At 40.0% G+C, this 144,179-nt stretch overlaps 2 protein-coding genes and 1 long non-coding RNA gene across 4 annotated transcripts in view; 1 reads left to right on the forward strand and 2 right to left on the reverse strand.

Moving 5' to 3' along the window:
- The window catches only part of LOC122556581 (non-selective voltage-gated ion channel VDAC1), a 25,751-nt gene extending 15,304 nt beyond the window's left edge, over positions 1-10,447 (reverse strand). Inside the window, exons 1-3 of one of the 2 annotated variants that reach the window (XM_043703428.2) lie at positions 10,360-10,447; positions 1,815-1,886; positions 1,256-1,305 (exon numbers count right to left, since the gene is read on the reverse strand). In XM_043703428.2, the coding sequence (XP_043559363.1) occupies positions 1,256-1,305; positions 1,815-1,881 (117 nt within the window). In that variant the 5' untranslated portion in view covers positions 1,882-1,886; positions 10,360-10,447. Of the gene's footprint in view, positions 1-1,255; positions 1,306-1,814; positions 1,887-10,316 lie in introns of both variants that reach the window. The other variant, XM_043703429.2, reaches the window with a different exon arrangement.
- Positions 10,448-29,350: 18,903 nt separating this feature from the next.
- On the reverse strand, positions 29,351-77,053 carry LOC122556907 (uncharacterized). The gene is made up of 4 exons (XR_006313696.2): positions 76,893-77,053; positions 42,358-42,548; positions 37,750-37,877; positions 29,351-29,473 (listed from the first exon to the last, which is right to left on the reverse strand). It is a non-coding gene; the product is annotated as an uncharacterized LOC122556907 (long non-coding RNA).
- Positions 77,054-84,767: 7,714 nt separating this feature from the next.
- LOC122556582 (cytochrome P450 2U1-like) lies at positions 84,768-111,182 on the forward strand. Its single transcript, XM_043703430.2, has 5 exons — positions 84,768-85,242; positions 99,613-100,248; positions 102,896-103,057; positions 104,658-104,825; positions 106,726-111,182. The coding sequence occupies exons 1-5, from the start codon at positions 84,768-84,770 to the stop codon at positions 106,902-106,904; spliced, it is 1,620 nt and encodes a 539-aa protein (XP_043559365.2). The 3' UTR covers positions 106,905-111,182.
- Positions 111,183-144,179: the final 32,997 nt, after the last annotated feature.

The raw sequence follows: 144,179 nt of genomic DNA on the forward strand, positions 1-144,179 counted from the left end.
TGACCATCCTAATTAACTTATTCCTATCAAGATGAAGGTAGTGATATAGTGGTTAAGTCACATAACTAATAATCCAGAGGCTCAGGTTAATATTTTGGAATCCAAATGAATGATATGGATGCCAATCCTACCACAGCAACTCATGGAATGCAAGTTCAATTAATAAATTTGGAATTAAAATTTAGTCTTTTGGGACCGCAAAACTCACGTCATTGTCGTTAAAACAAAACACTGGTTCACCAACATCTTTTAGGAAAGGAAACCTATCTTTACCAGGTCTCGTGTATACATAACATGATTGACACTAAAACAAGTAAGCCACCCAGTTGTATTAGACTGCTATTTTTCTGCATTGCTTTTGCACTATTATTTGTATATTCTTGCAACACTAGAGTAGAATTAAAAACTGTGTTCTGGTACATGGTCAACTGATAGATCTTGAAGATATACACAATAAGTAAATCTTGAAATCTATGCCTGGACTATACAAACTCAGAATTGTGCTCTTAGCATTCAATCCTATTCTGATGAATCTGAACTGCTCCCCCTCCTTCCTAAACTATAGAGTTTACTGAACAAAGAGACAGCTTCAGAGATGTAACCTGACCAGAACTTCACACAAGATTAGCATAATGTCCACCTCTTTGCAACTGACCATTAGTCACAATTCAACAAAAGTATAAATTGTTCATAGGTGAATCCACTGGGAAATTTTTCCACTTGTCCTCCTAAGCCCCACATTCCTGATGAAGGGCATATGCCCAAAACGTCGACTCTCCTGCTCCTCAGATGCTGTCTGACCTGTGCTTTTCCAGCACCACACTTTTCAACTCTGACCTCCAGCATCTGCAGTCCTCACTTTCCCTCAGTCAATGAGTCAAACAACCAGGTACATTGTTATCTGAATCAAATGGCAATGCTATTCTACTGACATACAAGGCTGACCAATTAATGCAGGGCTTTCTAAAGTAGGGCTCAGGACATCTAAGTGGGGTTGCGAGCTGACATCTTGAAGTTAAGGTTCTGAGACAGCAACGGCTTATGTAGAGCGCTGACTAAAATTCCAACAACAGTGTATCCGCTCTCAGGTGTCACTCTGGATCATGAGAATTTTCCAACATCAGAATAGATTGAGAGAGAAAAAATGTCTGAGAAACACTGGGTTAACAGTTATCAGCATGATATTACGAAGCAAGATTTAACACAATCGGATGAAATAGAATAAGATTACCAATATTTGTCTTGTGCTACTTACCAGTCCATTTTCTGACTTTGTTTTCAAGTCAAGTTTTATTAGACCAAATCCTACCAAGAGATCAAAGATAATTTAAGATACTCAGTTTTCACTAATTAAACTTATTTTTGTATAGCTATATTACATGGCAAATATTTAACCTTCAATAAATTACAGCTTAAAATCTTTGCTTAATAAATCACATGATATTTAAACAATAGTTCATTACAGAATATTCTTGGCTATCAATTTACATACAGCCGCATCAGAATTTGGACAAGTGCATTAACAGCTACTGACTTAACCATGGAAACTGCATTTCAGAGCACAAAGCGGTTTCACAATGAAAATGACCCTCTGACTAGTGCTCTCTTCAGAATAAATTTCAGAAATGATGCCAAAAATTAATTACAAGACACAGTCTCATTATGCAACTGAATTGGCATTCAGCAAAGTAGGTCAATATCCTGCTTTTCATGGTGTCAAGATGTACTCACAAACTTTAAAAACAAACAAACAGTCGGTTACAGATAATTTCTAGCCAAAACAGCACCATTCTTTTAAATATTGAATTCCTTACCATAACCTTTGGTAAAAACATCTCTGGCTGCTTTTCCAAGATCTGCATAAGTTGGTGGAATTTCCATTTTATCTGCAAACAATACAAAGTTATATTGCTTACCTCCAAGACCTAACATGCTTAACCATATATTTGTTAGCTACGTATTCTCATAATCACAATCCAAACTTGCTGTTCACTATCTATGAATAACTGCTGTTTGAAATTTGCCTGCCTTTGATGATGACGAGGCACCATCTTAAATAATACATCACAGGCCCTTCTATCAAATCGGGCAGGACAAATTCCATTAAATCAACTATTAAAAATTGGTGGCTACCCCAAGGTTCTACTCAACATTCCCAAAAATACAACACATTTTGATTTGCCACTGAGTGTACAATTTTGTCAAGTCCCCATTGTCAGCTACGATGTTATTTTACATATATTACTACTTCCCCATTACTTCTGGAACAAAACTTCCAGTCAATCATTTCCAAGGTAATAGGAAGTGATTCATAAACAAGTATTAATTTTACATAAATCCCATGCACAATAGTAAATCAACACATCACAATAAAATAACACTTCAAAAGTAAATCTGCAAAAAGTTCTTTATATTGATAGCAAGTCTATATCAACATTATGATATGGTATATACAGCTTAAACCACTTGTTGAACATAAGATACCTAATCAGTAGGGTTCAGGTAGAAATTAAGAGGACAGAGATGAACGAGCAAACTGCTACCAGCTATAATTTGTGGGGAATTATCAGGAATAGATAACGAATCTCCTAGGAATTGCTGCAACAGTCAAAGAGAACTCTGCATTTAAAATATTCCACTGCAAGAACAGTCTTCCCCATTCCACAAAACCACTGGCTGTCACCACAGTGAAGTCCAAACCAAATCACAACACTGCACCGAGAGCCATCCCTTACCTTAGGCAGCTAGTAATGGAACTTGCTGTGTGAGCCATAGAGACAGTGGGGAGAGATCTCCACACTCGATCAGCACTAGATCAAGGCTCAAGGGGCAATGAGAGTGGACTGGGCAACAAGTGAAGAACAGAACGGGGACACAGGGAAACTGGGGGGATGGTAAGTAAGGACAGAGTAATGGGTTGGGATATCTGGTCGGCATGGACAGGTTGGACCAAAGGGTCTGTTTCCATGCTGTACATCTCTATGACTCTTTTGCAAGAGCTATCCCTATTTACTTTCTTCTTTCCATTAGCTTTCTATAAGATCATAACACATAGAAGTTGTTGGCCATTTGTCCAATCAAGTCTGCTCCACCATGAGATCTGGATTGATTTGATAACTTTCAACTTTACTTTTTTGCATTATCCCCATAATCCTCAATTCCCTTACATATTAAAAACTTGTCTATCTCAACCGCAGTCCAGCTTCAACAGCACTGCTCCCTTTAAGCTCCACGGCTGTGCATGACAATTGGTATCAGCACATTGATCGCAGCATTGATTTCTTGTTCAGGAACTCATTGCAGCACAGGCCTTGAAGGCTCACACAGCTGATAAGAAAATTAGAGGGTACACTGTTCAGCAGCCCTCTGCAGAATTAACCCAATGGATCTTTACTGAACTAAAGGCCAGTAGTCCATATTCTCTAACTGAACACTTATTACCATTTTGCAATTAATGCATAAGGACTCCTAAAACGCTCCTTGCTGTAGTTTTGTGGTTCCTTCCCCTCATCTAAATAACAGTCAGCTCCTCTACTTTTCAAACCAACCTGTTCAGAGAAGTTTTTACACACCTTTGCAGCCCCATAGTCCAGGGGTAGGGATAGTAGCACTGAGCCACAAGACTGCCCTTATCCCGCCTACCTACTGCTTAATCTTTTGTAATGTTACGTTCCATTTACTAAGTTTTTGCCCACTAACTTAACATGTCTTTATCCCTCTGGAGAGTCAGTCATCCTCACTACTTGTTTCCCCATCTATTTTTGTCAACCACAAACCAGCATCACAGCTGAACCAAATCTTGCCCTTCCCTAACAACAAATATGCATTTTCAGCAGTAATGATCACAAAGGGCAGCCTAGTTTATTTTTCTTCTATTGGTCCAGAGGTTTCAAGATGAACCAAAGCTTCCTACTGTCACTCTAAGCCAACTATGCATAGAAACTTCCTTGATCTTATTAAATGTCCAGTACCACACTGAGCATTGCTCTCATTTGTATCACAGCATTGGACAAAGTACACTTGTTAAAACTACATAGGCTTCTGGAGTATAAATATTAAACAAAAGCATGCAGCGTAACAATATTTTATGATTCTAAGTAAAAACCTTGCATCCCCATTGCAATTCATGAACACTGACAGTTTCATTGTAGTTTTACAATCCGGATTGCAACACCATAAACACACAGCGTCAACCTGAGATAGATTTTCTAGTTTGGTGGTTTAACTATCAGAATTAATTAAATATTCTATTGCTAAAAAGACTATTTATTTACTACCCAGAACTGCTAACCATTATTCCTTACTTGAAGGGTTAGATTAGCTGCTTCAAAGTAGTAGCACACCCTCCACTAACAAAAAAGTAGAATTTCACTTTTAGGAACAGCCTCTGCATTAATGAATTCAAAATGGAACGCAGACCATTATCCAGTTCTCTGTAAACACAAGCAATCAAGCAAGCTTTTGCTGTTTTAGTAACTGAAACATTTAAAAGAACATTCTTCAGCAAATTAGATGAAATTCCACATATCCCATGCAGAAATAAACTAGAAAAGCACTTTTAATCCACAGACATCTGCATTTCAAAGCATAGCTTTAGATGAAAAGGCTAAAAACGAACAAACTTTGGGACTGTTTGCTTTAGATCAAGATAAAGAAATAACAATGCTGTAGCTTCACATTTATAGATGATTTCTATATAACTTCCATACTATCCTTGTAACTTCTATTCTCAGGCTAGTTCACTACATTAATGTTGAGAGTAGGTCACAGTCACATTGATCAAGTCAAATCTGCCTCTTCCTCATTCATTCACAAGATGTGGACATCATTGCCAGCATTTATTGCCTATCGCTTATTACTTAGAAAAATAGTATTCTATCATAAAGAGTTCCAGGTTGCACTTCCAGGGGGGGACGAGACTGTCACACACCTCCTTCTGGAATGTGCCTATGCAGAGGAAGTCTGGAGAGGAATGCAGTGGTGTTTGTCGAGGGTCGTCCCGAGCAGCGCTGTGACGCGGGACTCTATGCTCTACGGCCTGTTCCCTGGGACGCACACCGAGACGAACATCAACTGCACCTGGAGGACCATCAACTCGGTGAAGGACGCCCTCTGGGTGGTCCGAAACCTGTTCATCTTCCAGCTGAAGGAGTTGATCCCGACTGAGTGTTGCAGACTGGCACATTCCAAGGTCCAGGATTACGTGTTGAGGGACGCGCTGAAGCTTGGGGCAGCTGCCGCCAAGGCGCGGTGGGGAAAGACCGCTGTGTAACATCTGCCTGCCTAAGAAGAACAGGGGGCCCACGCAGTCATTTGGGCTCCGCTGGCGCCTCAGCTCAATGTAATCGCACCAACCTGTTTCGATACGCAAAGAAATGGAATGTTTACAGAAGGATGGCATGTCCAGTTGTATAGATCAAATATTTATGAATAAAGTATATTTTTGAAATAAAAAAAAACTAAGGATGAGCAATACATGTTGGCATAACCAGAATGATAATCACGCCCAATGACAAAATAACAATGATGTTTCATTTTGTATCTTCAATTCCACCCATGAATTTGCTCGGTCCAACAGTTCATTTTTGAAGAGACTCATTCTTATCTTCTTAATCCCTGAAACTTTGATCAGTGGCTCTCTCTTTAGTCCTGCACTAATTATCATCTGCAAAGTCTCCCACAAGCTACGTTGCTCAGCAATTTATATACTCTAAATTTTCTTACCCTCAAGCTTGCTAGCTGCTCTATAAATTGCTTTGAGACAAACCAACTGTTATTAAGAGCCCGTAGGATTAGCATAACAACAGTTTGGAAGCATAATTAACAAAAGCCATGAGTGTCCCAGGCTGGACTAATGAATATTACCGCTCTTGAAAGGATGCAGTCTCAAGGAATGAAAGTTGTTAAGGAATGAAAATTGTGAAGTACTTTACTCATATGCAACAATCCTTATATGAATTAAATTACAGTGTGTTACAGCAGATCGACCTGCATTCTTTAATGCAAATTCGCTGTAACAATTGACAAATCACGGATACTGTTTCTTAAGCGCGAACTTTTAAAACTTTTAAAAAGCATGAATTCACTGTAACACGATTACATGGACAACACTTATAAGTGCTGTTAAGCATAACGCGGGGTTGTACAAGAATGCAACAATTGCGTTATAGAAGAACTGTCGGTATTATCCAGCATCTGAAAGGTACTGATACAAAAACATTAAGGATTAGCAATTTAAAGATATTATTAATGTAATCTCCATTATCTAGCATAATAAATGTGGGATCCTGCTGAGTCGATAAATAAAATGTCAATGTCCATTAAAGTTCTTTACTTTTGTTCTTACATGGATGTTTAATCAATATCATAGGAACATAAATGGCAAAATAAAACATGTGAAATTATGTCAGTTGCACGGTTTTGATTAGTGGACTGGGTAACAAACGTCTTACTATTCACCATTACTTGTTATTAAATTCTAGTTTTACCATTTCCAGCCACAATGATCACCTTCAACTTTGCATTCTACCAAAGTCACTAGATCAATCATTAAGCGCTCCCGCTTCATATCATCATTTGCAACATTATATAATCTCATGTCCTATACATGCAGTGTTAGTCTGAAAGATCTAAAAGACATTTCCTAATCAACATAATAGTTTCAGTTGATCTAGCACTGAACTTTCCTTTCCCTAATCTTTTTCAATGCAATCTGTTCTGATATAATACAATAGTTCCATTTCCTTGCGATCCCGCGTTATAAGAAAATTGCACAATATCTGCACCATTTAAACCAATGGGACCAGAACTGAATTATAGCCAATACAGGTAAGGGAAATTTGCGTTCTACAAGTAATGGTCCAAATTATTCAAATCACATTATAGCCAATTTGCACTGAAGAAATGCACATTATAGCAGAACCGACTGTATTGCTACACACAATCAGGTTTATTTACTTTGTCAGTTTGTTGTACTACCCATGCGCTTGAACTGACAAGATGCAAGTCCTCCATATCCCAGCAACACCATATTTCATAAATACTCTGCCAATCAAACAAATGTGTCTAATAAATACAAACACTCCAGCACAAGTATCAAGCTTTAATTTTCTTTGAACTACAGAATAATACCATTGTATCTGTGTTATTCCACAGCTAACACTGCCAGTCTTAACATAGTAGGAGCTATTTGTCCAGAGTCAGCAGACTGGTTACAGAGACAAACCTAAATTGTATCTGACTGCATTGTAATATAAGTTGTTTTCAATTTTAAGATAAACAGGAAAACAAGTTGTGAAGACAGAAAGATTCTGCAAAGGGATATACACAAGTTAAGTGAGCGGACAGAAGTTTAGCAGATTGACTATAATGTGGGAAAATGAGTGTTTATCCACTATGGGAATAAACAATGAAAGCATATTGTTTTTGAAATGCAGGGAGACTGTAGAATGCTGCAGTGTAGAGAGATTTAAATATTCTTGTACATAAATTGCAAAATGCCACTATAAAGGTACAGCAAATAATTAGGAAGGCAAATGGAATCTGGTCTTTACTGCAAGAAGAAAAATGGTGTATAAAAGCATAGCTTTGATACAACTGTACAGGGCAGTAGTGAAATTACTCCTTCGGTATTGTGTACAATTCTGCACCTTACTCAAGGAGGAACATAGTTGCAGTTCAAGGGAGACTTATAAGGCTGAACCTTGGGTAAAGAGTTTAGTTTATGGAAGTGAAGATAAGCATGTTGGCCTCTTGCTCATTGAGTTTAGAAGAATGAAGGGTAATCTAATTGAACCATGTTAAATTCTGAAGAGGTTTGACACAATAGATGCAGAAATCCCCTCTGGGAATCTAGAACAAGGTAGCAAAATTTAAAAATAAGAAGTCTCCCATTTAAAATGAAGATGAGGAAGAATGTCTCCTTTCATGAGGGTTGCCATAATTTCAAGTTTTCCACCCCTGCAAAAAATGGAGGTTAAGTCAATAAAAATGTATTTGGAACTGAACTAAAGATTTTTGATTTACAAAGGACCGAGTGTTATGGGGGCAAGGGAGAAAGAATTAAAGTTAATGCCAAATCAGCCATGATCTTACTGTATATTAAAGCAGGCTTAAGCTGTCAAATAGCCTATTTCTACTCCAATTTCTCTTATTCTATTTTACTTATATTATCTAAGCTGACATTTCAGTGTGGTATAGAGGGTGTGCGGAACTGCTGGAGGTTACACTTTTTGTTAAACTGTGACTTACCTGCCCTCTGAAGTGGATGGAAAGATCTCATGCTACTTTAATGCACACCTTGCAACAGGTTATATAATTATACTATTATACTGACATGGACCTCAATGCAAGTCATCTGTCTGAACGTCTGGTTGGCACGCAGTAGAAAGAAAACACATTTAAACAGATAAAATGCAGAAGTACAAAAATACTATGCTCATATAACAAGTTGAATTTCATGTGCAATATGTTACTTTTTAAAAAACTTATGGTGCATTTGTAGTGCAGTAACATATCTGCATTGCTGCACATGATAGCATAGATTATGTTATTAAACTAAGTCTATTGTTCTGGACTAATAATTCAGAGACCATTTCTTTAAACTCCATGCCAGCATTTTTAAGAATATACTTTCAGTTTATACAAAAAGCATGGAACTAAAAAGCTGGTATCAGTAATTGTATCACCATCATTTTGAAAGAAAAAACCCAAATGCTTCAGTAACATCTTTTAGGAAAAGTTTTCTGTTCTTGCCTCTTCTGATTTATGGTATGGAAATGGATCTACCAACAATGTGAGTGACTCTGAACTTTCCAACAAGTGGCTTTGCGAGTCATAGTTGACTCAAACACTATGCAGCATTACAAAATAAAAGCCTATCACCACATTTCCCAACGATTGAAAAAGGAAATACTTGTAGCCTATTTAGTGACACCCATACCAGAAAATGAAAAATAATCTGCTGTTGCAATTTAGTTAGTTACAACATGATATCCACACAATTCTTAGAAGTTATCATTCAATAATTTAGTTCTGGCTTACAAAATAATTGCTCAGTAATAGTTAACATCCCATTTTGCACGAAAATTAAATTTCGATGGGAAGTCTAAGAAGTACCTCACGCAACATTCTGAAATTTTAAAGTAGCACTATCATGTCTTCATGCAGTTTTATTTCAGGAAGCTGACAAGGGAGGTCAAACACAGAAAACTCTCAAATATATGAATGGATGGATGGATGAATAAAGATTGTATAATGTTTTATTGATTCAAGACCATGTGTCACTTCTCAGCTTAAGCAATGCTTCTCAACTTTTAAAGGCAAAGAATCCCAACCGTACAGATCACCAATGTAGACTCACTTTTCAACATTAAAAACCCACAAATATGTTAAACAAGTTTTAAAGACCATGCATATTCATTTTGATGCTTGATATTTGTTTCCTTTCATTCTCATTGTGCTTTTGAAATTACAAAGCAAACATTTAGGGAGTAATCCTCTCCCCATTGCACAATCCATGAAGGTCATGTTCAAAGATACAGAAAAGATGTGGTGCAGTCTTTGTTCCTGGTATTATAAATGCAATGACCTAAACACATTAAATAAAAAGTTTATTATCTGTACTTATCTGTCTGAGGTTTCATCAGTGGCATTAGAATTAATGAAGTTGTGAAAATATCTGACATCTATGGGAAGAGTTCTCTATAAAGAGAATTTTGGCACTATTTGCACAATACCTTCACCTCAAAGTTTCAATCTAAGATTCAGACATGGATATTTTCAAATGTCATCCTAGCCCTGGCACCTGTGGGGAGCTACTGCCCATTCCAAATTGGAATGACTTTTCTTTAGCAAAATCTATTCAGTACATTGGGTGTAAACGGATAGTTTTAAGTACAGTTCCAAACAAAAGTAAAATACGTGTTAAACCGGACATGGCAGACTTTTTATTACAAACCAGAAAGAAGACTGCGGCATTGTTTAAAAACAGTTTTAAAAAGTCTTTGCCCAAAGGATATGCAATAGCTGTCAGTGCTCCAACCTTGTATGCTGTTAAAGGTCACACTCTACCCGCCATCCAACAGGCTCCAGCGAGCCGAAATACATAGCTAACGCCTTTAGCTAGCCCTGCCTCTCCAAGGACTCAACCTCGTGGCAGGCGGAAAGATTATGGACCGTAACCCCTGGAGAACAACAGGCAAAAATGATGCCATCCGCCCACTCCTGGCCCCGGCCTTTACATTTAAAAGAAACAAAACCCTTTCAAGTAACCTCCAGAGTTTTCACAACCCTCACCCTTCCTGAACAGAGGCTACCTGATGTTTCCACTTCTCGCCAGTGTGATAGGCCCAGACGTACCTCTGAAGAGCGCACACACCGACCGGGAGGGAGGCTTCCCAATTTCCAACCGAACGACACAGGAGCAGCCAGTGACCGAGAGCGAAAGGGCTACTGCACATGCGCGGGACGACCCGGTTCGTGAGGGTGGGGGAGGGACGGAGAGCGGCGCGTGCGCAGTGAGGGGCGCCCGCGGCCCCGGGGGAGGGGGGGCGGTGCGGTGCGGATCTGAGGAATGAATGAATGAATGAAGTAGAACGTTTTCAACCGGTCTGTTTCTATACCCAGTCCCGAGATACATGGGCTTGTGAATAAATCGTTTGTTGGTTTTGGAATGGCACAGTGTGAAGTTCCTGATCTTGACGAAATATTCGTAAATGGGTTGAGATGATGCCGTCAGCAGAGTAGTCAGACAGTGCTAAAGCAGTGCCGTGTGACCAAATGCGGGATAAATTTATTGGATTTTTTTTTGTTTCAAGTAGGATATGTTTAATGTTTCCCATAGACTCCGCACATAGACACTGACAGAATGGCAAGCTAGCCGGTACACAGGTTAAATTGCATTTCTCCAAACGTTCCCTTTTTACAAACAAAAATTGCATTGTCATTGCAGTTAAAAGTTACGCAATAAACGTAGTGAGAAATAAACTAATCATTCATTAACAACGCTGTGTTGAGTCTGGTCACTTCCTTCGGCCTCTATATACGCAATGCACAGTCTTTAAATTTTGCTGGTTTTATTATTATGTGTGTTTTTTCTGGCTGTTCCTGTGATATCTGCTCGTTCCGATGTTGATGCTTCTTTTCCAGGGAGTTCCATTCCTGTGGTGATGCTGTTGCCTTTGTACCTCTTGTTGAGAATCCCTTTCTGTTACTGGGTAATAGTGGCTTTCGAGGACTGATGATCATCCTGTATTCTATAGGTAGTGAAATCGGTTCTTCCTGATGCACTGCCTCCAATGAACGCACAATGTCTTAGTTGTACATATATGTGGCTGCAACATCTGGTCATTCATGTCACCACGTACAATTTGAGGTGATAACTGCTCTACGCAAATCCCAATTTACTGTTTAAGCTGATTTGTTTTGAAGGCACGGAATGTTTGCATTCTGACCTGTTCTCCAATGCTCAGCTCTGGCCGTGGCTCGGCAGTTTTAACTGGTGTGGTCAAATTTGGTTTTCTGCCATTTCACCTTTTTTTGGGCATAATGATAGTCTTTGGTCTGGGTGACCTCCCGTGCCTTCAGTCGGTGTATTTCTTCATTGAAGCATTGCCTTGTACAATGCTGTACTGAATTTTCTCAGTTTCTTTATGATTCCTTTGGTGCTTTGAACTGCAGGTTCAATTTTTCTATATGACTCAGGATAGTGTGAAAATCGATGATGTTGAATTTTCCAATCCTTTATGAAACAATTGAATTCTTCATTTGTGAACTGAGGGTCATTGTCACTCATGGCAATATCTTGATTGCTGTAAAGACTGAAGTCCGTTCAGGCATTCAGCAATCACATTGATTGCCATCAACACCAGCTAGTCAAACTTCCAGTAGTCAGAATAGTAATCAATGATAACAAGTTAATCAGTCACAGTGACAGTGAAAAGGTCTACTTCAGGCTTCACCCATAGTCTGTCTGGGATGTCATGTCTCTTGATTGTCTCCTTAACTTTCTGACCTTGGTATTTATAGCAAACACTGTGCTGGTTTTGGTTCATAATCTTATTGCTCATATTTGGTCAGGGAGACACTTCTCGTGCCTTTTTCAGACTAGATTTTTCATGGATGTGCTTTGGCATATTTCTTCTCACTTCCTTAAGGATAGTGACTGTATTTCCTTCATCCAGATGCCATCCTGGGCCCTTTTTTTGTCTCTGTATACCCAATACTCTTAGAGCTACATTTGTACCTTGATGGTTCCAGGTAATCTTTTCACCATTGCTTCCTGCAGCCACTTGGAGAGTTGCATCTTGTGTATAGTTCACCTGGTTTGAATAAGACCCTTGTGGTTCAGATTCATTGCCTCTTCTGGGTTGATGATTACTCAACAGTTGCTCCATATTGAAGCTGGAAGATTTCACACTCTGTATTAGCACCCTCAAGTTTCTTCATTGACAGTGCTGCTCTCAACAGCACATTGGCAGTGTATCAGTTTCTTTTGCTTATATTTTACATCTAAGTTATATCTTTGCAAACTAAGTGACATTCTTTGTGGCAAATAGAAATAGTTTGAGGAAGAGCTCTTGTAGTCAGACTCCACTGTCAGCTTGCCTTTCCCAAGCAGCTCTCACTTTGTCAGGATCCAGGCAAAGTGCATTTACTGTCAGTACAGTACTTGAATTCAGGCATCTTCAATTGCATCTTCTGCATCAGCTTCAGGTACATCTGGTGAGCACACTAGCAATTACACCAGATATTGATCATATTCTATGATACCTTCTTTTATTCTGTTTCCACAATATCACCAAATACCACTTGCACTTCAGGAAGGCTGCTGGTAATTTCATGCCATCATCATTGATACTCTTTTGGGGCAATGGAAATGCCTAACAGCATATGCAAATAAATGTATCCCCCAAATGGTATCCAGAGTATGATTAGAAAACTGTTGTTTTCACCCAGCTTCACTTGTTCGTAACCAACATTAGTATCAAAAGTGGTGAGTATTTTTGTCTTGATAAGTTGTAGCAATGTTTCTTTGGCTGGCATAGTGTAGTGAATCACTTCAAGGTTTTACTGAGATCCTTCTTCAATTTTATCATACTACTCATCCAATCTGTCTGAGTTTTCACTTTCTTGATTGTTGTCTTCTAAACTAGTCTATCTTGTTTTTCAAGTTGGAACTCATCATGGCAGTTGCTGAGTTGGTCCCCACCCTCATCTACTTTGAGATAATATTCATTGGGAAGACATCCAACACATGTAAAAAACACATTTGTGCTTGTTTTTAGGATCTGTTCAAAGATTTTGGCTTTCTGGTCTGCAAAACACTGATCAAATCTCTTCTGGAACATTTAGGGTTAGGGTTTAGAAAATAGAACAGTACAGCACAGGAACAGGCCCTTTGGTCCACCATGTCTATGCAAATCATAATGGCATTCTGAACTAAACCCATCTGCCTCATATGATCCGTATCCCTTTATTCCCTGCCTGTTCATGAGTCTGTTCAAATGCCTGTTAAATGTTGCTATTTTATCTTCTACTATCACCTCCCTAGGCATCTTATTCTAGGCACCTACAACTCTGTGCACAAAAACCCGTCTCATGTATCTCCTTTAAACTTTCCTCCCCTCACCTGAAACCTGATCCCCCTTGTGTTTGACATTTCCACCCTGGGAAAAAGACTCTGACTATCCACCTTATCTATGCCTCTCATAATTTTATATACTTCTATCTGGTTGCCCCTCAGCCTCAGATGCTCTAGTGAAAATAATCCAAGTTTGTCCAACTTCTCTTTATAGCTAATACATTCCAATCCAGACAACATCCTGGCAAACCTTTTTTGCACTTTGTCCGAAGTCTTCACTTCCTTCCTATGATCTGGTAACCATAACTACACACAACACTCCAAATGGGGCCGAACTAAAGTTTTATAAAGCTGCAACATGACTTGTCAACTTTTATACTCCATTCCCTGACTGATGAGGACAAGCATGCCATATGCCTTCTTTACCACTTTATCCACCTGCATTGCCACTTTCAGAGAGCTATGGACTTACGCCCAAAATCTCTCCAGATATCAATATTCTTAATGGTCCTGCTATTTACTGTATGCCTCTTGCATCAAAATGCATTACCACATGTTTTTCAGGATTAAACTGTATCTCCCATTTCTCCACCCAACTTTCCAACTAATCCAAATCCTCCTGTATCCCTTGACAACCTTCTTCACTATCCAAACTCCACCAACTTTCATGTTGTCTGCCAACTTACTAATCAGACCACCTATATTTTCATCCAATTCATTTGTATATATTGCAAACAGCAAAGATCCTACCACTGATCCTTGTGGAACACCACTGTTCGTCAGAAGAACACCCCTCCTCAACTACCCTTTCTCTTCCATGACCAGGCCAATTTCATATCCAACTTGCCAAATCATCACAGATCCCATAAAACTTAATTATCCAGGCAAGCCTACCTTGTCAAATACCTTAGTAAAGTCCACATAGACAACATCCACTGCCCTGCCACCATCATCATCTTCATTATTTCCTCTAAACATTCAATCAAATTTGCAAGACAGGACCTTCCCTGCACAAAGCCGTGCTGGTTATCCCTAAGAAGTCAATTTCTTTTTCCAAATGTGAGTAAATCCTGTTCCAAAAAACCATCTCCAAAAATAATTTCCCTACCATTGGTGTAGTTGGCCTATAAGTTCATGGCTTATCCATGTTGCCCTTTTTAATCAAAGGAAGAACATTGGTTATTCTTCAGTCTTCTGGGAACTCACCTGTGGCTAAAGAGAATACAAAGATCTGTTTAAAGTCCCTTGCCTCCGTCAATATCCTGGGTTAGGTCCCATCAGACCCTGGGACCAGTCTTATCCTTATCCATAACTATCTTACAATTTACTGAATTATAATCACTGTTCCTAAAATGCTCCCCTTCTAAAACTTTGATCACCTGGCCATGCATATTCTCCAATACAATGTCTTACACGGTACCTTCCCCAACTCGGTTATCTATATATTGTTTCAAGAAGCCCTCCTGGATGCACCTTATAAATTCTGCCACATCTAAGTCTCTAGCAATCAATATCGAGGAAGTTAAAATCACCCATGACAATATCCCTGTTGTTTTTACATCTTTCTATGATCTCTTACATGTCTATTCCTCATGTCTTCTGCTAGCTATCGGGAGGCCTATAATATAACCCCATCATAGTGATTGCACCTTTCTTATTGCTTTGTTCTACATTTGGCCTTGCTGGATTAGCCTTCCAAGATATCCTCTCTTACTGCAACTGTGACATTCTCTTTAATCAGTAATATAACTCCCCACCCCTTTAACACCTTTCTATTATGCTGTCTCATTAGTTTACATTTAGGAAAGATAGATAGTACATTAAGATTACAGTTGCATTTCTCCAAACAGTTTAATTTACTTATTGCTAAATAATCATGTGCAGACCTTATGCTCAAGGTAGAAGGTTATTGCTACGTGGTGTAGGACAATACAAACTTGAAGAATACTATTAACCTTGTTCGATATCATTTTGCCATTTGTAGAATCTAAAGTAAACTATTCCTATGTAGTAGCCTGACTTGAAATGTGTTAGGAGATTTACTGCCTTTATTTTTCTGGGTTAAAAATCACACAACACCAGGTTATAGTCCAACAGGTTTAACTGGAAGCACACTAGCTTTCGGTGTGCCGCTCCTTCTTCAGGTGGTTTTTCTGTTCTCACTGTCCCACATCCATGAGCTTACAATTATAATCATATCTATGAGAGCAAAACAAGGAACTTCTCAACATACTTACTCTAGTTAACTCACAGTAGTATTTATTAAACATTGATTCAAAACTCACAGTCACCTATAAAATCTTTTTGTGAGCCTTTGTTTCTAAGTAGTTGTCCTTTCTTGTTGCTAGAATGTATACTTACTACAACTCCCAAGTAGTTAGTCCATCGGCGATGTCAGTCTGAGGCTTCAATCATCTCCTGTGTCAGTAGAATATAGAACATTACAGCGCAGTACAGGCCCTTTGGCCCTCGATGTTGCACCAACCTGTGAAACCAATCTGAAGCCCATTAAATCTATACTATTCCATTTTCGTCCATATGTCTATCCAATGACCATTTAAATGCCCTTAAAGTTGGCGGATCGTCCACTGTTTCAGGCAATGCTTTCCACATCCCTACTACTCTGAGTAAAGAAACTACTTCTGACATCTGTCCTATATCTATGACCCCTCAATTTAAAGCTATGTCTCCTCATGCTAGCCCATCACCATCCTCGGAAAAAGGCTCTCATTGTCCACCTAATCTAACCCTCTAATTATCTTATATGTCTCAATTAAGTCACCTCTCAACCTCCTCCTAACAAAAACAGCCTCAAGTCCCTCAGTCTTTCCTCACAAGACTTTCCCTCCATACCAGGCAACATCTTTATAAATCTCCTCTGAACCCTTTCCAAAGCTTTCACATCCTTCCTAGAATGTGGTGACCAGAACCGTACGCAATACTCCAAGTGCAGTCACAGCAGAATTTTGTACAGCTGCAGCATGACCTCATGATTCCGAAACTCAATCCCTCGACTAATAAAAGCTAACACATCGTATGCCTTCTTAACAGCCCTATCAACCTGGGTGGCAACTTTGAGGGATCTATGTACTTGGACAGTCTGCAGATCTTCAACTCCAAACCCAAACTGATACTTGCACGGTTCTTGTCACATTAACAGCTCCAACAGTTTTCAATCTTGATTTTGTTTGTGACTTAATATTTTTAGTGCTCTGCCAGGCATCTTCTGTCAACACAAAAACAGAAAACGCTGAAGAAAATCAGCAAGTCTGGCAGCATCTGTGGAGAGAAAGCAGAGTTAATTTTTCAGATCGAATGACTCTTCTTCAGAACATAATCTCGGCCAATATGATACATTATTGTGATCTTGTTTATGACTTAATGACTTTAGCATTCTGCCTGGAAGATCTGATCAACACAGATCAATACAATTTGCAGGTAAGAAGGCATGAGTTCAGGTAGCAGATATCCAATCGTCTTGCTTCAAGTGTTATATAACAAAATCCCTCTTCAAATATATCCTTCTGCAAGTTACTGCTTACTTTGGAAAGATCATCTAGATATCATGCAGATTGCACCAATTTGGATGGAGTCGTTAAAAAAGATTTGAGATGGGCAATAAATATTGGCTCAGCCAGTGACACCATATCCCATAAATGAATAAAACAACAAAATATCGAATATATGAGAGGGCATTAATAAGCTTGCAGTTGGGTATACAATTGGCAAATTAATTTCAATATAGTTAAGTGTCCTCATATAATAAGAGTCTAAATGGGGTACAATAGCAAAGAAATCCAGGAGTACATATTCACATATCACCAGAAGTAATAGGTAAGCAAAATTGTCATTTTTTAGGGAGATAGGACTAAAAGGCAGAAGTATAGAAGCAGTAGTTAACCAAAACTTTTACTGGTCTAGTTGCACTTTTCTCTCCAAGTCATACACCATTTTGACTTGAAACAATATTGCTGTACTTTCATTGTCACCAGATCAAAATCCTGGAATTCTGTCCCAAACAGCACTGTTGGGTGTACATACACCACACTAATTTCAAGACCTCAAGAAGGCAGCAAACCACCATATCCTCGATGTCAATTAGGGATGGGCAACAAATGGTAGCTTTGTCACAGGGTCACTCACATCCCATGAATCAATAAATAATAATTAGGGGAGCCAGAAATTATATGGTGCTGCAGTGGCTTGTTTAAAATGTTTCTCACAAACATATTTCAAGGATTTCCACTGCCACCAGAGACACCAATACACTACAAATTTAAAATTCAGTCCTTTGGATGAGGCAAGACTTAATTGGACACAAAAAACTGTTTCATTTGCAAACAGTGTTTAGTATCAAATTCAAATTCCTTTACATAACAACAGAACATATAAAGAAACAAATGGAATCTGAGCTGTATAGGTAAAACAGGAAAGTAGAAGTCAGAGCAGTCTGGTTGTAGAATGGTCAAACAACACTTTGCTTGCTATGCCTAACATTGGTCATTGAGGCACAAGGGAGGAACTTAGTTTTGGGAAGAGTTAAAAAGGCAACAGAGAAGGAAGGTTGGAGAAATGGTTTGGCTTTGAAAGGACACAACTGAAACTCATCAGTTAAAAAGTTTCATTCAGAAAATTGTTCAAACTAAATAATTAAGACATAGAAGTACAGGGTCAAACAAAAGATTCAGTTATGATTGTTATCAAAATACTATTCACACTAACCACTTAGAATATACTTACATGTATATAGTACTGAATGGTAAAAACTGATATAATTTTAATAACAGTTGGAAAATCTGACAGCTATCCTGGAACCTTGCATTTTCTTGCATGAAAATTGCATGAAAACACACTTCAATAGACAGAGATGAATCTGGAGTGGGAGCAGATGTTCTGGTTCTTTGTCATGTTAACATCTGCCAAGAGTTTCCAGTCATATAAAATAAAACTTCCACCACAACAACCAACCCACAGGTTAGCATCCCAGTGCTATCGTAAATGACAGGTGTAACCATTGCAAATATTACAAAAGTTGAATGGATAGGCATGGAGCTAGAGGAGCTAGAGGTTGGCAAATGGGATTCCCACTTCTTCATAGTTATAGCAGAATAGGACAAGAGAAACTGACATATTTTGACATATAATGTTGAACAAATCCATCAATCTTCAACTGCTTAAGTAAATGCCTTTAAATAATGTTCTCCTTATTAATATAAATGTCAACAAAAACAAATAGCTGATATTAACAGCTCCATCTGTTTGCAAGATTCAAATCTAACCACAAGGGGATCCATAGCAGACTGATTGGTAATAGTAATACACACCAGGATTACTGCTGATATCTTTCATACTATTGGTTGTTATTTAACATTCATGGCTTATACCTCTATCTTACTTTATTGATGGATCTTGCACTAAAGACTTTGGGTCTTCATCTCTGTTCCATAAACAGAATGTGATTTTCAGTCAATTCCAAAACATATATTTCTGCTTGCACTCTTCCTTTTTTAAAACCTGAATGGAAACCTATAAAATGAAATGTACTTTTACTGATCAGGTATTGAACTGTTGATCTGAAAGAGTTAACAGAATTGACCAGACACAATGAGTTGAATGCAGCAACTGGAAATCAGAAACAAAAACAGAAATTGCTGGAGAAACTCAGCAGGTCTGGCAACATCTGTGGAGAGAAAGCAGAGTTAATGTTTCGAGTCTAGTGACCCTTCTTTGAAACTGATAGCAGCTAGGTTAAGGTAGTATATATACTGAAGACAGATGGTGGAGGGAAGGAGTGACCTGAGGAGATGGAGCTGAGAGAGAGAGAGAGACCAAGAGTTAGGCAGACAAAGGGATGGATGAAAGTCTGCCTGGGAAAAACAAAAGCTGATAATGGGGACCATAATCCATGAAAGTGGGTTGGCTATGCTGAAAGCAGCCTGTCATGACAGGGCCTGGGGTGCGGTGGTGTGTGAAGGACATGGAATAAGGTGTTCTGCTAATTGAACTCGATATTGTGTTCTGCAGGCTGCAGGGTCCCCAAGCTGAAACCCAATGGGTTGAATGATGTCTTTGTACGTTTTACGTTTCTGTGATTCTACAAAACTGCTTATAGTTGATCCAGTTAGTTTAATATACCCAACTTCAGACTTAACAAGAAATATAATAAAAAAGAAAAAGCAATAAATTATTGTAGTCAATTTCCATTATCAGTTAAGAACCTTTGAATTGTATTTTTTTTATCAGTGAATGTTCTGTTGAGTCCAATTTTACTCTATTTATCTCTCTGTAATAAGAGAGCAGTCCTGCGGGTCCGCTGGGACTATGGTGACTTTATTGAACGTAATAATTAATGCCAGGGTGTGGTTTTCTAGACAATTTAGAACTTTAACTTTTAGATCAGGCCTGTACTTTTCCATAACTATTTTAAACTAGAAATCTTCAAGGCAGAGATTGATAAGTTCTTAATCTCGCAAAGAATTAAGGGATACGTGGAGAGTGCGGGTAAGTGGCGTTGAAATGCCCATCACGATGATTGAATGGCACAGTGGACTTGATGGGCTGAATGGCCTTACTTCCACTCCTATTTCTTATGGTCTTATGGTCTTTATGGACAATATAACTTTTCTGCCTGTTGCTCAAATTGTCAGTCTTCAAGTGTGATCTAAGTGAATATCAATCAAACTGTTTGCAAGAGCAACACTTCAAAACTGTTAATTTTCTTTTCTGTTGTCTGCTCATGGTCACCTTTCAGTGGGGTTGAAGGAATCGCTGAGTTCAAAAATGGAAATCCTCACAGAATCTTTCTCCCAGGTAAAGCCCATTTGTATCAGTCAAATGTTAATCCAATTATTTCTATAAGATATGCAGACATCTTTCCATGCAATTAGTGACACAGAAGAGGGTGTTTTTGCCATTTTCACCACTGATGAGTATTGATCTCACTGGAGTAGAAAGTGGACCCATTGCATTTGCTTTTACAAACGTAAACATGTCATAACAACAATCAATTTTGGACAAGCTTTGGACATGCCAGTTAGACTCTGTGCTCCCTACAAGATGCTTAATTGAGGCCAAAAAATGGGACTGAAGAAATGTTCATCTCATTATAATCACACAATGTAGCACATTAACTGATATGGTATTGTAAACAACTGTTGCCAGCATGGATGAAGTAACAATTGGAAAGACAATCTGTTCAGGACTGAAGTGTAAGCTTTTTATTGGTGACTGAGAAGTGAATTCCTTTGTACAATTAGTTAAATTTATTATTTCCCAGTTCAGTAGATGAAATATTTAATCTCTGAACTGACCCTGCAATTCAATAAGCTATTAAATCTTATGACCATTCAATTGATAGGAGTTGCAGAGACTATGCCCGCAAGCTTTATACACACAATGCCATTAGAAGCTGATCTGGATCTCAGCGCAATAACCTCAAACAATTGGTACTGTGCAAAGAGCATATTTCACTCATACAAATTTGGGATGACACTGCACAAGAACAAAAGCCTTTTATCAACTACGCCCTTGGTTTTTATAGGCTTTTTTGAGGGATTGACAGTATATTTTCATCATGTAATAGCAAACCTCAACCTTCTCTTGGGAAATAAGGCAGGACAAGTGACTGAGGTGTCAGTGGGGGAGCACTCTGAGGCCAGTGATCATCATTCTATTAGTTTAAAATAGTTATGGAAAAGGCCAGGCCTGATCTAAAAGTCAAAGTTCTAAATTAGAGTAAGGCTAATTTTGACAGTGTCAGGCAAGAACTTTCAAAAGTTGATTGGGAGAGGCTACTCACAGGTAAAGGGATGGTTGGAAAGTGGGAGGCCTTCAAAATGAGATAATGAGTGTCCACAGGCAGTATGTTCCTATTAGTATGAAAGGTAAGGCTGGTAGGTGTAGGTAATGCTGGACAACTAGAGAAATTGAGGCTCTGGTCAAGATAAAGAAGGAGGCATGTCGGCATCTATAGAGGGCTGGAATCGACTGAATCCATTGAGGACTATAAGGGCAATAATTGTATAATCAAGAGGGAAATCAGAAGGGTAAAAATAGGGCATTTGATAGCTTTTGCAAATAGGGTTAAGGAGAATCCAAAGAGACTTTGTTAGTACATTAAGGGCAAAAGAGTAACTAGTGAGACAATAGAGCCTCTTAAAGATCAATTTGACTGTCTTTGTGTGAAACCACAGGAGATGTGTGAGATACTAAATGAGTATTTCGTGTCAGTGTTTACTATGGAGATTTGGAAGCTAGAGAACTTGGAGAAATAAACAGTGATATCTTAAAAAGTATTTATAATGCAGAGGAGGAGGTGCTGGACGTCCACTTTTATGAATTTTAAGTGGATAAATCCCTGGGAGCTGATCAGATGTATCCCAGAAGCTAGGGAAGTGATTGCTGGGTCTCTTACTGAGATATTTTTATCATCAATAGTGATGGGTAAGGTGCCGGGAGACTGAAAGGTGGCTAACATAATACCATTATTTAGGAAAGATGGTAAGGAAAACCCATGGAACAAAAGAACAGTGAACCTGATGTCAGTAGTGGATTAGTTGCTGGAGGGGATTCTGAGGGACAGGAACCACATGTACAGCATTTGGAAAGCAAGGACTGATTAGGGACAGTCAACATGGCTTTGTGCATGACAAATTGTGTCTCACTAACTTAATTGAGTTTTTTGATGAAGTGACAAAGAAGATTGGTTAAGGCAGAGCAGTGGAAATTGTCAAGTAAGGACTTCAGCAAGACTTTAGATAAGGTCCCACATATTAGACTGGTTAGCAAGGTTAGATCACATGGAATCTAAGGAGAGCTAGCCACACAGACACAAAATTAGCTTGAAGGCAAGAGACAAAGGGTGGTAGTGGAGGGTTGCTTTTTGGACTGGAGGCCTGTGACCAGCGATGTGCTTCAAGAATCCATGCTTTTCATAATTTTAATAAATGATTTGAATTTAAGTATAGCAGGACTGGTTAGTAAGTTTGCAGATGACACCAAAATTGGAGGTTTAGTGGACAGTGAAGAAGATTAACTCAGAGTACAATGGGACCTTAATCAAGTGGACTGATGGGCCATGGAGTGGCAAATGGAGTTTAATTTAGATAAATGTGAGCTGTTGTATTTTGATAAGGCAATTCAAGGTAAGAATTATACATTTAATGGTAGAGTTCTGGGGAGTGTTGCCAAACAAAGAGACTTTGGGGTACAGGTTCATAATTCCTTGAAAGTGGAGTAGGGTAGACAGAGTAGTGAGGAAGGCAGTGCATTGAGTATAGGATTTGAAATGTCTTGATGTGACTGTACAGGATATTGGTTAGGCGACTTTTAGAAAGCTGTTTTCAGTTCTGGTCTCCCTGCTGTAGGAAAGATGTTGTTAAAGTTGAAAAGGTGCAGTAAAGGTTTACAACGCTGTTGCCAAGACTGGAGGATTTGAGCTATTATATCTGGAGCTTCAGAGGCTTAGGGATTACGTTTTGGAAGTTTATAAAATCATGAGGGGCATGGATAGAGTAAATTGCCAAGATCTTTTTCCCAGTGTAAGGGAGTCCAAAACTAGAGGCCTAGGTTTCAGGTGAGAGGGGAAAGATATAAAAGGAACCTAAGGAGCAACCTTTTCACACAGAAAGTGATGCTTGTATGGAATGAGTTGCCAGAGGAAGTGGTGAAGGTTGGTACAATTATATTTAAAAGGCATCTACAGGGTACATGAACAGGAAGTGTTTGGGGGGATATGAGTCAAATGCTGGTAAATGGGACGAGGTTAATTTAGGACATCCTGGTCAGCATGGATGTGTTGGACCAAAGGGTATACTTCAGTGCTGTACAACTCTGTGACTCAGCAATAAAGGATCAGCAAGCATAGAATCTGTGTGGGTAGAGTTGAAGAACTGCAAAGGAAAGAACACCTCGATGGGACATCTGGACAGGTGCCCTCACAATAATCAGGATGTGGGCAGAAAATAAATCAGGAGATAGAAAATGCATGTAAGAGAGACACTATTCCAATATCACCTAGGGCTTCAATGTGCAGGGATTGGGAAAATCAGTTGGTAGTGGATCCCAACAAAAGGGATTCATGAAATGCTTACAAGATTTATTTTGGAGTAGCTTGTCATAGCGCCCACTAAGGAACAGGCAATTCTGGATTTGATGATTTGTAATAAGGCAGATTTGATTAGGGGGCTTAAGGTGTAGGCACCTCACAGTGATCACAAAATGATAGAATTCAACCTGCAGTTTGACAGGGAGAAGCTGGAATCAGATGTAATGATATTACAGGAGAAAATGAGGACTGCAGATGCTGGAGATCAGAGCTGAAGATGTGTTGCAGGAGAAAGTCAGGACTATAGCTGCTGGAGATCAGAGTCAAAAGGTGTGGCATGAAAAAGCACAGCCAGTCAGGTAGTATTCGAGGAGCGGGAGAGTCAACGTTTCGAGCATAAGTTCTTCATCAGGAACAGCCGAGAAGAGCTTATGCTTGAAATGTCAACCCACCTGCTCGGATGCTGCCTGACTGGCTGTGCTTTCCTAGCGTCACACTTTTTGACTGTAATGGTATTACAATTGAGTAAAGGTAACTGGAAAGACATGAGGGCGGAGCTGACCAGAGTTGATAGAAAGGAGAACCTTGCAGGAAAGATGATGGAGCAGTGAAGGCAGGCGTTACTAGGGTAAGTCGGGAAGCAGAGCAGAAATTCATCCTAAGAAAGAAGAAATATACAAACAGGAGTTGGATCGAAGGGTTTGTTTCCGTGCTGTACATCTCTGTGACTCTGTCTGAGTATAGTGGATGTGGAGAAGAAGCTTCCATTATTAGGAGAGAGTAGGATCCAAGGACAGAGCCTCAGTGAAGGGACTAAGGTGAGGAGGAAATGTTTCAGCCAGAGGCTGGTGAATCTGTGCAATTCATTGCCGCGGACGTCTGTGTAGGCCAAGTCATTGAGTTTCTTTAAGACAGAGATAGATAGATTCTTGATTAGTAAGGTGATCAAGGATTACAGGGAAGAGGTAGGAGAATGGGTTTGAGAAACATGTCAGCCACGATTGATTTCTGGAACAGATTCAATAGGCCGAATAATCTAATTCTACTCCAATATCTTATTGTCTTATGGTTAATTACTACATTCACACATCCAGAAGGCTTTAAGAATAAAATTGCTTGTTTATGCTGTCTATTTGTCATCCAATTCTATTTCTGGAGTTGCCCTGGCTGTTTTCTTTTGTTTAATTCAATTAAAATTGTTAGGCATCTCTCCATCTTTATAAAATTAATTGTTTGCTTATGGAATTGTTCATAAGATTTAGTACAAATCCTGTTAACTGTTGGCTATCTCATATATCTACATACAACTTACTCATTCCTTGCTGAAAGGAATTGTCAATGAAAAGTATATCTCAACAAGCCACAGCGAGCTGACAAATGTTACGGCAACACAGGAAATTGAGATAATTTGAGGAAAATAATCCAACACAGCCCAAGGGGATGGCACCCTTTAAATGTTAAGGGAGCTTTGATGTATAGAAGGAAGAACAGACAGCTTGTGCTGTACCCACAAGGTAGTTAATTTATTGTTGATCAAAATCCTTCCTGGTATCATTATATATTTTGCTTTCATTTTTTAGAAGAATTAAAAATGAAAGAGAACCATAACATATGAGGCCTTTTTCCACTACCTTTGAACAAATTGTTTTAGACAAATGGTCTCAATCAGTCAGAATGTGATATTCTCCCAGAACTCTTTGGATGCCAGCAATAAAACTCCAGATCAATTGGAGTGTGTATGTTCAGGAAGGATCACATTTATTCCACAAACCAGCTCTGAAACTGATATTTATCTTCAAAGTTGAACATTTTCCATTTTTTAACTAGGTAACATTTGATGAAACATGGAAAAGTGCTTAAATTCAAACATGAATGTTCTATCAAAAGCCTAATCAGGAGCCTGGAATAACCCCACTTTGCAAATTTCAGGTCTGCGTTAGATGTTCTTTCAGATTCGGTGTTGTCAGTCCCTCCAGCAGGCAAATGCTACATCCTTTGTGATTTGAACTGTACACTCCTCCATTGATGTCTCCTCTTTGCCTTGCACCTTCCACTCCCTTGGTTTCACTCCATTTCCCTCGAGTTCTTCCTCCTCTACCCATCCCACCTCTCACCTAATTATTTGTATGAACCCCACCATCACCCCATCTGCCCCCCCTTATTCAGTGGGCAAGTTTCCATCTGCATACATCCAGCTAACAAACGTGCACATACTTACCCCGGATTTGAAAACAGTAATTCAGCTACTTGCTATTTGTTGTAAGTATAGTTACATTGATTAAATACCTAACCAAAATCATGCACTGCAGAGCTTTGTGAAGGAAGAATACAAAGAAAATTTACTCTACGAGTCGTGTTTTCTTGGTTACTCTCGGACATCTCAGAAACCGACAAGTAAGCCCTTTTCCACAGTGACGCCATTTGTAAATGTCAACACCAGGAGCACCATTTCTCCTCTGTTTTGTACACAGTTCATTCTTTAGGAGCAATGGTTTACATATTTTGATTCAGAGGTATCAGCAACAGCAAAATACTTCAGCATAGTCTGATGAATGGAGACAGTAATCTCCCTTGAGCCCTGCATCAAAAACAGTGAAGAAAGTAAAAGATTAGGTCTCAAGGTTTCCCACCTCTCAGCAATAACAAGCTTAAGTCCAATCATAGCAAAAAACCATGATCCCGTCAATGTAGCCATGCCACCCCTTGGATCACCTACCTTCATGGGCTACTGTATGTAATTTAAGGCACATTATTTGGGAGCATAAACAGCCGGACACTTTACATGTTTTGTCTTGCATTTTACTACATGCAACACTCTCCTGAATTTCATGGCGTCAGGAGCACTGGTTTGCGACCTGTTGCAAAATACTAATTTAAAGCTGACTACAAAGGACCTCAGGAGAGCCTCTCTTTAGATCGTCCCTCTCAAAGCATCCTTCAATATCAAAGTCCACTAAACCCCATCCCCAAGCTTCATCTTCCCACATTCCCAAGAATTCCCAGACTGTCCCTGTTAACCCCAATAAGTATTAACACCCAAAATCGCAAGACTAACCATGGGCAATCTCTTGGACTGATGTAGCAGGAAGCCTTGACTGTGAAAGACACAATCCAAGACTTATATTTCCACAGCACATCAACTGCATACCTGCAATTCCTCAGCTTGTTGCACATTAAATGAAAGACTGACCATGCTCCAATATTCAGGCTGCAAGGGCATGGATTCCAGGACTCTGGTCTGACCATGTTCCTGACTGACCATTGCCAATCCACACACTGGAATCAGATAAACCCCTCGACTGATTGTGAACTGGTTAAAATTACCCTTGACCCCATCAGTGAGGACTGGTCACCTTTAGCTTTCAGACATGGTCATTTTCTTGAAGCACATGCAGTGCGTTTGCTATGCAAGCTGTTGTATGTGTGACAGTGACCCAGCATGGTGCTGTACAGCAACATGTCCACCCCATTAACTATTCAGTGCTCTAATCTGTGGCAAGCTGCCTATCTCTTTGATTATACTGAACAGCAATACAAGCCACAGGGGTTGACATCCTCCAAGTAAGCACAAAATGAATGAGCAGTACAAAGATAAACTAAGTGCCATGAGATGCACCTCGGGTAATTAAATGTGTAGACATGGGATGTGTGTCTCCATGTGCAAAGCAATCTGGCAGAATCATGTAATTCATGTGTCCCTGAGATCCAAAGTGAGGGGCTGAAGTGGTGTGTAAGTTGACTGAAAACAACAAATGCTGGAGATCACTGCAGGTTAGGCAGCATCCATGGACAGAAAGCAAGTTGGTCTGAAGCAGCCATGAAGATGTTGTGACATTGGTTGTTTGGCGATGCCCATTTGTATGGATGAAGGGTGAACAAAACATATACCACAGAGGATGGTAAGGGACATTGTTGTGAAAAAAAAAGTTATCTGAAGGTCCAAAGAAGCAAGAGCCAGCTCCTGCCACCGGGTAAACACAATGAAAGTTAAGTCAGAATTGGCACTGTCTAGGTTCTCAGGGAAGGACAGTAGAATTGGGAGCCACACAGAAATGAAGTAAGTTAAACTAAGAACGAGATGCAAGTACTCAGAATTAAGGTAGTTGCTGCCTATTGGTAAAATTTAGAACTTGTCATTTAAACATTAAGGGCATTTTGCTATAAACCTGAAATCTGATTTTTCCATTCTTACCATATTTTCCCAACTTTCTCACCACTACTCATACTTCTCAAGAAGTGGAAAAGTCTGCCCACTAACTCGGTATAGCACATTGGTTACCTATACCTCCATCTGTAATTATACATTTGAGTTACCTCTAATGCTGTGTCACCTGAGAAAATCACTCAGATTGGTTTCCACGTCTTCCTTCTGAAAGCTGGAAATACTTCGTACCGTCAGGAAATCCATTGTTGTCAATAATAGAGTAGTAGAAACAAAATGCAATACATGATTGGCTCCCACATATGTATCATTATTAGACCAGGGAAAACATCCAAAACTATTTGTTGACTGATACAGTGAATATCCACACTTCTAAATCATTCATTATAATAATAGTCATAGAGATGTACAACATGGAAACAGACCCTTTGGTCCAACCCATCCATGCCGACCAGATATCCCAACCCAATCTAGTCCCACCTCCCAGCACCCGGCCCATATCGCTCCAAACCCTTCCTATTTATATTCCCATCCAAATGCCTTTAAATGTTGCAATTTTACCAGCCTCCACCACTTCCTCTGGCAGCTCATTCCATACACGTACCACCCTCTTCGTGAAAAAGTTGCCCCGTAGGACTCTTTCATATCTTTCCCCTCTCACCCTAAACCTATGCCCTCTAGTTGTGGACTCCCCCATCCCCAGGGAAAAGACTTTGTCTATTTATCCTATCCATAATTTTGTAAACCTCTGTAAGGTTACCCCTCAACCTCCGATGCTGCAGGGGAAACAGCCCCAGCCTGTTCAGCCTCTCCCTATAGCTCAAATCCACCAACCCTGGCAACATCCTTGTAAATCTTTTCTGAACCCTTTCAAGTTTCACAACATCTTTCCGACAGGAAGGAGACCAGAATTGCATGCAATATTCCAATAGTGGTCTAACCAATGTCCTGTACAGCCGCAACATTACCTCCCAACTCCTGTATTCAGTACTCTGACCAATAAAGGAAAGCATACCAAATGCCTTCTTCACTATCCTATCTACCTGCGACTCCACTTTCAAGGAGCTATGAACCTGCACTCCAAGATCTCTTTGTTCAGCAACACTCCCTAGGACCTTACCATTAAGTGTATAAGTCCTGCTAAGATTTGCTTTCCTAAAATGTAGCACCCCGCATTTACCAGAATTAAATTCCATCTGCCATTTCTCAGCCCATTGGCCCAGCTGGTCAGTATCCTGTTGTAATCTGAGGTAAGCCTCTTCGCTATCCACCATACCTCCAATTTTGGTGTCATCTGCAAACTTACTAACTGTACGTCTTATGCTCACATCCAAATCATTAATGTAAATGACAAAAAGTAGTGGACCCAGCACCGATCCTTGTGGCACTCCACTAGTCACAAGCCTCCAGTCTGAAAAACAACCCACCACCACCCTCTTCTACCTTTGAACCAGTTCTGTATCCAAATGGCTAGTTCTCCCTGTATTCCGTGTGATCATAGTTTTTATAAAATCAGCTGGTTACCTCTTGTGGCTGAAGTTGCTTCATGCAGACTGGAGTCGTTCTTACTCCATGTCGGCAGAACTGAATGGCTGTCATCTTCAGATGCTTGTGGCAGAAGTATGGTTCTGATCATTTTGCTGATTTAAAATTCCATTATGTTGTCATATCTTGTACAAGGTACCTTGAGAAGGAGATGTAAATAAACTAAAGATAAAGTTACCGTAGTCCTATCAGACCATAGGGCTAGTCTCTCATTGGAGAGAGACAACTGGTGTTGGTTTAACCTGAGGGTGACCAAATCTCAGGCATTGGGAAAAGCTGAGAAGGAGAATTGTTCATGGTAACCTCAGCTGGTACAAGAAATGAACCTACGTTATATGCAACAATCTACATTGCAAACCAGCTGTGCAGCCAACTGAGTGAAGCCATCTCCCAATTAGCACATTTGGTTTAATGTTCAAATCTTAATTGTTTGTAATATATATGAGTGTTTGAATGACATTAGCAGATAGCCAGAGATGAAACTAGATTTAAGACATCAGACCAGAATTTAACCATTTGTGATAAATATCAAATGGGAAAACCTGTTGTAAGAGATGCTCAAATTAACACAGAAGAAAAAACACACATATTTCTGAAACAGAGGCCCTTTATCAAAAGCCAGTATTTGGCAGGAACAGCAACCTGAAATTACATATATGGATGGTCTATAAGAAACCAAGCAGATGGACAATGTAACACTCTTGAGTGTCTACATCTGTGGGCAGGGAGATTGTGACTGCCTTTGGGGATATGATGAAATTGGGCATATGTGACTAAACTCAGAAAATTCTATGGAGATGGAGACATTTAATGTGAACTGGTCAGACAGCCAGAAAGTGAAATGTTATTACTGTTAGTGTTGCTTGAAAGCTAAAATAAGTGTTCAGATTTTTAACTTTTAAAAGCGTGTTATATGAATATTATCATAACATTGGCTATTATTTCAGTGATTTTTAGTAAGTGCACAAATGTTAATTGTACTTTATGTCTATATTTAAGTTACTGATATTTAAAGTGTGATCTATTGGCTTTGAATCAGGGGTGGCATAGTGGCTCAGTGGTTAGCACTGCTGCCTCACAGCACCAGGGTCCCAGGTTTGATTCCAGCCTCGGGCAACTGTCTGTGCAGAGGTTGCACATTCTCCCTATGTCTGCATGGGTTTCCTTCCACAGTCCAAAGATGTGCAGGTCAGGTGATTTGGCCATGCTAAATTACCTGTAGTGTTTGGTGTGTTAATCAAAGGGAAATGGGTCTGGGCGGGTTAATCTTCCGAGGTTCTTGTAGACTGGTTGGGCCGAAGGGCCTGTTTCCACACAGTAGGGAATCTAATCTAATACAGAGAATACTGCCCGACATGCAAAAGTTTCCTGTACTCCTCTATATCTATGGACTTGCTAGCTTATTATTTCTGTTTCTGTATCATTCATTAAAAATATAACTGCATTGCTAAGATTGTTTCCCGATGGGCAACTGACAGTATGTAACAGCAATAATTAACAGCATTTTTCATTATTTCTTGGCTCTTGACAGAGTACATTTGCAAGTTCCTTTATGCAGGAAGGTATGAAAATCAGTCTGGAACGCTTTAAAATCCAGAAAAAAAAATCATCTTGTCACAATTTTGCGTGGTTTTTCCTCTAGATCAGTCACTAACAGACCAAATGTGACTCACAGGGCTTAAAGGGGTTTTCTTGTCATTCTCCAAAGATATGCTACAGTGGATATTGACATTGGACAGTGTGTGTCAACTCACATTAAAGTCAATTCTTGAGTAGTGTTGTGGCAAATGGAAAATATTCCATCACATTTTATTACATCCCTGACAACCTTGTAAATGGAGGAGTGGTTTTGAAGAATCAGGAGGAGAGTCACTGCTTCAGGAATAGCCAACTAATAAAATTTTGAAAGCAATAATGAAGCATGATCAATGTTATAAGGTAGATGTTGTAGGTTACAGAGAGACATAGATAAGCTGCAGAGCTGGGCTGAGAGGTGGCAAATGGAGTTTAATGTGGACAAGTGTGAGATGATTCACTTTGGTCGGCGTTACCGGAATGCAAAGTACTGGGCTAATGGTAAGATTCTTGGTAGTGTAGATGAGCAGAGAGATCTCGGTGTCCAGGTACACAGATCCTTGAAAGTTGCCACCCAGGTTAACAGGGTTGTTAAGAAGGCATACAGTGTTTTAGCTTTTATTAATTGAGGGATCGAGTTCTGGAACCATGAAGTTATTGCTACAGCTGTACAAAACTCTGGTGCGGCCACACTTGGAGTATTGTGTACAGTTCTGGTCACTGCATTATAAGAAGGATGTGGAAGCTTTGGAAAAGGTGCAGAGGAGATTTACTAGGATGTTGCCTGGTATGGAGGGAAGGTCTTAAGAGGAAAGGCTGGGGGACTTGAGGCTGTTTTCGTTGGAGAGAAGAAGGTTGAGAGATGACTTAATAGAGATATATAAGATCATAGAGGGTTCGATAGGGTGGACAGGGAGAGCCTTTTTCCAAGTATGGTGACGATGAGCATGAGGGGGCATAGCTTTAAGTTGAGGGGTGATAGATATAGGACAGATGTCAGACGTAGTTTCTTTACTCAGAGAGTAGTAAGGGTATGGAATGCTTTGCCTGCAACGGTAGTAGATTCGTCAACTTTAAGTATATTTAAGTCGTCATTGGACAAGCATATGGACGTACATGGAACAGTGTAGGTTAGATGGACTTCAGATTGGTATGACAGGTCGGCGCAACGTCGAGGGCCGAAGGGCCTGTACTGCGCTGTAATGTTCTATGTTCTTAGATCAATGTGGTGTCCAACTTGCATATAGCAAGGTCATATAAAAGTGATTGAGATAAGTATTAACAAACAGTGGAACAGTATGGCCCATCTTTCCCAATATTTTTTAACCTTACAGAGAAATCAACAACTTAGAAGCAGCTGATCAATTATTATAGAAATCATGGCCCCACAAGTATCTGCAGCTTGCCACTCTCATACAATTAATGTGCAAAGCCCAATAATGGGTGTGCCTTGAGATTTTTTTTATTCATTCGTGGGATGTGGGCACCACTGGCTGGGTCAGCAGTTACTGCCCTCGAGAAGGTGGTGAGTCAATAAAGTGTGGAGCTAGTAAAAGCATATTAGGTCAAGCAGCATCAGGGCAGCAGGGGAGTCGACGTTTCTGGTTGGAACCATTTCATCAGGACTCAGAAGGTGGTGTTCAGCTTCCATCTTGAACCACTGCAGTCCATAAGCTGGAGGTTGACTCACAATGCTGTTATGGAGAGAATTCCAGAATTTTGACCCCAAAGGAGAGTGAAGGAACAGTGATATATTTCAAATCAGGATGGTGAGTAGCTTTAGGTGGTGGTGTTCTCATGTATCTTTTGCCCTTGTTCTTCTTGATGGTAGAGGTTATGGATTTGGAAGATGCTGCCTAAGGACCTTTGGTGATTTCTGCAGTGTATCTTGAACATAGTACACACTGCAACTACTGAACTTCAGTGGTAGAGTGGCTGAATAATTGTAGATGTGGTATCAATGAAGTGGATTGTTTTGTCCAAGATGATTGTCAAGCTTCTTCAGTGTTATTGGAGCTGCATTCATCTAGGTAACTGGGGAGTATCCCATTGCATTCCTGACCTTTGCTTTGTTGCTGGTGGACATTGTTTGGGGACTAAGGAGATGAATTATCTGCCGCAGTATTCCCAAACTTGGACATGCAGTCCAGTTCAGTTTCTGGTCAATTGTAATGGGAGATGATAGTAGGGGATTGAGTGATGGTAACACCATTGAATGACATTTGTGTGGTGTGAATAATACTTGACACTTTTCAGCAAAAGCCAGGATATTGTCCACGCCTTGCTGCTTTTGGTAATGTACTAATTCAGTTTTTTGGATTGATGAATGGCACTGAACATGGTAAAATCCCCATTTCTGACCTTATGATGGTTGTAAGGGCATCGATGAAGCAGTTGAAGATGATTGGACTTGCATATTCTCAGGATCCAGTTTGCACCAACAGGCTGGCATAAAACAATTTCTAGACCAATTGCCCTTTATTTGCTTAAGACAAGCTATTTCATTGAGTTAAACTGTGAAGATATTTAGGGATAGATAATTTATTCTCTGTTTCACTTTAGCAGCAAAATATTGATTTGCATTTTGGAACAAAGCAAGTTTCAAATCAATATATTCCCAACTTGTCATGAGTTATATCACACAGGTGAAATGATGTCTGCTAACATAAGATTAACAAGATATGAATTCATAGAATCCCTACCATGCTGAAGCAGGCCATTCGACCCAGTGAGTCCACGCCACCCCTCTGAAAAGCATCCCACTGCCCCCCCCCCCCCCACCACCATATCTCTGCAACCTGTATGGGCAATCCACCTAACCTGCACATCTTTTGGCTGTGGGAGGAAACTGGAGCGCCTGGAGGAAACCAATAGACAGGGAGAAAATGTGTAAACTCCATGTAGACAGACTTCCGAGATTAGAATTGGTTAGGCCGGTGTCTGGTGCTGTGAGGTAGCAGTGCTAACCTCTGAGACACCATGCTACCCTAATTGCATCTAAGAAATCTTGGGAAATTCACAAGGAATTGTTTTAAAGCAATTTTTTGTGGAGAACTGAAAACAAATTTGAGAAAAAAATAATAATATGGAAACACATAGTCTCATCGGAAAGGACATCTGTTTTATCATCTTCTTGTGCAATGATTACAATTAAAATCAGAACGGATATTAGAAGAACTAATCAAATGAGAACTAAGAGATGACCATACTCAGGGAGATAGGATGTTTATTATCTAAATATTAAATAATCATGAGATTATATGTAACTATTCTATCGGAAAACTGTCTCCTGTATCAGCCATTTAATTGAGAAAGGCATAAAAAAATTCTTAAAGCTTTGTAACAACAAAAGGCCTGTAGGTTTTTAAATACTGAAAGAAGTATTATACTGGAATTATTAATCCTTTTGTGTGCCAAGCCCATTTTCTTCTTTTCACTATCATTACATTTGCTATGTAGAATTCTGACACTGGAATATACTAAAATGCAACTTATATTCAAATATGCAGATGTAATGTGTGGAAACATAAACATGGCATTGGTACATAATGTTGAATGACTGTTTGGCTTTCTACTTTCCCAGATATATAGTACCTCTTTTAAGAATGAGACACAGTTTGAAACAGTTGTGAAAAATATATGTATCTTATTATAGGTTCCCATAATGATTTTCTTTGATACAAGACAAGAACTAGCTACCAACCATGTGGTCTATCACTAGTAGGAGAGTGTGATTAAACAGCAGATGCTTTATCTCTTGCAACACACCAGATACCTTCATGAAAAGAATGCTTTGAAAGAATTTAGTTAGATTATCCTGTTTCAAAAGTAGTAAATATGAACTATTGAATCTTAACATGGTATGCCTAATTGTTACACATGAGATCCCCATAACTGAAATTTGTTTTAAAAAGGAACAAATACCAAAATGATTGTTGCATATTGAAGCACATTTAAAAGACCAGTATAGAGAAGTTTAAACCAACACACTGAAATTACCATGTTTTCTCAAGACATTGAAACTAGGCGACTGAATCAGGCATCAAGAAAGTCAGATTTGTTTGTTTTAATTCACACTTGTATGATGAGGGAGATGAAAGTTTTGAAACAACAATGAAGCCAGACTCTGATATACACACAGAACCATATTTCAACAGCTGCTTTAGAACAGCAGAGCAGTGTGAAGAGGGATAGGATGTACATGTATTTGGAAAGGCAAGGACTGATTAGGGATAGTCAACATGGCTTTGTGCGTGGGAAATCATGACTCACAAACTCGATTGAGTTTTTTGATAAAGTAACAAAGAAGATTGATGAGGGCAGAACAGTAGATGTGATCTATAAGGACTTCAATAAGGCGTTCAACAAGGTTCCCCATGGGAGACAGATTAGCAAGGTTAGATCTGGGAGAACTAGCCATTTGGATACAGAACTGGCTCAAAGGTAGAAGGCAGAGGGTGGTGGTGGAGGGTTGTTTTTCAGACTGGAGGCCTGTGACCAGTGAAGTGCCACAAGGATCGGTGCTGGGCCCTCTACTTTTTGTCATTTACATAAATGATTTGGATGCGAGCATAAGAGGTACAGTTAGTAAGTTTGCAGATGACACCAAAATTGAAGGTGTACAGGATAGCGAAGAAGGTTACCTCAGAGTACAACAGGATCCTGACCAGATGGGACAATGGACTGAGAAGTGACAGGTGGAGTTTAATTCAGATCAATGTGAGGTGCTGCATTTTGGGAAAGCAAATCTTAGCAGGACTTATACACTTAACGGTAAGGTCCTATGGAGTGTTGCTTAACAAAGAGACCTTGGAGTGCAGGTTCATAGCTCCTTGAAAGTGGAGTCGCAGGTAGATAGGATAGTGAAGAAGGCATTTGGTATGCTTTCCTTTATTGGTCAGGGTATTGAGTACAGGAGTTGGGAGGTCATGTTGCGGCTGTACAGGACATTGGTTAGGCCACTGTTGGAATATTGCGTGCAATTCTGGTCTCCTTCCTATCGGAAAGATGTTGTGAAACTTGAAAGGGTTCAGAAAAGATTTACAAGGATGTTGCCAGGGTTGGAGGATCTGGGCTACAGGGGGAGGCTGAACTGGCTGGGGCTGTTTTCCCTGGAGCGTCGGAGGCTGAGGGGTGGCCTTATAGAGGTTTACAAAATTATGAGGGGCATGGATAGGATAAATAGGCAAAGTCTTTTATCTGGGGTCGGGAGTCCAAAATTAGAGGGCATAGGTTTAGGGTGAGAGGGGAAAGATATAAAAGAGACCTAAGGGGCAACTTTTTCACATAGAGGGTGGTACGTGTATGGAATGAGCTGCAGAGGATGTGGTGGAGGCTGGTACAATTGCAACATTTAAGAGGCATTTGGATTGGTATATGAATAGAAAGGGTTTGGAGGGATATGGGCCGGGTGCTGGCAGGTGGGACTAGGTTGGGTTGGGATATCTGTTCGGCATGGACAAGTTGGACCGAAGGGTCTGTTTCCATGCTGTACACCTCTATGACTATATGATTGGTAACAGCCAGGACTGAACGACTCTCTTTTTCTGTCTTTTATCATCTTGGAAGATAGTGCTAAATGAATCAGTAAATTGCATAAACAACCATTTACCATGAATTTGAATATAACCACAAACCTCACCATTCTTGAGAATACTGGTCAACAATTAAACAATTACGGTTTGAGGTTAAAAATCTGACTCCTCATGGAAACTAAGCACTTTTAAACTGTGTGACCATGATTGTTCTTGCCTGAACAAAGTATTCTCCCTTTTACAACTTACTACCTGTTTTATGTGAGTGTGTTAAAATCAGAGAAAACTTATAACACAGAAAGAGGCCATTCACCTCTTCATGTCTACACCAGCTGAATAGACTAGCCACCCATTCAAGTCCCAATTTCCAACACCTTGCCCAAAGCATTACAGGTTTCAATATATCAGATGCTGACCAAGGTTTGTGTATAATGAGTTGAGGGATTCCACCTCAATTCCAAATTGAATTCCTGACACCCACTGGGAACAAGGATTTTCTCCAGGTCCCCTTGAATCATTCTACCAATCACCTTAAATCACCTGGAAGTAGACCTCTCTCCCAGAAAAACAGGTCTTCCCCGTCATTCTATTCAAGCCTCTCATTATTTAGTACTTCTCAATTAAGTGACCCTTCAGTATCCAATGTTCTAAAGAAAACAATATTACTCTATAAAGTCTTTGCTCATGGTTTCAATTTTCAATGCCGAGCAACAATCTTATAGGTCCCCTCAGCACTCTGTGGAGCGGTTATGCCCTTCCTGTAACATAGTAACCAGAAATGAACATCCATCAATCCCTTTGTTTTCTGTCACTGAGCCAATTCTGGATTCAACATGTCACATTCCCCTGTATCCACTGGGCTTTAAGTTTTCGGTCCAGTCTGCCATATGAGCCCTTACTAAAATTCATGTGGACAAGATTTACTACACTGCCTTCATCAATCATCCTGCAATTTCCTCATAAAAATCAAATTCTGTTAGTAAAACATGACCTTCCCTTACACATGACCTTCCCTTACCCCTCATTAGTCCATCTCTCAGAACTAATCCTAGTAATTTCTGACCACTGAGGTCAGGCTGATTGGCCTCCCTTTACACCCTTTTTTTTGAATAATGCAACAACATATGTAGCCCCGAAAACAACTGATAAGCTTCAAAAGACAAAATGAACCAACAACTTATTAACTGGCTGCAGCTTCTTTAAGGTTGCAATAAAGCCTAACTTTTCTTAACATAAAGTGTAATAATTAGTTAATGCTAAATTAAAGGAAAATATAGACTTTAGATTAAAAAAAATTACCCCTTACCTCTTTCACTCTCACCAGCTCCTGGGGTGAGTAGTTAATAAAATTCCTCTTTCTTTCACTGAAGAAAATTGTCTCCTTCATTTTGATCTAGTTACCTACATCTTTAATTGAAGTGTGATAGCTGCATGCTAAAAAGAAAAATAATTGTAGCAACCAAACAAATCTCATTCTTAATTTCACTTGAAGAAAAGCTGAATAAATAGTTAAATGTAAAAGTTACACCTACATTGTCATGGTACAATAGCTTGGAATTTAAGCACTTAATGCCATGATAAGGAATAGAATCTGATGAGATACTTAGAAAATTGAGCATCTTTCTCATAAAGAGAGCAAAAATGGGGCAAGTTGTGCAAATGCACACCCAAAGATGGGCAATTCTGATCATGATTTGGACTAACCTTTCACAGCAGAGGACAGGAAACTATAAGCTGGTTAGCCTGACTTTGGTCATTGGTAAGATTTTGGAATCCATCATTAAGGTTCAGCTTTCGGATGATTTGTAAGTGATTGGTAAAATTGGCTGAGTCAGCGTGGCTTTATCAAAGAATGGTCATGCCTGACAAATCAGTTGTGATTCTATGAGGAGGTAACAAACAAGTTAGACAAAAGAGAGCCAGTGGACGTGTTCTATTTGGAAGTTCAGAAGGCCTTTGTCAAGGTGCCACACAGAGGGCTGCTAAATAAGGTAAGAGCCCATGGCATTGGGGAAAAGTATTAGTGTGGATAGAGGATTGGCTGTCTGGCAAAAGGCAGAGATAAAGCAGCCATTTTTAGGATGGCAGCCATTGACTAGTGGAGGTCCACAGACGTCTGTGTTGAGAGCACAACTATTTACATTATACATTAAAAATCTGAATGAAGGAACTGAGAGCATTGTTGCTGTGTTTGCAGATGACGCAAAGGTAGGTGGAGAGACAGGTCGTGTTGTGGAAGTGGGTAAGGACTTGGACAGGCTAGGAGAGTGGGCAAGAAGTGACAGATGGAATACAACGTGGGTAAGTGTGAGGTTGATCACTTTGGTAGAAAGAATAGAGGCGTAGACTATTCTCTAAATTGGGAAAGGCTGAAGCACAAAGGGACATGGAAATTCTAGTTCAGAATTCTCTTAAGGTTAACATGCAGGTTTGGTTGACAGTTAGGAAGGCAAATGTGATGTTAGTATTCATATCAAGAGGGCTAGAATACAAGTACTGCTGAGGCTATATAAGGCTCTGGTCAGACCACATATGGCATATAGTGAGTAATTTTGGGGCTCGTTTCTAAAGAAGGATGTGGTGGCATTGGAGGAGGTTTACAAGAATGATCCTGAGGATGCAGAACTTGTCATATGAGGAGTAGTTCAGGGCTCTGGGTCTGCACATAACAGAGTTTTGAAGGATGAGGGGGTCTTTCATTGAAACTCACAGAATATGAAGAGGCCTGGATAAAGTGGACAGGGAGAAGATGTTTCCACTAGTAGGAGACACTAGGACCTGAAAGCACAGCCTCAGAGTTAAGTTATCAACCTTTCAGAACTGAGATGAGGGGGAACTCTTTCAGCTAGAGAATGGTTAATCTGTGGAACACATCATCACAAAGGGCTATGGAGGCCAAGTTACTGAGTGTATTTTAGACAAAGATAGGTTCTTGTTTGGTAAGGGGATCAAGGGTTACAGGGAGAAGAGAATCTCGATTAGAGTGGGGCTGGAGAAGCACAGCAGGTCAGGCACCATCTGAGGAGCAGGAAAATTGACGTTTCGGCCAAAAGCCCTTCATCAAGAAGAAGGGCTTATGCCCGAAACGTCGATTCTCCTGTTCCCTGGATGCTGCCTGACCTGCTGCGCTTTTCCAGCAACACATTTCCAGCTCTGATCTCCAGCATCTGCAGACCTCACTTTCCCTTCATCAAGAATGAAGGCAGGGAGTCTCCAGGGTGGAGAGATAAATAGGAGGGGGTGGGGCTAGGGAGAAGGTAGCAAAGAGTATAATAGGTGGATGGGGGTGGGAATGAAGATGATAGGTCAGAGAGGAGGGTGGGAGAAGGCAGCAAAGAGTACAATGGGTGGGTGGCAGTGGGGATGAAGGTGATAGGTCAGAGAGGAGGGTGGAGCGGCTGGGTGGGAAGGAAGGTTAGCAGGTAGGACAGGTCATGAGGATGGTGCTGAGTTGGAAGGTTGGAACTGGGGTAAGGTGGGGGGAGGGGAAATGAGGAAACTGGTGAAGTCAACATTGATGCCCTTGGTTTGAAGTGTTCCGAGGCAGAAGATGAGGCATTCTTCCTCCAGTCGTCAGGTGGTGATGGAGCAGTGGTGGAGGAGGCCCAGGACCTGCATGTCCTCGGCAGAGTGGGAGGGGGAAATTGAAATGTTTGGCCACTGGGGGTGGGATTGATTGGTGTGGGTGTCCTGAAATGTTCCCTAAAGCGGTCTGCGAGAAGGCGTCCAGTCTCCCCAATATAGAGGAGACCACATCGGGAGCAACGGATATAATAGATGACATTGGTGAATGTGCAGGTGAAACTTTGATGGATGTGGAAGGCTCCGTTGGGGCATTGGATGGAGGTGAGGGGGGAGGTGTGGGTGCAGGTTTTGCAATTCCTGCGGTGGCAGGGGAAGGTGCCAGGAGGGAAGGGTGGGCTCTTGGGGGGGCGTGGACCTGTGGGCCGTGGGTTGTTGAGGGAATGGTGTTTGCGGAAAGCGGAAAGGGGTGGGGAGGGAAACATATCCCTGGTGGTGGGGTCCGTTTAGAGGTGGTGGAAATGTCGGCCGATGATGCGGTTTATGCGAAGGTTGGTAAGGTGGAAGGTGAGCACCAGGGGCGTTCTGTCCTTGTTGCGGTTGGAGGGGTGGGGTTTGAGGGTGGAGGTGTGACATGTGGATGAGATGCATTGGAGGGCATCTTCAACCATGTGAGAAGGGAAATTTCGGTCTTTAAAAAGGAGGCCATCTGGTGTGTTCTGTCGTGGAACTGGTCCTCCTGGGTGCAGATTCGACGGAGGCTGAGGAATTGGGAATACGGGATAGCGTTTTTGCAGGAGGTAGGATGGGAAGAGGAGTAGTCCAGGTAGCTGTGTGAGTCAGTGGGTTTGTAAAAAATGTCAGTGTCAAGTCAGTCGTCATCGATGGAGATGAAGAGGTCCAGGAAGGGGAGAGAGGTGTCAGGGATGGACCATGTAAATTTAAGGTTTGGGTGGAATTTGTTGGTGAAGTTGATGAACTGCTCAACCTCCTCGCGGAAGTACTAGTGGCGACGATGCAGTCATCAAAGTAGCAGAGGAAGAGGTGGGGAGTGATGCCGGTGTAACTATGGAAGATGGACTGTTCTACGTAGCCGACAAAGAGACAGGCATAGCTATGGCCCATATGGGTTCCCATGACTACCCCTTTGGTCTGGAGAAAGTGGGAGGATTCGAAGGAGAAATTGTTAAGGGTGAGGACCAATTCAGCCAAATGAATGAGAGTGTCAGTGGAAGGGTACTGTTGGGGATGTCGGGAGATGTAAAAACGGAGGGTTGGAGGCCCTGGTCATGGTGGATGGAGGTGTAGAGGGAGAGTTACAGGGAGAAGGCAGGAAATTGAGATTGAGAAATATATCAGCTATGATTGAATGGAGGAGCAGACTTGATGGGCCGAATGGCTCAATTCCCCCTACTATATTGCTAATAGTCCTATCATTTGGTGAATGGAAAGAATGGTTTCGATAGGTGAAAGGAATAGTTGCAATGGTTTATTCCTCCTCACATGAACTATTTCCATCTTGGTTTGATTATTCTATAGTTAGCAATAATATTGGTATGGCTGGCAATGAAAAAAGTAGCTTTGCCAGTTGAGAAGAAATGGTATGTGGAGGCTGGCAGCAGAAAGTGTTTTACTGAGAGTTTTACTATATTGCAATAGCCCTACTGTTTTCTCACTGATGTAATAGCAAGCACATAATGTTAACTATCATTAACATCACAAACTTTATTTTCCAAAAGGATCACAAATGGAAGGTGAAGCCTTTTAGAGATATATGGATGAATGAAAATACTTGAAAACTATGATTCCATTCAGAGATTTAGATAATAAAGCACATGATCTTCATTTTCTCAGTTTATGATATTATATAATCCCTCAAACAGAACACACCCACCCTAGTTATTGACACCCAATCCCTATTATGATTTATGGAGCTGTTTAGTTTTGTACTGTAAAATTAAGTATGGTCTACTATTACCAAATGGATTTCTCATTCTACAGGGGTTATCATGACAAACATCAACAGAGAGGACGTTTCATTTCATTATGCAAAATGAAGATCTGAACAATCAAATTTGTAATGTCATTACTGCAAGATTACAAGAAATTCATCTGTGGTGGATTTTTGAAAAGTAATCGGGATGTATATTTTGTTATAGTTATGTTACTCTCTATAATAAACATTTAATTAGGTAATGAAATATAATATTCCTCATAATTGATTACATTGAATTTTTTGTAGCTTTTAACAAAGACAGAGTTATTATTCCATTCTCAATTGTTTCTACATTTTGCAAGAGGACATGAAATGCAAAGATCTTGAAGGTCTCCTCTGTGCATTATGTGCAGTGAAATTCTGAACATTTCTTAAATAAGACATGTATATTCTCACCTAACATACAAAGGAGATGATTCACCTTCTTTTGCAGTTAGCTCCTATCGTTAGTTCAGTGATATCCAGGACAGCACATCCTATCTCTTGGCAATGTTTCTTTTGCGTTTTGCATGTATAATATTGTTGTCTTTTCTGATGAGATATGAAGCAAACTGGCTTCGTCCCACAATCTTCATCTGCTGTGCACACTTAAATAGAAATGAAATTAGGTCACCTCTCTGTAGCTTATATTCAGAGTACTATAATGCTTTAGCAGGCAATCCCTGAAGAAAAAGATTACCAGCTTTTTAAAAGTCCTTCCCAGGTTTCAGGATCATTCCTTCCCTCTGAAGCACTTGCTTTCAAAGCCTACGTTGTCTAAACTCAGCTTCACATAGGTATCTCCTTATTTTGCAGCAAATCACATTGTACAAATTGCTTGTACTTGCATTAGAAACAAAATAACGGACTTCAGTTATCTTTTTTAATTGCTCTCGCAGATAAAACAAAGAAATTCAGATTACTTTGATTATTTCAATATGTCTTTGTAACATTAATCTTTTAAATCCTAAATTTAAGAACCAGAAGTTTCAAATTGCCAACATTTTGTGAGATTCTTTCTGCATTTTGCAGAACTCGTCATTACTGAAAACAAAAGCTATTCAGAACTAAAACTTGAAAATTCACTTGATTTTGACAGATCTTCTGGACAATGGAACTAGGAAACACAGAATCCTGGATGTTCTTAGCTTCTCCAGCAGTGCCAGGCATCACTAGATTCTCAAACTCATAAATGTAGTTGTAACATTCTGTTAACATTGTAATAGATTGGAAAATCTACCTTTGCTTAAATTGGTTCTTGACCTTAATTTTACAGGTGTAACGTTGTCAGTCTTTACAAAAAAATAAGAATTTAGGCAATGAGGAATACTTAATATAAGATATTTTAGAGTTAAAGTCTTAAATATATGTATTCAATTATTCTTCCACATGCTCATTTATAGCCTTATTTTAACAACCTACTGTGTTAGATTATGGATTTGGAGCTGAATCTTAGCTGACTAATCATTTTGTACAAAAGATCATCCAGTGGTGAAGATTATTCTAGATTATTCATAAAGGAGAATATAGCATAAATTAGGACCTATAAAAGACATTTACAGCAAAGACAATAATAGGCAACAAAAAAGGCAAACTTTTTAAATGAGTATGCTATACCCTTTGCAAGACATCCAGTACAAAAACGCAAGAAAAACACTTTTTGGTGTACGGAACCCAAAAACAAATCAAATGGCGGAACCTAATAGATTTAATATTCATTTCTAAACATGGTAATCAAGCAAATAGTAGGTCAAATATCCAAGACAATGAAATTACAGCTGCATTAGTCATTTTCCAAGCATTGGATAAATATCATTCCTACTATTTTAAGAAAAACTGAAGGAAGAAAACCAATTATTGACCTTAATACAAAAACAATGTGGCTGCTACAAATTTGAAATAAAAAAAACTCAAAATATTCAGCAGATCAGTAGAGTCTATGCAAAGAATAATAGAGTTGATGTTGAAACTCCTATTTATAACGCAAGGCCATCAACTTGAAGCACTCACTCTTTTCTCTCACCATAGATACTGATAGTCCTTCTACTACTAACATTTTCTATATTTTATTAATTATAGTCCTTTCAGTTTAACATCAGTGAGGGAAGCTGCTGGAAAATTGGTCAAGACTGAATTAATCAAAAAGGCACCGTAAATCTGTAGAAGGTAAATTATTTATGTATAATTTACGTTTTCAGAAGCCTTATTATTAGATAGTGAATTGTCTATGACAATTGTCTATGTGGACTTCCAGAAGGTAATTGATAAATTTTATCGAAGAGATTATTACCAAATGAGAATAAATGAAGTTGAGGTTCACATCAGCCATGTTTAACCAGATGGTGGTATAGGCTCAAGGGACAGAATAGAGTGAACCTCTTTCTAACTATTTTAAAAGCGTATTGTACTTCAGGAACATGGGATGGTAACATGATTCAGCTCCTTACAGCAGAAAATTTAAAAGTAGTTGTTCCCTTTTTTAAAAAGGAAATGCATTATAGTTCTTTTGTTTTAATCCTCTTTCTGATTGTCTCCTTCCAGCATTTTCAATTTTCATTTCAGATTTTAGCAACCAAATCTTTTTTTTAGTGCCCACCACTTAGTTCATTTCACTTCCTCCTGCCTTTCTTAAAATAATAGGAATGATACATGTATACAAGCTGACCTCAGTTCTAGCTCTGTAGAAATAGCAAGGATCAGCATGTTTCTCAGTCGTCTTGTTGATTCAAAGTTCATTAGCAATCAAACAGGTTTCCAAATAGTGATTTGGCAGTACAAAAACTGAGTATTGCTGAAATATACATATAATTGCAAAATACATATGCACTATAAATGAGGGTGGCATGGTGGGCTCAGTGGTTAGCACTGCTGCCTCACAGTACTAGAGACACGGGTTTGATTCCAGCCTGTGTCTGTGTGGGATTCCTCCAGGTGCTCCAGTTTCCTCCCACAATCCAAAGATGTGCAGGTCAGGTGAATTGGTCATGCTAAATTGCCCAGTGTTGGGTACTGGATGTAGGTTTGCTCACTGAGCTGGAAGTTTCATTTTCAGATGTTTTGTCACCATCTTCAGTGAGCCTCTAGATGAAGCACTGCTGATGATTCCTGCTTTCTATTTATATGTTTGGGTTTCTTTTAGTTGGTGATGTCATTTCCTGTGATTATGTCATTTCCCATGGTGATGATCATCAGCAATGCTTTGTCCGGAGGCTCACTGAAGATGTTACCTAGTATGGTGACAAAACATCTGAAAATGAAACTTCCAGCTCAGCGAGCAAACCTACATCCAGAACCTCAACCTGAGCTACAAATCTTCTCAAAACTCACTAGTGTTAGATACATTAGTCAGGGGTAAATGTAGGAGAATGGGTCTGGGTGGGTTACTCTTTAGAGTGTTAGAGTGGGCTTGTTGGGCTGAAGGGGCTGTTTCCAAACTGTAGGGAATCTAATCTAATCTAATCTAAATGTTGGTTTGCCCATTTAATATTCTTGTGAATTGTCCTGATGAGTTTAAGACAAAAAGCTTCAACAAAACATATCTTTTCTTTAGCAATATTCAGATAATAAGAAATGGTCCTGCACTGAACTTGCTAATAATCTGATATCTTTTTGGGTCATAAAGGGATCTTTTATGATTACTATATTGAGTGGAAATTCAGTCTTACGTATCTCTAATAGTAATCTCCACCTTCAAACATGGAGTCTTACTAACACCAAATGATATTGTGTGTTCTGTTTCACTAAGTTCTGAAAGATTTTCTTTTAACAGTATGTACACATGAATTATGGGGCAGGTAACTTGTATCAAAACTTTGTAAAATTAAAATTTTCTGCAGTAGTTAGTAATAATTTTTGTCAACCTATATGCACATTCTAGGCAGGTTACTTGTATCAAAATGTAAAATTACATTTTCTGCAGTAGTTAGTATTATATTAGTCAACTTATGTGCACATTTTATGACACACCTCCTGGTTAGGTGGAGCTCCAAACCAGACCTTCTAGTCAAGAAGTGGAGACACTACATTGTGCCACAAGAACTAAATTATCTGCTGTAAACTGTCACAAGCTCAGGGACTGCTTAACTCCCTGTTGCTGTTAATTGTTTTTAAGGTTAGTTTGCTCAGTTGGCTGGAAGGCTGATTTAATAATGCAGTGACATCAACAGCACACCAAGTGAGGTTACCATGAAGGTCCCATTTTCTTAACCTTGTCCCTTGTCTACATTGACCCTCAGATTAAAGTACCACCTGTCACCTCTCTCTAATGAGAGAACAGACCTCTGGGACTATGGCAACTTTACCGTTTACCTGTTAATTGGGTGTACTGCAGTGCAGTGTTTAGACAGGTGTCCAATCCAATATTACTGAAGATAACATTGACATTTATTCAGGCCATGAAATGAAACAACAAGTTTATATTGTGTTTGCTTTTCTTCCACTCCATACAAATTCTTAATAAAATAATTCAACTTGTTAGGTAATAAAACATTTTATCTATAAAAAAGCTATGAACTTTCGATTTAAAAAAAATAAACTTGGATTAATATGTTCCATTTTTTACAAGAGAGAATCAGATCTGTTGGAAGAATGTGATGTTGGAAATCTATTCCTGTTTGGAAGAAAAGACAAAATATACATTTAATTAGTGTATGAAGACCCAGGAATGATACCAGTCTTCCCCTTTGGTGATCAGCACATAACAATCAAACACTCTTCAACATACACAGAGTTGCAGTAACATGAAATTCTTCACAGCTGATAAAAGTAACTTACCAAAAGTTCTTGCTGATTTACATACCATAAGGTGGTATTCCACAACGTGAAATGACTTTTAGGTTTCAAATTAGAGTCATAGATTCATTTACTGTACAGAAACAGGATCTTCAGCTCACCACGTCTTTGTCAAACAATAATCACCAAACTGGTATCTACATGCACTTGATCTACAGCCTACTATGCCCCAGCATTTTAAGAACTCATCCAGATGCTTTATAAATGTTGTGAGAATTGAATTACAAATTGTCTCCACAAAGAAAATAGGTTGATTAAGTCACTTAATATTGGAAAGATAAAAATTGATGAAATATGAGATTAGCATTCAATTAAACAAATGAAGAAAGGCTTGCATTTATGTCGTGCTTTTCTTGACAACAGGACTTTTCAAAGCACTTTATAAGCAGTGAAATAGCTTTTGATGTGTAATCATTGAGCTAAAGTTGGAAATTACGAAGAAATAAAATAAAAGTAAAAATATAGTATTTAAAAGATTATTCAAGATATTTCTGCAAAGTGAAATACTTGTGTCAATAGCTTTGTTGCTGCTATCTCCCTGTGGCATCTCTCCTGAGATGTTGACTTGCACTGATGTAATCTCTTCACTTTCTGCCTTGATAGAATTTCGATTTAAAGTATTCTCCCCCGACAACCAGCCTGAGCTCGCAGCAAATATTTGCAGCTATCCTCTACCTTCATGTTTACTGTAGATTTCAATGAAATTATTGAAACTACAGATATTAGTTGTTCAGCCGTAATGATCCTGTGTACCCAACTGCAGCAATCCAGGTTCAGTTACACAGCCTGTTTCTGGTTTAAAAAAAAGATTGGTTGGTCATATCATGGTATTTCCACTTCACCTGTTTTAAGGATGGAGATGTAACTGACCTGTATCTCTCTGCCCCTTTGAAGTTTGTGGCACCTGTCCACTTGATAATCAATCCTGCTTCTTTCACAGACAACAACAGCAGTAGCTTCTCTCCAACTGCATCATGTTAATTGCTGCATAAAAGTCAAAACTAAGCAAACTATACCAACAATCTTCCCTATAAGATTCAGTGTTTTGGCGAATGGTGAAATGGTTCACATTTTCTACTTTGTACAATTGCTCTTTTTTTCTCTCTGGAAGCATTCTTCTTCCATTCTTTTATTCCTTATTATTCCATTTTCTCTTCCTTTTCTTAATGCAATTATTGATTGAATGAAGTTGGATAAACAGTTGGCCTGCAGAATTTCATCTGAGTGATTAAGCTTTTTTGTAACAAACTGTGCACTCCGGTCCTAAAAGTCCAATACTTTGGAATAAAAGTGGTATCTTTCTGCCACAGTGGATCGGAACTTGGGGTGCCATCTGATATGCTGGAGCTAAGTCATTCTAAAATACATGCTAAATTTCAGTGCAAGTAGCTCCTACCAGCTATGGAAATAACAGGGCACTGAGTGTAAAAGCATTGTCACAGAACTTGTTCCATTTACATCAGAATTAAACCAGACACAAGTTGAGTTTGAACAAAAGAACATATGTTGCCTGTTTGGGTGTCAAAGTAGTTGATGTCATAGACTTTAGGTCTGTTATTTTAGTGGTATTCTTGGAAGAGGTTGGGTGCTCTTTGGATAGCTAATGCAATACTGTTCAAATGTTGTGATGAACTTCAGTAAGAATTTAGGCTCTTCGTCCAATGGAAGCTGTCTGAAACCATTGTGATAATTGAGTTTGAAGAAAAAGGTGCTCTTGCTAGCCTCATCAAAGTTTCCTCCACTGATACCATAGAGTGGATTCTCTTTCTTTTGCTTTATTTAGTTCCATAAAGTCCCCACAACCTTTTCATTTTGGAGCTTGTATCACACCAGAACAAGGATTCGCTGGCTTGTTCACAGGTGAAGTATTGCATCTTTTTCAGACATGGGTTTGGGTAAATTCAGGTGTAAATAGGCAAATTGGCTTGGCGTCTGCTCTCAGCTTTAGGTGGCAAACTGTCTTTAGCTCCCCTGGGTCACAAAACAACTTTGGGAATTACTTCTGAATCCATCATGTTTATTGTTACTATCCACTTCATTGACCTTGTACATAGGTTTAAGGCTGTGTAAGTTTTCTTGCTCAATAAAAAAAAAAATTGTGACTTGTAAAAAAAAATTGCGGCATGGTGGCACAGTGGTTAGCACTGCTGCCTCACAGCGCCTGAGACCCGGGTTCAATTCCCGACTCAGGCGACTGACTGTGTGGAGTTTGCACATTCTCCCCGTGTCTGCGTGGGTTTCCTCCGGGTGCTCCGGTTTCCTCCCACAGTCACAAAGATGTGCGGGTCAGGTGAATTGGCCATGCTAAATTGCCCGTAGTGTTAGGTTAAAGGGGTAAATGTAGGGGTATGGGTGGGTTGCGCTTCGGCGGGTCGGTGTGGACTTGTTGGGCCGAAGGGCCTGTTTCCACACTGTAAGTAATCTAATCTAAAATCACATTACTCTGAGCTTATATTGCATTCTCAGTCAACTAGCCTTTTACTTTTAGTTGAATAACTCTTGTCTGTGAAATTGAATGATAGTTGGTTGGAATATTTCATGAATCAGCTATTTTGTTATATGTGAAAGGGCTGATATATCTGCCACAATGCCAAGTTTAAAGTTTGTACTTATTATTTTTATGTCAGCACTTTAATATTTCCCTTTTGATTCTTCTTTTTGTCCTAGTTATTTCAATGATATCTGGTTCTTCAACATCTTGAAAAGTACTCATTCTTAAGGGGTTTTTCTTCTGCTTTTAGTTAAAATCTGTTTGCAATGGTAGGCTTTTAAAATTGTCAGTCTTTCCATAGGTATATTTTGCACTTTTAGCAAAACTATCTTTTCATTGATGCAACCTTTTTCTACCACAGCTAGAGCTTTGCTTTATAGCATCACCACTCTTTCTCTGTACTTTCTTGGCTTTGCCTTTGGTACACTTGTACTCTTGTGCCTGACATTTTGTACTATATTGAATGATTTTCCCCCTCCGACTAATTGCACAGCTTTTCTAATCTCAAATCTTCTGTGGCCCGTTAGAAATCGAAAAGGATTCTTTCTAAAACTCTGGACATGATCTCTAATCACATGAGATGTTAATGTTTTGTGTTCGTAGTTACCTGCTAAGTATAGTTCATTGATAAATGAATTGATGTTCGCTCTGACCTTATACTTCCAATTATTAAATCTTGCTTGTTGTGATTATATTTCATCAAATATTGAAGTCCATATTGAAAACTCTGACAACTTTGTCATAAATGTGGTTTCTTCATTTATCCCCATCTCACTAAAACATCATCTACAATGCTGCTGATGATATACAGCAAAATATTGACATGGACTTTATTTAAATTAGTTCCTAATTTTGAACCGTGACTATATTTAATAAATCATTTGCACCAGTTATCACCACCACCTTCTCAGTGGCAACTAGGGATGGGCAACAAATGTTTGCTCAGCCAGAGACATCCACATTCCTTGAATGATTTTTTTAAAAATGCTGGATGCTTGTCTGGCTCTGGGCTGTTCTTTAATGATTCTCTCAATACTTGGTCCTGCAGCTGGATCTGTTATTCACTGTTACCATCTGTCGTTATGGCCTTGGGAGAGGCTGGTGTTCTGCATCAATGAGAGAGGTTTCTGGAGTCTAAAATCTTTTTAAGATTACTGTTTATCCAGTATTATATGAAATCCGACCTTTTCTGGTCCAACCTACATGTGACTCCAGTCTGACAGGAAGTATAGATGTACAAAGGAACCCTTGGTGATTTTGTCAATAAGACACCAAAGGCTAACATGCAAAGGAGCAATTAAGAAGTCTAAGTTTTTAAAATTCATTCATGGGATCACTAGGTAGGCAAATATATAAGGTGAGCAAACAAGAAACAGAGAATAAGAAATAGATCATTTTCAGGTTGGAAAGATGTGATGGGTGGTTGCCACATGGATCTATATTAGGGCCTCAACTCTTTACATTTTATATAGATGACTTAGATGATGGGAGCAAACATATATTGTTAAATTTGCTGATGACATAAAGTTGGATGGGAAAGTAAGTTGTGAAGTGAAATATGAGGAGGTTACAAAGGAATAAAGATATTTACTTGAGTGGGCAGGGACTTAGAAAATAGAGTATATGAAATTGTCCATTTTGGCTGGAAAAATTTTAAAAATCTAAATGGTGTGAAATAGCAAAGTTCTGACATGCAGAGGAATCTAGCTGTCCTTGTATATGAATTGTAATTCACATGCTCAAGCAGCGACATCAGAAAAGGAAATATCTCCTAGGTGACTGCTGTCACTCTCCATTCATAATATTGTTTATCTCATGTGCACATTGTAGTCATGAAAGCATTGTGATTTAATTACCGCTTTTAATTATTGAAAGAAACTTATGTTATTTCGTCCCTAACCATTACTATAAGATCAATAGGTGCGAGAATCTAAATACAGTATTTTCTCTTACTATCATGTACGTGAACAATAAGTTTAACAACAAGTTTGTGGCTGTAATGGTGAGAAAAAGTCAAAGATACTAGGACTGAATTTCCACCACAATTATACCTGGAGAATAATATTTTTTTCTGACACTCTGGATAAGGTTAAGCTTTAGCCATTCTTACTTGAAACAATAAGGCTCAATCAGCTCCGATAAAGAATTGCTTAGTTCCTGGGCACAAACTAATGTTGCCAACTCTGGCTGGACATATTACAGGAGATGTGATCACCTACCTTCAACTTTTGCAGAAAGATTTTTCATTCTTCCTTAGGTTAGGATTCTGGGTAATCCAAGATGGAGGATGGGAAAAATTTCTGGCTGTAACAGCTGCTCTTTTAGATGTTGGAGGTGATTTACTCGAATTCCAGGAGTAGCAATTACTCTTTTATATGCTGTTGCATTCTTTTGGAAATTTTGGAGAAAAATAAAGTCAGGGGAAGAGAGAGAGAGAGAAAAAAACTCACATCACTAACTAACACAGCAATGAACCTGCACAGTTACTGCCTTTGCTGTTTGAATTCATATATCGCTGGTCATCGGAATGCGTCTGGGAAAATTAACGAACAGTTTGTGCAGGAGTCTTCTGTGGCAATCCTCATTTCAAACAAGTATGCTATTTTGGAAAATGTAGGGTATGATGGATTCTCAGGGGAACATAGCATGAACAGTCAAGTTTCTGGTATTGAGACTGGTTCGAATGAAATGAGGAATATGTCTGGTTCCAAGAGATCGATTGTGTTAGGGGACTCTCTAGCCTGAGATACAGAACCCCGGGAGGTAGTGAGGAAAAAGATTAATCTGAGACTGGTACAGTTGAGAACAGAAGCGAGTCAGTCAGGGCAGGCAGGGACAAAGCAGAGAATAAAGTAGGACTGATAAATTAAATTTATTTATTTCAATGCAAGGGAACTAACAGGGGAAGGCAGATGAACTCAGGGCATGGTTAGGAACATGGGACTGGGATATCATACCAATTACAGAAACGTGGCTCAGGAATGGGCAGGACTGGCAGCTTAATGTTCCAGGATACAAATGCTACAGGAAAGATGGAAAGGGAGGCAAGAGAGGAGGGGGAGTGGCATTTTTGATAAGGGAGGAGGGGGAGTGGCATTGCAGCTGTGCTGAGGGAGGATATTCCTGGAAATACATTCAGGAAAGCTATTTGGGTGGGACTGAGAAATAAGAAAGGAACGATCATCTTATTGGGATTGTATTATAGACCCCCTAATAGTCAGAGGGAAATTGAGAAACAAACTTGTAAGGAGATCTCAGTTATCTGTAAGAATAATAGGATAGTTATGGTAGGGGATATGAACTTTCCAACATAGACTGGGACTCCTATAGTGTTAAGGGGTTTAGATGGAAAGGAATTTATTAAGCACGTACAAGAAAATTTTCTGATTCAGTACGTGGATGTGTCTACTAGAGAAGGTGCAAAACTTCACCTACTCTTGGGAAATAAGGCAGGGCAGGTGACTGAGGTGTCAGTGGGGGAGCACTTTGGGGCCAGCGACCATAGTTCTATTAGTTTTAAAATAGTGATGGAAAAAAATAGACCAGATCTAAAAGTTGAAGTTCTAAGTTGGAGAAAGCCCAATTTTGATGGTATTAGGCAAGAACTTTCATCAAAAGCTGATTGGGGGCAGAGGTTCGTAGGTAAAGGGACGGCTGGAAAATGGGAAGACTTCAGAAATGAGATAATGAGAGTCCAGAGAAAGTATATTCCTATTAGAATTAAAGGAAAGGCTGGTAGGTATAGGGAATGTTGGATGACTAAAGAAATTGAGGGTTTGGTTAAGCAAAAGAAGGAAGCATATGTCAGGTATAGACAAGATCGATCGAGTGAATCCTTATGAGTATAAAGGCAATAGTTTGTACTTAAGAGGGAAATCAGGAGGGCAAAAAGGGGACATGAGATAGCTTTGGCAAATAGATTTAAAGAGAATCCAAAGGGTTTCTACAAATACATTAAGGACAAAAGGGTAACTAAGGAGAGAATAGGGCCGCTCAAAGATCAGTAAGGCGGCCTTTGTGTGGAGCCGCAGGAGATAGGGGAGATACTAAGCGAGTATTTTGCATCTGTGTTTACTGTGGAAAAGGACATGGAAGATATAGAATGCAGGGACATAGATAGTGACATGTTGAAAAAAAATGTCCATATTACAGAGGAGGAAGTGCTGGATGTCTTGAAATGCATAAAAGTGGATAAATCCCCAGGACCTGATCAGGTGCACCCTAGAGCTCTGTGGGAAGCTAGGGAAGTGATTGCTGGGCCTCTTACTAGGGTATTTGTGTCACCGATAGTCACAGGTGAGGTGCCAGAAGATTGGAGGTTGGCTAACGTGGTGCCACTGTTTAAGAAAGGTGGTAAGGACAAGCCAGGGAACTATAGACCAGCGAGCCTGATGTCAGTGGTGGGCACGTTGTTGAAGGGAATCCTGAGGGTCAGGATGTACATGTATTTGGAAAGGCAAGGACTGATTTGGGATAGTCAACTTGGCTTTGTGTGTGGAAATCATGTCTCACAAACTTGATTGAGTTTTGTGAAGAAGAAACAAAGAGGACTGATGAGGGCAGAGCAGTATATGTGAGCTGTCTCCTTTCCTCTGCTGGGAAATGCCTCAGCAGCAACAGAAACTACATTGGGGGATCAGTCACTAGTGTGACTATAGTCACTATAGTTCCCTAGTGTGTTACCAACCCTCAATATCCCAGTCTGTCACCTACAGAACAGGAAAATTCTGTAAATTTACGTAAATCCTTCAATGAATGCATTAAGGAGATCGGAATTGAAAAAGTGCTGGAGAAACTAAGTAGGTCTGGTAGCATCTGTAGACAGAGAAACAGAGTTAGGTTTTTGAGCCCAAAATGACTCTTCCTCAGAATTCTGAAGTTGAAGTGATAATGTTTTCTTAATTGGAATGGATAGTCTACTTTTTACTTCATTTGGAGAAAAGACAACCCTATCAACTTGGGGGGCAGCTTTGAGTGATCTATGGACATAGAACCCAAGATCCCTCTGTTCCTCCACACGGCCATTCAAACTCAACCTTCCAAAGTGACTCACTTCGCACGTTTCCAGGTTGAACTCCATCTGCCACATATCAGCCCAATTTTGCATCCTGTCAATGTCCCGTTGCAACCTATAACAGCCCTCCACACCATCCACAACTCCACCAACCTTTGTGTTATCAGTAATTGTACTAACCCATCCTTTCACTTCTTCATCCAAGTCATTTATAAAAATCACAAAGAGCAGAGGTCCTAGAGATCCCTGTGGAACACTACTGGTTACTGAGCTCCAGGCTGAATGCTTTCCATCTACCACCACCCTCTGTTTCCTATGGGAATGCCAATTATGTATCCAGACATCCAAATTTCCCTGTATCCCATGCTTCCTTACTTTCTGAATGAGCCTGCCATGGGGAAACTTATCAAACGTCCTTCTAAAATCCATGTAAACCACATCCACTGTTCTACCTTCATCAATATGTTTTGTCACATCCTCAAAGAATTCAATAAGGTTTGGCCTGACCTGCCCCTCACAGAGCCATGCTGACTATCTCTAAACAAACTATGCTTTTCCAAATAATCATAAATCCTGTCTCTCAGAATCCTCTCCAATACTTTGCCCACCACTGACGTAAGACCAACTGATCTTTAATTCCCAGAGTCATCCCTATTCCCGTTCTTGAACAAGAGAATAAAATTTGCCACCCTCCAATCATCTGGCATTACTCCAGTGGACGGTGAGGATGCAAAGATCTTCACCATAGGTGCAGCAATCTCTTCCCTTGCTTCCTGTAGTAACCTAGAGTATATCCTGTCTGGCCCAAAGGATTTATCTATCCTTATGTTTGTCAAATTTTTCAGCACATTCTCCTCTGAACATCAACCTGTTCTAGCATACCAGGCTGTTTCACGCTGTCCTCACAAACAACAAAGTCCCTCTCAGAAATGAATACTGAAACAAAGTATTCATTAAGGACCTCCTCTACTTTCTCTGACTCCAAGTACAAGTTCCTTCCATTGTCTATGATTGGCACGACCCTCACTCTGGCTATCCTCTTGTTCCTCACATAACTGTAGAACACCTTAGGGTTTTCCTTAACACCACCTGCTAAAGATTTTTCATGTCCCCTTCTAGCTCTCCTAAGTCCATTATTCAGTTCCTTCCTGGATTCCTTGTAACAGTCTAAAGCCATGTCTGATCCTTGCGTCCTCAACCTTAAGTAAGCTTCCTTCTTCCTCTTGACTAGATGTTCCATATCCCTTGTCACCCAAGATTCTTTCAACCTACCATCCCTTCTTTGCCTCAGTGGCACAAACCTGTACAGCACTATCAGCAAGTGCTTCCTAAATAGCCTCCACATTTCTGTCGCGTATTTCCCTCAGAACATCTGTTCCCAATTTAGGTACCTCAGTTCCTGCCTAATAGCATTGTAATTCCTCCTCCCCCAATTTTCCCATTCTGTCTGCTCCTATCCCTCTCCATGAGTACAGTAAAGGTCAGGGAGTCATGATCACTATCACCGAATGCCCTTCCATCGAAAGATCTGATACCTGGCATGGTTCATTGCCAAGCACCGAATCCAATATGGCCTCCGCTCTTAGTCAGCCTGACAAAAATTGTTCCATCCAAGCTATTTGAATAAGTAGTTTCCAACCAATATTAGGGAAATTAAAGTCACCTATGAGAACAACTCTGTTACTTCTGCACCTTTCCAAAATCTGCGTCCCAATCCACTCCTCTGTTGATATTGGAGGCCTGTACAAAACTCCCAATAAAGTGACTACTCCTTTCCTGACTTTCACATATACTGACTCTGTAGACAAACCTTCCTCGACGATCTCCCTTTCTGCAGCTGAGATACTATCCCTGATTAGTAGTGCCACTCTTCCACCTCTTTTATCTCTACCTCCATTCCTTTTGAAACATTTAAACCCTGGAACATCCAGCAACCATTCCTGCCCCTGTGATATCCAAGTCTCCGTAATGGCCACAACACCATAGTTCCAAGTACAGATCCATGCTCTGAGTTTATCACCGTTATTCCTGATACTTCTTGCACTAAAATAGACACACTTCAACCCATCCCACTGACTGCACCTTCGCCTTATCAAGTGCCTATCCCTCGTCATAGACTCTTTCCATGCGGTGTCTGGCTGTTCTCAACCTTCTCCATCATCTGATCCACATGACTTCCCGTAAGCAATGCCAAAAAATATATTTTTGTTCCTTGAAAAATATTTTTTCCAATATTAACCTCAGTTTATAGAAAACTTTATTGCATAGTATCCGATAAATTGAGGGGAGTAACTATTTAACATCTGCAAGGTCCTATGCTAAGCCCCATCACTCTATTGCAAAAGACTCTATGTATCAAAACAACTAGTTATTGAAACCATTAGAAATTTGCTGTCCTGCTACTTTAATGATGGAAATTACTTTTCCTGTGAATTACAATGATAATGAAGAAAATTCAAGATTCACTCTTGCTGTAAATAATGTTCTTGTTGGATTACTGTAATTCACCAACTACTAACCTGCGCATATCACAAAATGAGCGAAATGAAAACAAAACAAAAGTGCATTAGCAACAAGAAATATATGCAGAAATTTCAAAAGAAAAATACTCATGCTGAAATAGTAGCTAGTTTTTGCTTCACAGACAGCAAGGAAATCAAAAGGTTCAAGTTTTATTATCCTTGGTAAAAGAATAAAATAGTGATTGAAAATCACTTTCTAGTAAAAAATATTTTGATGTACCAAATTGAAACAGCTAAGTATTGGAAGGCTATTTGCCTGTCAATCAACTAAGCAATCCTGTGTGTACAGCAACACTTTGATACGCAAAGGAAAATATTTATAAAATCAAAGTTTGTGAGAAGATTTGTAGCTCGGGTGCTTGTTGTTGTGGTTCTGTTCGCCGAGCTGGGAATTTGTGTTGCAGACATTTCGTCCCCTGTCTAGGTGACATCCTCAGTGCTTGGGAGCCTCCTGTGAAGCACTTCTGTGATCTTTCCTCTGGAATTTGTAGTGGTTTGAATCTGCCGCTTCCGGTTGTCAGTTCCAGCAGTCCGCTGCAGTGGCCGGTATATTGGGTCCAGGTTGATGTGCTTGTTGATTGAATCAGTGGATGAGTGCCATGCCTCTAGGAATTCCCTGGCTGTTCTCTGTTTGGCTTGTCCTATAATAGTAGTGTTGTCCCAGTCAAACTCATGATGCTTGTCATCTGCGTGTGTGGCTACTAAGGATAGCTGGTTGTGTCGTTTCGTGGCTAGTTGGTGTTCATGGATGCGGATCGTTAGCTGTCTTCCTGTTTGTCCTATGTAGTGTTTTGTGCAGTCCTTGCAATGGGATTTTGTATACTACGTTGGTTTTCCTCATGCTGGGTATCGGGTCCTTTGTCCTGGTGAGTTGTTGTCGAAGAGTGGCTGTTGGTTTGTGTGCTGTTAGGAGTCCTAGTGGTCGCAGTAGTCTGGCTGTCAGTTCAGAAATGTTCTCGATGTATGGTAGTGTGGCTAGTCCTTTGGGTTGTGGCATGTCCTCATTCCGTTGTCTTTCCCTTAGGCATCTGTTGATGAAATTGCGGGGGTATCCGTTTTTGGCGAATACATTGTAGAGGTGTTCTTCTTCCTCTTTTTGCAGTTCTGGTGTACTGCAGTGTGTTGTGGCCCTTTTGAACAGTGTCTTGATGCAACTTCTTTTGTGTGTGTTGGGGTGGTTGCTTTCATAGTTCAGGACTTGGTCTGTGTATGTGGCTTTCCTGTATACCTTTGTGGTGAATTCTCCGTTCGGTGTTCTCTGTACCATCACGTCTAGGAATGGGAGTTGGTTGTCCTTTTCTTCCTCTCTAATGAATCTGATTCCTGTGAGTGTGGCATTGATGATCCGGTGTGTGTTCGCTATTTCTGTGTTTTTAATTATTACAAAGGTGTCATCCACATATCTGACCCAGAGTTTGGGTTGAATTTGCGGTAAGACTGTTTGTTCTAATCTTTGCATTACAGCTTCTGCTCTGAGTCCAGAGATGGGTGAGCCCATGGGTGTGCCGTTGATTTGTTCATATATTTGGTTGTTGAATGTGAAGTGTGTTGTGAGGCACAGGTCCAGTAATTTGAGTATGCAGTCTTTGTCGATAAGTTCCCCGTCTTGTTGTCTGTTCTGTATGTCCAGCAGGTTGGCTATTGTTTCTCTGGCTCGGGTTTTGTCGATAGAGGTGAACAGTGCCATTACATCGAATGAAACCATAGTTTCTTCCTTGTCTATGCGTATATTTCTGATGATGTCCAAGAATTCCTGTGTTTACTGTATAGAGTGTCTGGATCCGCTGATCAGGTGTTTCAATTTCTGTTGTAATTCTTTAGCCAGTTTGTGTGATGGTGTCCCTGGTAGCGATACGATTGGTCTGAGTGGGATGTCTGGTTTGTGCACTTTAGGTAGTCCATAGAATCGGGGGGTGGTGTTGCTTTCAGGTTTCATTCTCTGTAGATCAAACCTGGTTGTCTGTCCGTTTTTTTGCAGGTTCCTCAGTGTGTTTTTCATCCTATTGGTGAGCTGTGGGGTGGGGTCAAACTCCCTCTTTTGGTAGGTGTTGGTATCTGCAAGTAGTTGTTGAGCTTTCCGGATGTACTCTGCTTTGTCCAGGATGACCGTCATTCTGCCTTTGTCTGCTGGTAGTATGATTATGTTCTTATCATTTCTTAGTGTTTTTAGTGCTTCCCTCTCCTTGGTGTTGAGGTTGTATGTTTGTGTGGGACAACACTACTATTATAGGACAAGCCAAACAGAGAACAGCCAGGGAATTCCTAGAGACAGGGCACTCATCCACAGATTCTATAAACAAACACATCGACCTGGACCCAATATACCGGCCACTGCAGCGGACAGCTGGAACTGACAACCGGAAGTGGCAGAGACAAATCACTATAAATGCCGGAGGAAACAACACCGAAGCGCTTCACAGGAGGCTCCCAAGCACTGAGGATGTCACCTAGACAGGGGACGAAATGTCTGCAACACAAATTCATAGCTCAGCGAACAGAACCACAACAATATTTATAAAAGGAAATATGTTGAAAGAATTTTCCATGGACTTACACCTGTTAAGGAGATTAGAGTCAAGATTACAGTGGTGCTGGAAAAGCACAGCAGGTCAGACAACATCCAAGGAGCAGGAATATTGACGTTTCGGGCAACAGCCCATTCCTGATGAAGGGCCCCTGCCCAAAACATCGATAATCTTCCCCCCCCGACCCCTTCAATGCTGCTTTGCTTTTCCAGCACCACTCTAATTTTGGCTTATAGTGTGTCTGGTTTCACATCCTCCTGTCTTCCAGGCAAGTTGTTTTACTTCCTAATTTGAGGCCAAAAGGGGCAGCAATGCTCCTTTACACTCAACACGGAAAGTTTAGGCCTCCCCTTGTTTTACATCGTGAGTTGTGAAATAACTTTGCCAATCCCCATTTGTGTGATTTCATAGTGAAATGTTGGTTCCTATTTGACTGAGAGGGGATAATACAGTTCAACTCTACCTTACTGTTCACTGATGTTCATGTTGTAACATCTTGCATGAATACACTTAATGGTCTCATCTCCTACCTACTCATGATCTAAAGGACACTGGGCTAATTGTGAAGCACTTATTATCACTTTGGCTAAGTTCAGAAAGTTGGATTTTCAAGTTAAAACTCAGCAGTCTCATAAGACATTGGGAAGGTGCTGTTTTTAAAATGATAATAAACAAGAAAATGAGTTGCTGAGGGCAGCATTTGTGCTTTTGTATGTTCAATGCAAATACGGCTTGCTAAAAATGGGTATTGACACATCATGAAAATAAAAAGAATGCAGATTTCCCTCAAAAGGTACACATTGCAGTTTAACAAGAAAATAATTTTATTCAAACCTTCATTTGTTTCCTTTTCAGCCAATTGATTTTCAATGTCTAAGCATGAGGTTCTCCATCGGAACATGTTTTGAAAGTTACAAAATGGATTTCATTCATTTTTAGCAAGTGTAATCTAATTTTCAAATTAGTCATTTGCACAATATTGCCACTTGATGGCACTCCAAGTACAGCAAAGCCTTTATAACGACCGGAAGAACTTGGAAATTCTCCCAGACTTAGTTTGGTCCATGTTTCCTTTCGACTTTGGAACAAGTACCCTGCTATACTTTATTGTGTATTCTTTTTGCTTATAAACCTTGTTCTGTGACTTTTAACAATTGTATCTTTATGCCCTCCAGCAGTTTATGCTTACATTCTGCGTATGTTAAAAGGGATATATTCACTGGTAGTCAGCTAAGGTGTGTTGTTTTATTCAATCATGGGACGTGGACGTCGATGGCTGGGCCAGCATCTACTGCACGTCCTTGTGAAAGTGCCATTAGGGAAGGTATTCCAGGATGTTGACCTAGCCAGTGAAGGAATGGCGATATATTTCCAAGTCAGAATCGGGAGTGGCTTGGGAGGAAACTTGGAAACAGTGGTGATTTCATGTATCTGCTGGCCTTGTCCTTCTAGATGGAAGCAGTCATAGGTTTGGAAGGTACTGTCTAAGGATCTTTGGTGAATTTCTTCAGTGCATCTTGCAAATAATGCATGAATAAAAAACCCAAAAGAAGTGCAGAAGCTGGAAATCACAAAACAAAAACAGAAATTGCTCGAAAAGCTCTTGTCTGGCAGCATTTGTGGAGAGAAGTCAGAGTTAATGTTTCAGGTGCAGAGAATCTTCTTCAGAACTGATGGTAGCTAGGAAAAGATTTTTTATGTAGATTATAGGGGGGTGGTTAAGGAATAAATGATAGGTGGAGATAGAGCCTATAGAGAGAGAAGAAAACTTGGACAAAAGAGTGGATAACATTCAGCCTAGAAGAATGAATGGCTGCTAATGGGGACAATTACTGGCTAAAAGTGGGTTATGTGTATTAGCAGACCATGTGATAACAAGGCCTGGTGTGTGGAGTTGGGGTAAGGATATTGAAGAAGGTGACTCAAGCCCTAAAGTTGCTGAACTTGATATTGAGTTATTGTTTTCAATAGTACACAGTACTGCCACTGAGCATGTGGTACAAACATGGACATTGAGCATATTATCATAGTCATTGTCATCTTTTTAGTTCTTAGTGTTTGAATTTGTGAGCAAACCTCACAATGGTTTGCTATTTTGTTGCAAATAGAAAAAGCCACGAAATTTTCAAATTGTCCAAGTGGTAAAAACTAGCCCAGCCATTTGTCATTCACCAAATGACCTGTGTTGCACAAATCATCTTTTTTGCTCTATAGTTTATTTTATTTCTTATTGAGAATAAAACTTCATTTTGTTTTAAAGTATTTTCACCTTCAGCATTTTGTGGGCCTGCACACATCAAATCTGCTTTCAGGACATGGAAGCAGCCTCTTTCAACTCTCTTGTTGTATTCTCCTTTCTGCTTGTGGGAAATGTTTAGCTCCTGGCCATTTTTCCATTGCCTTTCACAATGGCAGAGACTCAGGGTGTGTACAGTTATACGTGTTAGCAATTATCTATACACTCCATGTCATGCCACCTGATATGGTTTTAGAAGCAGATGTTGAACAGATCATCTTAACATAACATTCCATTGCAACGCAAATCCTTAATGCCTATTATTTTGTATCAAAGGGGTTCATAAACTAAAAGTAAAATTACTTTTCCACCCCCTTTGTATAAAAATCCAGAGAACTGACTGAGTTCAGCTTTGCCACAACAATATTCTTCCTAAATTTCAACATGAGAATGAGAAACATATGCAGGACCATTACGCCAGCTCCCTCAGTCGAACGTAAAGAATTCTTTCAATTGTAGACTCATATGCTTTTTTGAAAGATTTCCACAAATTTGTGCATCTAGATCAATTGCCTTTTATGACATATATTTCCAAGAATTCAGCATCTTAGGAATTGTTGCACATTGCATTAATTAACCAATTTGCACTTATCGTTGTAAACCCCTAGTCCTAGTTCTCATCAGGTTTTGATCCAGTTCTGATTCAAAAGGATTTGCTTCACATCACAATTAGTTATTTGACTGGATAGCTCAACAGCATATTCACAAATCTCCTGAGAAATAAAAACTAGTTGTCGCTAATTTTGCTAGTGCTTTGTTAATTATTTAGTCATGATGGGTAAGTTTCCAGTTTTAAACTCTGTGAGATAGCCTTGCATTCTGGCAACATGTTAGAAATGTAGCACATTATACAATGCTCTTTTTACCATCAAAGTTGAGTTATATGTTCATGTAAGTCTAATGTAAATACATACTTCACCTAACCTGTCAGGGAAAAAAAAGTAGCAATCTTCAGCCATGTGCTGAGTGGATGATCCATCTTGGCTTCCTCTGGAGCCGAGGAGATGAGTAGTGACCTCCTCCTTGCCCCACCCCCAAAACATTCAGCCCTATGTTTCGATCTCTCCAGTCAAACTTCTAATTCTCCTGCAATACCAAAACCGCTCTTAATTAAGACACAAATTTGGTCCTATATATATAGTGACAAAAGTAAACTATCCCTTCACAGTTTTCTCAATCTTTGCAGTCTCTGTGCACTTGTCCACACCACCGTCACCAATGCTCCGTGATCATCTGACTGGGTGTAGCTGCTGTCATGTAGTTTTACTCTTAGCTATCTGACTGTAAAGAGAGTATCACTTAAAATGGCTTCTCTTCCCCAAACCATTAGATCTGGTGGTCCCCAAAGATCTATCCTTGCCTCCCTCTATTTCCCATCTATATGCTGCTCCTTTATGACATGTCGGCACTGTGACCAATTACGGCACCACTTTTCTCTACAAATACTGATCAAACCTCCACTGATTTCAATATAATGATCACTGCAAAATAATGTGTACTGATTCATGAAAGAGAGCATCTTACACTGCCTTTGAGAACTAGAAAATCACCATCCTGATTAAGGAACGTGCTCTACAAGCTTACATTTTGCAAAGAATGGGAATTACTGAATCAATTAATTGCAGGTGGTTTAAACAGGAAGAGAAGTGAGAAAGGTATTGATTGAGATGAGTTGAAACTTTATTGCTGGAACAGCACAGCAGGTCAGGCAGCATCCAGGGAACAGGAGATTCGACGTTTCGGGCACAGGCCCTTCTTCAGGAATGAGAAGGGCCTGTGCCCGAAACGTCGAATCTCCTGTTCCCTGGATGCTGCCTGACCTGCTGTGCTGTTCCAGCAATAAAGTTTCAACTTTGATCTCCAGCATCTGCAGACCTCACTTTCTCCTCATTGATTGAGATGAATAAAGGCCAAGGCAGAAAGAAAACCTGAAATACTGACATACTTCCTGAGAAAGCCATTCAAGATACAGGTTGTGAAATACAATAAAGCATGGGAACAGGCCCTACAGCCCATTAAGACTGTCCTGATTCCTAATCCTTTATTTCGTGTTGCAACTTATTGCCCGTACATGGTTTCTATCCTCTACTCACCTCCCATTCATGTGTCCATCAACATATGCCTTCAAAGTTGCTAATATATCTGCTTTCACAACTTCAACTGGCAGTGTATTCCAGGCACCCACTACTCTCTGGGTGAAAACTTTTCCCTACACTTCTCCCCTAAACTTTCCCCCTCTCACCTAGAACCTGCCCCCTCTTGTCATTGACCTTTCCACCCTGCAAAAAAGCCTCTGACTATCCACCCAAACTATACCTCTCAATTCTGTAAGCCTCTATCAGGTCATCCCCCAGCTCCGTTTTTCAAGTCAAAGCAATCAAAGTTCATCCAACCTTACCTCATGATTAAAACCCTCCAGACCAGGCAACATTTTGGTAAACCTTCTCTGCACAGTCGCCAAAGCATCCACATCTTTCTGGTAGTGTGGTGACCAGAACTACACACAATATTCAAAATGTGGCCTAACTGAAGTCTTATGCAACTGTATCATAACTTACCAATTTTTATATGCTACTCCCCAGCCGATGAAGGCAAGTGTACTGTCTGCCTTATTGACCACCTTACCCGGTGTTGCCACTTTCAAGGATCTGTGGATCTGTGTGCCCAGATCCCTCTGTACGTCAATGCACTGGAGGGTTCTGCCACTTATTGTATAATTCGCAGCCGAAATTGATCTTCCAATATACATCACCTTGTATTTGTCCAGATTAAACTCCACCTTCCATTTCTCTGCCCAAATCTGCAAACTGCCATGAGGTACCTTAACAAATGCTTTACTAAAATCCATGTAGACAACATCCACTGCCTGTCCCTCATCAATCATTCTTGCCACCTCATCAAAAAACTCAACCACGTTGGTGAGACATGACCTTCCCCGCACAAACCCACGCTACCTGTCACGAACAAGTACATTCACTTTCAAATGTGAACAAATCCTCTCTCTCAGTATCTTCTCCAGCACCTGGATTACCTCTGTTTCCTTTCTTATACAAAGGAACAACTTTGGCCAATCTCCAGTCCTCTGGAATCTCACCTGAGGCCAAAGAGGATGCAAAAATATCATTTAAGGTCTAAATGTTTCCTCCTTTGCCTCTCACAGTATCCTGGGACGGCTCCCATCTAGCCCTGGGGACCTATCTACCTTAATACATTTCAAAACACCCAACACTTCCTCCATCGTTATGTGGACCTGACCAAGAGTATCCACCCCCTTCACTGGTGAATACCGCTGCAATGTACTCATTAAGGGTCTCACCTATTTCCTCGGGCTCCACACATAACTTCCTTCCTTTATCCTTGAATGGGCTATTCTTTCCCTACCTACCCTCTTGCTCCTAATATATGAGTAAAATGCCTTAGGATTCTCCTTAACACTGCTGGCCAAGGACATTTGATAGCCCCTTTTAGCCCTCCCTACTCCCCATTTGAGGCCCTTCCTTTTTTCTATATATTCTGCAAGCACCTTGTCTGTTTTTATTTGCCTAGACATTAGGTATGCTTCCTTTTTTTTTACTAATCTGATCATTTCCCCATCACCCCTGTCCTTCATTTTCATAGGAACATGCCTGTCCTGCACTCTAATAAACAGGTCATCAAAATACTCCCACGTCAGACTCCCTGAAATAGCTGCTCCCACTCCACATTCTCCAATTTTTGCCGAATACAGTTATAATTGGCCTTCCCCAATTTAACACCATCTAGGGTCTGTTCTTCTCCTTATTCATAAGTATATGAAAACGTACAGAACTATGGTCACCATATTGGTCAGCGTGACAGATCCAAGTCCATTAATCATCCAGCAAGCTGAAGATGATGCCAATGGCACCAACACTGTGATCATCCATACAGTAACACACTACATGGAAGAATCCTTGAGATGGCTGGAAGCCTAAGCAAAATCAATTACTGCAAGTGGGACACAATGACAGCATGTCCTACAATTAGCAAAGAGAAAGATTTGGCAAAATTGGTTAACTGGGGAAGTGGTAGTGTCACTGGACTTGTAATTCAAAAGGTAATTCAAAAGCCCAAGTTAATTGTTTGGGGACATCAGTTCAAATTCCATCCTGGCGACTTGTGGAATTCAGTTATTTAAAACTGGAATTAAAAACTCGTCTGAAGGTAATGATAATCATGAGGTTATTAATTGTTGTAAAAACTTCAGCTGGTTCACTAATATATTTTAGGGATTGAAATCTTCCACCCTACTTGGGTATGGCCTACTTGGGATGACAGGCTCATAGCAATGTCATTGATTTTTAACTACCCTCTGAAATGGCCTAACAAGCTGCTCAGTGCAAGGACAATTAGGGATGGGCAACAAATGCCTGGTTACACCTACGTCCCATGAAAGAATACAACTACAAATGGTTAAAATTGACCATTTTCCAACACATCCATTTATTCATTGCTGATAATCTGTTGAGTTATGTATACAATTATTCAGTAGAAGCGACATTCGAATTGATTGTTTCAATTTGTTTGTTAACAACAGATCAGATGGTCTTTCTCTTTAAGATTATTTTCACTGATATATCTGTAGTTCTACATTATTCTGTCCTATCAATTGGCAATTTTGAACAGACATTGCAACAACAATGGTCTTCCCATAGTGCAGTCTTAAGATACATAGGCAATGGACCATGTTAGAATGGAGTTCTGATATGCGCTGGTGTATTTCTTTACAACAGGACTCTTATGATGACATCAAACCTGGGTCAATCATCAAGTAAATTAAGTGACTAATTAATTGGTTTGCTTTCTCAGTTCTCCTTCTTACTTACTTCCACGGGATTTCGAACGAGTGGATGATATACTTTAACGGATTACTTTCCAAATTGGGAAGACTACAATTTTCTCCAGTTCCTTTGAGTTTTTATGTTAAAAGCTCTCATTGAATTCCATATGGCTGGCCAATCAGTAACCAGCTCTTACATCCCTGTAATCATTAACCTTGGTAGGTGGATGGATTTTCACTCATTAGACTGTGGTCCAGACTATAAACTCACAGACAGATATATTTAGTATTAATCAGATAAAAGAAAGTACATAGTTTTGGTAATTGCAAGCTATAAATTTAGTTATCCTCAAATGGCAAAACTAATTTACTTCTCCTATGATAACGTTTAATGCAGAACTGATTCTTAGAGTACCGTCTAATGCCACAGAAGTTCTTATTAACTTTTTACCCTGATCACCTCTGACTGACTGCTCATAGAGGCTGACATTCTTCCAGATATACCATACAAGCTGTTTTGAAGATACACAGAACCAAAGAACATCATATGTGCAACTTTCATAATCATAATCACCTTTACATGTTACTCAAACACATCTCCATCCACCCTGTGTCATCAAATCCATCGGAACATCCTGCTAATCCTTTCTTCCTCATCTGGCTGCTTTTAAAAATGCATTTGTGCTATTTGCCTCAACTATCCCATCTGGTTGTGCATTCTACATTCCTTCTTCTCTTCAGGTAAAGGAACTTCTTTCAAATTTCCTGTTCGATTTTTAGCAGCTATTTATGGTTTTGGTATGGTTCAGTCTTCTGGTTTTGGACACTTTGACAAGTGGAAACAATTTTCTATATCTTCCCCTCAAAAAACCCTCGTGTAATCTTAAAGTCCTCTATGGGGTCACCCCTCAGAATTCTTGGTCTGTGTTTAATGGGTAATGGAGTTTCCAAATTGCCTCTGAAACTACTGTCCCATAGCCATTTAATGCTTCATGGAGCATGAACAGGATGAATGTGAGGCTTCTGCCTCTGTTTTGGGGAGAGTGCAGAAGTTTAATCTCAGAGATCTACTACAACAAGACTAGGTAGGTGTTGGTGAATGGCTGGGGAGGGAGGGTTCTCATGTCAGGGTGTGAAGGTGAGTTTCTGAGGGGTGGGGAAAGGATCTTAAGGGATCTTGATGGAGAGGCTGAGGGGGAAATAACAACTGTTGTGAGTTGGTAGAGGGGAAGATATGAAAGAGGGTCTTTGAGGGATATGTCCACAGTTTCCATCTAAAGTTTGAGCAGGTTACCTGTTGGGCTTCCTCTCCCCATTCCTTAAGCCTCATTCTCTGCCTCTAAGGTTATCAATAGCTTGGGGTGGGAAGGAGGGCATTGGAAAGCACGTCTTGCTAATTTATCAATTGCCCTCCCACCAACAAACAGCTCATTATTCGTACGAAAATGCATCACTGCACTGTTTTCTACATTGCAAGTTATCTGCCACTACATGAACATTCTGAGGCTTTATCAGTGTCTTCTTGTATGTTGCTATGGTTTTCCTTTGCATTAACTATGCCTCCCAATTAGTGTTCACAAATTTGAATTTGTTAACGTGATTATGAAAGTATAACATTGGCCAGGATATTGGGGTGAAGTCCCCAACAAGTTATTCAACTAGTGTCATATAGTCTTTTATGTTCATCTGATAGGCCAGACAGACAGACTAACATAAGATCCTAAAGGTTACTCCTCCAATGGTATAATATTCCACCAATTCTGTATTGCAGTGTCAAACTCATCTTTTGTTTTTAAATCTCTGAACTGGGCTTTGAACTCAATTCTCTGATTCAAAAATGAAACTGTAATTGGCTCAGCTGAATCACAGCTATCACAGTTATAACCTGGCTACTGTTTTAATAACATATTGCAAAGTCAAAAGCTTAAAAGGTTTTATAATGTAACTCATTACTAACCTTGTTCGCCTATTCATACTGCCTTCCTACTTTTATGTCAGTTTGGCAGATCATTCAGTCAATCACAGCATGAGCTGTCAAATGGTTGTTTTGTGATTAATTGCAGGCATAAACAAGCGTGAAACCTCTACCAAGCTCATCAAAGTGGAGCTGCTTAAATTACTTCAGCTATTGAATTGACTTCAATTTGTTCACATTTGAATTTTCCCGAACTTGTCGTCAAGGCATCTGCTAGTTGCAATTTAACATGAGGGTAAGCTGTAGTTGGCTCCTTTTCACACCTGTGGCTCATCTACTGGTACCTATGGACTGCCACCAGAACTCTACATTCCCTCTACATTGTGGTCAACCTCTGGACTCAGCAGCAGATGTCTGTTGCCAAAAAATACCATCAATATCAGAAAATAGACTTTAATTGTTCTAATCAGCTGGTCTTGATTACAGTTTTCAGCCGAACCATTTGGGTTTTGAACAGTTGGTAGTTATGAATAAGTTATAGGTTTGACAAAGAGTTCCTTTTTTCAAAATAAATAATCCTTTGAATGCATTTTTTTTTGTGAACAGATTCTTCAGACAGTTTCCCCACATAATCATATCCCATATATGGTGGTTTCAAATCTTCTGTTTTAGTAAAGGTACAGGTAGTTGTCCCTCAATTATAAATGTGGCCTTTCCCTGCATGCTGTGAGTCCTATGGTATCACAGACTAGAGTAGATCAGAACTGAACTGCACCCATAAATTTTCACCTCTTACTCAGATGCTCTGAATGGAAATCTAAAAGCAAAATGCACAATAATTACCCATACGAAGAAAATTATATATATTCCAAATGTCAAACATATTTTCAGACATTCTTCCATGTCATACAATAGTCCCAATTTACTGCCAAGACTACACATAATGAGCTTAAAAGCAAAATCATTTAATTCAGAGGACAGGATTAATCATAGCAAATTTTTACTATTCTAGAACTGGTTACTCTGGAGCATACACAAGAGACCTTAACGAAATTAGCCTATAACATAGATGGACATGTGTTTCTTTGGACAAAGGAAGGTTGGAATTTGGATAATGCAACGTGTGAGGTACAAGACACTCAACCTTTGTGTATGTACCAGAGTTATGATTCTGCTCTGTAACTGAGGCAGGTCTCTGCTTGTGTTGCACAAATGAAATGATTGTAAAACCTGTTCTCAGTCTCCAGCAATTGATCAACATCATCCAAGCAGACAACACCATCTACAATATGGTTACTGTACTCATTACTTAGAACCTCAGGCTGACAGTGCAAGAGCCACATAACCAGAATTCAATTTTGAATGGTTCTTTCCCCAATCACTCATGAAACAATATGAGTGACAAAGTCATTATTTCTTAGATTACATTGATCTGAAAATACAATTCCTTAATTACTTATATTTTTGAAAATTCCACTGAATTGCGGTGACATCTTTTGTGCTTAATCAACAGAATACTGTGTCACTGATTGGAAGTACATTGATTTTCCATTTTCACCTCTTCTTGTTTCTAAAAGGAATAACATGTGCTGCAGTCTTCAAAGGCAGCTGCCAATCAAAATGGCTTCATCCTTTGCAAGCAGGCCCATACAATGAACGTTGGAAGGGGAAGGCTAGTTGACCACTGAGGGCACTACTTGAGAACCAGACATACACCTCAGTTGCTCGCAAACAAATGTATTCTAGCCAGAATTCCGACCCAACAATCAGTAATAATTTGGCTTGTTAATTTTCAGCAGATTCCTTCAATAATATATTTGGAAAGGCAAGGACTGATTAGGGATAATCAACATGGCTTTGTGCGTGGGAAATCATGTCTCACAAACTTGATTGGGTTTTTTTGAGGAAGTAACAAAGAGGATTGAAGAGGGCAGAGCAATAGATGTGATCTATATGGACTTCAGTAAGGCATTTGACAAGGTTCCCCATTGAAGATTGATTAGCAAGGTTAGATCTCACGGAATACAGGGAGAACTAGCCAGTTGGATACAGAACTGGCCCAAAGGTAGAAGACAGAGGGTGGTGGTGGAGGGTTGTTTTTCAGACTGGAGGCTTGTGACCAGTGGAGTGCCACAAGGATCGGTGCTGGGTCCTCTACTTTTTGTTATTTACATAAATGATTTGGATGCGAGCATAAGAGGTACAGTTAGTAAGTTGGCAGATGACACCAAAATTGGAGGTGTAGTGGACAGCGAAGAGGGTTACCTCAGATTACAACAGGATCCTGACCAGATGGGCCAATGGGCTGAGAAGAGGCAGATGGAGTTTAATTCAGATAAATGCGAGGTGCTGCATTTTGGGAAAGCAAATCTTAGCAGGACTTATACACTAAATCGTAAGGTCCTAGGGAGTGTTGCTGAACAAAGAGACCTTGGAGTGCAGGTTTTTAGCTCCTTGAAAGTGGAGTCGCAGGTAGATAGGATAGTGAAGACGACATTTGGTATGCTTTCCTTTATTGGTCAGAGTATTGAGTACAGGAGTTGGGAGGTCATGTTGCTGCTGTACAGGACATTGGTTAGGCCACTGTTGGAATATTGCGTGCAATTCTGGTCTCCTTCCTATCGGAAAGATGTTGTGAAACTTGAAAGGGTTCAGAAAGGATTTACAAGGATGTTGCCAGGGTTGGAAGTGAGGCTGAACAGGCTGGAGCTGTTTTCCCTGGCGCATCAGAAGCTGAGGGGTGACAGAGGTTTACAAAATTATGAGGGGCATGGATAGGATAAATAGTCAAAGTCTTTTCCCTGGGGTCGGGGAGTCCAGAACTAGAGGGCATAGGTTTAGGGTGAGATGAAAGATATAAAAGAGACCTAAGAGGCAACTTTTTCACGCAGAGGGTGGTACGTGTATGGAATGAGCTGCCAGAGGATGTGGCAGAGGCTGGTACAATTGCAACATTTAAGAGGCATTTAGATGGGTATATGAATAGGAAGGGTTTGGAGGGATGTGGGCCGAATGCTGGCAGGTGATACTAGATTGGGTTGGGATATCTGGTCGACATGGACAGGTTGGACCAAAAGGTCTGTTCCATACATACATTTCTATGACTCTATGACTCCGAGGCTTCCTCTATCACACAATTAGGAGTTTTATTTTACAATTCTATGGTGTCTGTTTCTATTCACAAAATGTTTTGTAAATTGAAGATCCAATGACAACTGACACCAGGATCTGAATAAGCTCGTCTTGGGCTTCCAAGTGGCAGGCAATACTCATATAATATAAATATTGGTCATAAATGTTACCAACAGGTCATTACTTATTGCCCCAGGAGATTCACTTGCACTTTAAATTAAACAAAGGAAAACACTGACAGTTTTCATTCTTAGTTTAAGCTTTTATGAATTAAAGAACTTGGATGCTAGAGTTCTGAAACAAAGACAGACTTTGCTGGAGAAACTCAACAGATATGGCAGTATCTGTGGAAAGAAAGTAGAGTTAATGTTTCTATTCAGTGACTCTTCATGAGAAGTGTTCTGGTGGAGTGTCACCTGACTCAAAACATTAACTCTGCTTTCTTCCCACAGGTACTGCCAGACCTGCTGAGTTTCTCCAGCAATATCTATTTTAGTTTCATCTTTTGTTCTGTTAACCATTAATGGGCTCATGCTCATCACATGATTGTAGAATTTTTTTACTATTTGGGCAGTAAGAGGAAGGGAAGACAATGGCCTAGTTGTATTATTGCTGGACTATTGATTCAGAAGTGTTCTGGGGACCTGGGTTTGAATTCTGCTATAGCAGGTGGTAGAATTTGAATTCAATGAAAAATCTGGAATTAAAATCTAATGATGACCATGAAATCATTGTCGATTGTCAGGAAAACCCATCTCGTTCACTAATGTCCTTCAGCAAAGGAAATTTGCCAATCTCATCTGGTTTGGCCTACAGTTGACTCTCAACTGACCTCTGAAATGGCCTAACAAGCTATTCAGTTGTCCCAATCACCACAAAGCCTCAAAGAAATGAAATCAGACAGATCATCTGGCAAGTATTGGAAAAATCAATGGCAGAAACAGCCTTGTCAACCCTGCAAGGTCCTCCTTACTAACATCTGCGGGCTACTGCCTAAATTGGGAGATTTTGCAACAGCCTGACATAGTCATACACACAGAATCAAACCTTACAGACAATGTTCCAGACACCACCGTCACCATCCCTGGATATGTCCTGTCCCACCAGGACAGATCCAGCAGAGGTGCTGGCACAGTGGTATACAGTTGAGAGGGAGTTGCCCTGAGAGTCCTCAACATTGATCCCTTGCCCATCACCACATACTGTTCTCCATCAGCTGATGAGTTGATACTCCTCCATGTTGAACAATTCTTAGAGGAAGCACTGAGGATGGTAAGGGTACAAAATGTACTCTGGATAGGGGATTTCAATTTCCATCACCAAGAATGGCTCGGCAGCAGTACTACTAATTGAGCTGGTTGGGTCCTAAAGGATATAGCTGCTAGGCAGTGGCAGATGGTGACAGAATCAACAAGAGGGAAAAACATACATGATCTCATCCTTACCAATCTGCCAGCTGCAGATACATCTGCCCATGACAGTGTCAGTAAGAGCGACCACCACACAGTCCTTGTGGAGATGAATTCCGGCTTTCAGATTGAGAATAACCTTCACTGTGTTGTGTGGCAGTAGCAAGGTGCTAAATGGGTCAGAGTTCAAACAGATCTAGCAACCCAAGACTGAGTATCCATGACACACTGTGGGTTAAAAAACAGCAGCAGAATTATACTCCAGCACAATCTGCAACCTCATAGCCCTGCTCAACCAATACCATCAAGCCAGGGGATGAAACCTGGTTCAATTGTGAGTACAGGAAGGCATGCCAGGAGCAGCACCAGGCATACATGAAAATGAGGTGTCAACCAGGTGAAGCTACAAACGGGTCTACTTGCATGCAAGCAACATAAGCAGAAAGTGATAGTCAGACCTAAGCAATCCTACAATTAACGGATCAGATCTAAACTCTGCAGTTCTGCCACATTCATTTATGAATAGTGGTGGATAATTAAACAACTCACTGGAGGCAGATGCTCCAGAAATATTCCCATCCTCAATGATGCCAGATCCCAGTACATCAGAGCAAAAGATAAGGCTGAAGCTTTCACAGCAATCTTCAGCCAGAAGTGGAGAGTGGATGATCCATCTTGGCTTCCTCCAGTGGTCCCGAGCATTATAGATACCAGTCTTCAACCAACTCGATTCACTCCACGTGGAATCAAGAAACTGTTGAGACACTGGATACTGCAAAGGCTACAGGCCCTGATAACACTAAAGACTGGAGCTCAAGAGTTTGCCGCTCCCCTAGCCAAGTTATTCTCACACAGGTACAACAGTGATATTTACCCGGCAATGTGGAAAATTGCCAGGTATGTTCTGTACATTAAAAGCAGAACAAAACCAACCTGGCCCATCAGTCTACTCTCGATCATCAGTAAAGTGATGGAAGGTATCATCAGCAGTGCTATCAAGCAGTACCTGCTCAGTAATAACCTGCTCAGTGATGCCCAGTTTGGGTTCCACCAGGGTCACTCAGTTTCTGACCTCATTACAGCCTTGGTTCAAACATGGACAAAAGAGCTGAATTCTAGAGGTGAGGTGAGAGTGACAGTCCTTGACATCAAGGCTGCATTTGAATGAGTGCGGCATCAAGGAGCCATAGCAGAACTGGAATCAATAGGTATCGGGGGCAAACTCTCTAGTGATTGGAGCCATACCTAACACATAGGAAGATGGAAGTAGTTGTTGGAAGTCAGTTATCTCAGCTTCAGGACATCTCTGCTGGAATTCCTCAGGTTGGTGTCCTAACCTACCAACTTCATCAATGACCTTCCCTCCATCATAAAGTCAGAATTGGGGATGTTCACTAGAATTGTTTCTGATATTCTGGATCCAGCTATTTTTCTCTCTTTTGCCTCTGGTCTCTCTTAGCTTAGTGACATTATCACTAGATTATTAATCCAGAGATCCAGTTAACGTTCTGGGGACCTGAGTTTGAATCTCATCATGGCAGATGTGGAATTTGAATTCAACAGTAATTTGGAAATATGAGGCTAATGATGACCATGAAACCATCGTTGATTGTCAGGAATAACTCAACTGGTTCACTAATGTCCTTTGGAAGAAAATTTGCCATCCCTCCTGGTCTGGCCTACATGGGATTCCAGACCCACAGCAATGTGGTTGACTGTTAATTGCCCTCTGGGGATGGACAATAAATGCTAGTCCAGCCAGTGATGCCCACATCCCATATATACATTTTCTAAAATTGCAGCTTAATTCAGTTTCTCTCTTCCTGTAGTGGTGAACCAGTCAGAAAGCAACTCTAAATTGCTCCAGCTCCCTGCAAAAGAAAATTATTGCCAAATTTCAGCAGGATCACATGAGCAAGTAGAAAAAGCATTGTCCCATCATTTACCCAGTAAGTCCAGGAAATTCAATGCAGAAGCTTCCAATTTTCTAATTCAGGAACAATAATGATTTCTTGAAGTTTGTTTTTGTCACAGAATGATCAGGAAGATTATTCTTCATTGGGAATAGGTATTGGGTTTTTAAAAATGCCAGTTTTCTACATAGTTAAGGAAAACATAAATGTATTAAAATGTATGAATGCACATTCATGTTCAGAATTATTCCATTTCATCTGATTTGTTTGATTTCTTTAAGTAATTTAAATGCGCAAAATCCTACACTACATCCAAGAACACTGCATAGGGCTGGAGAAGAAATTGCGGCAGCCCTGGCTGATATTTTTATGTCATCGTTAGCCATGGGTGAGGTCTTGGAAAACTGGGGGGTAGCGAATGTTGTGCCCTTATTCAAGAAGGGCTGCAAAGAAAACTATAGACCAGTAAGCCTAAAATCTGTGGTAGGCAGGTTACTTGAGAAGATTCTGAGAGATAAAATATACATGCATTTGGAAAGACACAGTTTGATTAGGAGTAGTCAGCATGGCTTTGTGTGTGGGAGATCATGCGTCGCAAGATTGTTAGAGTTCTTTGAAGTGACCAGGAAAGTTGATGGGAGCAAGGCAGTAGACATAGTCTGTATGGATTTCAGTAAGGCCTTTCACTAAGGTTCCACAAGGTAGGCTGCTCTGGAAGGTGAGATTACATGGAGTCCGGGGGAGCTGACAAATTGGATCACAATTGACTTGATGGCAGGAAGCAGAGGGCTATAGTGGAAGGATGCTTGTCAGACTGGAGGTTTGTGATTAGTGGACTGTCTCAGGGGTCAGTGCTGGATCCATTGCTGTTTGTTATCTATATCAATGATTTGGCTGAGAATTATACAAAGCATGATTAGTAAGCTTGCAGATGACACTAAAATAGGAGGTATCGTGGACGTTGAGGAAGATTATCAGAAATTGCAACAGGACCTTGATCAGCTGGGAAAGTGAGCCAAGAAATGGCAAATGGAGTTTAATATAGACAAGTGTGAGGTCTTGTTTTTTGGCAAGTCAAATCAAGGTAGGAGTTTCATGATGAATGGTAGGACCTTAAGGAGTGTAGTGGAACAGACCGATCTTGGAGTTCTCTAAAAGTGAAGTCACAGATAGACACGACAGTGAGGAAGGCTTTTGGCACACTGGCCTTCATCAGTCAGGACACTGAATATAGAAGTTGGGAAGTTATGTTGCTGTTGTACAGGACGTTGATGAGGCAGCACTTGGAGTATTGTGTTCAGCTTTGGTCACCTTGCTATAGGAAGGATGTTATTAAACTGGAAAGAATGTAGAAGAAATTTACAAGGATGTTGGCAGACTCAACTGTCTGAGTTACTGGAAAAGGTTGGACAAGTTAGGAGATTTTTCTTTAGAGCGTAGGAGACCGAGAGGGGGATCTTATAGAAGTATGTAAGATCATGAGAGACATGGATAGGATGAATGCATTCAGTCTTTTTTCCCACAGTTGGGGAATCGAGGACTAAAGGGCATCAGTTTAATGTTAAAGGGAAAGAATAAAAGGGAAACTGAGGGGCAACCTTTTCACACAGGGGGGTGGTATGTACATGGAATAAGCTGCCAGCGGAAGTGGTTGAGGCGGGTACATTAACAACATTTAAAAAGCATTTGGAAAAATATATGGATAGGAAAGGTTTAGAAGGATATGGACCAAGTGTAGGGAAATGGGGTTAGAGTAGATGGAAATTGTGGTTGGCATGGACCAGTTTGGACTAAAGGACCTGTGTCCATGCTGTAGGACTCTATGACTCCATGAGATCATTTTTGTTTTATTTATTAGTTTGTAGGATGTGGCCGTTGCTGGCTGGCCAGCATTCATTGCCCCCTCCTAGTTGCCCTTGAGATGGTGGTGGTGAGCTGCCTTCTTGAACTGCTGCAGTCCACCTGTTGTGAGTTGACCCACAATGCCATAATGGAGGGATAGTGGCACTTAACACCACTATCCCAAATGCCTGTTCAGTAATATAAACATATTACAGCCTCATCATTCTGACCAATTGGAGACCAAAGCTGATTTAAGTACCACAATGAAATATTAGATATACAGCATCTGATAATGCTGCACTACCTTTGGGACCAGGAGTGTGCTGGTTGATCAAATATCCTGAAGAAGGGCTTATGTCCGAAACGTCGATTCTCCTGCTCCTCGGATGCGGCCTGGCCTGCTGTATTTTTCCAGCACCACATTTTTCAACTCTGGTCTCCAGCATCTGCAGTCCTCACTTTCTCCTATTGTGGATAAACGCATGGTGTACATAATCTATATAAAACCACAGACCAATTAATAGAAACATAATGTAGGGGGCATACGCATCGTTATTATTCCTTATTTACAACATAAAGCACTTAAATAATAATGCAACATAGCCTTAAATAAAACTTTCCAGCAGGGAGCCTTCTCACTTGCACCCTCAACTGACTACCTGAACATCACGGTAGATTGTGGTATAGTATTTGAGCAGAAATTGACTCAAAACTGAATCAATTCTTGATATTTCATGTGGCCATTCAATTGAACAACAAATATTTTTCCATTGAGGTAAATATATTAAGACATTCTAATAACTGGACAGAATAGTACAGTAAACTTCATGGTATTTGAGGGATATAATTTTTGCCAGTACAAGCAAAGTTTGCTATAAATAAGTTGGAATAAAATTAAATTATGAACACGTTTTAGCTTCCATTTTTGGATGCTGGAATAATATCATCAACTTTGCACAAGAAAGCAACAACAGTTCCTAACAGCTATTTTGATATAATGGATTGCGAACAAAATGATGTTACATCTCTGCAAGTCGTTGGTCAGACCACATTTGTAGTGTTGTGTTTACGTCTGGGCACCTTACTTAAGAATGAATGATAAAGCCCTGGAGAAAGTGCAAAAGAGAACAATACCAGGAATGAGGGAATTTAGATACAAATATTAGAAGTACTGGGCTCAGAGTAGAGAAGATTAACAGGTGACCTCATGAAGTGTTCAAAATTATGAACAATTTTAACAGGGTAAAGAAAGATGTTCTGTTTCCACTAGTTGGTATGTCAGTAACTAGGGGTCACAATTGCAAGACTGTCAGCAAGGGAGCTAGGAGTAGGATGAGGAGAAATTTCTTTATTCAGAGTTATTACGATTTGGAATACACTGCCTAGGAGAGTTGTGAAGGTGGATTCCATTGCAGATTTCAAAAGAGAGCTGGATATTTATTTGAAAGTGATGAATCTAGATGTATATGGAGATAGGATTGAAGCATGGAACTGGCTGGATAGCTCCTTCAGGAGTTGGTACAGACATGGTGGGTCAAATGGTATTATTCTGTATTGTAAAATTCTAAAATAATACAGTTGATTCCTGGGCAACATATAGTAATATGTGTAATTCATAACCTAAATCTTCAGTGAATAAAATTTATTTCAATTCTTGAATAGATGGCACTTTCTGATGGACCATTTATTGCCACAGGAGAAACAAAAATTGCATACAGTATCAGATGAAATCCCACTATTTAAAATACATTGCTTTCTTTTGCTGGATCCATGGGTATTTATCATCTATGCAATATGCTCTACTGCTTGATTGAAGCAATTAAAGACACCAGGGGCCACATCAGATGCACAAAAAAATACTGAAACTGCTACTTTTACCGATAAATGTGTATTCCTATTGCTGGAATTGGCACTCTCCGAAATCACAAGCAGCTATTTAATATCGCATTTATGATACTAACTTTTTACCTTTGCAAGACATTATCAAAATCAAAATCCTAAAGATAATTGAAGCAAAGTAAAACTCATTTTTTTGTTGTCAGGCTAAACAGCTAATTGTGAATTGAATCAAATTAGCTTTATTGTCACATGTACTCAAATGAGTAGCGGGAAGTATATAATTCGCCACTTACAGCATCACCTTAGGTAAAAAGGTACCGAGCTACAGCTTCATCAGTTACAAGATTAGGTAGAATGTAACAATGTTTGCAACATACGGTGCTATCTCAGGCACTGAGCACCAAGGTACAATCCTTAGTTACAGAATAGAGAAACGAAGAAAAAAAGTTAATATTACAACTATACACTGTATAACTGTAGGTTAGAAAAACAAGAAGCAAAATTAAAAAGACAAACATTACAGTCTCTCTTCAAGGAATCTCCACAACAGACCAGCGCAGGTGGATCTCCATGTAATCAATTTGCTGCACTTTATGATTTCAGATAATTATTTTAACAAAACACATTAATGTGTTCTAAATAAACCTATGCAAGTGGTGAATACTTTAGATTTGAGGAATAGAGTTTATGGTCATGACCATTTTTGTTTCAGACATAGCTGAGGTAGTAAATTATTCGGAGCATGCTATTAGAAGTTTTTTTTAACAATGAGAATCAACAACTGAAACAATCCTTTTAGATCAGCAGAACTTAAATTTAAAATGATTTTAAAGATAATTTTACTTTCAAAATTATAATAAAAGTTCAATTTATTACAAAATCTGTTATAAAAACAAAGAAAAAATATTATTTTGGTTTTGCATATAAGATTTCTTATTACTCAAAAGAAATGTGTTGTTTCTGATTAAATTAGTGATTCGTCATTCTTACATTTTCTTTTCAAACATAATTCCTGTAATTTGAACATAAAAATAGAACATGCAAAAACTGGGAAGTTGAAAAAAACAAAAATTATGGAAAATAATGTCAAAAATGTGAAAGCTTAAAATTAAATAATTAAACTTTTACATAACTTTGATAATTTTTGTGAATTGAAATTATTCCTTTACTAGAATTTGACAGTATAACTTATATTGTCTCGAGGAAGGTGAGGTGTAATGGTAATGTCAGTGGACTAGTAAACACTAAAATACTCATTAAATGAATAATGGGATTTGAATTCTACCATGGCAAATCATGACACTTCAATCTAATAAAATTTCTAATTAAAAACTAATTAATAGCAACCATTTTGATTGTTGTAAAACCACATTGGTTTCAGTAGTGCCCCTTAGGGTGAGGAATCTACCAGCCTTACCTGATCTGGTCTACATGCGACTCCCAGACATCTCAGCAATGTGGTTGACTCTTAAATGTCCTCAAAATGGTATAGCAAGTCATTCAGTTGTATTAAACATCTACAAAGACAGGAGAAAGGATTAAAACTGGATAGACTACCTTGTGGTCCATTCTACATTATCACTAACTTTTTTTCAATGAAGAGTGCAGAAAGGCATGACAGGAGCAGCACATAGCAAATCTAAAAATGAGGTGACAACTTAGTGATCCAACAACACAGGACTACTTGCCTTACAAACAGTGGATGTAACCTGCAATAGATATGGTTAAACAATCTCATAATCAGTGGATCAGATCTATGTTCTGAATCCTACCAGATCCTGTTGTGAATGGTGGTGGACAATTGAAGAACTGAGTAGAGATGGAGACTTCACAAATGTCCCCATTGTCAACTAATGGGGAGCCCAGCACATAAATACAAAAGGTAAGGCTGAAGCATTTGCAACAATTTTCAGTCAGAATTGATCCATCTCAGCTCCTCCTAAGGTCCACAGCAACACAAGTGCTAATCTTCAGTTAATTTGATTCATCTATGTGATATTAAGAAATGGCTGATGGTATTGGATACAGCAAAAGCTACAAGCACATTCAGACTATAGTACTGTTGACTCGTGATCCAGAACTAGCCATGTTCCTTGCCGAGCTGTTTCAGTACAGTTAAAAACCTAGTATTTAGCTGACTATGTGGATAATTGCCCAGGTATAACCTGTATACAAAAATGACTAATCAAATCCATCCAATTACCACTGTATCAGTCTTCTCATTCAGCAGCAAGTAATGAAAATGGTTGATAGCATAGTTATAAAGTTGCACTTGCAAAGGAATAATCTACTCACTATCACTCTATTTGGGCTCCACCAGAGCCACTCACTTCATGACCTCATTAGTCTTGATCCAAAACAGTTGAAGTTCAGAGGTGACATGAGATTAACTGTCCTTGACATCAAGTCAATATTTGACTGAGTATGGAATCAAGGAACCCTAGCAAATGGGAATCAGAGGGGAATCTGCTCATCGAAGTCATACTAAGTACAAAGCAAGATTGTTGTGTTTGTTGGAGGTCAATCATCTCAGTTCAAGGACAACACTGCAGCAATTTCTCAGGTTAGTGTCTGAGACCCAAGTGTCTTCAGCTGCTTTAATGATTTTCCCTTCATTGCTGTGTGTGTGTGTGCGCGCACATGTGTGTAGGAGGGGGTGGAATTTAGATTTTAGATTGTAAGGGTTATAGGTACTTGGGGACAAAAAGTGAAATTCAGATCTCAACTCTGTATTAAGTGAACTTTTTGCATCATTGAGGCTAGTACTAGCAAGATCCCTGTGTAAATAGGAGGCAAGGTTAATAAAAAAAACTAAGAAAGCCTTGGAGAGGGAGACAAAGAGAAGACAAACATTGATAAGGAACGAAGAAGGTTGATTACTTCCTGTCTGGTGACTGAGAACAGGCTTTTAAGAAGTGGGGATGATCACTAATGATTGCACAATTTGCACACAGTTCAGCACCATTTGTGACACCCCCAGATACTGAAGCAATCCATGTCCATACGCAGCAAGACATAGACAATATCTAGACTCTGATTATGTGCCATGTAACATTGGTGCGGTAGAGGTGTCAAGCAATAACTACTTCCAATAAGAGAGAACCTAAACTATCAAGCCTGACAGTAAATGGCATTATTATCACTGAATGTTCCCACTATCAAAACCCTGGGAGCAGGCATATAAATATTGTGGCTACAACAGTCAGTTAGAGGTTAGGAATTCTGGACCAAATGTCTCATCTCCTTTCTCCACAATGACTATCTAGAAAGTACAAAGTAGAAGTTTGATTAAATATTCTCCATTTGCCTGTATGAGTGATGTTTCAACAACACTCAGTAAGCTCAACACCATCCATGTTGAAGCATTCTACTCGATTAGTACCTCCATACACCACTTTCAATACTGACTCTTCAATATTAATGCTTTGGGGCAGCAGTGTGTACTAGATGCACTGCAGTAACTCATCAAAATTCCTCCAATAGCATCTTCTGAACTCATGACCTCTACCACCTCGAAGGACAAAGGCAGTAGATGGATGGGAACATCAGGACTTAAGTTCTGTTAAAAGTCACACAGCATCCTGTTCTGGAACTATACCGCCATTACTTCACTATTGTTATGTCAAAATCCTGGAACTCCCTTCCTAGCAGCACTATGGATGTCCTATACCCAAGGACTATAGCGGTTCAAGAAGGCAGCTCACCACCACCTTTTCCAGGGCAATTAGGAATGGGTAATAAATGCTGGCCTAGCCCATGCACACATCCCAACAATAAACGAAAGAAAACACATGGATTAGAAATATCCAGTTTTTGATTTGTGGGTCCCAATGGCTTTCTTTTAGATAAAATATTAAAACCAAGGCTCTTCAGATAAAAAGGTTTCTAAGCCTTCAATAATTGAAAGTTGAGCAAATTATTTTCCACCAGCTATCATATGATGGTATCTATATCTACCGACAGTTACTACCTGTGACAATGGTCCAGAGAGGACATTCTTTTTTGCAAATCCTGTGGCATAGATATGAATTGTCCTCTTCAATGGCAGGGCTGGCATTCATGTAATTCAAAAGTTTCTGACTTCCTTGTTTGTAAAATTGGCTAAGATGAAAACAAAATACTGCAGATTAGAGGAGGAAGTGCTGGATGTCTTGAAACGGTTAATGGTGGATAAATCCCCAGGACCAGATCAGGTGTACCTGAGAACTCTGTGGGAAGCTAGAGAAGTAATAGCTGGGTCTCTTGCTGAGATATTCGTATCATCGATAGTCACAGGTGAGGTGCTGGAAGACTGGAGGTTGGCAAACGTGGTGCCACTGTTTAAGAAGGGTGGTAAGGACAAGCCAGGGAATTATAGACCGGTGAGCCTGACCGGTGGGCAAGTTGTTGGAGCGAATTCTGAGGGACAGGATGTACATGCATTTGGAAAGGCAAGGACTGATTCGGGATAGTCAACATGGCTTTGTGCATGGGAAATCATGTCACACAAACTTGTTTGATTTTTTGAAGAAGTAACAAAGAAGATTGATGAGGGGAGAGCAGTAGAAGTGATCTATATAGACTTCAGTAAGGCATTCGACAAGGTTCCCCATGGGAGACTGATTAGCAAGGTTAGATCTCATGGAATACAGGGAGAACTAGCCATTTGGATACAGAACTGGCTCAAAGGTAGAAGACAGAGGGTGCTGGTGTAGGGTTGTTTTTCAGACTGGAGGCCTGTGACCAATGGAGTGCCACAAGGATCAGTGCTGGGCCCTCTACTTTTTGTCATTTACATAAATGATTTGGATGTGAGCATAAGAGGTACAGTTAGTAAGTTTGCAGATGACACCAAAATTGGAGGTGTAGTGGACAGCGAAGAGGGTTACATCAGATTACAACAGGATCTTGACCAGATGGGCCAATGGGCTGAGAAATATCCTAGAGAGTGTTGCAGAACAAAGAGACCTTGGAGTGCAGGTTCATAGCTCCTTGAAAGTGGAGTCGCAGGTAGATAGGATAGTGAAGAAGGCATTTGGTATGCTTTCCTTTATTGGTCAGAGTATTGAGTACAGGAGTTGGGAGCTCATGTTGCGGCTGTACAGGACATTAGTTAGGCCACTGTTGGCATATTGCATGCAATTCTGGTCTCCTTCCTATTGGAAACATGTTGTGAAACTTGTAAGGGTTCAGAAAAGATTTACAAGGATGATGCCAGGGTTGGAGGATCTGAGCTACAGAGAGATGCTGAGCAGGCTGGGGCTGTTTTCCCTGGAGCGTCAGAGGCTGAGGGGTGACCTGATAGAGGTTTACAAAATTATGAGGGGCATAGATAGGATAAATGGGCAAAGTCTTTTCCCTGGGTCGGGGAGTCCAGAACTAGAGGGCATAGGTTTCAGGTGAGGGGGAAAGATATAAAAGAGACCTAAGGGGCAACTTTTTCACGCAGAGGGTGGTACGTGTATGGAATGAGCTGCCAGAGGATGTGGTGGAGGCTGGTAGAATTGCAACATCTAAGAGGCATTTGAATGAGTATATGAATAGGAAGGGTTTGGAGGGATATGGGCCGGGTGTTGGCAGGTGGGACTAGATTGGGTTGGGATATCTGATTGGCGTGGATGGGTTGGACCAAAGGGTCTGTTTCCATGCTGTACATCTCTATGACTCTGAGATGGTGGAGATCTGAAATAGAATAGTAGAATGGCAAGATAATTTGATAATTTATCAAAACAAAATCTATAACCTATGAAGGCAGTGTGTGAAAAGTTTTTTTCTCACATCATATTTGTTGCATTTCCACATCATCTTAAATCTCTCCCCTTCATTTTTGTTTTCCAAACAGTATCTACTCTGTCCAGTCCATTCATGATTTTTAATACTGAATCATATCTCCAATCAACCTTCTTTTCTCCAGATAGAACAGTTTCAACTTCTTCAAACTACAGGTATTCTCATATCTTACGTTTTTCACATTTGGAACCACGTTACTGCACTCCCTCCAATGTATCTGCATCTTTTTTTACCATGTAGTGCCCACAATATTCCAGCTGAGGTCTACCAAATGTCTGGCACAAGTTACAACGTCACCTCCTTGTTCTTGTACTCTATTAATAAAGCAGGGGATACTATGATCTGTGGACTTGTAGATCCAGATCCTCTGCTCCTGCATCCCCTTCAGAGCTGTACTCCATTACAAATGTAATCTAGGTTATTTCACTTTGGCGATTGTTAGTTGGTTGGCCGTCAATGATGATCCCACTTGATCCCCTGTGACTGTGACACTCTGAAAAAGCAGACATCTTTGCCCTTTGACCTCAGTGTACCACTGACGTCACGGCCCCTGCCTGGCGACGGGGACAAAATGGCGGCGGGTCCGCGTCCTGAAGCTGCTCATTCCCCGGGGTCCGGTCAGTGTCCGGGATTTGGCCAGACCCCCGGGGCCGGTCAGTGTCCGGGATTCGGCCAGACCCCGGGGGCCGGTCAGTACATGACGCCTGTCCTCCTGGGGTTTGCTGTTCTCTTGCTGAGCCGCTACCTCCTGAAGCGCAGGGTCCGGGAGCGGTGCAAGCTCCCCCCTGGACCAACCTGCTGGCCGCTGATCGGCTCGCTGATCTGTTTGGCTCGGAGACCTGGCTCCCGGAGCCAGCTCCCACCGCATCTGTACCTCACCGCCCTCGGCAAGACCTATGGAGAAATTTGCAGACTGTACCTGGGCAGACGGCTCATGATAATCCTCAATGGCTTCCAGATGGTCAGAGATGCACTGCAGCATAACGCCGAGGTGTTCTCCGATAGACCCACCATCCCTCTTATCACCATCATAACCAAGCGTAAAGGTTAGAGATACAGAGGGCATCGATTGGGCAGATGGTGGCATTGTACTAATGTCACTGGACTAGTGATTCCAGAGATTTGGATCTAGGAATATGAGTTCCCATCCGCAATGAAATTTGAATTCAATTTATCTGCAATTTAAAAAAAAAAGAATTTGGGAAAAAACTTAACCACCAGGAAATTTGATGTGATGCAAGTTGCTGTAGTCTTACCTGACTGTAGAGTTGCCCTCTCATTAGAAAGAGATGACTGGTGGAGTTTTAACCTGAAGACTACTACCCCTCAGGCAAGGGAAGAGGTTGAGAAATTGAGGCCTTCATGGTAACCTCAGCTGGTGAACAAATTGAACCCATACTATTAGCTCACAACTGAGCTAAACTGATGCAATTACAATGGTCTGACCAGCCTGAACCATGATGATGAGACTTACATGACTGAGAGTGCAACTAAGGAACTCCTATTTGAGGAGAGAGACAGGACAGTTGGTTATGTGGGAGAGCAGCGAGTTAATAGGAGTGGGAGCGCTCATTGATTAAATATTAAAATGTGCATTAAGTGCAGAAAAGCTGGAAATAAGTCCAGGAGCATTAGTGGAGAGAAAAGTAAAGTCCACTTTTCAGAACTGGAAAAAAACAAGCTGTGATGAGACAGGAAAAGGAGTGAGGGGCAAAGAAAAGAACAATGCAGAAGGATCAAAAAGGCAAAGATGGAGACTAACTGATATGTGAATGATGGTGCAGAGTAAAGATGTGATAATTAAAGAAACAAAAGATGGGTATGAAGGAGCTGTTAATGGCAGAATTATTTACAACAACGCTGTGAAAAATACACAGTGACATTGAATCTAATCTGAAATTGCTGAACAGAAATGCGTGAAAATTGAGTACCCATCAAGGTACTCACATGATGTGGAGATTAGATTACTTACAGTGTGGAAACAGGCCCTTCAGCCCAACAAGTCCACAGTGACCCTCTGAAGAGCAATCCACCCAGACCCATTCCCCTACACCTAATACTACAGGCAATTTAGCAAGGCCAATTCACCTAACTTGCACATTTTTGGACTGTGGGAGGAAACCAGAGCACCTGGAGGAAACCCACACAGACATGGGGAGAATGTGCAAACTCCACACAGACAGTTGCCTGAGGTGGGAATTGAAGCCATGTCTCTGGCACTATGAGGCAGCAGTGCTAACCACTGTGCCACCTATATTGAACACCTAATATCACCTGTGAATAAAGTAAATACAATGAAATCTTACAAAATATTTTTCAATGGGTATGATATAAAGAGGTGAAATTTGATGAAACAGAAATGGTCCATTTTCCTCTAATGATTTGTTAACAAAGTTACATTTTGATGAAAAATGGCATTTTTAAATCTGCATGATTTTATTTTCTGTATAGTTAGTTTCCAAAAAAAATCAAAAATTTCACCCCATAGCCAGTTATGTAATTTTAAAAGTTTTATTATATCATTACAAAATACAGATAATAGATTAATGTTTTATGAATTGACATCTTCATTGCCAACTGAATTGGACCTCCCCAGATAATTATGCAATTATTTTTATACTGCATGCGTTTTGATTATTAGCTCTTAAGGAAATCTTAAAGTAAGAAAGTGAAGCACGAGAGAAATTCAAAATGAGTTCAAAACAATAAAGGAAACTGAATGAGAAATATTCATTGGCATGTTGCAAGACTTGATCATCTTCTCTACAAGGTCAGATTTTTATTTTGACTTTGCAGTCATAGGGCGGTACTCAGTGAAATGTCAAGGACTTCCTAACTAGGAAAGGCAGTAATTGGAAAGATGTAAAACTTATAATGGCATTCATGCACCTCTATTTGTATAACACAAGAAGTCTGAAATGAAAATAGAAATTCCAGAAGTGTGGAATTCCACAGCTACCTGCCAATTCTGAAATGATCATCAAATAATTGGAGCATGAACTACTATACACTTTAACTAGATAGAATCGAACAGTGAAACTTGGAGATGAAGAGACAACAAAAGCAAAGTTCTCCATAAGGTAAAAAGCATAGAAAAGGCCCCTTCCTATAACCAAAATTCCTAAACTGTAGAAAAAGAAAAAAAATTCCATTAGCGTCCTTCCAAACCTGAAGAGGAAAGCATTTTGCACCACCACATGCTGCAAAACTATTGGTGGTTTCCTGAAAAATCAAAATTGAAAAAGTAGCATTGTATAAAATCACAGGGTAATTTACAGAGCAGATTAGAATCAATTTCTTGTGAAATTAAATTCGGTAATGACTTGATGTAATAATCGTTTGAAGAGAGTACTGTGGGGGCAGATTTTAGTCATATCTGGAACCATTGCTTCATACATAGACACAGCAGTCACAAGTCTTGTTACTGCTTAGCCTGATTGCTGAGCATGGCTTCTGTAAAGGCTAACTCTCCTTCCATGGTTCGGTAAAAGAGTGCAAGGTGCTTTGTTTCACTGTGTTGTAACTTAGATCAAATGAACATTTGGGAGAGGGTGAAGATATAGAGATGGTGCAAAAGTGTGATACGATTGAGTAAGGTAACTGCAAAGATGAGGGAGAAGCTGGCAGAGTTGATTGGAAGGGGAGCAGGGAAAAATATAGAATAGTGGAGCAGCAATGGCAGGAGTGACTGGGAGTAATTCGAGAGGTACAGCAGAAAGTCATCCCAAGGAAAAAGAAATGTACTAAGGGGAGGGTGAGGCAACCAAGGCTGATGAGTACAATGTGGTAAAGAGCAGTGGGAAGCCACAGGATTGGGAAGCATTTTACCAGCAGAGGGCAACAGGGGCAGGGGCAGCGGTAGTAGGTGTTGATAAAATATGTGGGTAAGCTAGCTAGTAATATAAGAAGACAGCAAAAGTTTGTTTTGATATATAAAGGTAAAAGAGAGAGGCCAGAGTGGACACTGAAAAATGAGGGTGGAGGTGGCAGTGGGGAGCAAAGAAATGACAGAGGAACTGAAAATATGTTTTGCATCAGTCTTCACAAAGGAAGACACCAGTAGCATACCAGAACTTTGAGAGCATTGGGAGGGCAGAGAGGAGAGTAGTGGCTATCATTAAGGATGAAGGCGGATAAGTCACCTGGACTGGATGGGCCAAGGTTGGAGTGTTTGAGCTATAGGGAGAGGCTGAATGGGCTGGGGCTGCTTTCCCAGGCATGTCAGAGCTGAGGGGTGACTTGTAGATGTTTATAAAATCATAAGGGGCATGGATAGGTAAATAGACAAGTTCTTTCCAGAATAGAGGACATAGATTTAGGGTGAGAGAGGGATTAAAGATTTAAGAGGGATCTAAGGGGCAATGTTTTCACACAGTGGGTGATGCATGTATGGACTAAGCTGTCAGAGGGAGTGATGGAGGCTGGTACAATTAGAACATTTAAAAGGCACCTTGATGAGTATATGAATAGAAAGGATTTGGAGGTATACGGGCCAAGTGCTGGCAAATGCGATTAGATTAATTTAGGATATCTGGTTGGCATGGACAGGTTAGACCAAAGGATCTGTTTCCGTGATATACATCTCTATGACGAAATCCCAGGGCTCTGAAGAAGCTGAGGAGATTGTGGAGGCATTGGTGGTGATCTTTCAGGAATGACTGGACGCACGGAGGGTCGCATATGATTGGAAGATGACTAATATAACACCCCTGTTTAAGAAGGAAGGGAGCAGAGGTGAGAAATTATAGTCTGGTTAGTCCAACTTCAATCGGTGGTAAGATTTTAAAATCCATTTTTAAGGATGAGATTGTGGAGCACTTGGAAGCACATGGTAAAATAGGACAGAGTCAACATGGCTTCATCAAGGGGAGGTCATTGCTGACAAATCTGTTCAAATTCTTTGAGGAGGTAATTCTTTGAATAAGTTAGAAAAGGTAGAGCCAGGGGAGTGATCTGTTTGGATTTCCAGAAGACTTTTGACAAGGTGCTACATAGGAGGCTTATAGCTCTTATAAGAGCACATAGTGTTAAGGGCAAGGTACTGGCATGGGGAGAGGATTGGCTGACTGGCAGAAGGCAGAGAGTGGGGTTAAAGGAGTCTGTTTCTGAATGGCAACCAGTGATTAAGTGGACATCTGCAGGGGTCAGAGTTGGGGCCTCAAATATTCATGTTATACGTTAACAATCTGGACGAAGGAATTGATGACATTGCTGTTTAGTTTGCAGATGACACAAAGATAGGTGGAGGGAACGTGGTGTTGAGGCAGTGGGGAGGCTGCAGAAGGACTTGGACAGGCCGACGAAATACAATATGAGAAAGTGTGAGGTTGTGCTGGTAGGAAAAATAGAAGTGTAGTATATTTTCTAAATGGGGAAAGGCTTCAGAAATTTGAAGCACTAAATAGACTTAGTCCTACTTCAGAATTCACTTAAAGTTAGCAGTTAGGAAGACAAACACAATGTTAGCATTCACTTTGAGAGGGCTAGAATGCAAGAGCAAGAATGTATTGCTGAGGCTTTTGGAATATTGGGAACAGTTTTGTGCCCCAAATCTATCCAAGGATGTGTGGCCAGGGAGGAGGTCCTCAGGGAGTTGACAAGAATGATCCTGGGGAGGAAGAGCTTTTCATATGAGAAGTGGTTGAGGACTCTGCATACGTACTCAGGAGAGTGTAGGAGGATAACTGGTGGGGGAGGTGGAATCTCATTGGAACTTGTGGAATACTGAAAAGCCTGGATAGAGTAGAAGTGGAGATGTTTCCACTAGTAGAGGCTAGGACCAGAGGGCACAACCTCAGAGTGAAGGACGACCCTTCAGAACTGAGATGAGGAGAAATTTCTTCAGGCAGAGGGTGGCGCATCTGTGGAACTCATTGCCACAGAGAGTTGTGGAGGCCAAGACATAAATTGTCTTTAATACAGAGTTAGAAAGGTTCTTGATTTGTAAGGAGATCAACGGTGACAGGCAGAAGGCAGAAGGATGGGATTAAGAAATGTATCAGCAATGATCATATGGCAGAGCATATTCAGCAGGCTGAATGGCCTAATTCTGCTTCTAGCTCTTATGGTCTTAAGTGTTTGAAATAATGTAATATTTTGTTGATTGTTGAGTTGTTTTGTCCTGTAGTGGTACATCTTAAATATACCGTGCTACACAATGAAGTATTAATTCATAAACTATGTTCTAATTTGCAATCCTAACAAAAAGTCTATTTCCTTCAGCAGATTGAGATTCCTACTAAATCCAAGAAGTACTTGGCTAGCCAGCATGGAGCTTGATAGTGTAATTTTGTTTGACAATTTCGGCAGTATTATGAGGGTGCTGCATAGTTGGACTTGTCATCTACTGTTTGAGCATAACATCCTTTCTGTATTCATTAATAGAGGTTGCATAGAGCAATGTGACAAGAGAGCAGAAGACCTGTACCTTATATTCAAGACTATATTTCTATAGATAGCACACAGTAAATGTTGGAACTGTTGAAACATAAGCAGAAAATGATGGAAGTAGGTCAGGCAACTTCTATAGAGAGAAAAATAAACTTTTTGTTTTAGCTTGGTGACCTTTCATTCAATATATATTTGAATATAGGCTGGAGACAATGAGGTCTGCAGATGCTGGACATCAGAGTTGAGAGTGTGTTGCTTGAAAAGCACAGCAGGTCAGGCAGCATCCAAAGAGCAGGAAAATCGACGTTTCGGGCTGGAGCCCTTCATCAGGAATGAAGTATATATGAGTATTTATGGAGAGTTGGGATGAATTGTTCCTTGTTGCACAACAAAAGAATAAAAGAGGTAGGCAGCCTCTAGCAGTTCCTTTATGGAATTGTCTGTAACATTGCTTTAGACCCTGAAAACCTGACTGATACTCTGCCCAGTTTTTTTTATTCATTTGTGTGTTGTGGGTATCACTAGCTGGCCAGTATTTATCACCCGTCCCTAGTTGCCCTTGAGAAGGTGGTGGTGAGCTGCCTTCTTCACCCGCTGTAGTCCACGTGTGGGTTGACGCACAATGCCATTAAGAAGGAAATTCCAGGATTTTCACCCAGTGACAATGAAGGAACAGTGACATATTTCCAAGTCAGGTTGGTGAGTGGCTTGGAGGGGATCTTGAAGGTTCCCATATATCTTCTGCCATGTCCTTCTAGATGGAAGTGGTCATGGTGCTTTGGTGAATTTCTGCAGTGCTTCTTGTAGTTAGTACACACTGCTGCTACTGAGCATCGGTGCTGAAGGGAGTGGATGCTTGTGGATGTAGCTGCTTTGTCCTGGATGGTGTCAAGCTTCTTGAGTGTTATTGGGGCTGCACGCTTCTAGGCAAGTGTGGAGTATTCCATCACACTCCTGACTTGTGCCTTGTGGAGGGTGGGCAATCTTTGAGGAGTCAGGAGGTGAGTTACACATTGCAGTATTCCTCGCCTCTGACTTGCTCTTGTAGCCACTGTGTTGATGTGATGAGTCCAGCTGAGCTTCTGGTAATGATAATCTCCAGGATGTTGATAGTGGGGAGTTCAGTGATCATAACTCTACTGAATGTCAAGTGGCGGTGGTTTGATTGTCTCTTATTGGTGATGGTCATAACCTGGCATTTGTGTTGCGCTAATGTTACTTGTCACTTGTCAGCCCAAGCCTGGATATTGTCCAGATCTCATTCCATTTGAACAAGGACTGCTTCAGTATTTGAGGAGTTGTGAATGGTGCTGAACATTGTGCACTAATTGGCAAACGTCCGCATCCTGTCCTTATGATGGTGGGAAGGTCATTGATGAAGCAGCTGAAGATGGTTGGGCCTAGGACACTACCTTGAGGAACTTCCTGTAGCAATGTCTTAGAGCTGAGATAACTGACCTCCAACAAGCATGTCTGTATTCTGAAATGTCATTTATGACTCGAATGACCAGAGAGTTTGCCCCTGATAAAAAATTGATTCCAGTTTTGCTGGGGCTCCTTGATGCTACACTTGGTTGAATGCAACCTTGATGTCAAGGGCTTTTGCTCTCACCTAACCTCTGGAATTCAACTCTTTTGTCCATGTTTGAACCAAGGCTGTAATGAGGTCAGGAGCTATGGCCTTGACAGAACCAAAACTGAGCAGGTATGTGCTGAGCAAGTGCTGCTTGATAGCAGTGTTGATGACACCTTCCATCTCTTAACTGATGATCAAGAGTGTTGGAGCAGTAATTGGCCAGATTAGATTTGTCCTGCTTTTTATGTACAGGAAATAGATGTCTAAGTTTCAACATTATTGGGTAGATACCAATGGTGTAACTTTACTGGAACAGCTTGGTTAGGGGAGCAACAAGTTCTGAAGCTCAAGGCTTTAGTAATATTGCCGGAGTGTTTTCAGAGCCCATAGCCTTTGCTATCCAGTGTCTCCAGCAGTTTCTTGATACCAAGTTGGCTGAAGATTGGTATCTGTGATGCTGGGGACCAGTGGAGGAGGCCAAGATGCATCATCCACTTGGCACTTCTAGCTGAAGATTGCTGTGAAAGCTTGATGTGCTGGACTCTTCTATCACTCAGGATGGGGATATTTCTGCAGCCTCCTCTTCCAGTGAGTTGTTTAATCGTCCTCCACCATTCACAAGTGGATATGGCAGGATTGCAGAGCTGAGATCTGATCCGAGAGATCACCTAGCTCCCTCAGTCACTTGCTGCCAATGCTGTTTGATAGTGTTCTTTAAGTATAGCCTTAAGCCAAGTATTTGGACCTTCATTTTCATAATTAAAAATCACACAACACCAGGTTATATTCCAACAGGTTTATTTGGAAGCACTAGCTTTCGGAGCACTTCTCCTTAAGGTAGTTAGTTTTCATAGTTAAGGTGCATATTTTAGTTAGGTACACTGAACAATTGGAAGTTGCTGGCTTCAAGTTTCAAAGCCCATAAGACATAGGAATAGAAATTAGGCCATTCAGCCCATCGAGTCTACTCTGCCATTCAATCATGGCTGATGAGTTTCTCAATTTCGTTCTCTAGCTTTCTTCCTGTAACCCTTGATCCCCTTGACAATGAAGAACCTATCTATCTCTGTCTTAAATATACTCAATGACCTAAACTTCACAGCCTTCTGTGGCAGTGAATTCCATAGATTCACTCTTTGGCTGAAGAGGTGTCTCCTTATCTCCATTCTACTCTAAGGCAGTGCCCTCAGGTCGTAGTCTCTTCTACCAATGAAAACATCTTCCCAACATCCACTCTGTCCAGGCCATTCCATATTCTGTGAGTTTCAATTAGCTTATGTAGTTTCCCATGGATTGTAGACACAAGAAATATTTTGCTTGAAAAATGTGAAGTATGGAGCGATTTTAGCCTGCTTTTTCCCAGCATTTTTTACAATAATTTTGGGAATACTGTCCCTTATAAAAATAATCAGAGAGTAAAAGTTTGGCAACAATCACCTCTGATCTCATGTGCAATCTTTAATAGATATCAGCATTGTGCTTAATGTAAGTTCATTTGTCTGAACACCTTCCATTTCTGCCCATTAATGTGTTATTCACTTGTATCTGAACTCACATTGCGTGGTGTAAAGTGAGTTCACCTTATATAAGGTCCCTGGATCAAAAGTAATTAATCCTTGTTGATAGTGAGTTTTGTAGCTCATGTTGAGGTTCTGGATGTAAGTTTGCTCACTGAGCTGAAAGGTTCATGATGATGTTACCTAGTATGATGACAAACATCTGAAAATGAACCTTCCAGCTCACCGAGCAAACTTACATCCAGATCCTTGTTGATATTGGTTGTGGGCAATTGCAACCCCTTTCTGCTGAAAAGAAGGACATCAAGTGTGGTTATCTCCGGTTTGCTTCCAATTCCTTGGGCTGGAGGGGACAGGAACAGGGAGATAATGGACTTGAATGTATGGCTGGGGAACTGGTGCAGGAAGCAAGGATTTAAATTCTTGGATCACTGGGGTATGTTTAGCGGTAAGGATAAGTTATACAAGAGGGACGGGTTGCACCTTAATAGGTGGGGGACCAGCATTCTGGCAGGTAGGTTTGCCACTGCAACACAGCTACGTTTAAACTAAATAGCGGGGGGGAGGGGACAAACTGGAAGTTTAAGAAGGAAGCTAAAGGGAAAGTTAGAACGAGAGAAGTCAAGAAAGACAATGGAATCAATGGAGCAGGAAACTCAAAAAAGGATCATGCCGTAAGATCAAGTGAAATAGGAATTGATAGGAAGGGTGGGGGGAGTAACAAATTAAAAATATTATATATGAATGCACGATGCATTAGAAATAAGGTGGATGAGCTTGAGGCTCATTTGAAAATTGGCAATTACGATCTTGTTGGGATAACTGAGACGTGGCTTCAAGTGGACAGGGCCTGGGAAATGAATATTCAAGGCTATACGTGCTATCGTAAGGACAGACTGACTGGCAGAGGGGGTGGGGTGGCCTTGTTGGTAAGGAATGATATTCAGTCCCTTGCGCGGGGGGACCTAGAATCAAGGGACGTAGAGTCAGTATGGATAGAGCTGAGATATTCTAAGGGTAGAAAGACCCTAATGGGAGTTATCTACAAGCCCCCAAACAGTAGCCTGGATGTAGTGTGTAAGTTGAATAAGGAACTAAAATTGGCCTGGCGCAAAGATATTACTACAGTTGTTATGGGGGACTTCAACATGCACATAGACTGGGAGAATCAGGATGGTGCTGGACCCCAAGAAAGGGAGTTTGTGGAGTGCCTCCGAGATGGATTCTTAGAACAGCTGGTGCTGGAGCCTACCAGGGAGAAAGCAATTCTGGATCTGGTGTTGTGCAATGAACCGGATTTGACCAGGGACCTCAAAGTAAAGGAGCCATTAGGAGGTAGTGACCATAAGACAATAAGTTTTAATCTGCAGTTTGAAAGGGAGAGGGTACAATTGGAAGTGACAATATTTCAGTTGAATAAGGGGAACTATGGAGCTATGAGGGAGGAGCTGGCCAAAGTTCAATGGTGCAATATTCTAGTAGGGATGGCAATGGAACAACAATGGCAGGTATTTCTGGGTATAATGCAGAAGATGCAGGATCAGTTCATTCCAAAAAGGAAGAAAGATCCTAAGGGGAGGCAGGAGTGGCCATGGCTGACGAGGGAAGTTAAGGACCATATAAGGACAAAAGGGAAAAAAGTATAACATAGCAAAGATGAGTGGGAAAATCGGAGGACAGGGAAGCTTTTAAAGAACAACAGAGAATAACTAAAAAGGAAATACTCAAAGAAAAAATAAGGTACGAAGGTAAACTGGCCAAAAATATAAAGGAGGATAGTAAAGACTTTTATAGGTATGTGAAAAGAAAAAAAATGGTTAAGACTAAAATTGGGCCCATGAAGACAGAAACGGGTGAATTTATTATGGGGAACAACGAAATGGCAGAAGAGTTGAATTGGTACTTTAGATCTGTCTTCACTGGGGAAGACACGAGCAATCTCCCAGATGTAATAGTGGCTGAAGGACTTGAACTGAAGGGAATTTATATTAGGCAGGAAATGGTGTTGGAGAGACTGTTAGGTCTGAAGGTTGATAAATCCCTGGGACCTGATGGTCTGCATCCCAGGATACTAAAGGAGGTGGCTGTAGAAATCGTGGATGCATTGGTGATCATTTTCCAATGTTCTATAGATTCAGGATCAGTTCCTGCAGATTGGAGGGTTGCTAATGTTGTCCACCTTTTAAGAAAGGAGGGAGCGAGAAAACAGAGAATTATAGACCAGTTAGTCTGACCTCAGTGGTGTGAAAAATGCTGGAGTCAGTTATAAAGGACGAAATTATGACACGTCTGGATAGCAGTAACAGGATAGGTCAGAGTCAGCATGGATTTATGAAGGGCAAATCATACTTGACTAATCTTCTGGAATTTTTTGAGGATGTAACTCTGAAAATGGACAAGGGAGATCCAGTGGATGTAGTATACCTGGACTTTTAGAAAGCCTTTGATACCATGTGCCCACATGGGGCACATGGTATTAGGGGCAAAATACTGATATGGATTGAAAATTGGTTGGCTGACAGGTAACAAAGAGTAGTGATAAACGGCTCCCTTTTGGAATGGCAGGCGGTGACCAGTGGTGTGCCTCAGGGATCAGTGCTGGGACCGCAGCTTTTTACAATGTACACTAATGATATAGATGAAGGTATTAAAAGTAATATTAGCAAATTTGCTGATGACACAAAGCTGGGTGGCAGGGTGAAATGTGAGGAGGATGTTAGGGGAATACAGGGTGACCTGGACAGGCTAGATGAGTGGACGGATGCGTGGCAGATGCAGTTTAATGTGGATAAATGTGTGGTTATCCACTTTGGTGGCAAGAACAGAAAGGCAGATTACTACCTAAATAGAGTCAAGTTAGGTAAAGGGGCATACAATGAGATCTAGGTGTTCTTGTACACCAGTCAATGCAGGCAAGCATGCAGGTACAGCAGGCAGTGAAGAAAGCTAATAGCATGCTGGCCTTCATAACAAGAAAAATTGAGTATAGAAGCAAAGAGGTCCTTCTGCAGCTGTACAGGGCCCTGGTGAGACCGCACCTGGAATATTGTTCGCAGTTTTGGTCTCCAAATTTGAGGAAAGACATTCTGGCTATTGAGGGAGTGCAGCGTAGGTTCACGAGGTCAGTTCCTGGAATGGTGGGACTATCTTAAGCTGAAAGATTGGAGCGACTGGGCTTGTATACGCTTGAGTTTAGAAGTCTGAGAGGGGATCTGATTGAGATATATAAGATTATTAAAGGATTGGACACTCTGGAGGCAGGAAGCATGTTGTTGCTGATGGATGAGTCCCGAACCAGAGAACAGTTTAAAAATAAGGGGTAGGCCACTTAGAACAGAGTTGACGAGAAACTTCTTCATCCAGAGAGTGGTGGGTGTATGAAATACTCTGCCCCAGAAGACCATGGAGGCCAAGTCTCTGGATACTTTCAAGAAAGAGTTGGATAGAGCTCTTAAAGATAGTGGAATCAAGGGTTACGGGGATAAGGCAGGAACAGGATACTGATTGAGGATGATCAGCCATGATCATAATGAATGGTGGTGCTGGCTCGAAGGGCAGAATGGCCTACTTCTGCACCTATTGTCTATTTGAGAATTTTTTTTGTTGCACTTCAGCACTACGCTCCTGATCTTTGGCATCTGATGTGGAGGGATGCAGGCAGATCAGAGGACCTCCTCATGGGTTTGCTGCTGGGCCTGGTCAGGCAGGCTATTAACAGGTCCAGGCAGAGTGGGCTATGGAGGGGGTCATATTGGAGGGGCGATTGTCTGCCCCTCTTCTGCAGTCACATACGTGCCCAGGTGTCATTGGAGAAGGAGCACGCAGTGTTCACCAATGTTTTCGATGACCTTAGAGAGGTGAGTACCGTGGGGACTGCAGTGCTTTGTCTCCCCCTCCAATCCCATTTTAATTTATTCCCTTCCCACTCTCTCTAACCACCACCACCACTCCTCTTCCCCCACACTCACTTTTGATGATTTGCATTGCCCATAATGGGATTTGCACGTAAACTTCTAATTGGCTGCATGGTTGATTATTGATGATGGTCAATACTAATAAGCAAAAAATTTGGTGGCGGTGGGAAAGCCATTCATTTGGGTGATAACACTTATAGATGTATAAAAAAAAATCAATCCTTGTTGGAGATATTCATTTCATGGTTCTTGTGTGGCATGAATCTTATTTGCCATTTAATTAGCCTAAGCCTGAATATTATCTAGCTCTTAATGCTAATGGACACTGACAGCTTCTTTCTGAAAAATTGGAGTGGAATAGCATGCTGGGCCCTGAGATAGTAAATGCAACTAGTATGATCCCTTCCATCACTTTGCTTGATAATTCTCTTTAATAGGATATTGATGTCATAGTTCCTAATTGCCTTCATGAAGGTGTTGGTGAGCCACCTTTTTAAACCATTGAATCCATCTGATGTAATATACCCACAATGCTGTTAGAAAGGGAATTCCAAACTTTTGACACAATGTCAGGAAAGTGATGGTGATATGCTTCCCAGTGAGAATGATGCCCGGTTTGGAAGAGAACTTGCAGGTGGTGGTGTTCCAATGTATCTGCCCCTTCGTTCTCCTAAGGGAGAAGTTTAAAGTTTTGAAAGGTGCTGTCAAAAGTGCCTAAATGAGTTGCTGCAGTGCGTCTTGTTTATGGTATGTGTTAGGCCAGTGATTCACAGTAGATTGATAAGATGGTAGTTTGCTGGATTAGATTTGTTGTGCTTTTTGTGAACACAACCAGGGATATAAAATAGTAAATGGTTAATTGATCAGTGTTGATCTTGCCATTAATTTTTATAATTAACATTTAAAATAGATCACAAAAATGCCGCAGAGAAATGAATTTTTTTAAAGGTGTTAGCAATGTTTGAGGATATTATGTGAAACAGTACTACAATTGTTGATTTATCCTGCAAATTTATCCAATGCTATTTTTCATTTTTAAAATATAACCTGCTACTGTTTAAAATGTTAATACAAATAATTTTCATAGTTTAAATTGACGTTTCTTTTAAATGAAATTTACATCCCTAGACATTACATAGCTGGGCAGTTTTGCACTTTGTTGGATAATGCTTGTGTAACTGCAATGGAACAGCTTAGCAAGAGGCATAGCAAGTTCTAAAGCAAAGATGTTCCAACATTAGATCCAAGATGTGGCTCGGTCTGATGACCTGTGCTGTATCTAGTACACTCACCACTTTGTGGTATTACATGGACGGAATTGAATTCGCTGAGGACCAGCTTCTGTGGTCAGAGAGTCCCCAGGAGGAAGTCATAATGAATTATTCAGTTCTCAGTATCTTTGCCCATTACTGGAATTATAATGAATCTGAAGCTGTAGGTGTACCAGAAAAATCTGTTGCATTGCATAGTCATGGAAATCACTTTTTGATTCATGGTGTTGGGAAGGTTATAAATCTTCCCAGCTTGTGAATTGGCTCTTCCTAAGTCATAAGTTAATGTTTTCTCTAGTTCTGCTGGTAAGCAATTAAAGTATATTCAATGGTAAAATCATGTAATCAAATATTATTATAAAGATGTGATGCAAGCATTCTTAATGGACTCATAGTCAGCTTTTGTGCCCATTTGAAGAGCTGTTTTACCATTTCAGGTAGGACATCCCTGGGTTAATGTAAAGTATCACTTGAATATTAATTACCAATTGCTGGCAATAATCTTATTCATAATGTCACTAAGGAAGAACCTCTTCACAAAACATCTCTTCCCATTTTCTCTTTAAATAACAGCTTTAAAGCAATCTTCCCAAATCTTCTCAAAACTCGCTAAGCTTTAAAGCAATATGAAATGGCACAAGGATAGTGAGCAGTAGACAAGTATTGGGTTTAACATATTTTGGGTAATTAATCACTTAGATTGCAAATGCTGTTCAGAGTAATAACGTACTTGTATAATTATTTTCAGGAATAGTTTTTGCTCCATATGGCTTGGTCTGGAAGCAACAAAGAAAGTTTTCCCTCTCGACCCTGAGACACTTTGGTTTCGGGAAACTTGATCTGGAGCCAAAAATCATAGAGGAACTGCAGTTTGTGAAGTCAGAGTTTTCCAATGCTATTGGGACAGCCTTCTCTCCTTCTCATGTCATTCACAATGCTGTGTCTAACATCATTTGCTCAATGTGCTTTGGGAAACGGTTTGACTATGATGATGAAGAGTTTAGAACCATGCTGAATCTAATTGTCCGAGGAATGAAATTAGCATCAAACAGCTCAGCAATGCTCATCAATGTAATTCCTTTACTTCAGTATTTACCTTTGGGATCCTTCAAGGAGGTTGCCCAAACAGTAAAAGATGTAACTGCGTTCCTGAAAAACATCATCGATCAGCACCAAAAGACTATGGACCCTGAAAACCCACGTGATTTTGTTGATTTTTATCTGAAAGAAATTGACTATCAAAGACATAAAAAGCAAAATACAAGCTTCAGTGAAGATTATTTATTTTACATAATTGGGGATCTCTTTGTAGCAGGGACAGACACGACATCCAACACACTGTTGTGGGCTATTCTGTTTATGGCTGCTCATCCAGAAATTCAAGGTAATTAACTCATCTGTACATATGAGAGATCATTTGGAAAGGGTTTATCAATATTACTGAGTCAGAAGATCTTGTATATTACGTGCTAGTAATAACGTAATTCATTTCAATATAAGAAACTTCCCCACTTTTTTTCCCCAGTATGATGATTCTGTTTGAAGGATTTAAGTGTCCAAAGGTGGTACAATGCATTTCACTAATTGCTCTACACCACGTCATCAAACTCTGAAGACAAATCTTAAAATGGAAATTTGGTATTTCTTCATGACAGGAAAAGAACAGTGAGAGAATAAACCAAGGACTAACTGCTCAATATTTGTTATTGGCTTACTCAAAAGTGCCAAAATGACACCAGCATCCATCGATGGGGAACTCCAGAAGGATAAAACTATATTTTTCAAGGACACATATTCTAGGAATCCCAGTTTAGATTTACCTAACCCATGAAAGGAAAGCTTGAGAAATATATAGCTCTCGCCTAAACAGTACACTTAAACTAAAGAATGCAGCAAATTTCCTCCATCCAAATAAAACAGGGATTTCTTTTGTCTATGGGTGCAGCGGGTAATGCCTGTTTTGAGCCAAGAACTATGTGGTTGATTCCCAATCTAGGACTTGACCACAGAAACTGTTTCATGGCAGAGTCAAACAGGTTAATTGACCTTGTAACCTGCAAATAGCTCTCAAGCTATAGACTCTGATTTCTGGCTAGCAATCAAGTAAAACCAAACTATTTGCCTCATGTTCCTAGATGCAAGAAGTCTTCTCAGTCTAAGAAATCAAGTACAAGACTTGTGAAGCCCAGTTTTCTAAATAAAATATTTGAAGGAGAATCTTTCAGAAGCAGACTGATAAGAAATCAGAGAGAGCTGTCAAGCTTTGGAAACTTGTGATTGGATAGAATAGAATAGAATAGTAATTTATTGTCACTTGTATTTTGTACAAAGAAAATGTAGTGAAAAGTGTTTAAGTCACCATACCACATTACTTTTATTAATAACAGAAGGCATAGAAAAGAAAACATTTTTAAAAAATTAACAGAAAGTCCATTTTAGTTCAATTCATGGCTCCTGCGTTAAGGAAAAGACAGTACTGCTGCTGAAAGGCAACGAAATTGCTGTCAAAAAAGGCTGCCTTGCTTGGCTGCTGCAATGCTGGGCTGCAAGACTCTGCAGAATGCTGAATCCATTCCAAGGACCCACCTCATCGCTAATCTTGGGCCAGTAGATGTCGCTGAGAGGAGTCCTAGACTGCTGGATGCTGGGCCGAAACCACCTCATCCTGAAGCCGTCACTAACTGGACGAATGGAATCCTGCTGCTGAAGATGCTGAAGCAGACCACCATTGGATGCAGTAGCCACAAAGAACTGCCATCACAGCATAATCGCAGAACTGCAGTGATTTGTTGAGCAATTTTACCCAACAATGTTGCATTTATTGATATGAACAGTTTCAGAAGCTTACATTTTTAAAGAACAAATGTAATTCCCTCAATGTTCCTACAATCGCCAAATGAAAGGAAACAACCTTTGTTGTCCTTATCTAAATTCCAGAGTTGTTTGTCAAGCTATTTTAGTTGTCAAAAGTAGAGAAGCTTTGTAGAATGTACTCTTAAATCATCATGACATTCTGCCCTGGCAAGATCATGAATTATACCATTGCTGTCAATCTATTCTCATTCATACGAACTGCAACAGAAAACAAAGCACCTTCCAGACTCTGTATAGCCAAGTATTATAAGAACAGGAGTATGCCATTCATCCTGTCGAGCCTGATCCTCCATTTAGCATGATCCTGGCTGATTGAACACTTCAATGTCTTATATACGTATGACTCCCATAATCCTTTATGTCATTCATAATCAATGATTCACAACCCTGTGAGCAAAAAAGAATTCTCCTTATCCTAACTGGCAAATCCTTATTTTTAAATTTTGTCCTCTTGGTTCTAGACTCCCCAATCAGGGGAAATATCTCGCTTATCACTTTTAAGTAAATTGTAGGTTTCAGTATGATCACCTTTCATTCTTCTAAACGCTGGAGAAGACAGGCCCAAGATCTCTTTATAGGATAGTCGTACCATCCCAGGAAGCCAATGCAAGAATGACCCATGTTGTATCCCCATTCTGTTTTCTGTCTGTTAGTTAATATTTAATCCATGCCAGTACATTACCTCCTATCTCTGAAATTTCAATTTTGCTCATCAACCTGCCGAGAGCCTTCTGAGAATCCAAGTATACTGTGTCCATCAACTATCCTTTATCAATTTTGTTAGTAAGATCCTCAAAGAAACTTCAAGTTCATCAATCATGATTTACTATTTGCAAGTCCAAGCAAACAATGCCTAACCAGATCATTTTTATTCAAATGTCCATTTATCACGTTCTTTGTGATAGACTTACATTAGTAGTAGGGAAAATGGTAGAGTCACAGAGGTCTGTAGTTCTGTTTCTTGCTTACTCCTTTCTTGAATAGTGATGTGGCATTTGCTAGTTTCCATTCTGCAAAAATCATTTCAGAATCAATAAAACTTTGGAAGATGACCACCAATGCATTGACTACCTCTAGGCACCTTGTTCAACATAGTGGAGCTGTTAAAGAACTTACAATGCAAGCTGGCTGTAAAGATGTATTTCCTCTTTTTATAGAAAGGGTTCACAAAGAGATCAGCGCAGTTATAGGTGAGTCAAGACCTCCTTCCCTCAAAGACAAACTTCATATGCCTTTCACAGAAGCAACGATAATGGAAATTCAGCGCATGACTACGGTGGTCCCACTTGCCATTCCACATATGGCATCAGAAACTGTTGGTAAGGTTACAGCTGAATTAACAGTTATTAAAACAGGAAGATTTAGTCATGTGCTGTTAAAGGTATTCATGAAAAACCTGGTCAAATTTCATTTGATTATGTTTACACTGTACTTCTACATTATAAATTTGACAGAACTTGACTAGATATACAAAATGATTACATTATTGATTGTCTCAGTGTCTGGTTCTGATTCTAAATCCCATCCCCAATTACAGAAATTGGTGGGTGAGAGGTTAAATTAGGGATGTGACGACCTCTGTAACCCTGCTGCCTTATTGCTGTGTCCCTGTTTTATGGTACGACTTCAAGCTGGTGAGCCAGACCCTCCTACTGAAATGTAGGTGTGTTCTTTTTTATTAGATCTAATCTACATACTTAATATCACTGCCAGTTTAGCTGGAGGCCAGATGACATACTGAGAGAGAAAATAGGACCCCACAAGACAGGTTTTCAAATGGTTTCCTGTGGATTAGGAGAAGTCCTTCAGTCTTCCAGAAAGATACAGTGTTACTACAATGATTGAGGCCAGAGACCCTCCACAAACACTTGTAACTGCCAGGACTGTTTATTGGCTATGGCCTACTGGCGTCAAATTGTTTCTCCCACCTACCAGCCAGGTAGCAGGTCTGTCTGTTTAGGCTGGTGAAAATGGGAACAAGATGTTAAAAATGTTTAGAAATTAGAACAGTTTCTGTATGGAGGTAAATGATTAGCAATAGGCCTCAGGTGCATCATTATCTAGTCATTGCATTACGTAAAATGATATTGTATTGTTCTGTGTATAGATGGATGTCTTTGACTCATGCTCTTCCACCCAATACATCATGCACCGTTGTGTTGCTTCCGCTTTCCTGCTTCTTCTTTACTCACTTCTCTTGTGTAAATAATCACTTTCTCCCAAGTCCTCAAATATGCTTCAAAGTTCTAAGAAAAATGTACTATTACCACACAGCTCCCTTTGAACTATTTGAATCCCCTTACAAATAAGCCCAAGCGCCATAACTGCTCATTTAGCCAATGGTACAAAATCTGTGTTCTCTGTATCACATTCTCTTACAATCTTAAAATTCTGGGTGCATCACTTGTACAAGGAAGGTGGCAAACATATTTTAGCCTTTACATTTCCTTTGCCAGCCAACAGTTAAACTTTTCTGTAGTACTAGGTTTTGCTTATACGTAGTTAATATTAGACTTAAAAGACAGATATGACTTGGTTGCTTATTTGCAGTGCTATTAATGAGAGTCATGGATTAAATGGTTTGGGCCAGTACCTTTACACCCAGCAAGCTGCAGCATTCATTGAACTCTTGAAAACTACATCAATTGGCATGCAGCCATTTCCTAGCCAAATTTACAGGAACAGCCTATGAGGGTAGCAAAGGATAAATGGGAGTAGGGAAAAAGAATAAAATCTAAAAACCCTGTAAAATATTACAGAAAATATATATGCACTGAAACCAGAAATTTTAATTTATAAGTATATATAATGACAATCAGACGTGGAGATGGGGCTAAAATATTAAATGCATATTGGATTAAGGTTGTGATACTAATCCCTCTCGCTCGTGTATGATGTAAGTTTCATTTTTTTTTCCAGACTTTAAAGATTATACTATACCCAAAGGAAGCATGGTGGTTGCAAATCTGTGGTCTGTGCATAGAGATCCAAGCATGTGGGAACATCCTGATGAATTTAATCCTTCTCGCTTCTTGAGTGCAGATGGAAATATTGTGAAAAATGAAGCATTTATGCCATTTGGAATAGGTAGTTTTTTTTGTAAAATATTCCTCTTTAAACATGTTTTATATTTCTCCAATTTGAATTCACCGCCACTTGTCAGCTAAGGAGGTAGGTGGAAAATTCATCTGTAATTACCTGTGAGTGTTTGCTGCTCCGTTGGCTAAGAAGAGGCACAGAAAAAAGTAGACCAGTGAATCCTGCACCTTTATAACCTACTCTCTTCATTTGCAGTTCATACTGCCTTACACAATGAGACCCCTGAGCCACACCAGGTGATGTTTAATGCAGACTTAATGACAAAGACACAGATCGTTGCCTAAAGAGGCAGAATTCTGCCATGGCTTTTGCTTAAATTTCCATGCCTTTTGTCATCTGCAAACTTTGAAATTATGCCACCCAGATCTATGTCCAAGGGAGTGATCAAAAAGAGCAGAATTCTAATATTGTTTCCTGAGAAACACTACTGCATTTCTTTCTACAACCTTGAGGTAAATTGTACTACTGTCTCCGTTTTCTGTCTGTAAGCCAATGAATAAGTTTAAAGTTTCATTTTGAAATGTTCGATGATTTGTGGGTAATAATTACTTGGTTCTGTTGGGATGAAATGTCATTTTTCGAGGGACATCAGCTTTTATTAACAAATACTGACAATTTAAGTTAAAATTATTCTATGCACTTAACAGTAATACCACTAAGATGTGAATTCAAGACCCTTTTAATGGAATGCAGTATAAAACAATTCAATATCGAGGAATAAATTGAATTGTCAATCCAATGGAACATTCTAACATTGTTGTACTCAATGAACAGCTGTGTGTCTTTAAGATGATAGTGGGTTTCATTTAGTCATCAAGGAAAAATGTGAAACCAGGCTCTACAGCATATTGGCAATTCATTAATTCAGTACAGAACTCTACTCATAATCAGTTATATAACTATTCTTGTTTCCATTGCTGTGCCATTCTACAGTGAGAAGGGAAATATTATGTATTGCCATGGTTTCAATCCTCTTTTGTTCCAAAATGTTAGGGCTGAGAGGCTTTTTTCTTTCTCATCGAACAAGAGAGAGTAAGGATACATCGGGGCATGGAACATGCCCAGCTTTCCATACGTTAACTTGAGTATAGTTTTGTTACTCCTGGGGGATATATTTGAGCATAGGATATTTGCAGTATTATTTTATGATCCAAAGTCATCTCATTTTAGTAGAGTTGAGTCTTCCTGCCACTAATGTCTTCACTTCAGTTGTAATCGAACTGCCGGAAACTCTGTGATAAAATACCTTTGACAACATATTAGGCTTGATTTGTAGACACCAGCAAAGAAACATTCCTTACATTTGCACTTGCCCAAAGACTTTGTGAGCTTTTGCACTGGAGAATGCAGTTATTTGACAGCCAACGCAACATGGTGCACTCTATAGGAGATATGGGACCTATGACAGCAAGGCAAATTATGGTGAATCTCCTCAGCCAGTCAGATTGTTGAATCCTTACTATGACAAACAGCTGAATTAATAAATACATTAGAGTATTTAACTCAATGTCAGATCATGTACAGAAAATCACACAGTGGGTTAGAAAGAAATACGGTCCTAAGAAAAAGGAGAGACCAAAAAATTTTCAATAATTAAAATCTGACATTGAATTTCAACAGTTGTAAAAAATAAGTTTCAGTGTGAATGGAGTTGCTTGGCACTAATGAAAATGTGTTACACCTTTAAAAGTTCATTTGCTCTTGAATGGTCAAGAACATTTTTAATAGTGTGTTTAGTGAGTAGCTTCACTTGATAAAAGGCAGTGCTATTAGAGAAGGTTCAGCATAGAGATTGCATGGAACCATATTATAATGCAAATGTGACCAGGATTGATGCTGTGCTTTTAGAATACGAATATGTTCTACATTGATCTGTTTCTTTGATTAGGAAAACGGATCTGTATGGGAGAGCAGATGGCAAAGATGGAATTGTTCCTGATCTTCAGTACTCTCCTACAATCATTCTGCTTCAAACTTCCTGAAGGCACTGATGCACCAAACATGGCTGGCCAGTTTGGTCTAACATTATCTCCACATCCTTTTAAAATCATTCCTGTCATGCGATAAACAACTGGGTGAAGCAAGTCATGGTCTTCATAGAAGTTGCAATATAAGCCAAAGAAGACCCTCTCTCTTAACTGTCTCTTTGTATTATGGTCATTGGAACTCACTGACAGTTCAATGTTGACAGTTTGGTTTGCATAAGATGCCAGTTTCTAACTTAATATCTTTATTTGTGGTGTTGTGTGGCATTAAAGGCATTACATTGCTGCTTCCTCTAACAGAACAGTTAGAATCAACTCCAAAACACATTCAATCTCACTCCATGTTTATATGCTTTTGTTCCTCTACAGAATATGGTCCAATACTTGAACATGTATAATTTTTTTGCCACCTTGGATCTGATATTTCAACTTAAAGCATTCATGATTATTTTATTTTGTGCTTCACCCTTAAAGAATGACTACTATTTAAAATGAGCGTGTGAACAAACAAGGAAACAACTGTACTGTAATACTGTTTTATATCTTTATGAACGCGCTTGTCTTTCTTCATTTAATTGTTTGAGGAAAGATATAAGCTGTTGGAAATGAAGGTCATGTTGCTGAAGGATTATTTGTATTCTTTACTATGTTTACTGCTTTGGATTTCTCCAAAGGAAAAAAATATCTATTCTCTCTAGGAAAAGATTGCAGCAAATGGTTCACTTAGACAATGCTTTCTTCCTGACGAAGTCACTTATTATCATGGCTGAAAAACCTGTATATTCTGCGAAAGATATAATATGCACATCATGAAAGTAAAATTATGCTCAGTAAGACAGTTTTCAAAACATAGCCAAAGTTTTAAAAATTACATCTACAGTGTTCTGCACACTGATACGCCAGATACTAATCAGTCAATGAGTTAGCATTTGCATTCATGTCTACCAGAAGTATGCAGAGTTCACAGGTCATGTTGTTAATCAATGTGTAATGCTGGTTTTGTACGAGTACTGCCATTTTAAAATTCGCTACCGGCCTACAATCTCTCATCCTTCTCCAACTGAGCATGTAGTGAATGTTCTAAAGGGTCTCTTTATTCCTCTTCGTGCCGTATTATTTAAAAGGGTGATTGAATGCTGTCATGTTACTTGGGTGATTTTATAGCTGTTACAATTCGACACATTTTTCACTTGCATTTAAAGTTTCTGTATAAAGAATAAAGAACGGCACAGTACAGGAACAGGCCCTTTGGTCCACCACTTCTCTGTTGATATGTAACATCTTTCTAAATAAAGACCTTTTGCCTCTACATGGACTGAAGTCATACCATTAGGAAATAAGCCCTTTGGCCCAACTCATTCATTCCAACCAGGTTTCCTAAACTAAACTAGTCCCATTTGCCTGAATTTGACCATATCTCTCTAAACTTTTCCTGTTCATGCAACTATCCAAATGTCTTTTAGACATTGTAATTGTACCTGCCTCTACCATTTCCTCTGGTAACTCATTCAATATACTCACCACCCTCTGAAAAAATTGCCTCTCGAGTCTCTTAAATCTTTCCTGTCTCACCTGAAACCCATGCCCTTTAGTTTTGCGCTCCCCCATCCTGGGAAAATTACTTGGCTATTCATACTACCTATACTCACTTCTTAGGAATTTAAAAAGGAAAAGATTAGCTAGATAAAAGTCAGTCCATTATAGTTGCAATAGGAGAATTTATAGTACAGAAGAAAGAAATATTATCTATATTCACGGAGAGAGTTACAGAAAATTCCTTGAAAGTGAAGTTGCAGGTAGATAGGGTAGTGAAGAAGTGGGATGGGAGAGGGAGGATTAAGTCCATAGAAAAAATCATCTTATATATCTATAGCCCCTGATGGCTAAGTTGCCAGCAATTATCTCATCATTGCTAATATGACCTAAGGAGGTCAGGATATGCAGGTATGCTTTGCCCCCCTTCTTGTTAGTTCCAGCTGCCTTAAGTTGTGTGTCACTTGCAAGAGAGAAAGTCAAAAATCATATGACATCAGGTTATAAGCCAACAGGTTTATTAGAAATCACAAACCTTCAGAGCAATGCTCCTTCATCAGGTGCAATGAAAGTGGGAACACCGACACAGAGTTTATCGGCAGAGAGATTAAGAGATCACACAATTGGACACACTCAAGTGCACACACACACACAAATCTATGGGGCGAATCATTTTATCTAAGAAATTTGTTTATTTGCAGATACATTCTATTTTGTTCAAAAAAACAATTTGTAATCAAAGTCAGTATGGCATTTTATAAACGCTTGCTTTCGGAACAAGACCCACTTGATTAAAACTCAGAGACAGATTCTGAATGAGGCGGCACACCTACAATTTAGTGTCTGACCAGAGATGTCACCTTTTATATCTCTGCCTGATTGAAGTTTGGAAACTTAGGCAGACACTGATGAAACCTGTAATTATCTCAGTGCAGTGACTTGAAACAGATTCTGAATTTTCATCTTAATCAACAAAACTTGCATCTCCTTTCTAACACAGTTCTTCATCAGCCATTTTAGGTTTGTTCACTCCACTTACACCAATTGTCTGATCCTTTGATCTCTCTGCCTATAGACTTTGTGTCAGTGTGCCCTCTCTCACTGCATCTGATGAAGGAGTATTGCTCAGAAAGCTTGTGATTTCTAATAAACCTGTCGGATTGTAACCTGGTGTCGTGTGATTTTTGACATTGTCCGTTACAGTCCAACACTGTCACCTCCACATCATTGCATTAGAGAAGGCGGAGTATCGATGAGTATCATCAAATAATATGGTAGTGGCTATTGATAAGCTGCCAATGTTTGCAAGCTTTGAGATGTGGGTTTGAGGTTTGTAGCATTAAGTGAGGGTGAATTGTGCCATAGACAAGTTATACCCAACTCCTGATGGACATTGTTGATAGCTGAGTGATAAGGATGTGGTGATCCTGAGCATTGGTTGAAGCTGGTGGTGTGAGGTTATTGAACTTCTTGTGTACAAAGTTAAAAATCGCACAACACCAGGTTATAGTCCAACAGGTTTAATTGGAAGCACTAGCTTTCAGATTAAACGTGTTGGACTAAACCTGGTGTTGTGTGATTTTTAACTTTGTACACTCCAGTCCAACACCGGCATCTCCAAATCAGAACTTCTTGTGGTACTGCTTCCACATTGCTCAGGCTGTATGTCTCAGATTGACTTGCATAACTAGTTGTTCCCTGCACTGATAATCTTGGATAACTCATCACTTCTCCACCTAGATCTCCATCATAATATCTAAAACTGGTTCAGTCTTTCTTATATTCAACCATTGGTCTGAGACAACTGCAGAATGCCTCAAGCACCTGCTGCAACCACAATGCATTTCCATTTAAGGTTCCATATGCTAGCCTTAAGCAGAACAAGTTACAGATAATATCGGGCCTCATGCTGCCTGCATTCCACTCAACACGCCTGAGTTATTGCTGTGTTGTAATCTCTGCAACCGTTTTTTGGGCCGAACCAATTTATACCCCCATGCTTTATATTTGGTGCCAAAATTAAATCCATTAACACCCAAAATTATAAAATTGTGTGGCAATATTAATCAACCACCTATAAGCCTGCTGCAGATGTAGAATTTTTAAAACATTAAGTTAAAAGGGCTTGTTATTTAAAAAAAAAGGTAATACTTCAGGTGAGATAGATTTGTCCCAAATTCATATAATTCAGGTCTTGTGGTACAGTGGTGGCATTCCTACCCCTGGGTCAGGAGGTCCGGTTTCAAATTCCACCTGTTCCAGAGTTGTGTAATATCATCTTTGAACGGGTTGATAAGACAAATATATATAGGTTTAATTCAGGTCTCTTTAGGTGCAGTGGTAGTGTTATTAAGTCTTAACCAGGATGCCTGGGTTCAATTCCCACCTGTTGCCAAGGTGTGTAACAACATCTCTGAACAGGCTAAGTAGGAAATACCATAGGTGTAAAGAAGAGCTCATGTAGTGCAGTTGTAAGTGTCCACACCTCTAAACCAGGAGGTCTGGAGTCAGGTCCCACTTGCTCCAGTGGTGTGTAATCACAGCACTGAACAGGATGCTGAGCAATAAAATGTATAGTTGTAACCTTTAATTTGAAATGGGTCTTTGCACTTGTAATTAGCTTAAATCTTGGAACATTTTATTGAATCCTTGACAATTGCATTTTAATAGGTTGATGTTGGAGTTTAGTGCAAGCTATTGAATAATAAAATATTTCCTGTATGCACTGTTAATGGCCCTTGTCATTTTTGGAGTAGATGTATTATTTTTGATCTTAAGATGCAGATTTTTCTCAAGAATATTTTAATAAATCAAATGTGTAAATTGATTTCTTTGCTTACTTTATAAACTGATGTTATTGAATTGTTCAGAAGCACACAATGTGATGAAGATTAGTGAAAGCTAGAAGATGGTGAAGTCTTTAAAAGCCAGAGGATAACAATAAAAAAGCAATCAGAAGAGGGAGAAGATGAAATGTGAGGATGAGCTTGCTGGTAATGTAAAAGACTTTTTTAAATATATAAAAGGTAAAAGAGAGGCCAAGACTGGACATTAGATGCTTGAAAATGACATTGGAGAAACAGTGATAGGGAGCAAAGAAATGATGGAAGAACTGAATAGGTATGTGCATCAGTTTTCACAGTAGAAGACATCAGCGGCATATCAGAACTTCAAGAGAGTCAGGACAGAGACGAGTGTAGTGGCTTTCACTAAGAAGAAGATAGTGGGGAAGCTGAAAAGTCGAAATGTGGATAAATCACCTGGACCAGATGGACCACATCCCAGAAGTCTGAAGAAGAAAGCTGAGGAGATTGTAAAAGCATTGGTGGTGATCCTTCAGGAATTACTGGAGTCAGCGAATGTCCAGAATATGGCTCCATCAAGGGGAAGTCATATCTGACAAATCTGTTAGAATTCATTCAGGTGGTAGACAAAGGAGGGGCAGTGGTTGTGCTCTATTTGGATTTCCAGATGGCTGTAGAGGAGTCTTCTAAATAAGACAAGAGCCCATGCTATTAGGGGCAAGGTACTGGTATGGATAGAGGATCGGCTGACTGGCAGAAGGCAGAGAGTGGGGAAAAAGAGATATTTTTCAAAATGGCAGCTGCTGACTAGTGGAGTTCCACAGGGAACAGGCTGCAGGAAGGACTTGGCCAGGCGAGGAGAATTGGCAAAGAAGTGGCAGATGGAACACAATGTGGGAAAGTGTCAGGTTATGCACTTTGGTAGGAAGAATAGAGGTGTAAATTATTTTCTAAATGGGGAAAAGCATTGGAAATCTAAAGCATAAAGGATCTTGGGAATCCTTGTTCAGGATTCTCTTTCAGTTAACGTGCAGGTTCAGTTAGCAGTTAGGAAGGCAAGCGCAATGTTAGTATTCATTTTGACAGGGTTAGAGTAAAAGAGCAGAGATGTATAAAACTGTTGACGCTGTATAAAACTCTGGCCAGACCACATTTGGAATATTGTGAGCAGTTTACAGCCTTGCATCTGAGAAGGATGTGCTGGCCTTGGAGGGAGTCCAGAAAGTTTTCAAGAATGACCTTAGAGATGAGGGCCTGTCATATGAGGTGTAGTTGAGGACTCTGAGTCTGTAGTCAATGGAGTTTAGAAGGGTTGGGGCGGGGGATTCTTGTTAAAATTTAGAGAATACTGATTGGCCTGGATAGACTGGAAATGGAAAAGATGTTGCCACTCGTCAGAGAGGCTGGGACCACTGGGCACTGGCTCAGTGAAGTGACAACCCAGACCACACCTCCCCCCAAATATCCCTACACTCTAATAAGCATGGCAGTAAGATTTCAATTGATTAATATGTAAATCCCAGAATTGCTTTCAAGTCACTACCCCAAGAGAGCTTCGGGTTTATTTACACATTAATCAAAAATAATTGCACATCCATTCTAACTGATTAAAGACTTAATAGCCATCTAGAGTTGTTCAATACATTTGTGTAAATTGTATGATCCTTTGATCTTTTACTTATAAATTCTGTGACCAATGTGTTATCTCTCACTATCTGCCTGAGGAAGGAGTGGGGCCTCCAAAAGTTTGCAGCTTTCAATAAACCTGTTGGACTATGGTTTTGTTCAGCCCAGTCCAACATTGGCACCTTCATAGATGAGAAGGTCATTGACCTTATTTGCTGTGTTAATTGCTGTGCAGTCCTCCAGATGACTGAGACTGCACTGACCTGGGCAGCAGCCTCAGATCAGGTTGACATGGTCTGGTGTTATAGCCTCAACTAGTGGTCATGGGATAGTGGTTGTCACACCTCTGTGTACTCCATCCCCTAGGGTCTTCAGATCCCTGCCCGAAAAGTGGGATGTCAATTTTCCCTTATCTGCCATAATTGGGGCAAATACCAGTTACTGTGCAGGGCAGCTCTGGACTAACAGTACTTGTCCGAGCACACAGCAGCCTTTTAAAGATGGCTCTGGGACCAGTGATGCAGGTCCATTCTAGAATGTTCTGGCATTGGGGAGTTATTACGGGTGTGGCGGGTGATGGATTGAGGCTAGAATCAAGCTGGAGGGGCATTCTAGGGGTGGGGTAAGTATTTAACGAGGTGGGTTTGGCACAACACAGTGAGAGATCTCACTAGGCCCTGTGGAGAGAAACCTTTCTTGGAACTTGACGAAAATGACTTCACCAAAAAGAGTAAGATTCAGCCCTCCAGCTCTGATGTGGACAGCCTACTGTTAATACCATGTCTCTATTATTTACAACCAGGGCAATTTTGAACACATAAATGAAATAAAATAAAATCCATTGTTCTGCTAAACAGTGCCTTGAAATCTATATTCAGTGCAGACTCATTTCTAACAGACTAAGCACTGCAACGCACATCCAGGTATTTGTCACTGTCTGCTGAAATACTTTGAGATGAGCTTAATTTCATCTCCCCAATTTTTGCTTCCCGTGAAGGTGACCTTATAACAATAAGACAGGAAATGGTGTAAAAAAAGGCGAATCTACAAGGTTGCTTAAATTCAAGCCAATGACAAGAGGAAGGACAAATCAAGAAAAAAGGAAATTTTAGGATGAGGCAATAAAATCCTTCATCAGTTCTTAATTTTGAGGGGATTTATTTCTTCTTTTCGTTGTTAGGATGTGGGTGTCACAGGTAAAGCTGACATTTATTGACCATCTTCCCTCCTGAGAAAATTATAATATATTTTCTTACTGAGTTACTGCAATATTGCTTGCTATTGAATGGCTTCTCATACCACTACACTTTGCAGTTAAGTTAGCAACATCAACAAGGGGCTGAAGTCACATATTATCCAGATGTGTCATTTACCTTCCCTAAAGAGTAGCAAGAAACCAATTAAATTTAATTCAACAATCTGATAGCTACATGGTCACAGCTAGAGCAGATAAGATGAAAAACTATCATTTCAAAGAAAGCTATACAGTATATTGGATCTTTCTCATGAGATGAATTAATGGCTGTCCTTGGTAGGATTTACTTAGTGAACATTTGTGCAAAGTCTTATTTTCTTTCAAATTTCTGCTTACATTCTACGAGAATAAATGTAACATTTGTTCTTAAATGTAAACAATTTAGTTTAGGATTTTTTTTTTGTTTTAATGATTTTCCCTGGGAGATTGGTCATTGGATGCTGATCTCATGAACCTCCTCATCTCATTCAATCCAAAATTCTTGGACTCTGCCGACAGACAATCAACCATTGATCTTTTCTGCATGACTCACCAGATGCCTGCTCACTCAGAACTAAACCTTTGGTATCCTCGACCTAATTGTGGGTAATTGTTTTTTCATGCTAGCTTTAATTACAACTTGGCTTAGAATTAGTAGCAGTTTGCCCCTGAATTCTCCCCAGCTGTCCAATTGATGCTGCTACAGTGGAGGGTGGGCCTTAACTTAATCTCTACCATGTTCTTTTGGTGCCTTTTACATCTTCAAGCACCTCATCCCATCCGTTTCTCTCACCTCCATGTCAAAATCTTCATTGTCTGCTTTACTCTGAATTCCACCTGAATCTATTCTGCCTGAACTTACATGCAGACAAAGACTGAGTTGATATCACTTTGAATGAGACTATTTGTATTTGTGCTTTCTTCAGTCATTCCCTTGTTACTGCACAGTAAGTAAAAGAAAGGCAATAGAACCTTAAGACAATTGGAATCGAAAGCCTTTAAATTGGCAAAACAAGCATTTGTGAGAGGCAACGTGCTGAGGAGTGGTTTATAGATGACATTTCCAAAAAAAAATGTACATGCAATGCTATAGTTGAAAATATTGATACCAAAGTATGGAAATTGCATAAAGAAATGTTAACCTCTTTGAGTGATCTTTTTATATGTCAGCCACTTCAGAACTAGCTAACCTGTTTTTGACATTTTACTCTAGTCAATTGAATATATGAATTAAATTTGCCTTTCAAGTATTTTTGGAGATGTTAATGGTATACAGACCCATAATGAGTGACACAGTGAAGCCTCAATTTAATTATTATACTTAATGAAATATTGGATTTCATTTTACTGAGTTTAAGTTTCTTTGTTGACTGCATTAGGGATACTGCCAAAATTGACAACTTTATTGTCATAAGAAGTTTGTTATTAATTTTCTTCAATGTGATTCTGCCACATAAAACTGTAATTGGACTGCAAACACCAACAAGCATGTAAAATGTATGAGCCTGCTCAGAAGTAGAAAGAATGAATGAAAATAATTTCAGAAATAATGTGTTTAATAGCAGTGAATGCTCGGCTTGTAGTTGTTTTAACATTAACATGCAGAATTTGGAATAGAATTAGACTTAAGGATCACAATTAAAATGCTTGGTTTAATGTTTTTGATTCTGACATTATTCATAATTTAATATTCTTGATTCTTTTGTGTCTTCCCAGTTAATTGTTAAAATACACATGATTTGCAATTCAGGCAAACAAGAAAAGAAAAACCTGAAAGCTCTTCTGCAAGATATAATTTTGTTGTCCTTAGAATCTCTCTATATGCATTTGCATATACAATTATTGTCTATTGAGAAATCAAACAGTAATTATCAGTGTTCAATACAATTATTGAGTAAATCCCAGTTGAACTTCATCTCATCCTAACCAGGTATCCACACATGGGGTACTGAATTTTAATATTTTCTTCTTTCTCGTCAAGGGAATCAAAGGCCATTTACCATAGCCTGTGACAACTGCAAATCAGACTGAGTTGTCATTGCAAGCCAATTTTTGTATTTCCGAGTACCATACCCATTTAACCAGAGGCAGTAGAGGACCCTTTACAAATGTAATGGAAATGTTAGACAAACAGTGTGAGGAAAATATTAATAACATAATATATTCTTTCTAAAACATCTGATTGTTAAATCACTGCTTCTGTATTCCTTGCTTGATAGCCTTCCTGGAGAGGATTCAGTATGACAAATTGACAAACTTTTAGTCGCAGTGAAGTCGGTGAAATGTATAAAAAAACCCAGAAATTGTTGGAAAATCTTAGCAAGTCTGGCAGCATCTGTGGAGAGAAAACAGAGTTAACATTTCAGGTCCAGTGGCTCCTCTTCAGTTTTGCAGAATGGAAGAAGGATCACTGGACCAAAAACTGAGATTTTCCAACAATTTCTAATTTTGTTTCTGATTTCTGACATCCTCAGTTCTCTGATTTATTGTTTTGAAATTTATGATTTGTTCATAGATCATATAATATTTTCCAACAACTGTAACTAATGTTTCTCAAAACAATGTTACTACCAACTGATAAGACAAATTGAATAGATCAAATACTTGCCATGTAGCATCTTGCAAAGTAACGACTCATCAAGCAGTTTTCTCCTGAAATAAGAACTTTTTAATATCGAATTAACACTATTAATTATCCACACTCCCATATTCCTCTAAATTTCATTTGACTTCTGGAAATCCTAACTTTGATGCATGTTTGCAAGTAAATGGACAAAGCCGTAACCAAAACATATTTGAGCAAAGGCCGAGTTGGACAACTTCAGACATCAAACACACAACATAAAAGGAGCTGTATTGATATCTAATTTTAACATGTAATCTTTTTTAATAAGTATATGTCTTCCATATGACTCTTCAAAGAAGAAATATAACCATTTAAATTAGTTATGTCATAATTATAACCCATATTTTATGTGTATATATGCTTTGTAGGTTAAAACATCTTTTTATGTGAAAAATACTATGATCAGTCTGGAGCAGCAAATAGATACTAGGGATGAAAGTTGGTTGATTTCATTTAATTACTTAATGAAGTATAGTTTCTTGAGTTCTAAAGCTTTCATTCCCCCTTAGGAGACAGACTCAAACTGTCAACAGCTTTTTGATAATGATATTCAATAAAGTAGGCCACTCAAATTAAGTCCCATCAGAGTTTACAAAAAACTTTTGGGATGTAATAAAATATCAGCTGAAAAATTGCAGAATTATCTGACTTCTTTCATGTAGAAAGTATGTAATATGCAACAGATAAACAAGATGTAAAGGAACCATACTTGGTTGCAGATTTTTTTTGTGGCTGATGTTAATCTAACCTTTTTCCAGAAGAGGATGCTGTTTACAGCTCTCCTTGATGCTCAGGGTTCTATTGATCTATTTTGAAAGGATAGTGTGTTTGCATTCATTCCTTCAAAGGAAATAACATATTTGCAGCAGGTTTTTCCCTCTGGATTCCCCGCCACTTGGTATGAGTGCACAATATAGCCTAAAGTCACATCTCCACTCCTGCATTATCTTTGGAGAATTATTTAGCAACTTGACAGGCAAACAATCTATAAAGAGGGGAAAACAGTGGCATGAAGTTCTGATTCACCATAACATATTGCTTTGTTGATTACAACAATTAAGACAATTGGAAAAACACAAGAAATGGTGACTGGAAAGGCAATGATTATCCACACTAAGCACAGGTTATAAAAACCTGTAGGAAGAAGTAACAATGAGGGAGAAATGGACGCACCTGTTAATTTCCCTGCCTGGTGGTAATGTGATGGCATGGACCACCTGAATTTCATCTCCTATCAATGGCATAATACAGTCATCTCTCTCTACCCACACGAGATACATTCCAAGACCTACTGCAGAAGTCTGAAACCGCGAATAGTCGCGAACTCAATCATTTAAATGGGAAATTTACCTTCCTGGCAGCCCCCGGTCCCTGGTTCTGGAACGTTCCCTGTAATATGTTTGGGCTGTGGGTAACTGAAACCGCAGAAACCGGACCCACGGATGTGGCAGTCAGCCTGTAATTGACAAGAATCAGACAATCTGCCCTACCATATTAATGCCTGTGTAGAGATGTTGAAGATTAACCTGAAAATTAGCTTCAAGATGATCCACAACCAGTCTAACATCTATCAGAGGACAATTGTACAATCCATTATGAAGAAGGCTACAACAGGATACTTAAAAATATTTAATGCGATCAATTAGAGTCAACATGACTTTGTGAAGAGGATATTATGTTTAACAAGTTTATTTGAGTCTTTCAAATAAATAACAAGCAAATATGATAGAGAGGAAGCTGTAGATATTGTGTACCTGAATTTCCAATTTGCATCTAATAACAGCGTCACATCAAAGGATACTAAACAAGACAAGGGCACACAGAATCCCTCCAGGTCATTTGGCCCATCAAGTCTATACCAACCCTGTGAAAATCATCCCACCCAGACTCACCCCCTATTCTTACCTGTAACCGTACATTTCCCATGCCTAATTTCTCTAACCTGCACAACCTTGGACATTATGGCAATTTGGCACAGCCAATCCACCTAACCTGCACATATTTGGGCTGTGGGAGGAAACCAGTGCACCCAGAAGAAACCCACAGAGAAACGGGGAGAATGTGCAAACTCCTCATTAGACAGTCACCTAAGGGTGGAATCAAACCCAGGTCCCTGATGCGGTGGGGCAGTAGTGTTCACAACTGAGCCACCATGCCTCCCATGATATAGATGGTAATAGTTTAGCATAGATATAGATTGGAGTAGGATTGAATTATCTTTTTCAAGTTTCAGTTTTACACAGATCAGTGCTGGGGCCTCAACTATTTGCAGTTTGTATCAATGATTTGGATGAAGGGACCAAATGCATGTTAGCTAAATTTATCAATGATATCAAGCTAAATAAGAAAGTAAGTTGACAAGAGTAGGTAGAATGTTTGCAAAAGGATGTAGCCAAACTAGGTGAATGAGTACATATGTGGCAGGTGGAGTTTATTGTGGTAAAGTTTGAACTTGTCTACTTGGACAAGACAAATAGAACAGCAGAACATTATTTATATAGAGATTGTAGCACTCCGTGGTATGGAGGGATCTGTCTACACAAGTCACCAAAAGTTACTGTCAAGATATAGCATGTGATTAGGAACACAAATTGTATGTTGGCACTTGTTGCAGGGAGATCAGATTTAAAAGTAGAAAAGGTTCATGGCAGTTGTTCAGAACCCAGGTGAGATTAGCATACATTTTTTACTCTGTATGAAAAATGGTATAATTGCATGAATGGCTTTTCAGTGAAGATTTGAAGGTCTTATCCATTAGTTTTGGCCTATACCCATTGAATGAGAGGTGAACTTATTTGCACATAAATAGTTCTGAGGGGATTTGATTGAGTAGCTTCCAAGAGGATGCTTTGTCTTGTTAGGATGTCAAGAACTAGTTGACTAAGTTTAAGAATAAGAGAAATTAAAAAGTATAGAATCATAGAATCCCTACAGTGTGAAACAGGCCCTTCAGCCCAACCAGTCCATACCGACCCTCTGAAGAGTAACCCACCCAGACCCATTCCCCTTGCCTGCTACTCTACATTAACCCCTGACTAATGCATCTAAGCTACACATCCCTGAACACTATGGGCAATTTAGCTTGGCCAGTTCACCTAACCACGCATATCTTTGGACTGTGGGAGGAAACTGGTGCACCCTGAGGGGTGTTAGGGAAGTTAGCATCACTAACTTGGTTTCCCAATTCAAAGTCAACCACATTGCTATGGGTCCAGAGTCACATGCAGGCCAACAGTGAAACAGGTGGGCCTTTCCCAACAATTTTGTAGTCATTGTTAGACTCTTAATTTTGATTTAATTCCAATTCCATCATCTATCATAACAGGATTTGAACCAGAGTCCCCAGAACAATACCTGGGTCTCTGGATTAATTATCTAGTGATAATACCACAAGGACATCACCTCCCCGAATATAAACATGCAGATGTAGCATAGTTGTATGTTTGCATTCCTTTGATATGCATACATTTTCAATGATAAAACACATCGCAACACCAGATTGAAATTCATGATTTGGAAATGAGAAGTTCATGCTCCAGAGATTGATAGATGATAGATGTTTGTGAGCAGCATTCTTTGAGGCCATTGGTGAGCAATATTGCTTCACCAATGACAACAAAACATGGCCATGAAGTAACTTCAGTTAACAGATAGAAAATAACAACAGTGCACCCTAGCCTCTGGCAGTTCAGGACGTGTGGAACTAAAATGGGCAAACTACTGGACACTTAGAGTCATAGAGGTGTACAGCATGAAAACAGACCCTTCGGTCCAACCGTCCATGTCGACCTTATATCCCAATCCAATCTAGTCACACCTGCCAGCACTTGGCCCATATCCCTCCAAACCCTTCCTATTCATATAACCATCTAAATGCCTCTTAAATATTGCAGTTGTACCAGCCTCCACCACTTCCTCTGGCAGCTCATTCCATACACATGCCACCCTCTGTGTGAAAGAAATTGCTCTTTAGGTCTCTCTGATATCTTTCCCTTGTCACCCTAAACCTATTCCCTCTAGTTTTGGACTCCCTGACCCCAGGGAAAAGTCTTTGCTTATTTATCCTATCCATGCCCCTCATAATTTTGTAAACCTCTATAAGGTCACCCCTCCTCCTCAGACGCTCCAGGGAAAACAGCCCCAGCCTGTTCAGCCTCTCTCTGTAGCTCAAATCCTCCAACCCTGGCAATGTCCTTGTAAATCTTTTCTGAACCCTTTCAAGTTTCACAACATCTTTCCGATAGGAAGGAGACCAGAATTGCACACAATATTCCAACAGTGGCTTAACCAATGTCCTGTACAGCCGCAACATGACCTCCCAACTCCCTGTATTCAATACTCTGACCAATAAAGGAAAGCATACCAAACGCCTTCTTCACTATCCTACCTACCGACGACTCCACTTTCAAGGAGCTATGAACCTGCACTCCAAGGTCTCTTTGTTCTGCAACACTCCCTAGGACCTTACCATTAAGTGTATAAGTCCTGCTAAGATTTGCTTTCCCAAAATGCAGCACCTCGCATTTACCTGAATTAAACTCCATCTGCCACTTCTCAGCCCATTGGCCCATCTGGTCAGGATCCTGTTGTAATCTGAGGTAACCCTCTTCGCTGTCCACTACATCTCCAATTTTGGTGTCATCTGCAAACTTACTAACTGTATCTCTTATGCACGCATCCAAATCATTTATGTAAATGACAAAAAGTAGAGAACCCAGCACCGATCCTTGTGGTACTCCACTGGTCACAGGTCTTCAGTCTGAAAAACAACCCTCCACCACCACCCTCTGTCTTCTACCTTTGAGCCAGTTCTGTATCCAAATGGCTAGTTCTTCCTGTATTCCTTGAAATCTAACCTTGCTAATCAATCTTCAATGGGGAACTTTGTCAAATGCCTTACTGAAGTCCATATAGATCACATCTATCGGTCTGCCCTCTTCAATCCTCTGTGTTACTTCCTCAAAAAACTCAATCAAGTTTGTGAGACATGATTTCCCACGCACAAAGCCATGTTGACTATCCCTAATCAGTCCTTGTCTTTCCAAATACATGTACATCTTTCCCCTCAGGATTCCCTCCAACAACTTGCCTACCACCGACGTCAGGCTCACTGGTCTATAGTTCCCGAGCTTGTCCTTACCACCGTTCTTAATCAGTGGCACCACGTTAGCCAACCTCCAGTCTTCCGGCACCTCACCTGTGACTAGAAAAACAGTGACCTGGAAGCAAGAGACCTTGTTGGACACTTTTCCTTCTTCAGCAAGATTTGGAATATTGCTGAAAAAGAAAATGAGACATAATGTTGAAGATTTTGTTTTGCATTCATTAGGCCAGAACTGCAAGGAGACTAAATTTCAAAGAGAACAACTTATTGATGTTCTTGTGATTCTGTTCCCAGGGGCACAAGACAAGCAGACTGGAGGTCATGTCTCTTTTTGCAGCAATATTCCCATTCTGTACCACCAAGCAACTGGTCATATTTTAAACCACTGAAATGCTTTTTCCAAAGCAACTTCAAAAATATCTTTAATAATGCAGTACTTTCACAGAGCTGCGAGTATAAAAAATGTTTTATTCAATCATGGATGAAGACGTCACTAGCTAGGCCAGCAGTTTTGCCATCCCTAATGTCCCAGGGGACAGTTAAGAGTAAATCACATTGATTCATTCTCCAGCATTCTCTACCCCAATAAAGTCAAATGTCCAAGCTCAATTAGACACCTGATTCACACTTGATTATTTGATCTTGGCTATAATTACTTGGATTCTCAAAGACTGTTTCAGGCATGCCCTTCAAGGACCGGGCTATCTAAGCAGATAAATGTCAAGCAGGATCCAGACTCCAGCCCCCTGATGAGCAATGACATAGGCAATCATAAAGTAAAATACCATGATGTGTGTTCTCATCATCACAAATCCAAAATGATCAACATTTGCTTACCTGCCATTTCTTTCAAAGCCAAACTTGATCCCTTCTTTCTGGAAAGGAAGCAATATCTGATTAAGTTTTTCAGGCAATGTCGAAAGCAGAATATCAAATTTGTCTTCTGAGCATTTGTTCTCAGGAAATAAAGATGGGGGACAACGCTGGAGCTGCTGGGATTTTTTCATGACTTCTTCAGTGCAACAGCAGTAGTATTTTTTCTCTCAGAAAATTTGTGGTATGTGGGATACCCTCTGTTAGAAAGTAGTGGAGGTTAGGTCACTGAATTTGTTTGAGGTAAAGTTAGATAGTTTTGTGATAGACACCGGAGTCCAGGATTATGGGAAACAAGAAAGTGGAGTTGAGACCATAACCAGATCTTTGAAAATAGCAGAGCCATCTTGAAGGACTGAATGGTTACTTTTGTTCATAAAGCCTGCGTTCCCACATGGACAAGCTGATTGGTGCAGCAGACATGACTAGAGACTCATATTCACAGTGAGCCACGGAGTTGTTCACATCTGAGGCTATTAGTCAGAGGTGATCACTGTATTGACAAGGCTGAATGGTCACCTGCAGCAGGCTTCCCAGTAACAACTGGAGATGTAATGTGGCACAGAATGCTGATCATGAGAGGCACTGTGTCTGTATGCAGATGCGGAAAAGCAAAATCACAATGTCAGGGTGCAGAGGTGGCATAACTTTCATTGCTGTAGTAAACTGATGGAGGAAGAAATAATGGAAAGAGGAATGGATTACAACTAGGAAGCTTGTTGCTGTGGGTGAGATGATTATAAAAGGTGATGAAGATAAGCATCAAACTTCCAAACATAGGTTCAGGGGCATTGGCATAGGTGTATACGGCAGCTGAAGAATTATGTAAAACCTCTTAGGAGAATTGGCCAATTGAGGAGTTCATGTTACATAAGTCCAGCACACCCTCCACCAGCAAAAATACCCTACATGGTGGGCATTGATATATGTTTAGAAGGTGGTACTGCTGGCTCGCAAGTATGGCATGGATGCACATGAACAGGTAGCAATAGCAGTGATGGCTGCAGCAATGCCCATCAGAACTGAAGATGGGTCCAGTGATGGTCAGCTTCCTGCAGTTGGCAACTCTCAAGAGTCAGCAGCAAAGTGGCAAATGCTGCAGAAGGAGCTTGAGATTTGAGGATATCTTTCAACAGTTCCCAGAGCCTGGTCACATTGATAAGCACATTATCTAGAGGCCAAGAATGATGTTGTATCTCAGGAATGGAAGTCGGATGGCCTCCTTCTTTGAGAGAATGAAGACCCTCATGGAGAGCTGTATGCAGCATAACATTCAATGGATGCAAGAAATGGACAGTGATCCCCCACAGTATGCATCAGTCCATGTGCTCTGTTGAATGATGGATAGATGAGTTGGCCTAAGATCAAAGACCCATAGTCAGCTGAATATTCATCCTAGGAAGCTGAGAGGGTAGGTGGGCCTTGAAAGCTCAAAAGAGTCAATGAGTTCTTCTTAAAGAGCCCGGTGCATTGTTGGCAGAGTGATATGAATGCTGCTTGAAGTCTGACAGCAGACTTATACAAACGCAGGTGACTGCAACTGTGCCATGCTGGCCAGGTCTCAGATACCTAGAAGGCAACCTCACGCACTGGTCCACCAATGGCCACTGCTAGGAGCACACACCCTAGAAGAGCTGCATTTTATTTTGACACAATGAAGAAGAAGATTAAGGACTTTGAGAAGTTGTAGAGGAGAATGGTTATATTCTTACCACGGTTGAAAGAATTCAAATGCATTGAGGGAATGAGTTAGTATTTCCCTGGAGCAAGGAAGGATCAAGTGAGATCTCATTGAGTTGTTCGAGATCATGAAAAGTTTAGAAAAAGTAAATAAGGAGAAACATTCCAGTAGGACACCCAGAAGACCTGTGTTAAATGTAATTAACAAAAGAGCCTGAAGTGGGATGAGGAGATGCATACTTTCTACAGCGAGTTGTCATGATGTTGAATGCACTGACTGAACTAGAAGTGAAAGTGGAAATGATGTTATCAAGAGAGAACTGTACAATTACTCAAGGGGAAGAATAGGGTTAAGGGAAAGAAATGTAGAGCACTGGAGCGAGAGTGGAATAATGGAATTAATTAGATTAGATTAGATTACTTACCGTGTGTAAACAGGCCCTTCAGCCCAACCAGCCCACACCGACCCTCCGAAGAGCAACCCACCCAGACCTATTTCCCTACATTTACCCCTTCACCTAACACTACAGGCAATTTAGCCTGGCCAATTCACCTAACCTGAACATTTTTTGACTGTGGGAGGAAACAGGAGCCACAGGGAGAATGTACAAACTCCACACAGCCAGTTGCCTGAGGTGGGAATTGAACCCAGGTCTCTGGCCCTGTGAGGCAGCAGTGCTAACCACTGTGCCACCGTGCCACCCACTAATTCAAATTAGACAGCCCTTTCAATGAGTTGGCACAGACACAATGGTTAGAATGGCCTCCTTCTGTATTATGTCATTGTATGATTCAAATGTATGACATCACTTGGAGTTGAAAAGGTGTTTTCACATATTGGTAATCATTATGTTTTTTTCCAGTATAGTGTCTCTGTTGTGAAGAGGGAAATGTTTATTGAGAAGGGAATCCCAGCCTTCCCTGACAGTGCTAGTCATCAGCAATATTCCACCTAAGCTGGGCAATCTCTTGGAGGATCCACACAGACCAACCACTGTGTTGACACAATTCCCAGCATTGCCTTCTCGTTTCAGAAGTTGCTGCCGTGCATAGACTCTGAGGTTTGTGCAGCAGAAAAAATAATTGCAGGTGGGGTTGGTTATCAGTTTATTTTAAAAGGTATTTGTCAGTAAAATTTGTTTCTCATAACATACTTTAGGTGTAGTTCTTGTCAGCAGTATCCATGAATCTAACATGGGAAAAAAATTGTGATCCTTTGGCAATGTACAGATACCTCTTTTTTTTATACCTTTTAGTTTCCTTTGCTTTTCTCTCCTCAGTCTCACCCAGAAGCAATGGCTCATGTTGACACATTGTTTGTTGGGTACAAGCAACTCACTGAAATCCCATACAAATAACCATTTAATTGAGTTAACTGAATTAGCACACACTGCACCAGTTTGACAGTCACTAGATGGTGATCAGAGCAACCTGGACACTAGGAAGAAGGCCATTAAACCTTCCTAGTCTGCTCCACATTTAATATGATCATGGCCGAACCCCTCCTCAATGCCATTTTCCTGGTTTCTCCCAGACTTCTTGAGGTTTTTAACATTTAAGAAAAATCTGTTTGTTTCCTGAATATATCAGTTACTTGTCCTCCACAGCCTTCTGTGGTAGAGAATCCCACAGGTTCACTATCCTTTGAGTGAAGAATGTTTCCTCATCTCAGTCCTAAGTGGTCTACCCCGTGACTGTGTCACCTGGTTCTAGGCTCACCACCAAAGAACTCATCCTCCTTGCATTTAGTTTGTCCAGCTTGGTGGAATTTTATGCATTTCAGTCAGAGCCCAGGTCTTCCTTCTAAGCCCTGGTGAATATAAATCAAACCAATCTGTTTTCATAGAATAATTCTGCCATCCCAGTATCAGCCGAGTGAACCTTCTCTGCACCGTCTCTCTGAAAAATATACCCTTTCTTAGTAGGGAATGAAAGACTGCATGCAATACTCCAAGTATGGTCTCACTAAGGTCCTGTATAACTGTAGACAAACATCCCTTCATCTGAACTCAAATTGTCTCGTAATGAAGGCGAGACTTTTCCTTCCTAATTGCTTGCTGCAACTGCCTGTCTACTTTCACTGACTGGTGTACAAGGACACTCTAATAGTTACATCCTCAAAAAGCTTCAGTGGATTTGTAAAGCAGGTTCAAAGGACTGAATGCTTACCCTGACTCGTATTCCTCATGTTATCGTGTTATGACGAGGAAAAATACCTTTGTTTTTACTTGACTGTTTTTCCTTATTCTGAAGCCTTCATTGATAACCTTGATTGACATCAGCTAACATATCCTGGCTAGCTCCTCTCGGCTGGTATTCTTACTCTATGAATTATCAGCATCATATTGTGTATGATATCTCCAGGTCAGAGATTGTGTTGGCCATCAGCACTAGAAGGTACATTTAATGTAATTTATTTTGTAGTTAGTTATTATAGTTCAATTTAATTGTATTCATTTTTGAATTTTAAATTTGCGAACATACTCAAAATGAAACATAATAAAATTGAGATATATACAAAGCATCTGTAAGACTTTCTTTGTTACAGTAAAAACAAAGGCATTTTTCTTAATCATAACACAAGGATATTATTGAATTGGAGATGGTGCACAAAAGATTTAAAAGACGTTACCAGGACTGGGTTTGATTTATAATAAGAGGTTGCATAGGCTGGAACTTCTTTCACTGGAGTGTCGAAGATTGAGGGATGACCTTACAGAAGTTTATAAAATCTTGAGGGGCATGGATAAGGTAAATAGCAAAGGTATTTTCCTGACGGTAAAGGAGTTCAAAAATAGAGGGTATTTTTTAAAGTGGGAGGAGAAAGATTTAAAATTAATTTGAAGGGCAGTACTTTCAAACAGGTGGTGGTTCGTATGTGGAATGAACTTCCAGAGGAAGTGATAAATGCAAATATAGTTACAACATTTAAAAGATATTTGGATAGGTGCATGAATAGGAAAGGTTTTGAGGGATATGGGCCAAATGTAGGCAAATGGGACTAGTTTATTTTGGGAAACTTGGTCAGCCTGGACGTGTTGGACCAAAGGATCTGTTTCTGTGCTGTAAGACTGTATGATACCATGACTCTATAATGTAAGAAGTAGCATTTGGAGTAGGCCAGTGAGTCTTTTAAGCTTGCTTTGCCATCCTCTACCATGAGATCATGGCTGATTAACACAGAATCAGAGAAGTATGGTTGTACAGAAGGAGACTATTTGGCCCATTGTGTCTGTAGCAGCTGTCCAAATGAGCATCATTCTCTACAGCCAAGTTCCTACTGTTTCTCCATACCCTGCATGTTATTTCTATTCAAATACTCATCCAATGTCCTTTGCAATGTCTCAGTTTATTCTGCCTCTACCAAGTTTCCAGGCAGTCCATTCCAGATCTTAGAGCAGATAGGGAGAAAATGTTACTGCTCATAAAAGTAACAAGAATGAGAGGGCATAGATTTAAAGTGATTTGCAACAGAAGCAAGGGTGAAATGAGGAAAAGTTTCTTCACGCAGTGAGTAGTCAGAATATGGAATGCACTGTCTGGGAGTATGATGGAGACAGGCTCAACTGAAGCACTATCAAGGGCACTGTATGATTATTTGGGTAATAATAATGTGAAAACGTATGGGGAAAATGCAGGACATTGTCACTAAGTAATGATGGTTTTTAACAAGCTGGTAGAGGAACAATTGGGTGGAATGGCTACATTCTATGTCATAATAATAGTTATTCTGTGATCTTTAGTGCCATTTCCATGTTCGTTATTGTTTCTGTGGTCCCTTCTGAAGAAGGGTCACTGGATCAAAACACTAAATCAGTTTTCTCTCCACAGATGCTGCCAGGCGTGCTGAAGTTCTCAATTAATTTATTTTTCTGTTGTTTCTGAGGTACCTATTGTTATTCCTTTTCCATCAATGGAATGCCATAGACTTCTGGGTAGATGATTGATTTGTAATCTTTACCAATAGTGCGTTCACCTGTTTTGAACAACTTCTCCAGTTGTTCACATGTGCCTGCAGTTGTAAAGGAACATCTGGTCATTTTCCTCCACTAGGTGTGATTGTGGTGACAACTGGTGTTCACAGATACAAAGCTGCCACTTGGGCTGACTCTTTCTGAGAGCATTGAAGGTTTGCATGTGGATGACTTTCCAATGCTCAACTCTAATAATGTTTGTGTAGCCTCATCAAACTGAAATTTGCTTTCTGCTGTTTCATTTATATTCTGTCACTTATGTCTGTTATTATTTCTACCTTCATTAACTTTTTTGCTCTTCTAAGATTAGCTTGGTTACAGTGTGGCATTAGCCTTTGTACCAGACTGTATTCCACATCTTCAGTAGGCATGTCTCCATACATTTAGGCTGGCCTTGCTTGATTTTCTATGATTTCTTTGGTGATTTTCATTGTTGCCTATGTTTTTCCATTTGACTGGTGATAGTGTGGAGAATGAAATGTGCTGTTAAATTTCCCAATACTTCATGAAATGGCTGAATTCTTCACTCTTGAAATGAGGATCCTTGTCATCATCTCAGTTTCAGAAATGCTGTAATAACTGAAGTGAGCTTTTAGGCATTCTACTAACTCACCAATAGTCATTAAAATCAGCCAAACTACCTCCCAGTTGTCAGAATTGTTGGCAAAATAATCAATTCCTTTGAGAGTGTAGAGGTCTACTCGCAGTTTTATCCCTGCTCTGTCTGGATGTTATGTTTCATCAAGCTCTCTAGCCTATTTAGCTTGGTACTCATTACAAACGCTGCAGTGACTGATTTGATCCTGGATTTCATTGCTCACATTTACACAGTAGAGCAAAGGAATCTTGGCAATCCTGACATTTGACTGAATCCTTTGGTGGCTTGCATGGTTGCAGTTTAGTATTTCTCCTTTAAATACACTGATCAGAACTTTGGATCCAGTCCTTCAGAGTTCCCTACGCGCCCTCATCCCATGTACTTCTCATGTAGGCGACTTCTACTGCCTTCCAAAGGTACACAGAGCCAATACTGGGACATCCCATTGTGTCGGGCAATGGGACCCGATGTGAGAATCTCTCCGGCTACGTGGAAGGCATCTTGAAACCTATTGTACAGGGGATTTCCAGCTTCTGTCGCGACACTACGGATTTCTTACAGAAACTCAGCACCCATGGACCAGTCAAACCGGGAACATTCCTCGTCACAATGGACATTTCCGCACTCTACACCAGCATCCCCCACAATGATGGCATCACGTCAACAGCCTCAGTACTCAACACCAACAACTGCCAATCACCAAACACCATCCTACAACTCATCCACTTTATCCTTGATCATGTCTTCACCTTTGACAACCAGTTCTTCATCCAGACACACGGAACAGCCATGGGGACCAAATTTGCACCCCAATATGCCAATATTTTTATGCACAGGTTCGACCAAGACTTCTTCTCTATGCAGGATCTCCAACCAACATTATACACCAGGTACATTGACGACATTTTCTTCCTCTGGACCCATGGTGAGGAGTCACTGATAAAACTACACAGTGACATCAACAAGTTTCATCCCACCATCAAACTCACCAAGGACTACTCTTGACTATCTGTCTCATTCTTGGACACATGCGTACCCATCAAGGATGGACACCTCAGCACCACACTCTACCGCAAACCCACAGACAACCTCACAATGCTACACTTCTCCAGCTTCCACCCAAAACATATTAAAACAGCCATCCCCTATGGACAAGCCCTACGCATACACCGGATCTGCTCAGATGAGGAGGAACGTGACGGACACCTGGAAGTACTCAGAGATGCCCTCACAAGAACGGGGTATGATGCTCAACTCATCGACCGCCAGTTCCGACATGCCACAGCAAGGAACCGTAATGACCTCCTCAAGAGACAGACACGTGCTGCAACCGACAGGGTACCCTTCGTTGTTCAGTATTTCCCAGGAGCTGAAAAATTACGCCATGTTCTTCGTGACCTGCAACACATTATCAATGAGGATGAGCACCTCATCAAGACCTTCCCCACACCTCCACTGCTTGCCTTTAAACAACCGCCAAACCTCAAATAGATAGTTGTTTGTAGCAAGCTGGCCAGCTCTCAGGACAACTCCATACAACCCTGTCACGGTAGGCACTGCAAGACGTGTCAGAGTGTGGACATAGATACCACCATTACGCATGGGAACATCTCCCACCTTGTACATGCCAGGTACTCATGTGACTCAGCTAACATTGTCTATCTTATATGTTGCAGGCAAGGATGCCGGTGGCATGGTACATTGGCGAAACCGAGCAAAGGCTACGACAACGGATGAATGGGCACCGCATAACAATCAACAGACAGGAGGGTTCTCTCCCAGTTGGGGAACACTTCAGTGGTCCAGGACATTCTGCCTCGGACCTTCGGGTGACCATCCTCCAAGGTGGACTTCGGGACAGGCAGCAGAGATAAGTGGCTGAGCAGAGGCTGATAGCTAACTTCTGTACCAATAGGGAGGGCCTCAACCTGGACCTTAGGTTCATGTCACATTACAGGTGACCACCATTGCACTATACACACACACAGATACTCCTACACACACACACACAAGCACTCCTATACACACATACACATGGACACACATACACACGCACAGACACCCACACACCCTTATAGACACACACACTCCCACACTCACACATGCACCCCCTCATAGACTTAAGACACTCTGCACTCACTACACACACACACACATACGCTTTCTCAAAACCACAATACCCAATCTAGACAGACAGACAAACACAGACAGACAAAGACCCACATGCACACATATATCTTCTGGGGTGAATTTGTACTTTCAGGGTTACATTGTACTTTGCTCAAAAATTGCATGCATTCATGTAGAACTCTGTTATCTCACTTTTTAGATTAGAATCAATCTAAACATCATGGCATAGACAGAGAACACAGGGGGCCAGCACCTTCAACATATTGTCTTGCTATCACTATTGTTAACAGCTAACCCAAGAATGCAACTTTTTAAAGAAAAGGTTTTGTGATTTACACATGAAAGAAGTGAAACTATCACTGTATTCTAACAGATGAAAGGCTTAACAGACAATCAATTTTTCAATGTATAATTTCAGTTACATCACACTGAAAATATTTGCTATAAATTCTGTATGTTAGGATTGAGCCCTCCACTACCACCTGATGAAGGAGCATTGCTCCGAAAGCTAGTGCTTCCAATTAAACCTGTTGGACTATAACCTGGTGTTGTGTGATTTTTAACTTTGTACACCCCAGTCCAACACCGGCATCACCAAATCCTTTCAACTCCTTGGGGATAAGAAACCTTTTCCATTGTACAATATTTTATCTCGGTCTGCTAATTCATCTCTGTAGGCCCAAAGTTCTATTATGACCACAGGTGTATCCTGAACCTTTCAGAGCATCCTTCCACCACAATTTTATGCAACTCTTGGACAGGGTTGGATTTAATTGGGTAGCTTGCGTGATTTGAGCAAGTTTGCTCGATTCAATTTTTCTGCTGGGTTGATGACTTCCAGAGCATGTCAAACTGCTGTTTCACATTGAATTTAGAAGGTTTGACACTTTATAATAGCAACCTCTACTTTCTTCAGAGCTGCTATCATCAGCATGTCAGCTACATACATCTGTTTCCCTTGCTTGATGATATCTCCGTAACTATAGTAACATTCTTTGCAGATGCTTTGGAGTAGATAGCAACAGCCTGAGGAAAATGGTTTGAAGTGACTTGTGGTCAGAATTAACTGTCACTTTGTCTCTTCCAAGTAGGTGCTGATTAATATGTTCACAAGCAAAGACAATAGTCAGATACTCCTTCTTGATCTGAGCAGTTTTGTTCAATTTGTACTAATGCTCTGGATGCAAATATCCATACTGCATTATGGTTGCTTCAAGACTTGTTTTACTGTAATCACATAGCATGGTGACTTCATCATTTCCATCAAAGTATTTCAGCACTGGCTTTGCCATCCTTATTTGCCTTGTTTTTGTGAATCTTGCCTCATGCTCCATGCCCCAGTGCCACTGCACATCCTTGGCAGTGGTTTGATTTAATTGTTGAAATGCTGACATAAACTGGGCAAGAGCATTACTGAATATGTGATGTATCCAACAAATTGCTGTACTGCACTTAGAGCTATTAGTTGCCACTTCACTGCTACAGCTCTCACCTTTCTGTAATTTGGGCAAAGACATTTTGTTGACTGTACATGAACAATGTACTTGACTTTGGACATCTTTAATTGTAATCTTTTCTCATTCAGGTTCATGTTCATCTGGCAAGATCTGTCTATCAGTCTCGCTAGATTTTGATCTTCCTGAACAATGGCTTTTCCATTGTTACCCTCCATCCATAAACCAGAAAATCATTCACCATAGCTTCTACTCTGGGAAGATCATAACTATTTCATGTTGTCTATGTTGAAACTCCTCTAGAAACATTGGAAGGTATGCACAACCATCTCTATTTCTGAAATCAGCATCTAGTTGCTTTCATTCAGTTTCATTTGCAAGTAACCACTCTTCATATTAAAGGTGTGAAAAAATTTTACCTTTGAAAGTTGTGACAAGGTTCCTTTGATGGTTGTCATGGGATCATGAGCTCTCTTCAGAGCTTTATTCTGACACTGCAAACCTGTTCTTTAAGAATTGCCACTTCCTTGATTACCTCCTTTTTTAGCTCCTCTATCGTGTTTTTCAAACTAGCCTTGAGACAGCTAAGACTTTCTATGGCAGATGCTGAAGTGGTCTTATACTCTCAAGTACTTCAAAATAATATTCACAGAATTGCAGAATTGCAAAAATGTTATGGTGCAGAAGGAGACCATTCAGCAACCAAGACTGTATCAGGTCATCGAATGAGCATCATTACCTTGTCTCAGTCTCCGGCTCTTCCCCATATCCTTGCACATTATTTATTTCCAGATGATCATCAAATGACCTCTTGAATGCTTTAACTGAACCTGTCTCCAATACACTTCCAGGCAGTGCATTCCACACCCTAAGAACACTAACTACTCGTTGAATGACAAGTCTAATCTCGAGGAAGATATTGTGCTTTGTAAGCACACTGTCGTCCTCCTCTAGGATCTGCTCCACAGTCAACACACAGTTTTATGTGTTGCTACAGGTTGACAATTGCTTTTGGCACACTGAGTGTTACCAGTCAAGCTTTAGACTTGGTCCAGGAGAAATGAATAGCTTTTGTTGGCTATTTATGATCTGGAACCCTAGATCTTATTTTTGCATTGGCTCACAGAGTAATATTTGTTCTCAGCATGTGTGTGGTGTAATCATATGGATGCAAATTTGCTTTTGAAAACTTCATTTTTGAAGTGCCACATTGAGCTGTTTCACACAGGGCTGTGAAAGTCTTGATGTTGCATGATGCACCAGTAGCTCTCTGACACATTGTATCAATCTGATATTCTGATTCTGCAGTTCTCTTTCCAACAGCAACAAACTACATATCATAATCCAACCTGACTGAATCACCCTGTTATATATCGCAGAGTTAGTCAATAGAATCTTCAGCTGACATCTTTCCAGTGGTCATCTATATCAGCTTGTTGTCCTTGTATGCAAAATGGTTCAACTTCTTGCAATACAAATGTTTCTTTCCCCATGCTGCATGGGCTTTCTTTTCTTTTGTGTCCTCAGGAGTACTTGCATTCTGCCTTTCATCCTTGCATGTTCTGTCTTTCGTTTTGCTTGAATGTCTATCAACATAGTAAGGCCTGTCTATCCCATCATGAAATGCTCTAGCTTATATTATACACCTTCAGTACTTTCATACATGTCAACTGCTTTCCTGAAGGTAAATTTCTCTTTTCTCAGTAGACATGCTCTCACTGTGTGATCGCTTATGTCTAATACAATCCTATATTTACTTGTTTTGCTTTTCAATTTATTCATTGTAAGCTTTGGTTTCTGGATTTTGAGTTAGTAACTGATGGGTTTTCTGTTTACCTGAAGTTAATAAGTACCTTGTCAGTGTTTCTCTAGACTTTTAAAAGCAGTTTTTGAGATTTGTCTTTAGAGTGAATGGGTTTTGTGTACTATTAATAGATTCTGTCTATTTTAAATTATTTTGTGACCCAGCAAGGTAGGTAATGGATCCTCAACATTTTTTAGAGAGTTCTGGAACCTGTCTTTTCTAAGCTTAAAGGAAACACACAAACTTAGACAGGAAAACTTTTGAGTTTCAGTTTTTACTTTTCATGTGAAGTCCATGGAATTTGATAATTGTATAGATCAGAGTTTTCGAGCAGCGAAGAATATATAGTGAACAAGGTTACCTTGAAGTGAAAAGTTATTTTTTATCGCATATCAGAAGAACTGGGATAAAACCCTGAAGAGGTAACTTAAAGCTAAGCACATTCAATCTCGAGTGTATGATAGCTTCAGGAAGAAGCTATTTATGGTTCCAGTATAAAAGCTGAAGCTACAAGTGACTTAAACATTCTGAGGTGTTAGATACAGGAACTCTGTGTGAGTCTTGTTCTTTTGGGTACTTTACTAATATGTGTTTTGGGTATTATCCAAATGTATTTTTCTTTAATTTATAAGGTAGCGTCTTGGATTTGATGATATTATATATTTTATTTGTGTTTAAAATTCTTTGAATTGGTATTATAAGTGGATGTAATTGTTGAATCAATTTTATCTTCATTTCTTTTGTTAATAAACTTTTGTTTTATTGTTAAAGCAAAATCTACATAACTGTGTGCCTACGTTTCAATGAGAGTTCACTTTTTAACTCCAAAACAAATTTTTGAAAAATCAAGTTAGGCACCTGTCTGGTTTCTGATTTGTCCAGTAATAACATCATCTGGGATCTTAACATATTGACTACATACCATTTATAAATGATGTTTGCTTGAAGTTAAAAGTGTGCTTTCATGGCTTACAAAATCTTTGCAGTTTGCCTCTTCTGTTCTTCAAAAAGGTTCAGCATGGATTTCTGTTTGAAATGGTCTCTATCCAACAGTGATAAAAATATCGCTAAAAGTAACTGTTCTAGCTTGTGAAATAGACCTGTTGCCAAATAAGAATTTCGCCATTGCATGTGGAAGAAGTGCCAAATTGTTTCATTTAGCATTCATTTTGACAAGAGATGGGAGAGAACATTTTGCAACTATTGAGGCTTGCCCAGCATTTCAGCTGTGGCCTGCTTCTTTTTTTGTTTTCAAAGACTTTCAGTTGCATGTTCCCCAGATTTGAACATTCCTGTGTCTCTCTGTTAGTAGCTGTGCTTCTGTATAGCTCTTCAATCCTCAATCACAGCTCAACTCTGACAACACATTATGAGTTCAATCCAGTACCATGTTGTCTGAACTCTGTGTTTTATTGAACTGACTGTAAGATGGCTGTCCCCCAGCAGGAGCCTCATAGTAAAGTCACTATACTCCCAGGGGGTCAAAGGGCTGCGCTCTCATTAGAGAGAGATGACTGGTAGTGGTTTAACCTGAGGGTCACCATGTCTCAGATGAGGGGGAGAAGGCAAGAAGATGGGACCTTCATGGTGACCTCAGGTAGTCCAGCCAACTAAGTTAACCAACTCCTGACTCATGGAGGTCACATGACTACATGCAGCCAGGAGGCACATTGGTACAGTATCACATTTGTATGCCAAAGAAACACCATTTCCCTGCACTATTCCAATAACCATTGAAGTTTTTAACACCTAAAAATATGTATAGATCTCAGTCTTGGACACACTCACGACTAAGCATCAGAAAGCCCTTTGCAACAGAGAATTCCAAACGTTCAATAATGCTGAGTGAGGAAATACCTCCTCATCTCTGTCTTAAATGTGCTGCATTTATTCTTAGACTGTGTTTCCTGGTTCTAGATTCCTCATCCATGAGAAACATCCTTCTATTAGCAGTGACTACTTTGTACTGTTTCTAAGTTATCAGTTACAAGTTCGCTGATGACACCACCATAGTTGGTCGCATCTCAGATGGCGATGAAACAGACTATAGCCAGGAGGTGGAAGACCTGGAAAAATGGTGCACTGAGAACAACCTAGCTCTCAATGCAAGCAAAAGCAAGGAACCTATTATTGACTTTCGGCGAGATGTTACTCATGCCCCCTACACATTAACAGCACAGAGGTGGAATGAGTGGAGAGTGTCAAGCTCCTGGGAGTGCTCATCCACAACAAGCTTTCTTGGACTCTTCATGTGGACGTACTGGTTACAAAGGCTCAACAACATCTCTTCTTCAGGCAGCTGAGGAAATTTGGCATGACGGCGAATACCCTTACCAACGTTTTGATGAGCCATTGAGAGCATTCTGTCTGGATGTATCACTACCTGGTATGACAACTGTATCATCCAAGATTGGAGATGGTTACAGAGAGTGGTGAACCCGGCCCATTAATCACAAAGGCCAATCTCCCATCTATAGAATCCACCTACCAGGCCGTTGCCAAGGAAAGGTCGCTGGGAATCTCAAAGATCCATCCCACCCTGGCAATGTTTTTCTGCAACCTCTACCACTGGGGAGAAGGTACAGAAGCCAGAAGACACACACACACACACCAGTGTCGATACTACTGTTGCTAGAATATTGAATGGACTCACAAACTCTTAGCATTCACCTATACTTGTGTTTTTGTTCTTGCTGCTATTTACCTATTATTTACTTATCTGTGCTACTTAACTCAGTGATCTGCCTGTATTGCTTGCAAGACAAAGCTTTTCACTGTGCCTCGGTAATCGTGACAATAAATTCACTTCAATTCAATTCATGTCACTTGGGGTTGAAACAATCAAAACTATTCTGAATGTGGTAAGCTCCTTGATATCAACCTAATCATTTTATCTTTGATTAAACCAGTACATCTTTGAATAAAACCTCGGAATATGTTCTTGTGGTACAGTGGTAGTATCCCTACATTTGGATTGAAGTTCCAGCTGCCGTGAGTCTTGTCATAATGTGTTGAAACAGGTTGATTTGATAACTCAAATTATTTTTCCAGCCATTGCTCAATGATGATTCAGTTTCTAAAGGCCAGAATTCAAAATTACATTTACTTTATATTTTTGGTGACCAACACATGCGTAGTTATAAGGTATCTCAGAACACTTCACAGATTAGAGAATTAAGTGGATATATTAAAAATAAGGGAATAGATAGAATGGAGTTAATGAGGATTTGAAGAGAAAATAATATTGTATACTTTTAATAAAAGGAAGGAGTGATGGAGGCTAATAGAATGTTGGGAGATCCTGATGACAGGGATTGAAAGATTGGCTACAGTTGGTGATGCAAAAAATATCAGAATGAGAAGAGTGCAGCGTGTGAGTGATAAAGTAGGTTTAAAGGAAGTTGTTGAAATAGAGTTGGAAGTGTCATGGAGGAATTTGAAAGATAAGAATAAAGAACCATAAGTCAGTTCAAAGGAACCATTGAATCAGTAACACCTAACAAAGAAATGTTGCATATGGTCCTGGTCACCATACTTTAGGACTGCATCAGTTGAAAAAAGGCAGTTCAACACCACCTTCTCAAGTTCAACTGGGGTGGGCAATAAAACTGTCCCACCTATGAATTAATAAAAAAGGGAAGGACATGACTGTCCTTGAGGGGCTGCAGAGATCTATCAGAATAGTTCCAAGGATGCAGGACCTTTGTTACACACTTAGGTTGGAGAACCTGGAAGTATTCTCCTTGGAGTAAAAGATTGAAGGTGGGTTTGACAGAGGTGTCTAAAGTAATGACATGTCTAGATAGGATAGGCAAGGAAAATCTGTCCCCATTAGTTAATCATACAAGGATAAGAGAACATAGATTTAAAATTTTGAATAAAGGAAACTGCAAAGTGTATATGGCAGAGAATTTTTTTTAAAACAGTGATTGGCAATAATCTCAAGTTCATTATTTATGAGGGAGCTGAAACCAGGGACAATCAATAACTTTAAACAAAAATTGGATGGACCCTTGAAAATAACCTTGCAGAGCTACAGAGATAGAGGTACTGTAGGTAAAAGTAAAGGTATTGTCCAACAGAGAGGTGAAAGTTGAAACATGAGATTATCAATCTGTAAACAAGGCATTCTTTTTCATAATTTGGTTCTATTTCCAACATAAAGAGCTTTCAGGTAAAGCAAGACATGGACTAAATACTTGGTAAATGATTCCTTCTGCTTCAACAATATAAACTGACTTTTAATGTCCAAGTAATATTGGCAGTTTGTGCTGAATTGCTGTTAGTTTTTTTGTTATAGAGCATCTGTAATTATTCAGGGATATTCTAAAGTGAACAGAAATAAATCTTCCTTCTTAACTGCACAGATTGGATTTTACCTGGGGTCACAGAGAGGAAAGACATTTGTACTAACCCACTGTTATAATCAGTCTCCCTTGATTTAATCTAATGACTTCTGAACGAGAAATTTTCAGATCATTGTCTAGGGTCTTCACAGTATCTACTTCCTGTTCAACTGATATTTTTAAAAATTAAAAATATGTACTCATGGAGGAATAAAAGAGGCTTGTTAAACTTTACTGTTGTATATACTTATTTATATTTTATTGTTTCAAATTAATCAATCCATTTTGGTTATTGAAAAATATGCTGCCAGTCTTCTATGATGATATGGTCATATGGTCTTATGATCATAGTTGCATATTTCTCAAAGAAATAATGGGTTTATGACACAGATTTAAAATAATGCTTTTATATAATATGTGCACAATGCCAGATTAATAGTCAAAAAATCTACAATGAATAGAAACTTATAATTAAGCCACATTGTTAAAACATTATTTTATTACTTTAATAATGTAATTATTTATTTTATTAGCCATTCTAATTTTTTTTGTGAGATAACTCTTTTATTTTCACCCACATCTCTCCTGAAGGCTCTGATGGTGCGTTACTGTTCTATAAATGCCAGTTAACTACTTGTACATTCTCAGCAATTAAAGAATCAGATATGATACTTGTCATAAACATAATGATTTGATCATTATTTAACAAACTGTACAGAAGAATCACCAAGAAATGTTAGAAAAATAATGATAATTTAATGTCACATTTATTTTCCAGTATTATAGATGCTTTTTCCCATGTTTTCAAGCAGACATTAAGTAATATAATTAGGAAAAATTGACTCACCTCACTAGCATTATCTCATGTCCTTAAAATTCTGACCTCTTTATTCTTTTTTTCTTTTTACTGGGTAAACTTTCTTTTATTTGCTCATCACCCCATCTCCACCCTAAACTTTACTTTGATCTCAATAGCTATCTCTGCATCAGATCCTGTCTCATACGCCCTTTATTTTTTGTGCATCAATCTCTCTCATGGATTCCATGTTTTCTTCTCTCTTATTGTTTGCTCTGTCTCCATTGACTCTTGTCCTTCGCTCTTTCCACCTACCTACATTTCAGTCGCATTCGGGATCTCTGCGCTCTGTAGACTTAAGTTCTTTATAAATGTATGAATTTATGTTTAGATTAACAAAATATATTACAAAACATTCTGAGTTGGAGGCAATGTACAGTAAATGGTCTTTTTTCCTCCATGACAAAACATTTCTGAACCATTTATTTCTGTATTTATCACTATCTTTTTCCTTTCATTTTCTATCTATTGGTTTTGCACTTCCATACGCATCAGATACGACACCTGCCTATATTTAGACATGTTTTGCATCCAAATTGAAAATCCCCTATTATTTTGATCAAAGAATGTGGTCAATAAATGCCTCAAATAAAAGTTTTTTTTTAAAATGCTCAGTGACTGTTTTAGAAAAAAATTTATCTGATTGACTCAGTAGTGATCCTAATGTTTTAAAGTTAATTTTGGAAAGGTTTACTGTCTTACAGTAAAAGACAGACATTATGGGTGTGCAGTACCATAGATATTCAGGGATTATACTGCTTACATCACTTCCTTAAATATTATCCTTTTTGACAATGCTCCTTTACTCTCAATTGCATATTGGAAATTCCAATGATTGCAGTTGCCTGGGAAGGGATACATGTAGTTACAGTTTCAAATAAACAGTCACGGGGTTAGACAAAACTTTTCAGTTCTATACTCAAGAATACTGTGAATGTTTTATTCCAGTGTTGCTTATAAATACTAGGGATGGTTCCTCATGCACTGAATTTTTGATGTTTGCACATCACTGAGAGACAGTTTTAGGCACCTTGCAAGGAGGAGGACAATCTGAGGGAAGGTTATATCTATTTGTATTAACTGTACCTATGCTCACTTGACTTCAGGTTGGTACTTAGTCAAGGCCTATTGGTAAGTCACCCATCTAAGGGCACCTTTCATTTAAAGTGCGTAAAACTGGGAGTTTCGAAGGAGTGAAAATAACTTTGAAAGAGTACAACTCACTCTGATTTAGAAACCTAAATAATGTGAAGACAAATAATAAACAGTTATTTAGGAGAATATTGAGTGGTACTATTTAGTTCTGAACTTTGACATGAATAAAAATCCTTTTTTTATGTTGGTTCCCGATATGGCATCCAAACCAGGCACTTTTGAAGGCTTGTTTGAAAGAACACAAAAATGTATTTATTTTCACAAGCACCCATACACAGTTCACATTTTGATTTTAAAAACTTGAACAATCAAAGCTACAGAAGGGATACAGACACAAATAATGGCTATAAGTGAGTCACAGTCAGGTTCACCTCATGGAAAAAAGATGTTGTGTACATAAAGAAGGTGAGCAATGCTTTGTTTGTCCGCTTTTTATTCTTTTCAGATGAGAGAATAATGTAACAACCATTGGGTGGTGTCATTAAAAACCACAATGAAATTGTTGTGGCTAACTCCCTCCTGTCAGCCCAGATAACAACAACAATTTGCACCTTTAAAGTAGTAAGATGTTCCACATGCTCCAGAGCAGTATTGTAGAATGAAACTTGGCAATCAATCACCTAAGCAAATATCAGGACAGAGACGACAAACTTGACAATCAGTCACTTAAGCACATGTCAGGGAAGAGACCAAAAACTTGTTCGAACAACAGGTTTTAAGGAGTGTGAGAAGTACAGAGGTTAAGGGAAGGAATTCCAGAACTGTAAATTCACATGTAATAGTGTAGACCAATTAAAATTGGGAAGCTGCCAATTTACCAGACGCCAGATTTTGAGGAAGATCTTGGAGGGTTAAAAGGATGGCAGAGATAGGGAGGGGCATTAGAAGCAATACATCAAGACTGACTATGTTTGGGTTTGTAGTTTTTTCCAATGAGTTTTTTCACATAGCCTTTGCGTGCGAGTTGTTTATGACAGTGGGTAATTTCTAAAAATGTTTTGTAAAGGTCACAGTGGGGCTGAAGTTCCTGCATTTCCTAAATTTAGATAACATGATGCGTGCTTTGTACCTTTTTAGTCACATACACATTTTCTTACTAAAATTATTAACTGGATTTTCAGCCACGTTCCTTAAGAGAGTCAGTTCCAGTTGATTCTGAGTCATATTTATGTAAGAGGTGGTTTTTGATAAGTTGTTATTTGGTGATTGAGAAAAGAATTTTATTGTTGCACACTTCAATGCCGATATAAACAGATCCCTTTGTGTGCTCAAAAAAATTGAATTCAAGTGATTATTGAGACATGTGTGATATTGATAAACAATGTTTCTCACCTGCAACATATCTTTATTGCAGTGAGGATGTATGTTGTCATTCCTTTATTGTTGTTAGATCAAAACCCTATTAACACTCTTGGTATCCCTACACCCTCGGGACTGCAGTGGTTTAAGGTATTCAGGGATGGTCAATAAATGCCTGACCTAACCAGCAACATCTGCATCCCATGAGGAACTGAATAAAAGACCTATTAAGGACATGTGAGCACAAAGTCTTGGTCAAATCCAGTGCTGAGGGAGTGGCAACTGTTGGAAGTGTCATCTTTTAGATGAGACATTAGCCCAAGTTTCCTTCTGTTAAGGTGACTGTGAAAGTATTGATGGCACAATTTTAATGAAAACCAGGGCAGTTTTCCCTAATATGCTAACCAATAATTATCCCTCAATCAACTTCACAAAATTAGATTATCCGATCGTCATCATGTGGCTCTTGATTGCTCATATGCAAATCAACTGGGCCATTGTCTCCATTACCACAGTGACTACATGCCAAAAGTATTTCCCCATGCGTAATGTACTTTATGAATGCAAATTAGGCTTTTCTTTTTGAAACTTTATTGTGGCACAGTCCCCTGACATGAAAGGATCCATTTATCCTTCCACATGTTGATCTTCTTGGTTTAGTTATAATTAGTATGACAGATCTTACTTTCAATTCAAGTAATCAGCATCTTGGAGAAAGCATCTGTCTTTCTAAGTCCTCTTGCCCTGGCTTTAGCACTGACCTCACCATTAGGAAATTAAATAATCTGGTGTGATCTTGCATAGGTGGCCTCAGTCATATTGTTGGCTGAATGTCATCGATCGCTCCCTGGCTGGAGCCAGTAGCATAGAGGTTCACTGCAGCCTTCAATTACACAGCCACCAGGAAAGGATGCCTACAACTCCTGCAGCCCTCAGGTCCCACTCAAATTCCAACACCGTATCCTGGGATTTACAGAGCCTGCATTGACACTGAACTTCGCTCATCTCCACAAAATGGAAATGGGGCCAAAGGTCTCTGGTCCTCCTGCAAACCCCAATAATTCTGAGGGGCCTGCTGCTGTGATTTCTGTGTGAGCTGGGGACTCCTTGGTCCTGTGCTCTGGCCTGCTGCTGTTGCTTACTGTTGGCCTTGATCCTCCCATATCCATCCTCACCTTCTTAGAAAGGCATTGACAGTGAGCAAAATCCCACCAGCAACAGGATGCAAGTCTCTCAGTGGAAATTAGGACAAAGTGAGGACTGCAGATGCTGGAGATCAGAGCTGAAAAATGTGTTGCTGGAAAAGTGCAGCAGGTCAGGCAGCATCCAAGGAGCAGGAGAATCGACGTTTCGGGCATAAGCCCTTCTTCAGGAATGAAGGGCTAATGCCCGAAACATCGATTCTCAATGGAAATTACCTATTTTAGAAACATCAAGAGTGAAAGGGGTTGTTAGGTTTCAGAAGAGTCAATGGTGACATTGACCCTGTAGATGAAGGCTGCACACACTCCTCCTGCAAACAGTGAGATATGGTGCACCCGATAATGAGAGCCATGTCTCTGTCATTCATTCAGCTCCAGCCTCAGTGTGTGCACTAACTTGGTGAAGGTGCCATTGCAGTTGTGTGAACAACACATTCCTATCCCACTCACATACGATTCAATCAATTTTCATAGCATTCAGTGCAGAATATTTTTCAACTTACCATGACAGATGATGAAACAATGGTCCCTACCTCCCACTGCACACTTAATGGATCACCTTTGGCCAGCATTTGATTCCTTTTAAGTCATTGTTGCTACCTTCAGGATCATAACGATGCCAATTTAATTTTGCAAGGTCTATTGACATGGAAAATTGCCTTTTGACCAGCTTTTAAACCGTAAGCACTTTCACTTTGCATGCATAGCAAATGGTCAATTAAATGACTGCAAATGAAATGGAGCTGCAGCTGGAGTTTAGAAATACCTACTTCATGTATTTGATCTTTCTAAGTCTTTGCACCCAGCAGACATGGATTGTACTCTATCACCAATTAAAATGACGCCAACTCCACAGACGATGGGAATTGTTCCAGCTATTTTACTATTGCATTTCACACCTAGAGAACAGCATGGGCAATCACAATTTGTTGTGAACACCATCAAGCACTGTGCCTGGTTGCCATTATGTCCCTTCCCTCCAATGACTCCATGTCCTCTGTTACTTTGCATGACCCTGAAAGTCAGTTTCCGCCTTTCCCCATGTGGAAACCGATCACA

Source organism: Chiloscyllium plagiosum, unplaced genomic scaffold (genome assembly GCF_037043375.1).
Source record: "Chiloscyllium plagiosum isolate Xiang-an unplaced genomic scaffold, Cpla_swu_hap1 HiC_scaffold_16, whole genome shotgun sequence".
Lineage (NCBI taxonomy): Eukaryota > Metazoa > Chordata > Chondrichthyes > Orectolobiformes > Hemiscylliidae > Chiloscyllium > Chiloscyllium plagiosum.

Coding starts and splice junctions, on each gene's coding strand:
- LOC122556582 (XM_043703430.2), top strand. CDS start 84,768: ATGGCGGCGGGTCCGCGTCCTGAAGCTGCTCATTCCCCGGGGTCCGGT. Junction 85,243..99,612: donor CATCATAACCAAGCGTAAAG/GTTAGAGATACA, acceptor AATTATTTTCAG/GAATAGTTTTTGCTCCATAT. Junction 100,249..102,895: donor TGCTCATCCAGAAATTCAAG/GTAATTAACTCA, acceptor CTCTTTTTATAG/AAAGGGTTCACAAAGAGATC.